The 132,040-nt window shown below is 41.1% G+C and overlaps 6 protein-coding genes and 1 long non-coding RNA gene across 7 annotated transcripts; 3 read left to right on the top strand and 4 right to left on the bottom strand.

Annotated features, from left to right (window-relative positions):
• Positions 1–3,311: 3,311 nt before the first annotated feature.
• Positions 3,312–17,553, bottom strand: LOC143883487 (uncharacterized). Its single transcript, XR_013252397.1, has 4 exons — positions 17,031–17,553; positions 16,853–16,926; positions 4,739–4,827; positions 3,312–4,536 (listed from the first exon to the last, which is right to left on the bottom strand). It is a non-coding gene; the product is annotated as an uncharacterized LOC143883487 (long non-coding RNA).
• A 24,082-nt stretch (positions 17,554–41,635) lies between these two features.
• On the top strand, positions 41,636–48,867 carry LOC143884963 (nitrate regulatory gene2 protein-like). The gene is made up of 4 exons (XM_077388857.1): positions 41,636–42,701; positions 43,019–43,203; positions 45,545–45,768; positions 47,859–48,867. The coding sequence occupies exons 1-4, from the start codon at positions 41,777–41,779 to the stop codon at positions 48,649–48,651; spliced, it is 2,127 nt and encodes a 708-aa protein (XP_077244972.1). The 5' UTR covers positions 41,636–41,776; the 3' UTR covers positions 48,652–48,867.
• Positions 48,868–53,535: 4,668 nt separating this feature from the next.
• On the top strand, positions 53,536–53,928 carry LOC143882838 (oleosin L-like). Its single transcript, XM_077386240.1, has one exon. The coding sequence runs from the start codon at positions 53,536–53,538 to the stop codon at positions 53,926–53,928; it is 393 nt and encodes a 130-aa protein (XP_077242355.1).
• A 2,427-nt stretch (positions 53,929–56,355) lies between these two features.
• Positions 56,356–64,587, top strand: LOC143884962 (ubiquitin carboxyl-terminal hydrolase 3-like). Its single transcript, XM_077388856.1, has 9 exons — positions 56,356–56,510; positions 56,873–57,004; positions 58,710–58,763; positions 59,182–59,287; positions 63,226–63,284; positions 63,381–63,455; positions 63,614–63,671; positions 63,761–63,837; positions 64,246–64,587. Exons 1-9 carry the CDS (start codon positions 56,373–56,375, stop codon positions 64,342–64,344), a joined length of 798 nt encoding a protein of 265 aa, XP_077244971.1. The 5' UTR covers positions 56,356–56,372; the 3' UTR covers positions 64,345–64,587.
• Positions 64,588–64,749: 162 nt separating this feature from the next.
• On the bottom strand, positions 64,750–67,378 carry LOC143884960 (1-aminocyclopropane-1-carboxylate synthase 7-like). Its single transcript, XM_077388855.1, has 4 exons — positions 67,171–67,378; positions 66,701–66,826; positions 66,203–66,363; positions 64,750–66,089 (listed from the first exon to the last, which is right to left on the bottom strand). Exons 1-4 carry the CDS (start codon positions 67,345–67,347, stop codon positions 65,162–65,164), a joined length of 1,392 nt encoding a protein of 463 aa, XP_077244970.1. The 5' UTR covers positions 67,348–67,378; the 3' UTR covers positions 64,750–65,161.
• Positions 67,379–71,285: 3,907 nt separating this feature from the next.
• On the bottom strand, positions 71,286–99,568 carry LOC143884959 (protein VASCULAR ASSOCIATED DEATH 1, chloroplastic-like). Its single transcript, XM_077388854.1, has 18 exons — positions 99,230–99,568; positions 98,955–99,014; positions 94,532–94,582; positions 94,030–94,095; positions 88,243–88,338; positions 87,866–87,967; positions 86,522–86,622; positions 86,257–86,432; positions 85,642–85,682; positions 85,438–85,525; positions 85,243–85,329; positions 85,049–85,103; positions 82,923–82,989; positions 80,581–80,680; positions 74,745–74,806; positions 74,595–74,640; positions 73,789–74,102; positions 71,286–71,748 (listed from the first exon to the last, which is right to left on the bottom strand). Exons 1-18 carry the CDS (start codon positions 99,431–99,433, stop codon positions 71,515–71,517), a joined length of 1,950 nt encoding a protein of 649 aa, XP_077244969.1. The 5' UTR covers positions 99,434–99,568; the 3' UTR covers positions 71,286–71,514.
• A 5,841-nt stretch (positions 99,569–105,409) lies between these two features.
• On the bottom strand, positions 105,410–107,194 carry PEI1 (Zinc finger C-x8-C-x5-C-x3-H type family protein). The gene is made up of 3 exons (XM_077386835.1): positions 107,069–107,194; positions 106,513–106,828; positions 105,410–105,928 (listed from the first exon to the last, which is right to left on the bottom strand). Exons 2-3 carry the CDS (start codon positions 106,802–106,804, stop codon positions 105,510–105,512), a joined length of 711 nt encoding a protein of 236 aa, XP_077242950.1. The 5' UTR covers positions 106,805–106,828; positions 107,069–107,194; the 3' UTR covers positions 105,410–105,509.
• Between the last annotated feature and the right edge of the window lie 24,846 nt (positions 107,195–132,040).

The following is a 132,040-nucleotide window of genomic DNA, read 5'->3' as shown; positions in this document are numbered from 1 at the left end:
AGGCAATAATGGATATTCTGGACATATATACTACTAATCTACTCCATGACTGCCACTGCAACCCTATAGCAGCCCAACCGGAAACCAACTTAAGTCACGGATCAGCAAAATTAGGATACTTTTACTTGATTTTTCACAGGGAAATTGGCTCATTTTAAATCATGAATAGCAAAAACAACCACAAATAGGTAATTATGATCTAATCTACAGAAATCCCAAAAGAAGAAAAGAAGGGGGCGGCCTAGTGCACGAGGCTCCCGCCATTGTGGGGTCTGGGGAGGGCTAGATGTACGCAGCCTTACCCTTGCTTTGCAGAGAGGCTGTTTCCGTGACTCAAACCTGTGACCACCAGGTCACAATGGAGGAACCTTACCGTTGTGCCAAAAGAAGAAGAAGAAGAAGAAGCAATAAGAAAATCAACCAGGAAGAAAACTTACTGCATAACACATCCATTGAAAAGAAAATCTTCCTGCATCAATTGATCATATGTACCTGAGGAAAATGGGCATCACAGAGGGTTAGTATATTTAGTACATGCACAACAGATGAAGAAACTTTACCTAATGAATATGGCACATATTAATGACTAATGGACCCGACTAGATAAGTCCAAGAAGGTAAGTATAACATAAACTCACGAAATGAGTTGAGTATCCAAATTATAGAACCTATATAATTCTGAAACTGATAAAAAAGAAAAGTTTCCGTGTCGGCCAAGATCACTTCTTTCGCTTTGTCTCAACTTTAAGTTGAAACTCATACATGGTTTTTTATTGCTCAATCAAGTGTGTTGTGGATGCTTGTCATGTTAAAAAATAGAGTAATGACATGGAAAAGCACAGACAACTTCTAAGCAAAGAATCCTATAGTTGTCACTTGCCAGAGAAGTAAAAAACTCAGAGAAAAATCATATACTAGATTTATCTTCTCTAATAATTATATCCAGATCTCAGGCAGGCAATTGTATATTTGTTGAAGAGGTAGAAAATTTATTGAGGAAGAGAATAACCAAAAAAACAAATTACTAAGGAGACACCTAAACTCAACTTAACTCAACTAAGCCTTTGTCCCAAACTAGTTGGGGTCGGCTAACGAATCCTTTACAAAATTTTCATGAAGAAGGTGAAAGGATCTACCCGGCTCAAATTGACTAAGTCTAATCCTGACATTAGTTGGGTTCACATGCATGGATCATTTTCTTCCATTCTCTCCTATCCAAGGTCATGTTCTCTGTTATGTTCCTAGCCCTCAAGTCTTTCCTCACTGTTATACCCAAGTTGTTTTCGGTCTGCCCCTACCTCTTTTTACTCCATCAACTTGGCACGAGTCACTTCTTCTCACTGGAGCATCCAAAGGCCTACGTTGGATATGCCCCAACCATCTCAAGCGGTTCTCTCTCATCTTCTCCTCAATTGGTGCCACCCCCACCTTTTTACCGATGTGTTCATTTTTAATTCATTCTAACCTTGTGTGGCCACACATCCATCTAAGCATTCGCATCTTCGCTACACTCATCTTATGCACATGTTGCTTCTTAGTGGCCCAACATTCTGAGCCGTACATCATTGCTGGCCTCACAGCTGTCATAAGGCTCTTAGACCATACTAAGGAGCAGAGATCACCCCACAAGAAGGGCATAATTATGGATTCCACTCTTAGTGAGAGAGATACCATGCGTCATTAGCTGATTTAGGAAAAAAAAAAAATGAAGTCCTTATTGACACATAAATCCCAATTAGCACTGCTAATTCCTACCAGTTCTAGCAGACTGGTATTGATACATAACTCACAATTGTGAAATTAGCGAGCATATTTCTGAACTGCGTCCTTGACTTTATACCTAATGATATTTGGTGGTTTTGGGAAACTAAGAAGCATTCCAGACAATGATGTTAATGCTCAGCATCAATACAGGTAATAGGCATAATCAAGAACAGAAATCAGCTCTTTCTGTAACACCATTTGATGTAGGACCGGGAAGAGAAGTAGAAGAATGGGGAGAAAAAGATAAGACGAATAGAAGAGAGGGGAGAATAGAAGAGAAGAAGAAGAATAGGAGAAGAAGAGAAGAGAAGAAATTAGGGAAGAAGAGAATTAGAGGGGAGAAATATCACTCAATGTTTCTTAATCATCCAAAGTTATGATTCCTAATACAATGAGGCCTATATATAAACAATGGGATGGAAATAAAATTCCATGGAAAATAATTAACTTTCCTAATTCTAAATAACATAGAAAATAAAATCCTAGAAACTAATAACATGGAAATAAAAATACTACAACTAAATAATACGGAAATAAATCATAATATCTGCATCATTCCCCCCTTCTTGAAAAGAACTCGCCCTCGAGTTCTAGTCCACCTGGATCAAATACGTAGACAACCCACGCAAGTAGCATGAGTCGCAATCCTTCGAACTCTGGAATGCTGTACAACGCTCGTTATGACTGTGAAAGTGGCATGGAACACGAATGTAGTGATATAGAAGACATCATCCATGGAGAACCATAAATAAACGAACTTCTCCTGACAAGTAATGCGGCAGGGAATATAGCAACGTACTCCTCCTAGACTAGAGTGATGGCCATTGGTAGCATCAAGCCATGACCAGCCTCAATAAGGTCATCATCTACTAGTCTCAAATCTGGCTCAATGAAATCAGGAACAAAGCCAACTGCGAGAACGAATTGATTTTTCTTTCCATGAAATCAGGCCCCAATAAGTGCCATATTTGCCCATTAGGACTTTTAGGGATTTATTTCTACATTATTTAGTTTTTAGTATTTTTATTTCCATGTTTTAGTTTTAGGGATTTTACTTTCTATGGAATTTTATTTCAATTGCCTTCCATGGAATTTTATTTCAGTTGCCTATAAATAGGCCTTTATTAGGGATTTTTAGCTTTTGGATGATTAATTGAATTGAGAGCTTCCTTCCTCTATTCCTCGTCTCTTCTCCCCTAATTTCTTCTTTTTCTTATCCTATTCTTCTTCTCCTCTTCTTCTATTCTCTTCTTCCCCTACTCTTCTTCTATTCTTCCCTTTCTATTATCTTCTTCTATTCTTCCCCTTCTATTATCTTCTTCTCTTGTTCTCCCCTTTCTTCAATTTCCCTTACTAGTCCTACATCACCATTCTTCAAGGTTTGAAAAGAAACAAGTATTGGCAGTCATGTCTGGTCATTAAGCTCCAGATTTAGTGACTTTAGAGATGAGTTGTGGATCTGAACCATAGGTTCAGTTCCTATACTCCAAAACAGTCATTCTCCAACAAGTAACCACAGTTGATCGACCATGCGCACTAAGAGTTGTTTCAACTCAGGTTTAATCTCTTGACGGCATTCATCAAAACAACATGAAAAAAAAAAACTGAATTTCTTTTTGGGAATCAATCAAACAGTCCAAATTTGACCACTCCAAAGGAATTAAAAGCTTACAAATTTTCACAGTAAACCTTCTGATTTCTATAGCAATATTCAAAATTAGCATTCCAGTTCAATTGAACCATAATGATAACAAGAGCACAAGCCAATTTCTAGAGGTGGAAAGCCTTCTCTCCAGACTTGTATTACTCCACCTAGAATCATATAATTACAGGTTGCTTGTAAAATTCATTCATTTCATGACATTTAACTATGTCCTCATTCATTTCCAACTTTGAAACACAGCTCATTGTGATATAAGGCCTCTCAATTCATCTAATACCTTTAGACTTGCGATCAAGCAACCAGTATTTCTGGCGACAATGGATCATCCTTGGACAAGAAGATTCCAGGACAGATCTCGATATTTTTCAAGTTTCTGAAGTGCTTTTCTCACTAATTCCGCATTGTCAAGAGTCATTAGGTTAGATGATAGAACAAATGTATCACTCGGCAGATTCCTTTCTGCACCTTTAGCTCAGAATGATCACAAATGTATCTGAATTCTCTGTTTTCAATTCAAATTATAAAAATTTGGATTCAACGGAGCAAAGAACTTAAAGTAATTGTCCAAATCTGGAAGAAATATGGAGATTCCTTCCAATTCTGGAGCAAACACATTGATTTACTCATTCCTCAAGATAGCAGATCTATGCTAGTCAATTGGAGTTTGCAGATTGAATTCTCACCAGATTTTCAAAGATGAGTGAAAGTGAAACAGCAAGCAACCAAACTTCTTGCCAGGTTGGATAACTAGAGTGACAATTGTGCAGAAAAAACTCAAGAACGCTCATCAAAAGCAAGTCCAAATGCACGAACAGACATTAAGTCAGCAACAGTGCCATTCCAAGAAGAAAGCTTGAGTAATGAGCAACCATGATTCTTCTTCATTTTTATCTTGTTTCTTTGACAAAATCGATGCATTGAAATGAAAGGATTTTGGCAAGGGGATGCCTTGCCAAAATCGAAGATGAAAGGAATTTCTTTGCAATTCAAGGGAGGAAATGGAGGAGAAGAAATGGAGCTTGATCTCCAAGCTCAAAGGCTCCTCTCTTGAACGCACTCTAGCAAGAGGAAAATCGTCTTTGCAAAATGGGAAAACTCCATCCAAATTACTGAACCACAAAGACATAAATGGACGTCAAAATTGGACAAAATGACTCAGCTACCCTACTCACACAAGTAGACTAGGGGAAAAAGACTACACTAATGGAGCAATGACAGAGATTGATGGGCCAAGGGATGCTCCTGCATAGTGCTAACCATAGAAGCTCAAAGGATGCAAATAAAGTCAGAAATACCAAACAAGTATAATACCTTGTTTGTCTCAGCTAGTGTGAGCACACTAAGTTGCCTTAGCTTGATGATTTGATCAGTTACCAACGGTGGAAGATAGCCAGCATTACCTACAAAGCACAAATGCAACTGTAAATGATTGTTCATATAAGTCTATAAATTACTGAACTAAAAGTTTACCCACTGTAAATGAAATTCAACCTACAAAATAAATTATAGTAGCTATGTTGGATCTCTTGTGAATGCTCATGACAGAAATGCAACTGTAAGAGATCAGAAGTTCCCCATAGCTAAAACAGAAGCATTCCATCAAGGCATCAACTAAGCACACCAGAAGTGAATGAGAAGAACTTATGGTTGCATAACTCCAGTCAATTAACCCACTGAAGACAATAAGATCAATTCTTAATTTAGTGATGTAACAAGGACTAAAGCAGAATGGCTCTCCTCAATCCTTAGGCCCTGTTTGTTTTAGATTGTGACAACCAATTGTGAGCCCCAAACCTATTATTGGCCCCAAAATTTTGTTTAGGCCCTGTTTGTTTGAGTTTATGACAACCGATTGTGAGTGTCAAACCAATTATTGGACTCAAAATTACGTTCAATTTGAGTCCAATAATTGGTCTGGCACTCACAATCGGTTGTCATAATCTTAAATAAACAGGGACTTAATTTTGAATCCAATAATCAGTTTGGGGCTCACAATCAGTTGTCACAATCTTAAACTAACATGGCCTTAAAGAAACAATAATGAGGAGCAAACTTAAGAGCCCAATTGTCAACAACAATGCTACAATGATCTACTGCAGTGCGTTCCTGAAATCAAGATTGGAACAAGCATATAATAATAAAGTACCATTCATTGACGACTCCTGCCAGTTTGCAATTATAAATATCACATGTCAATGCAAGTGCCCACATGTGGTGGAGTAAATAGCTCATTATACATAAATGAAGCATAGCTAAATCAAATTTAGGATGAATGATCTGATGAAGTCAACAGATCCTTATGCATCAGTGGCAAACAGAATTAAGTGGGACATAATTGTAATGATGTCTGGAAATGTAACATATAGTTCTAAACACCGTTTTAACAAGTTCAGGAGTTTAGACCAACTATATCAAAACTGGAAATGGTTAAATTGGTTGACAGTCTCCATGTGTGATGGCCTAAAAACATCATACAAGTAAGAACTGTGGAAGAAGCTGGCCCACAAGGAGCGTGAATTCCAAGTGCAAATAGCATGACCTTGGAAGATTCATACTAAATATGGAACAGATGCAGCGGGGATACGGCATCAATATAGATTTATTCATGTTAAAGTATCGAGCATGATCCGCGTGGATATGGATACATGTAGAAAAATTCCGACGGGCAAAAACGGATCCGATTGCAGGCAAAGTAGTAGAAAGGAACAAACCACATGATGTGTACACCAAGATTTGACGTGGTTCGGCCAAGATGCCTACAGGTGGGAACATGATCTTGCAGTATCAGAAAACAATAAAACAGGATTGCAATGGTTTTATCCCAAAACCCCAAACCGCAACCCTTTCCTTTGTCTTTTTCAACCAAGACCGTACACAAAAATAAAGAGAAAAAAGACTCTCCCTCAATTTCTCACCACGAGAGAAAATTCTCTCCCTCTCTCCACTCACATTCTTCCTCTCAGCGCGAGGGCACGCATATACATATGAGAAAAGAGTTCCTACACCCTAGTGTAGATAACTTATCTACACCCTAGCTTAAAATACAGTGGGGGCCGCATTGTTTGGGTGATCCAAAGCATGCATTTGATGGGCCCTCACATAGATAGGGTGTGCCCAAAAAATCAGCTCCATAGGATCATCTTAACCCTAGGAATATATATATATATATGAGAAAAATCTACACATATGTGTAGGAACCGTTTTCTCTCTCTCTCTCTCTCTCTCTCTCTCTCTCTCTCTATATATATATATATATATATATATATATATATATATATATATTAGGAAAAGGTTTCTGAGCTAGAGCTCAGAAACCCACCGTTTCCATGTTGTTTCAGTCATCCAACCCATTCATTCTATAGGTTATAGTTAGGATTATGGTTATGGTTAGGATTATGGGTTATGGTTAGGGTTATGATTTGTGGAGGTTTAAAATGGATGGCTAGAAATTAGGCTCCTATAGATCGAATGGTTAGGATTATGGTATGGAGATGCTTTGTTAGGAACACCCTATCTATGTGAGATTCTATAGAATGAATGGGATGGATGAGTCAAACAACTATGGGAGATGGTGTATTATGAGCTCTAGCTCAGAAACCTCACTCTCACTCTCTCTCTCTCTCTCTCTCTCTCTCTCTCTCTATATATATATATATATATATATATATATATATATATATATATATATATATATATATATATATATATATATATAGAGAGAGAGAGAGAAGGGTTCCTGTGCTCGAGCGCAGATAGCTTATCTACGCTCGAGTGCAGGAAACATGGGTGAGGCCACATTGTTGGGGTGATCCTAAGCATTCATTTGAAAGGCCCCATCATGGATGGGGTGTGTACCAAAAATCAGCTTCATTGGATCATCATAGGGTGTCCATTTGTGGGGGTGAAAATGGACGAATACTGTTTGTCCACTAATCTGCCCATTTTTTCACCCCACAAATGGACACCCTAAGATAATGGACACCCTAAGATAATCTAATCTAGGGACACCCATCATTTTTTCACCCCACAAATCGACAGATACTATTTGTCCACTAATCTACCCATCAAAAACAAAAATGGACACCCTAAGATAATCTAATGGAGCTGATTTTTGGTGGACACCCTATCCATGAAAGGGCCTTCCAAATGAATGTTTTGGATCCCCCCAACAATGTGGGCCCACCCCTGTTTCTGCACTCGAGCGCAGATAAGCTTATCAGTGCTCGAGCGCAGAAACCCTTTACTCATATATATATATATATATATATATATAGAGAGAGAGAGAGAGAGGAAAAGGATTGTACGCTCGAGCATACCAAGCTTATGGTACGCTCGAGTGCCCCAATCACATGGGTCCCACATTTTTTGTGGTGATCCAAAGCATTCATTTGCAAGAACAAGAGATCCGTTTACGTACCATAAAGGTACTAGGCTAAGGGTGGAATGCTTCTCTAGCACAGAGGCACCAGGTGATGAAATCCCAGTCAACCATGCTAGATAACACTCCGGGTTCCTAAAATAGGACGTGTGTGCATGTGAGATGCAGGGGTTTAGATGAAAGTGATGTAAGTGTGTGCAATAAGTTCACGCAATCTATGATGCCTTCAGGTTTTGTTAGATTAAGTTTGAGTATATGTGATGAGAAAATAAAGCATACAAACTAATCTAACAAGCATAAAAGAGATAGAGTTTTCATGAGCCAGTTAAAATAGATTCAAATGAGTTATCCTTTGGAATTGTAATGAAGTTAGGTGGTCCCCAGCAGAGTCGCCAGACTGTGGTACCCTGATCCCACGAGAGGGGCGTGGGGCGCGAGCCGCCGCGCGCTCTCTCTTGGTCTCTCGTTCCCACGCGATTGGCGTGTGCATTTTATTTGTTGATTTGAATTCGTCTTTCCTGTGAACTTGGGATCACTAAGGCAATCCGAATTCCACACGAAAGAGATTGACAGAGTCGCCACCTAGATGTGGGATCTAGGACCCATAATTAACCAGAAATCTAGACTCGCTACCTGGTTACGAGAATGGAAGGTATGGGGAGTTATCCACCACATGCACCATTCTTGCCCGATAATCGGTCTTCGATTCCAAAAGCTAACTCTTTTAAATTTATTTTAAATGGCTCATTCAACTCTATGTTATTGTGCGAACTAAGTGACATGCATCCTATGATCTAATTTCAATGTGAATCCTAAATGTGTATCTTGATTTCTTAATTTGTCTGGATTCAATCTAGGTGAAAGTTCTCCTAAAATTCTAATTTCATGAAAAATCCTAAGTGATTTGATTAAGCATTTACAAGAAAATTAATATACAAAAACACCACAATTTGTTGTGGTGCCGACTCGCGGGTGGTATGCCATCAGACATCCAAGCTGCCTACGTACCCAAGCCTCACTGGGATCAGAGTCGACGTAGTTCGGTGCACCTAAGCTAAGCTACTTATGCCTAACTCAACTAGGACACCGACTTAGACGGATTTGACTGTTTCAACAGTTTTAAAAGTAGTTATTTAATTCAAGTTGAGGATTTTATTATCTTAGGATTTCATCTAAGATGCTGTATGATTCTTACCTAAATGCAAGTTGTTCCTTAGACTAATGCAGGTTTGCCTACATTCTAGTTTACTAGGCTTGTCTTAAGGAAAGATTGGGTGACTAGTGTAACTAGACCTATGGTACGGTTGCTATTCATAGCAAGCGTCCGTGATGAGGCTGGACTCCTAACTCTAGGACTCCCTAAAACTTAGGACACGACACAACACTAGTGTTCCTAAATTGGGCTCTAATGGTTCTTAGATTGGAAACCATAATCCAATGGTTCCGGAAGACTCGAGACAAATCAATTCAAATTCTTGAAGTTAATTAATTTCAGATTTCATGGATTTTCAATTTATGGACACTTGAGGATTACCAATGGTTCTAGGGTTCACCAATTTCGGCCCAGAATAGCATCCAAGGAAGGGAATCGTGCGTTCTTTCCTTGCGCAATTTAATACTTAGGTTATAACATCTTATTGTCTGGCATATCTCAGGATTTCCGTGGACAGTAACCTCGGAGCCAACAACATGCTATAGCTTAAGTATTCAAATTGTCAAAGATCGGTTGCAATTGGGATACGATTATGGATGCACTGGCCATTTTTCCAGGAAAATCTAAAGATCCTAAAATTTCTGTTTCAATGGATTAAGGAGTGAACATGTGACAAAATTTAAGGTTCTTTGGAAATTTTCACAATGATTTTTAATTAATTTCGAATTTTCAATGGATTTTATCAATTTTAAGCATATGAGTGATTTTACAAGTGAAATTATTGCAAACAAATTCGAAATGAGTTGAAATTTCTACAGCAGCAAGATATGATGAAATGTAGCTTACGGGAAGAGTTTTACAGATTTTTACATTAAGCTCATATTTAATTTCGATTTAACAATTGATTGACCAGATTGCACAAATAACACAGAAACCACTAGAAATATGAATCTAAATTCAATGAAATTTCTACAGTAATAAGATATAAGTAAAAATAACATACTGAGAAATTTTCATGAATTTTGGAAACCATTTACTATCAGTTTCAGATTTTTTAATTTTCAGACCAGATTATGAATTAACCCTACATCCCATATGAAAACAGATCCAAATCACTTGAAACTTTTACAGTAACTAGAAATGTGAGATTGAAGACTACTGTAAAAAATTTAAGAATTTTAGTTGTGATCTGATATCAGTAACAATTCCTTCAAAAGCTGGTAAATTTCAAAGAAAGCATAAAATAATATACCAAACAAATTCTACAAATTCTCAAAATTTCATGGTAGAATGTACTGGTATCATATTAGTTTCCCACGAAATTTCATTAATTTTGGAATTCATTTAGTATATATTTTATTTTCGAAACACTCATGGAGATCATGATTTTGAGCATACATATTTAATTTTCAACTAAATCCAATTAAATACTAAAAATCATGCAAATATACCAAATAATTCTAGAAAAATCTAAAAATTAAGTACCTACCTGTGATCGAAATCCTCGTCGAATCCGAGAGCCGAAAAATTCGAAAATCGCACCGCCGCTTGATCCGCTTCCGCTTTCTTTCTCTTTTTCTTTGTTTTATTTTCTTTTATATTTTTTTTTATATGGAACAAGGGAGAGAGATGGGGAGAAACAAATAAGGAGAGAAAGTAGATAATGATAGTGTGAGAGTGAGAGAGTGAGAGATATTGAGGGAGGGAGATATTGAGGGAGAGAAAGAGAAAACTATCCAAAAACAATGTGTTGTTTTTCTCCTTTTTTCTTCCTCTCATCACCTCTCTTTATATAGTGAAAAACTTAGTGGAGAGGTGGAAATAAACAATGAGAATGGTGGGTGTGGTGGAGAATAATGGAAATAAACAATGAGAATGGTGGGTGTGGTGGAGAATAATGGAATATATAATGGTAATGGTGGGAATTGTGGTGGGGAATAATGGAATATATAATGTGAATGGTGGGTGTGGTGGAGAATAATGGAAATAAACAATGGTAATTGTGGGAATGGTGGTGGGAATAATGGAATATATAATGGTAATGGTGGGAATGGTGGTGGGAATAATGGAATATATAATGGTAATGGTGGGAATGGTGGTGGGGATAATGGAATATATAATGGTAATGGTGGGAATGGTGGTGGGAATAATGGAATATATAATGGTAATGGTGGGAATGGTGGTGGGGATAATGGAATATATAATGGTAATGGTGGGAATGGTGGTGGGGATAATGGAATATATAATGGTAATGGAGATAATGGTGTTATTTTAAAGGGAAAAATGAAGTTAGTGGAAATGGTAGAGAAAGTTAAGTCATGCTAATGGTGAGTCCCACATCAGCGGGTTCCGCACAAGCGGGTCCCACATCAGCGGGTCCCACACAAACGGGTCCCACATCAGCGGGTCCCACACAAACGGGTCCCACACTAGCAGGTCCCACACTAGCAGGTCCCACACAAACGGGTCCCACACCAGCGGGTCCCACATTCTCTTTTGCTCGGATTCTCATGAATAAACCTTCTCAATACTCAACGAAAAAAAATCAGAACATTGCAGGAATGACCAGAAAGATTTGAGAAAGCGTAAGGGACGAACACCGGAATAGAAAACTCTGAAAAATTGACAGCGAAACCCTAATTTCTTTGTTGATCAGAGCGGAGCAAAATGGGGTGTCTACACCCTATCATAGATAGGGTGTGTACCAAAAATCAGCTCCATTGAATCATCCTAACCCCTCCAAAAGTCGAGGGCAAAAATGGGCAGATTTGTGGTCTGTACATTTGCCCTCCACAAATGGATGGGTTAGGATGATCCTATGGAACTGATTTTTGGTACACACCCTATCTATGATAGGGCCTTTCAAATGAATGATTTGGATCATCCTAACAAAGTGGGCCCATATGTGATTGGGCACTCGAGCGTATCATAAGCTTGGTACGCTCGAGCGTACAATCCTTTTCCTCATATATATATATATATATGCTCAACATCAATCCTGGTTACACTAGGTAACTCAAGGAGAAACCCACGTAGAGTGGGAAACAAGATAAAAAAAAACTAACAATACAATACCAATCTTGAAGTATCTTGGCATCTAAGCCTGGGAGATGAATACCTAAAAAGTTAATGTAATTTGTAAAAGACCAGCAATGTGATGTAAAAGGTGTTAGTGAGGGGATCCTTGAGATGGGTTTCATATGCTTCGTGTTGTCATACATGGCCAGTGCGCACTCAATGCTTCATATTTTCAAGGCATGCCCACATAGTGAGGTGTAGAAAACCGAGAAATATCTTCTTAAATAGGATCAGACACGATGTGCAGCACATGTAAAGAAAAGATGCGAGAAACACAATCACAAAAGGCAAGAACACAGGCTTTACGTGGTTCGACAGTATGCCTACGTCCACGAGAGAGAAGTTTCACTATTTCGGTTTAGGGTTACAAAACTCTCCTTCTCGGTGCAAAGAAAACCTTGCAAACAATAACCCTAAAATGTAGCTTATATATCAATGCCAGTTGCATTCAGAGTAGAAAAATCCAAAAGACAAATGTTTTGAGCAGGAGCCAGAGAGCTTCTTGTTAAATGCAAGCAAAGAAAAGGGTTTTACGACAAGAATGATATATTCATCTCCTTTTCTTCCTTGAGACAGGCCCCTTGTTAACCATCCTAAACACCATCATCCCCAACCCAACTATCTTTTACTCTACCAATGCTCTCTTATACCAATGCTGAAAATAAAAGGAAAAAGAAGCATGCTATCTCTTGTAGGAAAAGTATGTAGTATAAAAGTAGGTAACCTGCACCAATATCCCATTGCACACGTATGCTGATTACAACCAGTAAGACGATTACAAGCAAACAATACAAACTTCCAAGATAGTTAAGGTTATCTGATTTATGCATTCCAGATATTTTTCTTCAATTAAGAATGTTAAAGGCCCACTACAAAGTTCCAACAGGGTTTAGTAGTGTTAAACTTCGGAGAACTCCAAGGTACTTGATGAATTAGGCCTCAATCCCACTCGATAAGTTATTATGATTAATTTAACATCAGTTATTACCTCTTTGAAGATGAAATCAAGAAACCTCGATGCTTAATCTACTCCTCGAACAGTTGCAATCGTTCTGAACGCCACGAACCCGCAAGTTGAACCGATTGATTCTTTTCTTTGCACAGTTGATCGTGGATGTAAATAACTCTTATTCACTTGAACAAGGTCTGATCTAATCAGTACCCTTGTTGTAGAGATCAGAGAAATTGATTGGAAGCCTTTCTCTTTGAAACTATGGAGTGAATTTCAACAATTGGAAAAAGATGGAGGGAGAGAGTAGAAAACAAATCTCCAAAAGGGGGAGAAGAGGCTGACGAATTTCCAAGGTCACAAGCATTTGAATTCATTCAGCCCTTTCCCCTTTTTATTTACAAAGAGTTTGGTTTGATAAGTCCTTGTTTCTCTCTCTCTCCCAATTATTATCCAATTGGAAAACCAACTTACAATGAAACTCCTCGAAGCATTGGGACTCTTCCCAAATGTCCAAGGCTGAGTGGGGACCCCTCACTGATTGGGAGATTGTATTTTGAATCATTCTCCGGCCCACTGTGGCCTTATCCAATAAGTGTTCGTGTTTGAAACGAATTGCTCAAGTCTATAAGGTTCATTTAGGCAATTCCTATCTAAAGAGGAGTTTGAGTGCAACTCAAAGTCCTCAAGCTATTGGGAAATGTTTTTCCAGCCCTTCATATGTTATGGGCATGTGGTGGGCGCTACCAACCTTATCCAAAGTGTAGTACTATCCCAATTCCCAATTCCGTTCCAATTCCATAACTTTTGCAAAACCAGTTTGGGAATAACTATCCTCATTTGGATTTCACATTATTATACATATTATTAATCACATTAATAATATATAATAGTGTATAATAAATGAATATTTAATTAATAATTAATTATCCACTTAATTAATTACTAACTCGCATCCAATGGAAGCTATATGGCTCCAATTTCGTTCTCGAAAAATTCTCTTAATGTCTCTTGTTACTTACCTAACAAAGACATGTGTGTGTGCACACATATGAGAAAACGGTTTCTACACACAAGTGTAGATAAGTTATCTACACACTAGCATAAAATACAGTGGAGGCCCACATTGTTTGGGTGATCCAAACCATTCATTTGATTGGCCCTCACATAGATAGGGTGTCCACAAAAAATCAGCTCCACAGGATCATCCTAACCCTTCGAACCATGGAGGCAAAAAATGGACAGATTTGTGAAGGTTTATACACGTCCATTTTACCTCCACAAATCGCAGGGTTGGGATGATCCTATGGAGCTGATTTTTTGTGGACACCCTATCTATGTGAGGGCCAATCAAATGAATGGTTTGGATCACCCAAACAATATGCCCTCCACTGTATTTGAAGCTAGTGTGTAGATAACTTATCTACACTTGTGTGTAGAAACCGTTCTCTCTCTCTCTCTCTCTCTCTCTCTCTCTCTCTCTATATATATATATATATATATATATATATATATATATATATATAATCAATATCCACATTAATCCAATAGATCGTATTCGTCTGCAATTACATAAAATGCAGAACCCTGATCTGTTTGGATGTTACAGGGTCATTCGAGTTATGAGTGGGATCGTCGTAGGGATCCGACGGTCGATCTTGTAGAACACTTTTGCGGATCCCACTGCGATCTGCATCTACACAACATGCGGCTTGTACTCTAATAGCATGCACCCAAAAAATGGATGGGTAAATTACAGGATAGGGGGATCTATATGGGTTTCCCTGAAACAATCTTCTATATGTTTGAAAAGAAAATTCGGAGAGTAAGCCCTAAATTCTCTTTATTTTTATGATTTACATCTTTATTAAAGAAGAAAGAAAACCACAAAATGGGCATGGATCACCCAATAAAGCCAAACAACGTACCCCATCCATAGCTAAGCATATGCCACCTCACTTGCCCGGCACAAATTATGGGTGGGGAACACCTCTAAGCAAGAGATAAATCCTAATTTCTCGTCTTTGAAATAACTTTGGGAACAATGGCTCGACTTACCTATAAGCAAATTCAATGTGATCTCTCTCAAATGGATCCTCATAAAATCTATGTCATCCACACATATATGACACCATGTAAGAAAATATTTGTTGAATTCCATTTTTCGGAGTTTTTCAACTATCTATTGCAAGGAATTCAGTTCTTAAATGTAAATGCTCAATACCCAAGTAGGCTTAAAGATTTGATCATGATCAAGTGCTTTTTGTAGTGTCTCATGCCTTGTGATTGGTGTTTATCCCCACAATCTCTTGAATCTTCTTACATAGAAAGGATTTACTTAGTACTAATATAGTCTAGTCTTTGTTCTTCCTTAGATCCCTTGTTTCACTCTGATAGTGTCATAGATTGGGATAGATGCAGAGGAAATGAATGCATTTCCATCCTATAAGTAAGTGGAATAGATATAAGATAATCAGGATCATGACACATCACTTATTCCACTAGATCTTACGAGGCCGGTTCATGCAAAACATGATTCGGGTCTGATCATAGAAAAGATTCTCCTCAAGCAAACCAACCCTCTGTAGGAGGACTTCTGCGGTGGTTGGAAGAGAGACACATTTGTTTGTGAACTCCAATGTGGCGGATAAAATCATATATTTGCACCCAATCAATAGGTCAAGTCACACACTTCCGTAATCCATCTTCTCTTCAGAGAATCCACTTCAACTATTTGTATTTAATAAAGAATACAATGCACCTGAGTTAGTTGAAGGGAAATATCTAAGTAAAATGTCTTATTCTTTATCAATAATCCATGTTTTTAGAAATGAAATACTATTGTTCCTCCTTGAAATGATATGGGATCGATTAGATAAATCCGAATTTCTGGCTTTTGAAATAACTTTGGGAACAATGGCTCAACTCAGCTACACGCAAATTCAAGGTGATTGTCATGGCGCCAGATCAATTACCAATATCTTTACATGGAAAAGGAAATTATTTTTAACTCGACATGGGAAATTTTCACATGAACCGGGTGAAGAGCATGAAGAGCATTAAATAGGCTTTGATTTAGGAGTGAAAACTCGTGGACACGTAGGAGTTGAAGCCACAAACACATTTGGCAAAGGAGTTAAAGCCTGCATAAATAACCTGCCAGAGCATCATCACTGCTGATAAGTATCGTATGTTCACATCTTATTAGCCTAAAGCATTATTCAATTGAAGAGTTGAAACGTGCAAATGCATTTTATTGAGAAGTAGAACTCGATGAAGATTACATTTATGTTTCTAAGTTACATGGAAGTGCGTACTTTACAAGCGAACAATGCATACAACCACTAAAGGCAGATCTTCAACTATCAATCTGAGTCATTGAACTGAGAAAAATGTAGCAGTAAAGATAGCACACGAACCTTACATTTGTAAGTTACAAAGCCTAGAGCATAAGTGCCTTGAAATGAAGGCATAACTGGACTATAAAAAGAAGAAAGTAAAGAACAGAAGTAATAGAACAAAGGAACTTTAAAGAGAGATATACAAGACATCAGACTTAGAAGCAAATGGGTGAAGAATAAAAAGCATCATATCAATTTGAAGATGATGATAAACACAGAGAAGGTGACAAAGACATAGACATTGAGATAAAGGTCAAGAAGTAAAGGCCCTATGGATGCATAATTGGGAAAAAATATAACAGTCCTAAGTAATTGTACTAGATGGATCAAGCAAATAGAGCCAACAATCACTTAGTTACTCGACAACAAAACTAGATAAATGAAATTGAAACACGGGTGTTGGCTCTTCGGCATAAGTCACGGGTATGCTCCCGGGTGACGAGTGTTCGAATCCCCCCCGACTTACCTGATGCACGTGATGTGTGGCCATTGCGTGCATCCGTAGGGAATAGTCCTACTCCCGAAGGGGGTGGGGACACCCTGCGTCATCAAAAAAAAAAAAAACCTCAGCAAGAAAATATGAAGTTCAGACAAACACATCAAATGAAACCCATGAGAAGATAAAATATGCATATTATTTACACCTGTTTTGAATTTGGACTCAGTCATGAGAGACCGAGTTAGCAGATAATGATCTGGTTGGACTAGGTCAAAGGAGTTATGTGCCAGGTGTCATTTTCCAGAGAAGGGAGTTAGCGACTAACCTAAAGCAATGGAATGTGTGGGAGGAGTGTGAAGTAGGCAGTTGTTAGAAGTCCTCTCCTTGAGTACGTGAGGTAATGGGGAACAGTTACCCAAGAAAAGCTATAACAAGAGATGCATGTCTGTGAAGATTTGAAGAAGAGATCCTAGAACCAAATCAAAACATGTCTTAACATTTATCTTTCATCATTTACTTTTCCACATTGTCATTTACTTTTCTTAGCTGTAGATCACCCGATCAAATTAAAGAGCAGTTGATTCATCTAATCATCTTCCAAGGTGAGCCTTTATCTTTAATTCCTTATCCCTCGTACTGGCATTTTGTTGGGGGTTCCACGCAAAAGCAAAGAGGATGCAGATGGGCTTATCAGGCTTAGGCACCCTCCCCTTAACAGCTAACTTTTAATGGTGAGTTCTACGCAGGTCCAAACACGTTTGTCTGCGTTGTTTTATTAGTTAGTTAATCGGACAGTCTGTTTGTTAGGTACCTTAAAAAAGCCCTATAGCTAAAATAGCTCCAGAGGTGGTGGAACGCGTTAGGCAAGGCGCTTTAAACCTGTTGCATACCAGGTTGGGTCCCACCCAGTCTCATACCCAGGCAGCCCCACTCAAGGCCGTAACACTGTTGATCCGGAGAGTCATCTGCATTTTGCGTGCATCGAAGACACCGATCACTTGCATCATTCGCGCATCGGTGTTCCCCGCGAGCCGCAAGTCATTCACATTCTGAGAGTGTTCGTTCACATTCCGTACGCATTCACAACGCTCACACACCCACAGAGGTGCACTGACCGACCGCGCCTGACGTTTTTGACAGAACACATACACACCACAGATATGTATGCATAAATAAAGGAATTCAACAACGTCCAGGAATTAATTAAAAGCCCAAAAACGATGATAAAAATCAACAGAAACCTCATAGACTCTCATACCCAAAAGGAAAAGCCTATAATAAGAGTAGCAGAAGAAAAACTCATTCCGACCTCAACAACGTTGGGAATGGATAGAATCTCCAATAACGCCAACAGAGACCTCTCTGAGATTCACCGCTCGCATGAAAAAGTACTCTTCGAGAAAAAAAAAATGGAGAAGTAAAATTCAGGAAGAGAAAACTTCCAAACCCATTAACAGTAAAGGGAAGAGGATTCAATTCCTGCGAAGAAATTGATTCGAAGAGAGGGCTTGGGTGATGGGTTTCTACTTTCTAGAGTAGTGTGCCCCAAAAAATCTAGGATGATCCTGATCCTCTGATAGGATGATCCTAACCCTCCGATTTAAAGAGGTTTTCATGATGTTTCGTCCCTCTATAGATCAGAGGATTAGGATCATCCCACGGAAATAAATTTGGGGGCACAACCTATTTAAATTCTGGCCCAATAAATGGATGGTTTGGATCATCCTATGTAAAAGGCCATGCACTACTTTTTGAATAATACTGGATCAAACGCCCACAAACCATATAAAATCTCGGTAAAATGGTTACTACTTAGCCCTAGTGAAGACCCACTTCGTAGGAGTTACTGTTGATTAGTTGAAGAATCCAACGTGAATCCTTAAGCTTGCTGTAGGCCTCCCTCTCTTAGTAGATACGCAATGAGAGATCTTCGTTGAAGACATGTGCCCTTCGGTGTTGATTAGCCACCTCTCGATATTTATTGTTGCTTTAATGATCATCTTTCGCACTTTAGCCAGTTGTGAATATTGTTGACAAAACATCACTGTGATTGGCTAGTAATGGAACACAAATCCAAAACTTGGGTTCGATTCTTACGTGGAACAATTTCATCCAAAACTTGGGTTCGATTCTTACGCGGAACAATTTCAAATGGGAATTTAATCGTAGTTTGATTTATCGAAGAGTTGTAGGAAAACTCGGCTTATCTAAATGCCAAGTCAAATTGAGTCTTGTGATCATCAACTACAACTCAAGGTAGTTCCAAGGCTTCCATTGATAAGCTTGGTTCTCAATTTCTTATGAAGTGTCCTCTAAAATGTTGGGACCTGAGTAGAGCTCACTCATGAAAGCTAGCCATTAAGAAGAGGGTGTCCAAATCCTTATAAGCTCATCCACATGCATTCACTTTTCCGATGTGGGATCTTTGCTTTCACATGGAACCCCCTACACAAAAATGGTTCATAAACTTCACATCACAATCTAACCATGTTTAGTTGCACAAAACAAGGTGAAACCCCGATGATCTTTCACTAATCTGTCCATCGCATGTTTGGTTGCCATTTTGCATTGAAACTTTCTTTTTTCTTATGTGGCTGGCGGAAATGTTCTCTCCTCTAATCTTCTTCCCATCTTTCACAATTTTGGTGGAATTTGGGTAGAAAAAGAGGAGAATTTTTTTTGTCTTCTTCTATTTTCTTTCTTTTTCTCTCTCATTTCTCTCTCTTCTACTCTCTATTTTGATAATGACACCCCTACATCTTCAAGTACTCTTCTCGAGAATTGCCGCGCAACCGAACACTAGTTACCACTCTTCCACTATTCTTCTCCGCATCAACCATGCTTGTCTACTTCCCTTTAGCTTCTTCTTCTACTAATCTCACAGCCACCTCTGAGCAACCAAACAGAGTGAGTGTTGGTCTTCGGTAGTCCAGAAGAGTTTCTTCCTCTTGGAAGAAAAAATGGGCAACGTGTGAAGCAACTTGATTCTTTCAGCACAGTAGAGAGCTTCACCGTATTTGAAAATTATTCTACAACAAAAATGCAATCCATACTTTGTTGCTTTGCGGCAAACCCATCATGAAATCCAGAGTCATGTCCCCCTATGGTGCATATATAGCCTCAGAAAGGAATGTAGAGGGTAGAAACTAAGATCTATGGAGTGGCCCTTGGGGATCTCACAAATTTGGCAATCATTTATGTGTCATCTAAGATCCCCATGCATGTGCATCAATAGTACTTTTCTTCCACAAGTGCCACTGACATGTCAATAGTGTATATCGCTTTCGCTATAGAAATCTCTTAAAACTGACATTGAATACACATGTTAACACTTCTACGCTTTCGTTTAGACTAGCTAGAGTAGGGTTATTCATAATCCAATTTCAATAATTTTGAAACCCTTTTTTTGGTAGGTAAGCTGGGATTTATTTTTATTTTTATTTTTTTGAAATTCACTACCTTTAATAGATTTAAATTAAAATTTTCAACTTGTAAACTCTCTCTTATTTTCACCTATATATCTGTATCATTTTAACATGCAGATTGTGTTTTAAGCACCAGTTTATTTAACCAAGAACAATATTCTAGAATCTTGTCTAGTGAGGAAAGTTGGGGATAATACTTTCCTTGGACTTCTATTTAAATCTACTTGTTTGTGTGATATGTACTCGGAGAAAACTCAATAGCTAATCTTTTTGCTCGTCAATTCAGGATCAAACATCATGAATTCCTCGACGAGTTCATGAACTCAGAGTTGTACTTGTACATGGGTACTGAGTTCATACGCTCAGAGTTGTACATGGGTTGGTCTGACATGAGCCACCCAATTTGATCGACTGATTCTATCTTACATGGGACTTTTCAGTTGGAATCGTCTGAGCACCACTATCCACTGGCTCATGTTAGACGCACCGTTTTGTACAGTCTCTTTCCAATATTCTTACAAGAGAATCAAATCAAAAGGTAGCTAAAGAGCCTTTTTCCCATTTCTTATCTCCTTTGCCAAAACCCAATGTTTTTTCAGAAACTCCAACGCCTCATCTATGCAATCCACGTCCCAATAGTAAGGACCCACGTCCCTAAACACTCCCTAATAGTAAGGACAAGTAAGGACCCCCCACGTCCCTAAACACACACTCTCTCTCTCTCTCTCTCCAAACAAAATTTTTTTGAACCAAGTCACATTTTGCTAACTAGGGTTACAACACCAACGGTTGAAATTCCTACCCTAGTTAGGTTAACCAGCTGTTAGTATTACATATATCTCTGTCTTATTCATAAAATTCTCACATGGTTGTTTTTCCGAAAGGTTTAAAAATTGTAGTGGCAAGCGTCAGTTGTTAGGCATCAGGGTTTCTGGCTAGGTTCCAAAAGCCAGTTAATCTCAATTGCTAGCTGTTTGGCAAAAATGGATGGGACCCACCTTGTTGGTCTTGTGGGGAGGAAATTCATTCCTTTATCACTTTGTTAGGGACCTTTTTGTTAAAGAGTGACGTGAAATTTCCATTAAAGGGGGTCCTAGGACAATGACATTTTTGTAGGAAGACCAAAATACCCTTTAGCACAGTACACAAGAATTAAGAGAAGCTCTCTTTTTCTGTTTTTAGGGCCAGTAGAATAATGGGGTCCTTCTAACCTGTCAAAAATCTTCGTCTACACTCAGAAACCATAACTTTTTTTCGTCTTCTTTCGAGAAAAAGCATAGATTGGTTATTGAGAATTTGGGATCTCGAGTAACATATTCCCCTCCAAAATTATGCAAGATCTCGAGAGGGTATTTTTGTCATTCCACATGGAGCCGGATAATTAGGAGGCGTGGGAAAGAGCCAAAAGACCGGATGGGGCCTATTATAACGTTGACGGGAACGGCAAAATGGGCTTTACCGTTAGACTTTCTGTTTGGTTTGACGCGCACGTGGGAGGTGAGGCCAGATGAATGAAGTAGGAGCCTTTCACCTGCCTTTCGTCTCTGCTTTTACCGAAAGAAAGCAAGTTATACCGCGAGCCAAAGAATATTCGAATTTTCTTATGATATATCCGCCCCTTATTCTACTTGAGACATCCCCCTCTTGCGTAATTTTTTTTTTTTTGGTGCCTCTTTTGTATTTATGACTACTCTTTTACACAAAAGTAGGCTGTCCTAAGTAAAAAGGGGGGATCGAATATATCATTTCCCTTCTTCTGCCTCCTTTTTTCTTAAATATGAACTGTAGCAACTTAGCATCCGTCCCCACTTGAAACTGCAAGACTCCAATTTTTTTACCTTCTGTTTTGTTTTACATAATAAATGTTGGGCAGTGATAAATTAACTCCCAAATATCTTAAATCGACTCCCCATGTGTCTTTCTCCGTAAATGTTTAGTGTCATTTTTTAGCTTTCTTTGTTCACTGGGTGTCGAAGTTACAATATTTTGCATGAGAATTACTACTCTTTTGTAAAATGGTATGGGTTTCCTATATAGAGATAGGGGAATGGTCAAATGAAGGGTGCCGTTGCAAAATCAGCTTATAACAGCAAAGAAACATGTAAAAGTAAAGGAATAATTAATGCATTGTGATCCAGTAGGTGGATCCATTGAGAAGCCCTCACGGTTGAGTTTTGAAAGCGCCATTCAATTTAAAAGAAATCAGCTACCTAATTGAGAGCAGAACCGAGCAAACGATGTATAACCAATCGAGTGTAGGGTCGCTTAGTCCATTTTTACCATGTTAGGAGATAAACTAGCTGGTGTATCTTGGCCTGCTTTAGTGATCTTTGATTTTCTCCAGGCCCTTGGAGGTTTGTTTCTTTGTATTTTACTGACCTTATATTGATGATGCCAAAATCCGGATCTGGCACCCTCCGACGCTCAAGTCAGGTATCGGTATCACAGATATCTAAGCAAGACGAATAGAGATAAACATGCTTATGGGGGGGAAGATGAGTGACCTTTTACTATTGAGCAAGGGGCTGTCTTTTATAGGCTTAGAGTTCTTACACCATGTTTTGGTGTATAAGCCATGTGTCCTTGTGCATGGCAAGTTTTTAGCATGCTTGCCACTTGTCGGTAGTGCTTGCCATGCATTAGCATGTATGCTGTTAGGCCTAAAATCGGTAACAGGTTATGGTAGGACTGGGTGGTCCGGGCTAACGAGCCACGGCTGAATAGCTGGTTGAGTCCTGCGCTGCACAGAGTACAGACAAGAAAGAAAAGGGTCAGAGGACCAACCCGGAGTGATACTCCGGACGGGTGCTTCGACACTCAAGTCAGTATGAGCAGGAGTGTAGAGCAATGTCAGAGCAAAAAGCTTAGAGTTTTGGTTCTCAGATTTTCAGGACCCTCACCTTAGCACAAGTGAAGGCTATTTATAGTGATTCTGAGCCACCTGTCTAGGACAGGTGGTAGTTCTGAGCCAGGTGGTGGCCTCTGTATGGACCAGGTCTCATACCTAAGGAGGGCAGGTGGAGGTCCCTGATTGGTCCAGGTGCCACACCTAGGGGAGACAGGTGTTGGCCTTCCAACGGTCCTTGTGAGGGCCACGTGCCAGCAGCTAATTGGGTGCTGAGTTCGGACCCCTCAGTGCTGAGTCCGGATTGCTGAGTCCGGATTCCCTCAGTGCTGAGTCCAGACCCTATCAGTTGCCCCCTGGTTCTTCAAGCCATGAAAGTGGCTAGAAGAAGCAAAGAGAAGGTAAAGACAGCGTCGGGCCGGCCTTAAGACCTCCAGGCAGCTGAGGCCGGGCTCAGACTCAGCTAGGAGAAATAGTGGCTGGACAGGAGACTCCTGGCGCCCTGGCCTGGCCTTGGCGTTTAGCCTGAAGGAGTACGGCCGGGCAGAAGGCATTCGACTATCCAGCATGGCTGAATTTTTTACCAGGGGCCTGGGCGGCCAGGGGTCCTGGACGTCCTTGGTTCAGGAAGTCATGGGGTCCTGCTCGGCTAAGGCTGTGAACGGCCAGCCGGGCAGGTCTTTGCTGGTGAAACTTTTTGTCGCCTAGCGCTTTTGTCGTCTAGCGAACGCGCCATATCCTGTCCGGACAGCCGGACAGGTCTCTTGTCTTTTGAATTATCCTGTCCGGAAAGCCGGACAGGTCTTTTATCCTCTTGAATCATCCTGTCCGGACAGCCGGACAGGTCTTTGGTCGTCTAGCGCTTTTGTCGCCTAGCGAACGCGCCATATCCTGTCCGGACAGCCGGACAGGTCTTTTGTCGTCTAGCGCTTTTGTCGTCTAGCGAACGCGCCATATCCAGTCCGGACAGCCGGACAGGTCTTTTGTCGTCTAGCGCTTTTGTCGTCTAGCGAACGCGCCATATCCAGTCCGGACAGCCGGACAGGTCTTTTATCTTTTGAATTATCCTGTCCGGACAGCCGGACAGGTCTTTGTCGCCGAGCGCTTTTATCGCCTAGCGAACGCGCCATATCCTGTCCGGACAGCCGGACAGGTCTTTTGTCGTCTAGCGCTTTTGTCGTCTAGCGAACGCGCCATATCCAGTCCGGACAGCCGGACAGGTCTTTTGTCGTCTAGCGCTTTTGTCGTCTAGCGAACGCGCCATATCCAGTCCGGACAGCCGGACAGGTCTTTGTCTTTCGAATGCCCCATATCCTGTCCGGACAGCCGGACAGGTCTTTGTCTTTCGAATGCCCCATATCCTGTCCGGACAGCCGGACAGGTCTTTTGTCTTCTGGCGCTTTGGGACCTGTGCCTTGTATTTAATGCAGGCGGCGCATTTAATGCGAGCGGCGCATTTAATGCGAGCGGCGCATTTAATGCGGAAGGCGACGTGGCGCACTCCGGCTGGCGGAAATGGGCGGGATTTTTCCCGCTCTTCCCAGCTTCTCTATAAATACAGGAGTTTACTCTTCATTTCTTACTTTTCATCTTTTACTCTCCTCCTCTTCTGTTCGGCTGCTCAAGTTTTCTGCCCGCTTCGGATCAGTGAGCCCGGAGGTCCTCGTCCAACACTCCAGTTCGGTAATCTTTTTTAGCTTTTAGCCTTTCTTTTCTTTTTTTCCTTTTTATGTCTAGCACTAGTTCGGAGACGGACTCCAGTTCAAAGGAGTCCGGTTCGACCAGTACCGCATCGGGGTCCGAGGCATCGGAGAGGGCGGTTCCGGCCTCACCTATAGTGGAGGCCGGTGTTGAGGGCGAAGAGCTAGTGATCATAATAGACGAGGAGAGCGGTGAGGAAATGAGTGTGGACTTAGACACAATCCCGGCCTGTGGGGACGGACCGGATCGGGTAGAAACCAGCGACGATGATGAGGACGTCGAAGCGGCAGTCCCTCAATCGTCGCGCATGCCAGTCGAGGTGATAGCGGAGGCACAGATGGAAGCCAACCCGCAGTATAACATCGGGGCCCTATACGAGGTGAACCATCTGTGGCCGAACAGGCTTCAGATCGTCAGGGACAAATACTGTATTCCTAGCCGGTACATTCTGAGGGCGGCTGTCGAAGGGGATCGGGCCAGCAACGATAGCGCAGACCTCTGCGTGTATGAGGAGGCCTTCCGGGCCGGGCTTAGGCTTCCCTTCCACCCCTTCTTTGCGGATGCACTGAATTACTACGGGCTGGCAGTTACACAGGTCGTCCCGAACTCTTGGAGGACACTGATCGGCTTCTTGTACCTTCTTGAAGTCCGGCTCCGTAGGAACCCCACCGTGCCCGTCTTCAGGATGTGTGCGCACCTGAAGAGGCATAAGGACGGCGGCTGGATCTACATTAGCCAGAGGCCTGAAATGAAAATGATCACTGGGATACCTTCTTCCATTCACACATGGAAGAACAGGTTCTTCTATGTAAAGGACACCGCGCCGGGCTCGCAGTGGCCGTTCTCATTACAATGGAGAACGCCAGACGCTCGCCGCCTTAGTAAAAAACCAGCTCTCGAAGACTATGACCATATGACCTTCGCTCTGATCAAAGAAGAGCTCAAGCGAGGTCCAGTTCACTGCTCAGAGTTCGAAGAGGAGGCCGAGCTGGTCGCACTCGGGGTCAGCCGTGCGACGCCGGCACGTACGTAGACACTATAGGATAGCATTTATTTTTCTGAAGTATTTTTCAACTTTCATATTGCTGACTGCGCTCCGTTCTCTTTTGCAGAAATGGTGAAGCAGATGTCCCTTTTGGACAGAATCAAGCAGTCTTCGGGCGCGTCCCCAGCGCAGGAGCAGCCCCAACCAAAGGGCAAGAAGAGGAAGGTGCCGGAGTCGACCCCGCCGATGGTCGCGCTGGCTAAGCCTCTTAAAAGCAGCCGGGCGACGCATAAGCTTGCCCTATCTAGCCGGGCAGACACCACGGGTCAGAGCTCCAAGTCCGGAGCGGCGACGGGGTCAAAGCACGGCGGGGCAGTACTGGGTATGCCGGCTACGGCAACGGTTGGAGGCGACAACGTCTTCCGCCCGAACTGGGCCGTGCAGAAAACGGACACCGGCCTGGGGGATACCCGGGTGGCCGCAGAGTTGATGTACAAGGGTGTCCTCGCCCGCGACCGGCTAGCGGTCGAAAAAGAGGTGCCGGAGACCTGCGAAGCGGCAATCAGCTCCGCCCTCTATCAACTCCAGGTGTACTCAAGGGATATGGCCAAGAAGCGATATCTCTTCTCTGAGACGATCACAAGGATCGAGTCCGAAAAGGCCCAGCTCCAGAAGGAGAACGGCGAGCTCACTGAAGCCGTCCAGATCAAAGAGGCCGAGCTCAACAGCTTACAAGACGAGCTGCAGAGGGTCAAAAACCAGGCCGTGCAGGATCTCCTGAGTGCGGCTGAGAGGGCCGGAAGGAAGGAAAAGGCGGCCGTGGAGGCGGCCGTGAAGGAAACTGAGGAGAGGAAGGAGGCCCAGCACTTCGACTTAGGCCTCCAGGCCTACAGGGCGGGTTTCCTTCTCTGCTCCGAGCAGGTGAAGAGGATTCACCCCGGCATCTCCTTGGACGCGCTAACCGTCCCGTATGCACCTCCAGAGGACGAGGAAGATGAGGAGGAAGACGAACCGGACTCCTCCCGGCCTGTTGAGGTGGATGCGGAGGTGACTGTGGCCGCCGTCTCCTCGGCGGAGGGTGGCGAGCTCGCAGCCCTCACTCCCGAAGGGGTCGTCACCGAGGTGGTGGCCGACGAGGAGGCCTGAGCAGCAGCCTTCTTTCTTTTTTGTTTGCACAGTCGGTAACGCCTATTCTTTGTAAGCCAGCTCGGCGAAGAGAGCAATTTTGTAATGCGAATATGAATACTGAATACAAATACATTTTTTGTTAAACTGTCTGTACAGCATTCTTATTTTTTTGTACGTATTATTTCTGTGCTTCATCGAGAACCGAGCTGGGAATATTTGAAGTTGGTTTCCACTGCGGGCGTCCTGGCTGGAACTGATCTCCGAGCCACTAGGATGTGCCGGAGTGCAACACTGCTGCTCGTCCTAAGTCTGCGAGAACCGAGCTGGAAGCTTGGTACTCAAACACTTAGGAAATATTTGGAGGTGGTTTCCACTGCGGGCGTCCTGGCTGGAACTGATCTCCAAGCCACTAGGATGAGCCGGAGTGCACCACTGCTGCTCGTCCTAAGTCTGCGAGAACCGAGCTGGAAGCTTGGTACTCAAACACTTAGGAAATATTTGGAGGTGGTTTCCACTGCGGGCGTCCTGGCTGGAACTGATCTCCAAGCCACTAGGATGAGCCGGAGTGCACCACTGCTGCTCGTCCTAAGTCTGCGAGAACCGAGCTGGAAGCTTGGTACTCAAACACTTAGGAAATATTTGGAGGTGGTTTCCACTGCGGGCGTCCTGGCTGGAACTGATCTCCAAGCCACTAGGATGAGCCGGAGTGCACCACTGCTGCTCGTCCTAAGTCTGCGAGAACCGAGCTGGAAGCTTGGTACTCAAACACTTAGGAAATATTTGGAGGTGGTTTCCACTGCGGGCGTCCTGGCTGGAACTGATCTCCAAGCCACTAGGATGAGCCGGAGTGCACCACTGCTGCTCGTCCTAAGTCTGCGAGAACCGAGCTGGAAGCTTGGTACTCAAACACTTAGGAAATATTTGGAGGTGGTTTCCACTGCGGGCGTCCTGGCTGGAACTGATCTCCAAGCCACTAGGATGAGCCGGAGTGCACCACTGCTGCTCGTCCTAAGTCTGCGAGAACCGAGCTGGAAGCTTGGTACTCAAACACTTAGGAAATATTTGAAGGTGGTTTCCACTGCGGGCGTCCTGGCTGGAACTGATCTCCAAGCCACTAGGATGAGCCGGAGTGCACCACTGCTGCTCGTCCTAAGTCTGCGAGAACCGAGCTGGAAGCTTGGTACTCAAACACTTAGGAAATATTTGGAGGTGGTTTCCACTGCGGGCGTCCTGGCTGGAACTGATCTCCAAGCCACTAGGATGAGCCGGAGTGCACCACTGCTGCTCGTCCTAAGTCTGCGAGAACCGAGCTGGAAGCTTGGTACTCAAACACTTAGAAAATATTTGGAGGTGGTTTCCACTGCGGGCGTCCTGGCTGGAACTGATCTCCAAGCCACTAGGATGAGCCGGAGTGCACCACTGCTGCTCGTCCTAAGTCTGCGAGAACCGAGCTGGAAGCTTGGTACTCAAACACTTAGGAAATATTTGGAGGTGGTTTCCACTGCGGGCGTCCTGGCTGGAACTGATCTCCAAGCCACTAGGATGAGCCGGAGTGCACCACTGCTGCTCGTCCTAAGTCTGCGAGAACCGAGCTGGAAGCTTGGTACTCAAACACTTAGGAAATATTTGGAGGTGGTTTCCACTGCGGGCGTCCTGGCTGGAACTGATCTCCAAGCCACTAGGATGAGCCGGAGTGCACCACTGCTGCTCGTCCTAAGTCTGCGAGAACCGAGCTGGAAGCTTGGTACTCAAACACTTAGGAAATATTTGGAGGTGGTTTCCACTGCGGGCGTCCTGGCTGGAACTGATCTCCAAGCCACTAGGATGAGCCGGAGTGCACCACTGCTGCTCGTCCTAAGTCTGCGAGAACCGAGCTGGAAGCTTGGTACTCAAACACTTAGGAAATATTTGGAGGTGGTTTCCACTGCGGGCGTCCTGGCTGGAACTGATCTCCAAGCCACTAGGATGAGCCGGAGTGCACCACTGCTGCTCGTCCTAAGTCTGCGAGAACCGAGCTGGAAGCTTGGTACTCAAACACTTAGGAAATATTTGGAGGTGGTTTCCACTGCGGGCGTCCTGGCTGGAACTGATCTCCAAGCCACTAGGATGAGCCGGAGTGCACCACTGCTGCTCGTCCTAAGTCTGCGAGAACCGAGCTGGAAGCTTGGTACTCAAACACTTAGGAAATATTTGGAGGTGGTTTCCACTGCGGGCGTCCTGGCTGGAACTGATCTCCAAGCCACTAGGATGAGCCGGAGTGCACCACTGCTGCTCGTCCTAAGTCTGCGAGAACCGAGCTGGAAGCTTGGTACTCAAACACTTAGGAAATATTTGGAGGTGGTTTCCACTGCGGGCGTCCTGGCTGGAACTGATCTCCAAGCCACTAGGATGAGCCGGAGTGCACCACTGCTGCTCGTCCTAAGTCTGCGAGAACCGAGCTGGAAGCTTGGTACTCAAACACTTAGGAAATATTTGGAGGTGGTTTCCACTGCGGGCGTCCTGGCTGGAACTGATCTCCAAGCCACTAGGATGAGCCGGAGTGCACCACAGCTGCTCGTCCTAAGTCTGCGAGAACCGAGCTGGAAGCTTGGTACTCAAACACTTAGGAAATATTTGGAGGTGGTTTCCACTGCGGGCGTCCTGGCTGGAACTGATCTCCAAGCCACTAGGATGAGCCGGAGTGCACCACTGCTGCTATATACTGATGTCTAAATGAGTTACTCAAAGAGGGACAATTATTTGGGAAACTTATTTTATTCATTCCGGAATTTGGATGATTACAGCAGTTCTTTACAAGCCTATGAAGGCAAACAAAATTACTGATAGTAGATCCGAAGATTTCTAGAATTCCAGGCATGTGGTAGCATCTGTTCGTCGAGGGACTCTAACCGATAGCTTCCTGGGCGGATGACTTCCTTGACGCGGTACGGTCCTTCCCAGGTCGGAGAGAGCTTGCCCGCGCTTCTTGGCTGGGAAACGGAGGCTTTCCTCAGGACTAGGTGGCCAGCGCGGAATTCTCTTGGTCGGATCTTGACGTCATGATATCTGGATACTTTCTGCTTATAAGCCGCCGACCTGATCTGAGATTCCTCACGGACTTCTTCAAGCAAGTCAAGGTTGGCACGGAGTCCGTCCCCGTTGAGCTGCTCACTGAAATGGACGATCCTTGGGGAGGGGACGCCGATGTCAACCGGGATCACTGCTTCTGTTCCGAAGGAGAGATTAAAAGGCGACTCGCCTGTGGCCGTACGCGGAGTAGTCCGATACGCCCAGAGCACATGATACAGTTCGTCTGCCCAACGCCCGGCCTTGCCATCCAGTCTCTTCTTTATCCCCTGCAAGAGGGTCCTGTTCGTCACCTCTGTCTGCCCATTCGTCTGAGGATGTGCCACAGATGTGAATCTTTGCTCTATGTGCAGGTCAGAACAAAACTTTCGGAAGTTCCTCGAGTCGAACTGCTTGCCATTGTCCGTTATGAGGACCCGGGGGATTCCGAACCTGCACACCACTGATTTCCAGAAGAAGTTCTGCACATTCTGCTCTGTGATCTTGGCCAGAGGCTCTGCCTCTACCCACTTGGTGAAATAATCAATAGCGACAACGACGAACTCACGGCCTCCTGAGGCCGGCGGGAAGGGGCCTAGGATATCCATTCCCCATACTGCGAAGGGAAGAGGACTGATGATCGGGGCCATAGGAACGGGTGGCTGGTGGACGGCTGGAGAGAACTTCTGGCACTTCTCACACTTTTTCACAAGGCTCAGCGCGTCCTTCCTCAGCGTAGGCCAGTACAGACCTCTCAGGAGGATTTTGATGGCCAGGGCCTTGCCCCCGAGGTGCTCTCCGCAGATTCCTTCATGGGTTTCCTGCAGGGCTAACAAGGCATCACTGGGGCGAAGACACTTCAGATACGGGAGGGTATACGACCTCTTGTATAGAGTCTCGCCATCCAGTGAAAACCTCGCTGCCCTCTGCATGACCTTACGGGCTTCCTTTCTCTCTCCCGGGAGCTCTCCGCTGCGCAGATACCTGATTATCTCATCCATCCAGCACGGTTCATCGTCAATCTGCATCACCACGACGGACTGGGCGTCGATACTGGACCTCTTCAGGAACTCCATGCGAATTTCCCTGAGGGCGGTGTAACCTGAGGCTGCAAGCTTTGATAGCACATCTGCCTTTACATTCTCTGCTCGGGGGATTCTGACGACCTCAAAGCTCTTGAAATGAACGGCCAGACCGCGAACCCTCCCCAGGTACTTGATCATTCGCTCTTCACGGGCTTCATATACTCCCTGGATCTGACAGACGACCAGCTGTGAATCGCAGTACGCCTTTAGCCTCTGAGCACGGGTCTGCGCAGCAAGATTCATCCCGGCTATGAGCGCTTCATATTCTGCTTCATTGTTGGACGCACGGAAACCAAACCTCAGGGCGTAGTTCAGGACGAAGTCCTCTGGTCCGGTGAGAACTAGTCCTGCACCACACCCTGTCTTGTTCGATGACCCGTCCACATAAACTTCCCAGAGCGGCTCTTCATCAAAAACTGGGTGCGCGATGACGGACTCAGTCCCGGGGGGCAGTGATGCTCTGGAAACGACTCGAGGCTCTGGTACGGCCAGCTCTGCTTCTGGAGATGGAACTGCTACCAGCCCGGGGTCTGGGTCCGGAACTGTGCACTCGGCTATGAAGTCAGCGAGGATCTGAGCTTTGATCGCCGGCCTGGGTAAATATTTGATATCAAACTCACTGAGCTCCACGGCCCACTTGACAAGTCGGCCCGAAGTGTCTGGCCGGTGGAGGATCTGTCTGAGAGGCTGTCCTGTCAAGACCTTGATTGTGTGCTCCTGGAAGTACGGCCTTAGCTTGCGGGCCGCCGTAATGAGGGCGCACACGAGCTTCTCTACTCTCTGATATCTGGTCTCTGCATCATGGAGGACCTTACTAACATAGTAGATCGGCTTTTGCTGATTAGATTCCTCTTTGACCAGTACTGCTGCAACCGCCAAGGGTCCCGCTGAGAGGTACAGAATCAGCTCTTCTCCTGGCTCCGGTGTGGACAACAAGGGAGGGGAGGACAAATATTGCTTCAGCTCCTCGAACGCTGCTTGACATTCCGGAGTCCAGGGCGCGGTTTTTATACCTCTGATCGCATTGAAGAAAGGGAGGCATCTCTCGGCGGATTTTGAGATAAACCGCCCCAGAGCTGCCACCAGCCCGGTCAGCCGCTGTACTTCTCTGATAGTGCTGGGAGGAGTCAGCTCCATTACCGCTTTGATCTTCTCCGGGTTCGCCTCTATTCCTCTCTGGCTTACCATGAAGCCCAGGAACTTGCCCGCTCCGACGCCAAACGTACATTTGGTCGGATTAAGCTTCATGTTGTGTTCCCTCAAGACTTGGAAGGCCTCTTCGAGGTCGGAGACGTGGTTGGAAGCACTTCTGCTCTTCACTAGCATATCATCAACGTAGACCTCCATGTTCCGGCCAATCTGATTTCTGAACAGCTTGTTGACGAGACGCTGGTAAGTGGCTCCCGCATTCTTCAGTCCGAAAGGCATCACCCGATAGCAATACGTCCCCAGGTCGGTAACGAATGATGTCTTCGGGATGTCAGACTCGTACATTCTGATTTGATTGTATCCCGAGAAAGCATCCATGAAACTGAGCAGCTCGTGACCTGCTGTAGCGTCAATGAGCTGGTCTATTTTTGGAAGTGGGTAGCTGTCTTTTGGGCAGGCCTTGTTCAGGTCTGTGAAGTCTATACAGGTCCTCCACTTCCCGTTGGACTTTTTCACCATTACCACATTCGCGAGCCAGTCCGGATACTGGATCTCACGAATGAAATCGGCCTTCAAAAGCCTCTCCACCTCTTCTCTGATGGCTCTCCGTCTCTCCGGTGCAAAGTGTCTACGCTTCTGCTTCACGGGCTTGCAGGTCTGATCGACACCGAGCTCGTGGGTGCTAATCGACGGGTCAATGCCGGGCATGTCTGAAGGAGTCCAGGCAAAGACATCTGCATTGGCCCTGAGGAACTGAGCGAGATCCTGCTGCGCGGCCTCTGGCAGGGCAGAGCCGATCTGGACAACCCTCTGTTCGTCATCGATGTTCAATTGAATAGAGATGAGGTCCTCTGCGGGCTGGTTGACTGTGATCTGCGCTTCGTCTCTCAGATCGTACAGCTCGATTGGAAGAGACTCAGACGCATTCTTCCCTCTCAGTGCTGCCGCATAGCATTGTCTTGATTGGGGCTGATCCCCTCTGACTTCACCTACGCCTCCTGGCGTAATGAACTTCATCTTCTGGTGATAAGCGGAGGGAATCGCTCGGAGGAGGTTCTGGCCAGGGCGTCCTAGAATGGCGTTATAGGCCGACTTGGCCTTAACCACCAGGAAGGTCACCATTGCGAAGGACTGGCAGGGCGGCTCCCCGATCAGAACTGGAAGCTCAATCTGCCCTTCGACCTTGACAACTTCTCCCGAGAATCCGAACAGATCTGAGTTGGCCGGCTTCAGACGGTCAGCTCCGATCATCATCTGTTCGAATGCGTGGTAGTAGAGGATGTCGGCGGAGCTCCCGTTGTCGACCAGGATCTTCTTCATTTCCCAGTTCGCCACTAGCATTGTGACGACCAGGGCATCATCGTGCGGGAGGATCAGACCGTCAAGATCTGCCTCCGAAAAGGATATCTCATTTTCTGGCTCGGCCCTCTTGCTGCAGGCATGGACGGCGTTGACCTGCCGGGCATAGGTTCTGCGGGCCGATGAAGAGGTCCCTCCCGCGGTCGGCCCTCCTGAAATGGTACCAATAACACCATGAGGTTGGAGTTGAGGTTGAGGTACCTGAGGAGGGAGAACGGCCGGGGCTGGAGCCTGGATGCGGTCGCCCAGGGGTTGGGCGTCTCGAGGACTTCTGTCTCTGGGTCTCGGGTTGTCCTGGCGCTCCCTTCTATTGTCGTTATTTTTTAAGTACCTCCCGAGGTACCCTCTGCTTATCAGCTGCTCGATTTCCTCCTTGAGATGAATGCAGGCGTTGGTGTCGTGGCCGTGGCTCTTATGGAACCGGCAATACCTGGACATGTCTTGGGTGCCTGCCTCCGACGTCTGCTTCTTCGGCCACCGGATGAAGTCTTCTTTCCGGATGGCTGCCAAAATTTGAGCCCTAGACGCGGTGAGGGGCGTGTAGCGCTCCCTCGCCGGGGGGCTACTCTCCTTTCGAGGCCGGGGGGAGCTCCTTTCCTTCCTGGACGGACTGCTCTCCTTCCTCTGAGGTCTGTCATCCCTACGCTGCTTGGCGGGGTTCTTCTCCTCTGGTCTTCTCTTGCTGACGGAATCCAGGGCAGCGAGAGTCTCCTCGACGGAGATGTACTCTTCCGCCCCGGTCATCAGATCTGCCAAGGACTGCGGATTTCGCCGGGCGACTGCTCTTCGGAAGTCGGTGGACCGGGCTCCGGCCAGAAGAGCATTCGTTGCCGCGGAGGGATCCAGGTTGGGTACCTGAAGGGCCTCCCTGTTGAACCGGCCAACGAACGCTTTTAAGGCCTCACCGTCTTCCTGCCTCAGGGCCATTAGTGAAGCCGTCGTCTTTCGAGGCCTCCTGCTGCTCATGAAATGCCGGGCCAAGTCGTCCCCGAAGTCGTCGAAATTGTCAACGGACTTGGGCTTGAGCCGTGAGTACCAATCTCTTGCGGCTCCGGTTAATGTGGTGGGGAGTGCCCTGCAAAGGAACCCGTCCGACGCCCCTTGGAGAAGCATCGTGGTCCTGAAGGTCTGCAGATGATCCACGGGGTCGGTGGTCCCATCATACTGCGGGATCTGTGGCATCTTGAAGCCCAAAGGGACTGCCGCAGCGAGTACCCGATCTGTGAAAGGGGGATTGCTACTAAAGATCCTTGAAGCAGGGCGGCCATGATCTCTAGCCAGCTCCTCGATTCTGTTATCGATCTTCTGGATTCTTAGCAACATCGGATCATCCCTCTGTTCGGCCAGGCGGGCAGGTCTGCTTCTTACGGCTGATGGGCTCCTTGCGGATCCGGACTGGCTGAGGGGACTCCTTCGCCGGTGCCGCGATCCCTCTCCGTGCATAGGGTCTCTCTTGCTGCCCCGCTTCTGCACGGAAGGAGATCGTGACCGGCGATGCTGTCGACGAGGCTCAGGACGCACGCTCCTGTCCCGCGAGTGGTGGTTTCTTCGGCTGGAGTGACGAGTTTGGTCGCGGGGTGGAGACGCGCGTTCTCTGCGGGAGCTTTCTCCCCTCTGAACAGGTCGAGAAACCTCGACGGGGTGTTGCTGGAGTGCGGGAGCCGCATTCCTGAACTGCGCAACTACAGCGGTCATTTCCTGAAAAAGGGCCCTCATCTCCCTCGGGGTCGGGGTGGGGTCTGAACGGTCCGAGTGGGGCGAAGTCCGCTCCACGGCCGCCCCGACCTCCACCTGTGAGGCCAGACGCTCACTTCGTCCTTCACGGGGGGCCGTAGCCCGAGAAGTCGGAGGTGCTCGCTTGCCGGTCTGTCCTACCATTTTTATCTGGGTGAGATTTTCGAACAGCTTTTTTGTTGCCGGTCCCACGGATGGCGCCAAATCTGTTAGGCCTAAAATCGGTAACAGGTTATGGTAGGACTGGGTGGTCCGGGCTAACGAGCCACGGCTGAATAGCTGGTTGAGTCCTGCGCTGCACAGAGTACAGACAAGAAAGAAAAGGGTCAGAGGACCAACCCGGAGTGATACTCCGGACGGGTGCTTCGACACTCAAGTCAGTATGAGCAGGAGTGTAGAGCAATGTCAGAGCAAAAAGCTTAGAGTTTTGGTTCTCAGATTTTCAGGACCCTCACCTTAGCACAAGTGAAGGCTATTTATAGTGATTCTGAGCCACCTGTCTAGGACAGGTGGTAGTTCTGAGCCAGGTGGTGGCCTCTGTATGGACCAGGTCTCATACCTAAGGAGGGCAGGTGGAGGTCCCTGATTGGTCCAGGTGCCACACCTAGGGGAGACAGGTGTTGGCCTTCCAACGGTCCTTGTGAGGGCCACGTGCCAGCAGCTAATTGGGTGCTGAGTTCGGACCCCTCAGTGCTGAGTCCGGATTGCTGAGTCCGGATTCCCTCAGTGCTGAGTCCAGACCCTATCATATGCCATGTGTCTAAAGTAACAGGAAAATTTATTTATTTTCCCCCAACACTTGTCTTTATACGCTTCTTGATCATAATTAGATTCCTTTAGTATAAGGGTGACACGTGGCGGGCTCTAACGGTCCTACTGTATTTTCTCCCTATCATATATCTCTCTTGTATTTTTTGCAATCTCGATTTTTTCGGTCATGTGCTGGCCTTTCTAATAAAATCTCACTGCTCAAGAAAAAAAAAAGGGTGGAAAACAGAGCAAGGTATGGGAGGGGGTGGTTTTGCTATTTTAAGAAAAGATAACAAAATGAAACTAAGAAACAAAGGCAAGTAGTTGTGAACGTGTTCAGATCATAGTTAGTAAAAGCCTGTTTTAAATGGCGTTTTTTTTTTTCAAAAAAATAAAAACGAGTTTTATTGGTGTGCCGTTTACAAGTCCGTTTAAAACTTTTACAAATAAAACTCCGTTTTTTTAGGCAAACGTTTTAAACACACCTAAAATGTGTTGTATACGTTTTAAACACGTTTTTTTGGCCAACGTTCCAATTTTACCCTTACCATATTTTGTAATTGACGAAAATCTAAACTCATTTTCTTGTGTTCCAATTTTTTTACTACATTTTTTTGAACCAATACTGAATTAAACTCGATTTTTTGCCGTAATACTGCATTAAACTCGAATTTTTGCCGTCCCCTCTTTTTGCCGAATCACGTTTTGCTAACTATGGTTCATATGTGCTATTGTTGGTTTTTAGATCTCTCTCTCCCTAAAATTGCTGCGTGCTTTTTTTGCTACGTTAGTGTGAAAGGAATTAGTTGTAGAGAAATTTACACAGAGATCGAGAAATTAATATTTAAAAGGTGTTTCGTAGTTATAGAAATTTATATTTATTAGGTATTAAATAACCTTGAGGCCACCCATGTTTTTTCGTTATATATAGTATAGATTTAGCCGACCCCAACTAGTCTAGGACAAAGGCTTAGTTAAGTTGAGTTTAGATAGTATAGATTTAATATCTATATGGAATTTACATTTATATGCTTTTAAGGCCCGGGGGCCACAACATTTTTTGCAGTATACATTGTCTATATTTCATAAGTGTTGCTCTAATTGGGGTGAAAAGAAGATATTCAAATCGACAAACTGACTAAATTCTTACAGCCATTTGTTCCTTTCTCTAACACTAGTAGCATGCCTTCTCTATAGCAACTATTCATTGATGCAAGTATAATAGCTCATTGGATTCTGGAACTTGAGAGGACTGAGACTGCCGTGCGGACAAGATCGAAATAATCATTGCGGACCCATAAACATCTAATAGAGAAAAGTACGGAATGTGGGCCGATGTTTGGTGAAAATACGGATTGCGAGAACCTTTTAAAACAAGAACAAAAAACGGGCTAATTTTCAAAATCGGGTTGGAAAAAGACCCTGATACCCTTCTGACATCAACAGAAACGTCATTCAGCCTCATTTTTCATTACTAGCGTGTTTCACGAGGTTCTTTTGGTTTGTCTGGTATTTGAACCGACATAAGTCACAGAACCTTAGGTTCGTTTCTATCTTAGCCGTCGGAAATACCTAGAGACGGATAGATGCCTAACACGTGTTGAAAAATATTTTGGAATGCTAGCGGCTCTATACATAGTCGGTTTGGGTTGGATTGAAATCTTTCTGTGAACCCAGAGTCCTTGGGTTTCTTTAAATCTTGGTCGTCGCCAATATGAATAGACGGTCGGATCCACGACACGTGGACATCAATATGAAACGGTGACATCTTCTAATAATACCCCTCTCTGTAACCATTATCTCCTTCTCTGTAACCATTATTTCTATCGGCGTACCCATTATTTCCGCCGGTGTACCCATTATTCCTATTCTCCTCTCTGTAACCATTATCTCCATCGGCGTACCCATTATTCCCTTCTCTATTACCATTATTTCCGTCGGTGTACTACTCTTATTCCTCTCTCGTACCCATTATTTCCGCCGGTGTACCCATTATTCCCCTCTCTGTAACCATTATTTCCATCGGTGTACCCATTATTTCCGCCGGCGTACCCATTATTTTTGCCGACGTACCCATTATTGCCCTCTCTGTAACCATTATTTCCATCGGCGTACCCATTATGTCCGCCGACGTACCCATTATTGCCATCTCTGTAACCATTATTTCCATCGGCGTACCCATTATTTCCGCTGGTGTACCCATTATTTCCCTCTTTGTAACCATTATTTCCATCGGCGTACACATTATTTCCGCCATCGTACCCATTATTTCCCTCTCTGTAACCATTATTTCCATCGGTGTACCCATTATTTCTATCTTGGCCATCGGAAATACCTAGAGACAGATGGATGCCTGACAGGTGTTGAAAAGATAAGTGAGAAAAGATAACCTCTACCGTTCTAAGCCAAAAGATAAGTGAGAAAAGATAACGTTAGTGTTCCAAAAAGTATAATAATGTCGGGGTTCCAAAAAGTTTTCCAACACGTGTCAAGATCTATCAATCTCTAGTTATTTCCGACGGCCAAGATAGAAACGAACCCAAGGTTCTCTCGTTTCAAATACACATTTAAATGAACCAAAAGAAGCCTCGTGAATCAGGCCAATTTAAGAGGCAGTAATGAAAAAGGAGGACTATGTCGATGTCAGAAGGGTATCAGGGTCTTTTGACCACCCGATTTTGAAGTTTAGCCCTTTTTTTGTTCTTGTTTTAAAAGGTGCCCGCAATCCGTATTTTCACTAAACATCGGCCCACATTTCGTACTTTTCTCCATCTAATAAGCATGTGGTGTAATTGTGGTTGTTTATCTTGTGGGCCCTCACTGGATTATACAATAATGTCTAGTCGAATTCTGAATGAAATTCACTAGGTGAAGGTCTTCCATTGATGAACTTTTTTTGGCAAAGAATCCTAAAAGAACCTTCTCTTTTCTTTTTTGTGTGTGCGCGTGTCATGAAAACACAAGTATTAGAACAAGAAAGATTATGGAGGAATGATAGAATGAAGGGGCGCCCTTGAAGCAAAAATCAGCTTCAAGGTTGTCCCTATTGGTTTCTTTCAGCAAAGTCAAGGCCATTTCCACTTTTTTTCAGTGCAATCCACTTTTTTTTGTGCCACAATAGATGCACTTTGCTGAAATCAACCAATAGGGGCGCCCTTGAAGCTGGTTTTTGCAAGGGCGACCTTCATATATTCCATCATTCCTCAAGATTTTGATATAGATACATAAAATATGCATCATTTTTTTTGAATTCTAAGCAATAATTAATAATAATGTGCAAATAACATAGCACAAGAGAGACAAAAACAAAAGAGCCAGTGAGAAAACAAAATTATAAGAATTTTTATCATTTTCTAAAACAACGAAAGCAAGGCATATGAATTAGTGATTGATTTGGCATGCTATAAGAACTGGGAGTGAACATTTTCCAAAAAAGAAAAAAAAAAGAAGAGAAAAGAATTGGGAGTGAATTTTACCCTCAATTCCCTCACATTCAAATAAATTGGACTCAAACTCGCAAAAACAAAAGACGAGAGAAATGATATTTCCACCTCCTTTTCCAGCAATTTCATTATTTTCAGGAGAAGGGGCAAATGGGTTGGAAATGTTCCTTCCCAAGAACTCAAGAAGGGAATAAGGAGGAAAACAAGCGTGAGCGGAATCGGTGAGTTTGATGATTTATGAGTTCTTTATCGGTGTACCAACCAGCGACCATCTATTTTTAAGGCACCTTTTTAACAAAGTCATTTATATGTCCACCCCTTATCAGCTGCAAGCTTGTGTAAAATGGGACTAGTCCTCTCTAGAGCGGTAGAGCCCACCAAAAATCAAAGACTCCTTATCACCATAAACTTATATGAGACTGTCATGGAGAGGAAAAAAGTAAAAAAAAGAAAAAAAACTTGCTTAGCCTCTATTGGTAGAAAAACAAAGGAGCTAAAGCAGAAACAAAAAAGCATCCTTTTCTATAAAAATCAAGAGATCAATTTCATATTAGATTCACCTATCTCCTAGTCTTGATCCATTCATATTTAGGTCATGATCTAGTTTAATTCCGACCCTCCATTGGAGTGTCTTATTAGGTCCTATTTACATTGTTTTTAATTCTCAAAAGAGGGCAAGGGCGAGTACAGTGAGCTGACTGGAAGACTTGAGTGAGATGAGTGACAAAAATGTGCATGCCTTATTTTTTACTAAAATACTCCTAAAATAATACTAAAATTTATTCAAAATCGGAGTTAGTTTTGTAAAATAATATAATAACTTCGGATTTAGGACTATCCCATAGGGGTGGACATGGTTCCGGTTTGAACTGAGGAACTGAACCGAACCGGCAGGTTCGGTTCGGTTCGGTTCGGTTCGTTCCAGCTATATATAGTTCGGTTATGGTTCGAAAAATCTAGAACCGGTTGAAATTCGGTTCGGTTCTGGGTTTGGGATCCCGGAACCAAGAACTGAACCGAGAACCGACCCTACTTACGCATTTGATAAAATCACCCCTTCCCCTTTTTATTCACTCCTCTTTAACGTGTTCCTTTGCCTTCAAAATTTTAATTCACCCTCCTTTTACCGATTTGCTGCGACTGTAAGTCGTAAAAAGTTAAAAACCAACAAAAATCACAATTGTAAAATTAAAAAAAAAAAAAAAACCCTAGCTTTCCACTCTCACCGCCTCCTTCTCTCCAACCTCGTAACCTACAACTTGCCTTCATCTTCTCCGATTTTAAGTGAAAAACTAAGTATGCTCTGCTTTTATTCAAGTTCAATGGGTTTAATCTTCTTCAAGTTCTTTTCTAGTTGCATGCCCACATGAGAAATTGAGGGTTTTAAGATTTTCAATATGCATGGCTCTCTCTGAGGGGTTTACATGGTTTTTCAGAGAAGAAAAGGTGAATATGTCATGAGATTTTTGTGTTCTGTGAATTTCTTAGGCTATTTTCTCATTGGGTTTTTTCTTTTATGTTCTTTTCTTGCATTTTTCATCATATGTTGTGCTTTTATTCAAGGTTGGGTAAACCCAGAACTGAACCGATTATATATGGTTCTGGTTCGGTTCGGTTCGGTTCGGTTCCAAACATATATGGTTTGGTTATGGTTCCAATTTTAGGGAACCGATTATATATGATTTGGTTCTGGGTATGCCCCAAAACCGAACCGAACCGAACCATGTCCACCCCTACTATCCCATGAGTATCTGTCTGGATCGAACGAAATTAATTTCATATATTCTATGATAGGGATTCAAAATGTGTCAATGGATACTGGTAAACTTGGTTAGATCCTGTTTTTTTAGTTTTCTACTCTTTTTAAAGTGAAACCAAAAAGGCAAGTCTTTTAGATTTATGGGAATTTATCTGGTCGGTAATATCCAGTGTAAAACCTAAAACCAAAAAAGGGAAGGGATATTTACGCCCCTTTTGATCACCAGGGACACCCAGCGTCAGTGTATCAATGGCAAAAGTGGGGCTAATGTACTGTATCTCAGAAAAATCTAGTAGCTTTGATTGCAAAGTGCACTGGCAAATGGGTGTCCCTGGTTATAAAAGGGGCGTAAATATCATTTCCCGAAAAAAAGCATAACTATTTATAAAGCCTTTTTTGACTGTTGAGTAAAAGCAATATACCGATGGGACAGAGAGAGAAAGAAGCGAAGAGAAACAAGAGTATAAGGTTCTTCTCTGTGTTTAGTGCGCCCCCCTTTCTCACAAAAAACCGGCAACTCTCACCAAAAACCCCGCCACCACAATGGGCTGCGCAACCTCGAAACTCGACAACGAAGACGCCGTCCGCCGCTGCAAAGACCGCCGTAGATTCATGAAACAGGCCGTCTTTTCCCGCCACCATCTCGCCTCCGCCCACTCCGACTACCTCCGGTCACTCCGCCTCACCGGCTCCGCCCTCTCCCACTTCGCCGCCGGCGAACCCCTCTCCGTCTCCGATGAAACCCCCGCCGTCCTCCTCCATAAACCCCACTCTCGTTTTGATAATGCCACACCCTCTCCCCCGGCCCCAACACCACCACCTCCTCCTCCTCCACGTCAGCAACAAACTTTCTCCCGGTCTCCTTCCCCAACTATCGCCAGTTCAAAACTCCCTCATATTCTCTCCGAATCTGATATTCGCACCCCCCTCGAAAAACCTTTCCCAAAATACCCTCATTTTCCGTCTAATTCCACTTACTCCAGCACGCCTTCACAGACTTCATCTGTTTGGAACTGGGAAAATTTTTACCCTCCATCTCCGCCAGGATCGGATTTTTTCCTCCGGCCGAAGGAAAATCAAATCGATGGCGAGGAAACGGAGAGGGAAGAAGTTCATTGTAGCGATTGGGGCGATCACTACAGCAGTAGCTCTTCGGAAACTAAATCGGACGGTGAGGATGATCTCGATTCCAAATCGGAGGCTGCTACAAGATCTAATTTTGGATCGTCAGTTGATCACCACTTGCCGCCGGAGGAGAAATTCCGGCCGATGGAGAAATCGGAGACTGCATCCTCTGCTGCTGGTGAATTTTCCGATCTGAAGATGGTGATCCGGCACCGGAATCTGGCCGAGATCGTGGCCGCGATAGAGGAGTATTTTGTTAAGGCGGCGGTCGCCGGAGAATCTGTTTCCGATCTGCTCGAGACTGGCCGTGCTCAGTTCGATCAGAGTTTCCGGCAATTGAAGAGTAAGAACAGAGAAAAAGACGATTTTTTTTCGGGAACCGATATTGGCACTACCTTGTTTTGATAATTACGCGAATTTAGCTTGTCTTTTCTTTATTAATTGGCTTCTGAGGATATTCAATAACCTTTGATAAAGGTTTAAAGAGTAAAAGACAAAATGAGTTATCGCAATTATCAAAAAATGTTAGTGCCGACATGAGTAGCTTCAGTTTCTCCCCTTTTCCTCTTTGAGATGATGTTTGGACCTTTGGACCCTCTTGTTTTGATAATGGCACACATATTAATTTGTTTTTTTGTGGATTTTGGTTTTGGTTTTTAGAGACTGTGTACCATTCGAGTAGTGTTTTGAGTAATCTTTCTTCGAGTTGGACATCGAAACCGCCTCTAGAGGTTCGATACCGGCTCGACACCGGTTCGTTGCAAGATTCGGGCGGAGGGAAGAGCCACGGTTCGACTTTGGACCGGCTCCTTGCCTGGGAGAAAAAGCTGTACGAAGAAGTAAAGGTATTTTTCCCCCTACGAAACTGATTTTCACACTCCATTCTTTTGATAGATACACTCGTCCTCGACTTTAATTGTCTATTTGTCTATTCTTGCTGTTAATTTTGTGGCAACCGGCAAAATCCCTTGCTTTTTGACGAAATTACTAGCGTAATCCCACAGCAATGTCCTGAAATTACATAAATACCCCTCATTTTGTGGACCCCAAAAAAACCCTACGTACGAGAAGGAGAAACACACAAATAGGGCTGCAACAGGGTCGATTGGGCCGAGTTTTTCAAAACCCTAGCCCAACCTTGGATCCCATTATCTCGGTCTGACCTGAGTCAGGGCCGAAAAACCTCAACCCATTATCCGCCCCACAGGGCTCAACATGGCCTGGTCCGCCCCACCCTGATTGGCCGGGCCGGGCTGGCCTGGCCCTGATTGACCCTAGTGCAAATACCTGTTAAGAGTGCCAAAAATAAAGCAACTACATAATCTATAGAACAAAATGATCAATAAACAGAGAAAGGGAACAAATAAGATAAAATGAATTCAACAACATTACGGCCAGAGACAATTAATAATAATATAAAGAAACATCAATCCAAGATAATAAAAAACTTTAGAAAACATACACAGATGGCTCAATTCTATAATAGAAAAGACCTGAGATATTAACCCTGAACCCGACCATGAGTCAGGGCCTTAAAAAATGAACCCCGACCTGCTCTCAGGGTTGGAGAATCTAGCCCAGACCTTGTTTGGGCTCAGGACGGGTAAGGGCTGACAGGGCCAAACTTGCACCCCTACACACAAATGCCCCAGACTTGGGTGTACTTCTGGTGATGCACCAGGGTGTATTTTTTTGGCACGTTTTCATTAAGGATATTATTATTGGCACTGCCAGGTTATAATAATTGCACAACCTAAGCCTGTCTTTTTATTTTATTTTCTATTTTCTTCTCATAGCTTTTAGGGAACAGTGATAACCTTGAACAGCTGTTTAGACAATAAAAGATGGGACAAGTTAGTGTAAGTATCAAAACATGGTAGTGCCAAACATCTGTACTCTTTATTAAACGACTAAAATAGCCCGGAACTTTCATAGTTTAAAGTTTAAACCCACTAATAAATGAAGACAACCACATCTCACCGTGTTCCGTGGGGGAAGATATTTTCCAACATGTGAGTCGCTTGTGGGTCCTACGTACAACTCACCAGTCATAAATTCTTCGAGAAAATAACCGGCACGTCGAGTAAAACGAGTCAGTAGCATGGAGAACGCAGTTTCTCACCCGATTTCTCTTCGCTATTGTAATTCTCGTTTGAGGAGATTTTGTATTGCTGACACGACCACGAATGCGACGGGACACCTAAAACCAGCTATTCATTTGATGGTGGATTTACTTGTCATACTCGGGCTGGTGTTTCTTCTTATGTACGCAGATAGGACCCACATTTGATACATATGAGAGGGACCCACCTTCTTAACCTACATTTCATAACCATGGGAGTAGACTAACTCATGTTGTACAAATTTGGAGTTCAAGGATTTGTTTGGGAGAAAAATCCAGCTGCATTTTGGATGCAATTTGTGCATTTTCTGTGGGCAATTCAATTGCATTTTGGTTTGCACACCCTGTTTTGATGCAGGGGAAATTTATATTAGAATTTTTTCCATGTAAAATTTGCAATCTAATTGATGAAGGCATGATCCAGACCCTTGAAATGGCATAAATACTTGAATGTGCAATCTAATATTAGCATGATCCAGATCCTTCATCCTAGGGTACCTGACTTATACGTTTGTGACGTGACATGAATATCATTACATTCGGACCGTTCGATCATAGAATTTGAATGTGGGTCTGTTGTGTTAATTTCTTATATGTTCATGTGTGAGCCATTGATTGGACAGTCAGGATCATCCCATAAGTGTAATTTTCTGTTCCTGTAAATCTGTAATCTTCATTATAGGGCTACCTGATGAAGGGTCTGGATCACACTAATGTCATGTGGGTTTGCTTAGATTGCATCCCATGCGCCTCTCACAGCATCACTCCCCTACTTGGAGAATTAACGGTGTAGATCTGTCAATATTCGAGTAGAACTAAAAATTTCCACTCTAATGAATGGATACCTTTTGAGGACCAGTTCCTGTGAAAAGATAAGCTCTATAACGGGTTTTGGGCTTATATGCAGTGACTTTCAGTAATTTGGATTTCATGAACTGGTCATATTTTACTTTTATTCATAAACTCCTGAAATTATTTGAAAGTATGCATGACTATGATTATGATATATTGTTGGTGTGTTTAGGCATATGAATATGATCATAAAATGTTGTTGGCGTGTGTAGGCAAGAGAGGGGGTGAAGATTGAGCATGATAAGAAGCTTTCATCATTACAGAGTCAGGAATACAGGGGACAAGAGGACGCAAAGCTGGACAAGACCAAGGCCTCCATAAAGAGGTTGCAGTCTCTGATCGTGGTAACGTCTCAAGCTGCCTCCACCACCTCCTCGGCTATCAGCAAAATCCGAGACGATGAACTCGCACCCCAACTCGTCGAGCTCTGCCATGGGTAATTCTCTCTCTCTCTCTCATGGATTTTTCTCTCTCATTCTGCATTTCAGAATTCATCATGAAGCACCCAATCCAGGGCCAAATAAGATTAATTTGAGTTAGTCTTACTTGCGAATGAGACTTTAGACTTTAACTAAGATATATATAAAACTATTATAACCATTATTTGCATAAAAGATTATACACAAATAAGATTATATGCATACATGAAAATAGCATGTATCATGTGCGAATATTATTCATGCGAGGGAACAAATTGCTTTTATATAAATAATATACACCTATAAGATATTTAGGGAAATGATATCAACAATGCAACGTTTTAATAGGATGAGCGAAAGCATCTTGTCGTTTAGTATTTAAAGGGCTGTCAGAAGGATACTACAGTTCTCAAAAACCTATTACAAGCCCTTTAAATGCTAAACGACAAGATGCTTTGCCCATCTTATTAAAACCTTGCAGTGCCGATATCATTTCCCGATATTTAATATCTATTGAGAAATTTTCATGTATAAGATATTTAATACTATAAAGAAATTTACATATTTTTTGGTCGGTAGAAATTTACATTTTTAAGGTACTTAGTGGTGAAAAGAAACTTTCCATTTATAAGGTTTTTAATAGCCTCCCATGCTACCCAACTTTCCCCATTATATGTAGTAAAGATAAGGTATTTGATAGCTACAGAGAAATTTACATTTACATTTATTTAGTCTTTAATAGCTAGAAAGAAATTTATATTATGAAGTATTTAATAGCTGAAGGAAAGTTTCCATTTATAAGCTTTTAAATAACTTCAGGGCCACCCAAGTTTTCCCATTATGTATGGTACATATAAGATTATCTACAAATAATTTTTAGGGTTATCCAAAGAATCCCTAGATCATGAAACCCAAGGGTTTTTTTTACGTCCATTTCACGTCGAAAGGAATGTATGTAATCGGGAATGAAAGAATAACAGCCTAAATCAGTAAATCACACCTTAATGGGTGGGGTTTCTTTTGGGAAATAAATAGTGGGTTTGCAGCTGGTGTTTTTGGATGGGTGAGGCATTTGAGGAACACTTGATAGATAGAGTTATGTAAACACAGTGAAGTCTTACGGTCTAAAGGAGCCCATCTCGTGGGGCTCACTTAGGATTTGCCGTATCTCTATTAACTCTAGTTGGAGGATCCTAACCATTCAATTAGTAGTCGCTCAAAAAGCCTCTTTTGTTTAAACCATCCATTTTCAGGTCACTGAGTTTGGATGATTAAGGATGGTTCAATTTGGCCATTTTTTTCACAAGGAGACTAATCCATAGTGGGGTCATACAGAAGGGGATGGTCTTGATCGAAGTTTATATAGAAATACATGTCCTACCGAGACAGAATTTGTAACTTGCTATCCTCTTGCCTAGCAGGCAAAGATTTACCTCCGTGGAAAGACTGATTCATTTACTAATATAATAGAAAAGAACTGTCTTTTCTGTATACTTTCCCCCGTTCCCCATAATTTGGTGCAGTGGATTATTCTTTGAGGGATTGAAATTGATTCCCAATGACACCGGGGGCACTTTGAGAATAGGAGATTTTATATGTTGTGTGGCCGTAAGTAATAGTATTTTTCAAAAAAAAAATACAGTGGCACCCACTTTATAGGATGATCTAAACCGTTTATTTGTTTGGCCACTACATAAATAGGTTTTAAGGTGTAAATCATTTCCATAGGATGATCCTAACCTTCCGATCTATAAAGGTTTCTAAAATGTGCAGTCTTCTATTGGATAGAAATGATTTTTGGGTTACTTACTACCTATTTATTATGATGTGGCCCAAGAAATGAATGGTGTGGATCATCATATGAAGTGGGCCCCACTGTACTTTTTTGAAGGACACTGGACTTTACCGCCATACACCATATAAAATCTCTGAGAATAGATAATATGAAAACTCTGAGCTGCTGTTGGATCATCAAGGGTGGTACCTCTGTCATACTACCTTTACATGTTTATAAGGCCTTTCATCCTATAATTTGTCTATAACTTCTTCGGTGGGATGCAAATTTTGCAATAATGTCACCAGATACTTGACCTTGTATCTCATACAGGCTAATGCAAATGTGGAGATCAATGAACCAGTACCACGAGGTCCAAAACCACATAGTCCAACAAGTTCGCGGCCTCGTGAACCGCTCAACAGAGGGTGAGTCCACCTCCGATCTCCACCGCCAGTCAACTCGCCACCTCGAATCAGCTGTCTCGGCCTGGCACTCCAGCTTCTCCCGCCTCGTCAAATACCAGCGTGAATACGTCCGGTCCCTCCACGGCTGGCTAAAACTCACCCTCATCCACCTTGATAACGACCCGGAAAAACAACACCCCTCCGAAATCTCCTCAGCCCTTTTCTCTTTCTGCGACGAGTGGAACCAGGCCCTCGACCGAGTCCCTGACCCGGTTGCCTCCGAGTCAATTAAAAGCTTTGTCCACGTCGTCCACGTTATAGCTGAGAAACAATCAGAAGAGATCAAGATCAAGAAAAGGATGGAGAGTGCGTCTAGAGAGCTTGAGAAGAAATCTGCGGCGCTTAGAAATATTGAGAAGAAGTTCTACCACTCGTATTCGATGGTTGGGATTGGACCTCCTGATGGTGGGTCCGATAGCGGGCCTGGTTTAGATGCTCGGGATCCGTTGGCGGAGAAGAAGTTGGAGCTGGGGGCGTGTCAGAGGAAAGTAGAGGAGGAGATTTTGAGGCATTCGAAGGCAGTGGAGGTGACACGTGCCATGACGCTGAATAACATTCAGGCAGGTTTGCCCGGGGTTTTTCAGGCGATGACCGGGTTTTCCGGCGTGTTCGTGGAGGCTCTTGAAGGGGTGTGTCGCCGTGCCGGCCATATTAGTTAAATAAGTGGTCTTTTGTGTAATTTTCGTTTGGGACGGATTTTTGCTCTTTTTTTTAATATCTTTTTTCCTCTCATGTGTAGATATGAATTTTGTTTTTCTTTTGTCCCTTTTTAATTCTGATATGGGAGGTCTGTATAGGAAATTGTTGGGATTGTGATTTTTGTACTTGCTAGCCGTTAATCGCATGAATAAATGGCGTTTTAATTGCTTTAATAAGTGAATTAGCTTGTTTTCTACGTGTTTTTTCGGGCTTTTTAATGTGGACATGCCCGTGCAATCGAAACCATTGATCTTGTAGATCATCATGAGGCAGTTTAACGGTCTTGATTTCGTGCCATTGATTGAATACTTAGTAATAATTTGAGATATGGGATTAGTAATAATTTGAGATATGAGATTTTCTGATCTTATCAGAGAGAGTGGATCAACTTAATATCATCTAGCAGGGTTTTGTCCGTCCGTTCGATCAAGGATTTTTTTTAAAAAGGAAGTGATATCCACACTACCATATTTTATATATATATATATAATGGTGCCACTCACTTTCTTTTACACTCTTCTATTAGTTTCTCAGAGGCTATTTCACCTCCCAGCTAAGGGCTCACGATACTCAAGATGCTATCAACATCCGATCAAAGAAATGAAACAAAGAAGTGCCAATAGCAAATTATGGCAGTGTGCATTGTTGGTCAAGGAGCTGAAGCCTAGGATAACCCATGCATATAGAGAGGCCAATCAGGTTGCCGACTTCCTATTAGTGTGAGATGTGCTGTTAGATTTTGGCCCTGTGACGACTGATTGTGAGTGCCAATTGCCAAACCGATTATTGGACTCGAAATGACGTTTAAATTTGAGTCCGACAATCGGTTTACCACTCACAATTGGTTGGTACAATCTTAAACGAACAGGGCCTTAGAAGGTGATGCTATAAGCATTCCAAACATCCATTGCAAGCAAGTTGTGTTTACTTTTGGGCTTTGAGGTAAGGTGGAATGTCCCCTTCTTGTAATTTTTCTTTCTTTCATTAATTTAATCCAAGGTGCCGCCCTTGGGTTCCTAGATAAATTTCGAGGTTAGAATAAACAAATTATGGCAGTGAGGATATGAGTCCCATTTTAAAAAATCCTTCCTCACTTCTAACTTTCTAAGTAGGGACAAAAGGTAGTGATGCATGCATGTACCAGAATGCCATAGCCGGAAGTTTCCTTCTAAAAAAAATCTATTTTGGAAGGGAGCAGCAAATAGAGACAAAACTGGCATCGGATTTTCATAATCAAGCATCCCCCTATTACATACATAAAATAACAAATTTGTTAATTCATCCTCTCATTCTTTATTGATTTTTCACTTTACCCTTTAATTTTGCCTTTTATCTTGGATCTTGTGGCTTTTATTATAAATTACTTTTTGGCTTCATTGATAAAAGGATCAAGGGGCAAATTACAGTACATTGTAGTCATAAATGGAGGATAATTGTTTTGGGGTGTTAGGTAATTTAATTAAGGTAGCTGGTGGCATCATTAATGCCTTCACAAGTGGATAATTAATTTTAATTATGGGTGGCAAGGAAAATTAAGTGGTGTGGGCCCACTCGTGTGATGATAATGTTGCAATGCCTACTTAAGAAATTTCTTTGTAGGTGTGGATGAATACTTCCATTTTTTTAGTTAGTTTTCTCACTGATATAGTAAAGCTAAGCTCCTTTGTATTCTGTGGGGTTGGGTTGGGTTCCACCTACAAAAAGTATAGACTACATATCTTTATTTTGTGGAGTTGGGCCCATGCCCCATGTGTCCACTAAGAAAAGTGTTGGGTGTATTTCTATCGAGATTCTTTCTTTATCTTAGAGGATGTAGACGTGTTTGGCTAAAGGTCACTGAAAAAATGATTTTTAAGGATAACTGTGCATAAGTGCTTTGTAAATTGATATTGAAACATGGCTTATTAATTAATTAATTAATTGCATACTAAGATAGAAAGGTTGAGGTTTCGTACACCCTATTCTTTCTTTTATTTTTAGACCCTGCACGTTTGAGATTATTCCAACCGATTGTGAGTCCAAAACCAATTATTGGACTCAGTTTTGGACTCACAATCGGCGGAAATAATCTTAAACCAACGGGGCCTTAGGGAGTCTCCCTCTCCTTGGCCGGAGAAATGTTATGAGATTGTCAAAATCACGGTGATATTTGTCCCTGAGCATGCATGTGAGTAGTTGGTCATCTTTTTATACTCTCATGTTGCTTGTGGTTGTTAGAATATGTGGGATCCCACGGTTGGATTGGGTTAAGATCTCACCGTTGGATCATCTTGGAGGTAGATTGGGTAAGTTGGCTAAATGAAGCAACTTGATAAATTAACCAAGTGGATTAGAAGAGGCAAGCAAGAAAGATTAGGAAAGTAGATTTGATTAGGTTGGATTAGAATATTCTAGCGTTATCTCTTTCCATAGTTGTCTTGATTTATTTCTATGTTTATCATGTAAGTGCTCTCTTTTTTCTTCTTACCTGCTTCCTTCAACATGTTTGGTTTATATTCATCTGTCTCCTATAGTAGTTGTCCTTGGAATCATCCCATTCCATGAGATAGTCTCTCACTGCATGGCATGGAACAAGTAACGTCCATGATTGAAGGACCCTCAAGCAGGTTGCAAATTCGTGCCCACAATCACCCTGAATTGGAGCTGTTTTGTAAAACCTTCCCCCAAGATTGATATAGAACCCCTTGTTATCCTTATTTTAATTGAATCCTTTTCTTGCAAAATCTTCCATATGTGAAATCCCCAAATTTGATATGTGCACACTCATTTTCTGGACTTTTTCAAAGTTTTGTGTTGTTGTCGTCATTATAGTAATCACTTGTTGTCGCTTCTTCTTTTTTTCTTTTCCATCCATTTTTCTTGTCCTATTTCAGTTGAGGTACCTCTTTGAGGTGCGTGCCTGAAATTGATTTATCTACTCAGTTGAGGGGCCTCGATTATTTGAGGTTCGTGCCTGAGAGTCAAATTCCAAGAGGATCGGTACTTGCTGACCCATTATTTCTTGCCCATCGTGGCCCTTTCTCACCCACGACATTGGTCCACTGTGACCCAATTCTTACCCATTCCAGCATCGGCCCATTGCGACCCATTTCTTGCCAATTTTGGCATTGGTCCATAGTGACCCAATTCTTGCCCATTCCGGCATTTGGTCCATAGTGACCCATATTTACTCACCCATCAAGGCTTGAGTATTATCTAGCCCTATCGAGGCTATGATCTATTAGCTTTTAAGCCCTCTTCGTGACAACAAGTGAAGCGACATCTTCTTCGGCAACCATCGTCTATGATCATTGGCATCAACATCAGTCTTCATCAAAGGATTTCGTCATCGATTTCTGGAAGTGTGCATCAAATCGGTTAATTTTGATTGCATTTGTAATTTGGGGAATTCTATTGTATTGGGAATTTTTTCATTATTTTCAAACGCATATCAATTTTCAATCCATATAGGTTTGAGGGGGCATGTTAGAATATGTGGGATCCCACGGTTGGATTGGGTTAAGATCTCACCGTTGGATCATCTTGGAGGTAGATTGGGTAAGTTGGCTAAATGAAGCAACTTGATAAATTAACCAAGTGGATTAGAAGAGGCAAGCAAGAAAGATTAGGAAAGTAGATTTGATTAGGTTGGATTAGAATATTCTAGTGTTATCTCTTTCCACAGTTGTCTTGATTTATTTCTATGTTTATCATGTAAGTGCTCTTTATAAGCACCATCAATTGTCTTTGTAATTTATCCAAGATATTCAAGAATAATAGAAATTCTCTAAAATTCTTCAGTGGTGACATACAGTTGTAAGAGAGAAGTTTATCTCTGGATGATGACTCGTGGTCGTTAGCTAGCAAGAGTGGTTGTTAAGGGATGACATAGCTGGTTGTCATAGTCCTCGGAGGAATATAAGCCACTTTATATTTAAAAAAAATAGTCTGGTTTCGAGGGCTGCATGGGTATCACTTTTTGGTTGTTTCAATTCACGAAGAGCAAATTATAAATGCAATGGATGTAGCTAGCAATTTGGGAGATCGATCTTGAGGTTTCCACTTTGATGCTCACATCATAGGCTTCACGGCATTTATAATTGTTGGAAAGAATTGGCCATGGCCTACTTGCAAGAAATTTAATGACCTCTTCCTTTGGCGGCCAAGAGGTTGGTGGGTCACCAATGTATTTGGTGGCACAAAAGCCTGGATGGCTTAGGGGTTTAGCTTGGCACGCATTTGGGTGCTACTTATCCCTCGAGACTACGAGTAACGGTGCAACTTGGGTCAGGTTGAATCGAGTTAGGCCAACCCTATCCCAACCCAACATTGCATTCCCTCAACCTGATGGTCAGCCCTAACCTAACTCGCCTCTGAATCTCTCAACCCTAACCCAACCCATCTAACCCAAAATTGAGTCGGGCTGTGTTTGTGTTCATCCTAGGACAAAAAAGAAAAATATAAGAAAAAAACATAACCTAAAGAAAATCTTGATAAAATTAGAGGACCGAGGTTGGGTTCGGGTCGGGTTTGCTACTATCACTAGCCAGCGGAGTGGTTTTTTTTTGTTGCGGTTTCCTCACTAACCACACCTCCAAAAGGTAAAATAACTCAATTACAATCCACCACCCAAACATTACCTCCCTCTCTCGCTATTATCGCCCAATTTTCCTCCCTGTTCTTCAGAACATCCAAAAAACCACGCGTCTCCTCATCAACCCGTTCCTCTCATGCAAATCCCTGCATGATAACGCACACCCCACGTGCCATCCTTCTCCCACCTCCTTCCCTACGTGTCAACACTCCCCCACTATATAAACCCCTCCAAACCCACCTTCCCTAAACATCATCATCAGATAAAGAAAATGGCGGAACAGCATCCTGACCGTTCATACAAGGTAGTGAAAGCAGCAACGGCTGTTACTCTCGGAGGCTCTCTCCTAGTTCTCTCCGGCCTCACTCTCACCGGAACCGTCATCGCCCTCACAATCGCCACCCCTGTGCTAGTCATCTTCAGCCCCGTTCTCGTTCCGGCCACCATCACCATCTTCCTCATCATCGCCGGACTTTTATCCTCCGGCGGGTTCGGCATTGCCGGAATGTCCGTAATGTCGTGGATTTACAAGTACTTGACCGGAAAACGCCCGCCGGGATCGGAGCAATTGGAGCAAGCTCGGATGAGGCTTGCTAGCAAGGCGAGAGATATGAAGGATAGGGCGGAACAGTATGGAAGGGGTGAGGGTGCGCAGACTTCTTAAACTGCACCCCACGGTGCATGATAGAGAGATGGATGTGGTGATCGACGGCTCTTATATAAACTGCATCTGAGTGGTTGTTTTATTTTTATTTTTATTTTCCTTTTCTTTTTCTCTGTTGTGGGTTTTATTTTCTCTGTTTGTTTTTCTTCTCTTGTTTGTTTTAGTATTTTCCTTTGGTATTGGGTGAAGATGGTGTGACCTTGTTACCATGCATGTGTTTGTATGTCTCATGACATGAACTCTTTTGACTGTGTTGATTCGGGAACTACGTTGAAGAAAGGAAGTAAAAGGAAAATTGAAACAAATAACGTATAATTTAAAGAATAAGTTGAAAGTATTTAACAACATCTCTGTAGCGATCGAAAAAAGAATAAAAAAGGGTTTTTAATTACTCTCTCTGGGTGTGTCACTGTTTCTGATTCGGTATACGAGGTCTAATCCATGTGGAGGTGCGTAATGCTGATTTCGATGTCCTTTCACTTTCTCGGTTATTTGGCCTATCTGCCTAAATGGGTTCCTGTAGATCAGTTTTAAGTTTATACACGACAAATCAGATAATCCTATGGTTATGCCCACATTGTACTTCGATGCTGATTGGAAGTTGAGACTGGTGGACAGGAGACGAGAATCAAACACATAAACTGAGTTTGATCATGAAACACGGTTGGTAATGACAATACGGAGTAGCTGGAATTGCGATGAACGAGTAGGGGTTGATCAGTGTAGACACCCAATCTGATAAAACTTGGAATCTACCAAGTGATATTTTACGAATGCGTGAAGAACAAAGTAAAACCAACAAGAATTGTCTGTTTCCTTTGATTTTCAGAAAAAAAAAAGAGGGTTAAAATCGTCCCAAAAACCTTTGTACCTACATTTTTAGCTTTATAATACACTACAATAAAACAGGGTTTTTTTACCTAAAAAAAAGAAAGAAAACCGGTTTTACCAGTGGACATCTGCGGATTCAGGTTTTACTTGTAGACATTTGTGGTCCATAAAATCCAATGCGAGTAGGATTGCTTAGCCACACTTCATAATTGGAAAAACGGACGCCATAGGAGTACATACCACTCAGCCAAAGAAGACGATGGAGAGTTGACTGCAGTATATGCGCCTTTTTACCGGCGGTCCTTAAAATTTGAATATACTGCCAGGCTAAAAAAAAAGTAGGTGTGTATATACCGCCGGCAAAAAAATAAAAGGTTTGTATGGGCGGACCTTTACTGGCTGCCGAAAAAACTTGCACCAAATACCGGCATGAAAGAATGGTAGATGGCATCACAGGGGAGAGGTTTGTGAGTGGTTATATAGGATTATTGAGAGGTGAATGAAAAAACAGATTCATCAAAGACAACGAGGATACGTCAAACTGGCCCATAAAAATGCAGCATTTGGAATGGATGTCCAATTTATAGAAATTATAGGGTTGCAAGTATGACCCACATATACATCCAAAATCTTTAAGAAAACAGTAACCGAGTTTGGTATTAAAAAGTCATTTGATGTGGTACTAACACATTAGGGCTCTACGAATAGAGATAGGGAAATGATTTCAGCGCTCAAGTGTTTTGATAAACATGCATAGAGATAGGGAAATGATTTCGTGTTTTGATAAACATGCATAGAGATAGGGAAATGATTTCTGTGCTCAAGTGTTTTGATAAACATGCGCTCCAATTGTTTGTCGTGTAGTATTTAAAGGGATGTTAGAGAATATTATGTTTCTCAAAAAGCTCTTAAAACCCTTTAAATACCACACGACAAACAAGTGGAGTGCATTTTTATCAAAACAAATGTTGAAATCATTTCCCCTAAAAAAATGTCAAAAAAAAATAAAAATTTTTGTCATCCAACAAAACCACGCGGTCAGCACGTATATCAATCCCATGCAATTTTTTAATCCGAAAAAAAAAGTCGGGTCATGTTTTCCTAACCCGGCTTGAGTTCGGGTTGAAGGTTTGGGCAACTAGACCCGATATTTTATTATTATTAGATTTTAGTAAGCTTAAAAACTCGGATTGGGGTTGGAAAAAAGAGTTCCTCAGGTTGGATTAGGTTGAACCTCAACGGGTTGGAACTCAGGTCAGGGTCAGGTTGAGTAAATGGCTCCTCCGGTTGGGTTCAGGTTGACCCGGGTTGCACCCCGGGTCGACTGGATTAGTAAAAGAAAAATGAAATTCAAAATAGACGTCATTGGCACACAGATGAAATTCTAAAGTCGGTTACGTTTGCGTGGCAATTGAACTAGCTTAACCCATAATCTGCCGAGAATCAGATTCCAGGTGTTCCATGTACATCTAGGGATTTACTAGCGTCCATCGTAGAAGGCATTTCGCGGATGGTCTGCCGTCATATGCAACGGACCATCCACGAAATGCCTTCTACGATGGACACTAGCAAATCCCGTAAATCTATCCCACGGCCCTCTTACTTAGATATGTATGACAAACTTGGAATGCCATTTTTCACATAACCCACCCTCTTTCCCGCTCTTACACGCTCTCATGGAGACCCCAGAAGAAAGCCCTCGTGCTAAGAGATGGCTTCCTCTCGAAGCAAATCCAGATATCATGAATCAGGTTGGTTCTCTTTCTATTTCCCCGCTCTTTATTAAACTTTTGTCCTCGTTTTTTCTTGTCTTTGATCGAGATTGCCACATAGAGATTTTGAATAATTCTTTATGTTGTCAGTTTTGATTTTTGTTCTCTTCGTAGTAGCCATCAGATTCTGATCGTTGCCGTGTTATTGCGTTGAGGAATTTTCAAATTAGGGTTTGAAATTGTTTAATTTTTTTTTTAAAGGAGTGTGATGCTGTTGTTCAATAATTCTTAACAATGATGTTGCTTCGATTATTTTTTTTTCACTTGTTTGTTCTCTCATTGAAATTCCTTTCATTTGACGAGAAGATTGTTACCTGTTGATCGATTTATTTATGGTGCAGTTTCTTTGGGGAATTGGTCTCCCAGAGAATGAGGCCGAGTTTTATGATGTTTACGGTTTGGATGATGAGCTCTTGGAAATGGTTCCTAAGCCTGTTCTTGCAGTAATTTTTCTTTTCCCAATCACTGCCATGGTAAGTGTTGTTGAGATTCTTTAGATTGTTTCCTACCCTAGTCATGTAAATGTAGCTATTTTATTTTGTCCGATTTTCATGTGTAGCGGCCAAAACCCACCAGAACCCATTGCCAAACTACCACCGATGAATGCATGTAAAGTTCAGGATCTTGCACTAACAAGATGGAGAAAATATATGCAAGCAAACCACAACCACAACAAGCTACCCCACGGACAAGGCAACACTAAATCCACTATTCAGAATCAAAATAGGACAATGTTACCTCCACCGTTAAAATCCACCGATAAAACCCTTCTCTCCAACCTTCTATGCAATTGCGAAGAAACCCTCAAATTTCTACACCAAGTATGAGGAAAATCCCTTTGGAAAACCCTCCAATACAATCCTTCTCTTGCAAAGAAGAAAACTTTATGAGAAGAAGAACAATGAATACACTTTGATAAACAATACGTGGAGGAAAAACCCTTTTTGCTTCATTACAAAAAACCTTAGAAGAGCCCAAGAGAAAACCCCACTTTTTGCCCTAAACCTTTTCTTCAACCTTGAACCTTGCTTTTGCTTTACCACAAGAGCCCTCCTAGAGCCCCCAAGAGAAAACCCCTCTTGTCTTGCCCTAGCTTTCTCCTCAAGAAGAAGAATCTTGCTTTTGGTTCACCACAAAAGCCCTCCTAGGGCTCCCAAGAGAAAACCCTCTTGTCTTGCCCTCGTGATTCTCCTCTCCTCTCTACATTTTTCCTTTTTCTTCAAAACCCTATCTTTCACACACACACACACACACACACACACACACACACACACACATATATATATACTCCTCTCTACATTTTTCCTTTTTCTTCAAAACCCTGTCTTTCACACACACACACACACACACACACACACACATATATATATATATATATATATATATATATAGAGAGAGAGAGAGAGAGAGAGAGAGGGAGAGAGAGAGGAGACACATCTTACCTAAAAAGGGCCAAGTGAGACCCACTCCAAGAATGAAATAGAACCGGAGATTTTGTATCACCAACTCAACATCATGATTTAGGTTTCAATATCTATCTTCTGTTTTGCATAATAACATGGTCTTTTAATGGAATTTCATTTAGTAGAATTATCTTGCTTGTTGAAGTTTAAATTATTAAATATCACCAACTCTAACAGCTTAAGCTTTTGGAGTAATTGGTTGTTTCAAATGGTATTAGCGCTCTTGTCTCACGGCAGGTCCTGAGTTCAAAACTTAACAACTCCTTGACATTAAAATTCCACGTGTACGGCCTACCCAAAAGAGGGGCCACGTGAGGAGGGGGGGAGGGGGGAGGGGGTGTGTTGAAGTATAAATGATTAAATAACACCAACTCTGACAGCTTAAGCTTTTAGGAAAATTGGTTTTTTCACATTGCTATGTTCAAGTGACCATTATGTGATATAATGTTAATAACTAAAGAAGATCGTGAGTGGGTAACCATTCAAAAAAGAAGAAGATTGTGAGTGGGTAAAAGGAATTTGTAAAGTGTATGCAATTTTAGACATGCACTTCTCATCAGTGTGAATCCATTCATGTTGCTGTTAGCCATGAATTGAGACTATTGCAGTGTACAAAACCATCTTTTTATTTCGTTTAGTATGTCAATTTTTCAAATTCTTTTTTTCTCTCCAACTACTGCTGTTGGAATATTGTTTTATATGACAATTGTTGCAGACTGAAGCTGAAAGAATGTCGGAGAAAGAGCAGGCTCTGGAGAGTGCAAAGAAGGTCAGTAGGATGGTAGTTTATTTATCTACTTGCATTGGAATTTCTTATAGTTATCTTTTGATGCCTATAATCTATACTAATACTACGCACATGCCATCCTCTGCCAACACCATCCACTAATGTATATGGAGAAAACACCGTAGGATAACCTTTAAATGTGAATTACAAACAAGATAATCTTAGCATGAACCTGAGACACTTGTACCTGTGTATAACAGAACTAGGTAACTCAATCGTGTACTTGTTTCTACGACAATCTACCAGTTGGAGGTGTTGATAAGCTTTTATAATGTTCTTCACTGCACTTTCCATCTTGAATTCCCTTTGTTTAGTCAACTATCTTGTGGAGCTAACATTTTTCATGCTTGCTTCTAGCATTTGCATAAAGAACTCAATGTTCTGATTCCTTTGCTTGTAGGAACCAAGCAAGAAAGTGTATTTCTTGAAACAAACTGTTGGAAATGCCTGTGGAACAATTGGCCTTCTTCATGCTATGGGAAATGTATCCTCCGAGATCAAACTTCGTAAGTCTCTTTGAATTTACTTTCCATGCATAGTTAGTGGCATAATTATAATTACGCGCGCGCGCGTTTGTGTCTGTCACTTCGAGATTCTCCCTTCCATAGATCCATCTAGCGTCACTAACTTTGGGATTAATTTATCATAGAAAAAGCATGCATTGGATTTATTTGTGGAGGCAAGATTATTGGTCTCAAAATCAGTTGGCACTTTGATGAATCCAAATACTAAGCTTACTATTGATCAAGGAGAGTAATGGATGATCCATGTAGATATTGTCGTCTTGTTAGGAAGCTGAATTACTTGACCATCACCAAACCTGTGGACACCAGCTTCCGTGGGGGCATAGATCTCCATCCGGGCGATGCTCTAAATCATAAATTATCTGTGTAACGTGGGGAGATTGAGTCTTGGCGAGCCTTGGCGCAACGGTTAGGTTGCTCCATTGTGACCTGGTGGTCATGGGTTCGAGTCACAGAAACAGCCTCTATGCAAAGTAGGGGTAAGGCTGCGTACATCTAGCCCTCACCAGACCCCGCAATGACGGGAGCCTCGTGCACTGGGCTGCCTTCTGGGAATTGAGTCTCTCTTAACTTGATGAGTTTTCTTTAGAATAGAGTCGGAGCCGAATTCTTTGAAAAAAAGATAAGAGTCACCGCCTTATTATTTGGTGTTGTTCTTCTGGCTTTTAGCAGTCTTGTGTTTGCTCATCCCATAGGCTGCACGGGGTTCAACCATAGACGGGATCCCCTTGATTCCTAGAGGCTTTAAAGGCTAAAAATAAAAATAGAAGGGAAGAGGGAGTGAAAATGAGGGTGTGAAGGAGTGTAATATCTAAATGAGAAAAGAAAAGGAAATTACAACCACATGTGGGCTAGGGAGCCCGGAGATTAGGCCATGGGACATCCTAATTCCGGGACCTTAATGCTCCAATGCAAACTAAATCAGCATTCCTCAAGTATGAATCTTAATCTAATCTTTCATGCATAAGTCTTAAACTACCATGGGCTACTAGCATGAAATTATTACTACCAAGAATCAGCATAGAATTAACTAATACTAAACTAGCTTGGATTTGAATGTCTAATGGACAGGATTGACTATCTTGGAGTAGTATGAACTCATATTGAATGATATAGAAAGTACCCTGATGGAGTGTGTGGAGTGGTGCGGTGGTGTTCCCTCAGTTACCCTGAGCTTCATGATGGTTTTCCCTTCTTAGTTTTTGACCCAAAAACACCTAAGCTATCCTAGCGCAAGACGTTAAAAGAAAATTGGCTTATTTTGCCAAAATCTCTTGACTTGAAAGGGATTGCACTAAGTGCTTGGCTCAAGGAGAGCATTTATTGTATTTTCAATGAGATTAAAGGCTTTTATAGGCCCTTTGCACAGGGAAGAAGTGAGTTTTTGTCAATGTGGGATTAATGTTGCTAGTAGTGATGATGGAGGGAAGTAATCTGATTGGCTAATGAGAGAAAAAAGTCAATTCTCTGCGTACGTGGACGCGTACGTGTGTAGGCAGAGGTGGCTTTGGCTAGTGAGGTACCCTGGTATTTTCTAAGATTTTGGGCAGGGCCAAGTCATGCGTTGCAAAGATGCTTTGGCTGGGCATGGGGCTTAGTTCCATCATTGACCAGGTTCAGGTTCTGATATTTGGGTTTAAAGTTCAAACAGGGTCACTGTGCTGAGGGCCTATAAAGGGCATTAATCCCATTGAAAATACATCATCATCATCATCGGGATTGCCACCTTAGGCTCTCATCAGCTGGGTGAGGCATAATGGGGGTGTCTAGAAAACCAGATATCTTGTCCCTAGTGAGCACTATGAGTCAGTTTATGGATTCACTTAGGCTCTGTTTGGTTAGATGAGATTTTAGTGGAAGTAGTAGTCAACAAGGAGGTGACAAGGGTGGGATATGTGTAGACTTGTCTGAGAAGATTAGAGGGAATTTTGGAGAATTTTGGTAGTGTGTTTGGTTAGATGTCAAAGCATGTGGGAGAATGGAGGGGTGTCATTAACAAAATAAATAGTAGAAGAGAGAGAAAGAGGAGAGAGAAAGAGAGAAAAAAGTAATGATTACACATGGCATTTCATATTCTACTCTTCTCCCCTCTAAATTTTACCAAAAACAAGGTTTGGCATTGGAAAAGTAGGGGAGGGGACAATCCCGCCACATAGGCGCCACCTAAGCCAAAAGCTAATAATTATGGCTCTTCCATGTCTAGAAGTCCAATGTGATTTGAGCTAAAAAATGACAACCAAACAACATTTGGTATTTCATATTCCTAGAAATGCTCAGCCGTCTTCCCTACTTTTTGCAACCAAACAGAGCCTTAGAGCTCCTCATTAGGAAAGTTCTAGTACATGTCATGAGATATCTCAAGGGAGCTCCTGGATGTGTTTTGTTTTATTAGGCTAATGGGCATTTACAAGTCAATGGGTATACAAATGTTGATTGGCAGGCTTACTTTCTGACCGAAGGTCCACTACTGGCATTGTGCCTTCTTGGTGTCAACCTGATGACATGGGAGAGCATGGGGGATGTTGAAGAGTGTGTAAGGGTAGTTTAGTCATTAATTGTATTGTGAGGGGTATTGTAGTCTTTGTATACATGCTGCCCTATCTGGGCTTATATATACAACATATTACATGGGAGCTCCTTAGTGGAGTCTCACCATCTTCTCCATTCCTCTTCTTCCTCTCTCCAACCCTATCCATATTTCTAACAGGGGAGTAAACAAAGTGTGGTGGCTCCTTCAAGTGCAGAAGCAGAGTATCAAGCTATATCTCATACTACATTTGAGTTGACTTGGTTAAAGAATTCTTTATGAGTTGGGATTTCAAGTGAAGTTACCTATGCCGTTATTTTGTGACAATCAAGCTGTTGTGTATATAGCATCCACTCCATTATTTCTTGAACTTACTAAACATATTGAAGAGGGCTGTCATGTCGTACGAGAAAATTTTATGAGTGGAGATATATCTCTGTTCCATTTGTGAAGTCAGAGCATTAGTTAGCTGTCTTGTTTACTAATCATTGAATCAGGTGAGTGTGGACTGCACAGATACTATTTATACCACTCTGGGATTATATGATATATGTTCATCCACTTCAGGGAGGTTGGGGGGGATATGTTTAAAATGTACTAGGCATTGTTAGGTTTTAAAAAAAGTGATCCTCCACAGTTTGTAACCCGCAGCCAATCAGTGTTTTTGAGTTATCTCTTTGTTGCTTTATAAAACCACTCCAAATCCATGGGTTGCTTGTCCTCCAAGAAATGATCCCTCACCATATGATAGCCCATGTTTCTTTTATGTATTCTTATTTCTTAGACGACAGTTTGATTATTTGCCATTGTTCATGAGTCGTGCTTGTTATTTGTGTTGTGTTTTGTGAATTATGAGAGTGAGTTTGTGGAATTTAAAGTAAAAACTTGACTACTCAATTGGCCTGTATGTGTACCAAACTGAGTTTAGAGGTTAATTGGCTTCAGGCCCTCGTAAAGTTCGAGTTAATTTCGAGTTTTTAATCCCTGACATGTGCTGTGCTTGTGTGACACTACACGAAGTGGTCACTGTGGGACGCAATGGGAAGCCTATATGATTTCAGCATGATATGGAACATTATTTCACGGACTGTGTGGAGATACCATGGCCTGAAAATACTCTGTTTAGAGTTTAGAGTATCTTAACCATTTGATTTGCGGCTTGCAAAATGGATGGTTGGGAAAAATCAGTAATGGTCCACATTCAAGACCCCTACTCGAGTGGTTAGGATTCTTACATCAGAGTGATTTTTAGGCTGTTGTATCTGCATGATGGGGTTCCTGATGGAAGGTCCGGATAATCAAACTTTATGAGTTATACTTAAATAACTAAAGCTTCTAGTGTATTGCTTCCGAAAATGACAGTTCCGAATTTTTTGGGTTTTCCTTTTTTCAGTTGAGGGCTCATTCTTGGATAGGTTCTTTAAATCAACGGCTAACATGGATCCACTGGAGGTTCTGTTTCCGCTCTAGTTTTTTCAAACTTTTTTATCAAAAAAATTTTCTTTATTTCTTTACTTATATAAATCTCTCCTATCATGTGCTCTGTAGCGTGCGGCCTTTCTCGAAAGAGACAGAGAATTGGAGGTTGCACATTCTGTAGCTGCAACTGCTGGCGACACTGAGGCAAGTACTATCCAAACATTCGTTTTAATTCGGGTCTCTGAAAAGAACCCTTCAGAATTTTTTTTCTTGTTGGTTTTTAGAACACTATTTCTTTGCATTTTATGCCCTCACATTCTACCATGGTATGGTGTTCTTGAACATTTATCCTTTGTTGACAGGCTCCAAATATCAACACGAAAGTGGACACACATTTTATTTGCTTCGTGTGTGTGGATGGTATGGATGTTAGATAAGTGATATCATTGTTGAACTAGGAATCTTTAAATAGTCTAACCTCCTGATAAATGTTACATATGTTCTGGTAGGGGAACTCTACGAGCTTGATGGTAGAAAGTCTCAACCAATATCACATTGTCCCTCTTCGCTCAACTGCTTATTGAAGGTAATCAGATTTGAACTTTTTTCATAGAAGCGACATTTTGTTTTTTGTTCTCATTTTAGGCCATGTCTGGCAGCCACGAAAGTTTTTTCCATGGATTATTGGTTTATCAAGTGATGGGAGAGGGGAAAGAAGGGTGGGAATGGTAGCGAATTGAGAAGAGTGACGAGAGCGTGCGGAGTGGCTGAAAATAGGGAAAAGAAAAACCCTTTGTTTTTCTTATTTTTTCTGCTACTTCTCATCATCTCCTTAGTCATGCCCTCCCAATTCTCCTCCTCTACCACTCTCCCTGCCCCTCTCTCAACACCTGGGGAGCTAATATTCAATGAAAAAAAAATTCATGGTTTCCAAACATGGCCTAAATTTCAGACGTTTCACTAGTTTATGCTTGTATGACTTGTGTCGTCACAGGATGCTGCCAAAGTTATACAAACCATGATCCAGAAAAATCCGGATTCACTGAACTTCAATGTCATTGCACTTTCCAAGAAAGAAAATGGAGCTCCTTAAAATCGCTGGTATTCTTTTCTTCCTATTTACTGCTGTGAGAAGCCTTGTGTAGCCAAATTTTGACCGAACCGATGATTTTTTTATTTTGTTTTTAATCTGGAATCATCAGGCTACGGCTTCTTATTTGTAAATTGGATTATCTGAAGTAAATTTTATGTGCGTTGGGACATTAATAGTAGGGCCTCTTTGGAAGTTATCAGTCATGTCATTAATAAAACCGTTATAATCATCGTTTGCAAATACTTTTTATTTAACTTCAAAACCATTTGCATATGAGATTTTATGCAAATCAATTTTAGAGTTGCCCGAAGGGGCCCTGGGATTACATTTTATATTTTGAACAAGCAATTTTGCGGAAAGCCATTTATTCCCTTGGTTCCCTTTTCTTTTTCTTTTTTTATAAAATAATAAAATACATCCTCTCTACCACCCGCACACAAAAAATTACATTTCTGCTTTCAAACTATAACAAAATTTTATTCACAAAAGCAAAGAGATAAAAGGAACGGGACGAGATGCCCTTACAATCCAATAAAAAAACTAGGGAAAAACAGTAAAACACCCTACTAAACTAAATAAAGTGCATGAGTACCTCGACAATAACCAGATTTGACCTCTCTGCTTGTCTTGCCAAATGAGATCTCGGTCTATACTGAAATGCAGGGGATATCCTGATACATCCATACAAAATTTCCATAGTGATAGCCCTGAACACACCAAATTTGATTAATGTCTACTTAAACAGAATCTTCCCTACTGAATAGAAATAAATCACACAATTAAGGGCATGCGCACACGTGAAACCAAGCAAGTAGGATCAAGTCAGGCGAGCCACTTCTGGTTGCTTTGCTTCTAGCACACGTGCTAGGCATGATCTCCCAAGAGAAGCCTCACTAAGGTCACCACTACACATAAAAACTCTAATCCTCCCTAGTGCAACATCCATGTCCTCCTCACTCATATTCCCAAAACAAACCCTAAACCAACCAAGCTCCTCACAATGAAACGAACACCCTGGGCTAACATTCAACCCAATCTCTTCCAGAATTACCCTCCACAAATCCATCTCCCCTTCCCAACTATCACTCCTAAGTAACTTCCTCAGATTAACCCAACAAAAAAGTCCTGAATTCCCTTCCAAGCAATCAATTCCAATAGCCCTCAACCCCTTAACAAACTCCCCATGCCTTTTCTTCAATCTCTCCCTAAGTTTCAGTAGGTACTCTCTAGTGAATCTGCAGTCAGAAAGAAGACACGTCAAGAAAAACTGGGTCTGTGAAGAAACGAGAGTGAAGCTAGACATTCTTCTTGAGGCCTTGATTATTCCACTGTTTGATGAGTAGATGGCTCCAACGCGAAATCCAGGGAGACCCAGATCCTTAGAAAGGCTGTAGACAACATGTATAGTCTGTGGGTTGTAATTCTTTGCACTTTGCATAATTTCTAATATGCTTGTGAAGGGTGGAGAGGAGAAAACTGTGCCTGCATAAACCTCATCTGAAATTACATGGATGGATTTTTCGTTGGCAAAATCTAGGATCTCATGGAGGGTCTCAGGGGAAATTGTCAAGCCTAAAGGATTAGATGGGTTTGTTATGAGAAGGGCTTTTATAGTCTTTTTGTTCTTCAAGGCTCCTTGGTAGGCTTTTCTTAAGGCTGGAACTGTTATTTGGAAGTTATTATTGCTGTGGCACTCAACTGGGATTATTTCAACTCCAGTTCTCCACCTTAAATCCCTGTCAAACCTGCAAAAGAGAGGGAGAAAGAGAGAAATTAAGACATGGAATTAATGTATACTTCTCATGAAAACTAAACCAATACAATAGAAATGAAAATCAAGAAAATTGATTCAATTTACCCTGGATAATAAGGTGTTGGAACAAGCAAGGCCTCTCCAGGGTTGACAATGCAAAATGTGAGAATCTCATTGGCTGCAGTGGCACCAGCAGTCAAAACAATCCCATCTGGATCGATTTCCACTCTCCCTCCCCTTACTTCCACCATGAAGCTAGCTAGTGCCTGTATGCGAAGTTAAAAAAAAATAGCCCAGTTAAAAATACAGAAATAGACAAGAACTCGTGCGGCCATGGTACGAAAGAGTTGATTAGATGGGTCAATGATTGACTCGGCTAATTTTGCATTAACTCAGGTGAGTCAAAAGAGATCCTGATGACATGGTAGGGCAAAACTAGGACAGATGAGAACTTGATTAAGGTAAAATTGAGTTGACTCGGGAGAGTTGATGATTGACTCGGGAGTTTTTAAATAGGAAGATCATGATAAAGAAAAGGTAAACACAACAACATAGAGACCTCAGTGATTGGTCTACGATATGCAAAATAACAAACAGTTATACCTTTCTGAAATCAGCCAAGCCATGATAATCTTGATGTAATGCTATATACTTGAAGCTTGTGGGTGCATCCTTCCATGAAAGTTCTGGATGTTTCTCCAGCCACTCTTCTAATAAATCAGTACCCACCTGCAGGAGTATATAGATGGAATCCAAATATTTAGGAATAAATGAAATTTATATGGTAAAATATTTGGAAATATCCACTCAATTTTGCTTGTCTTTTCCTAAAAATGACAGCATCTCCAACCACTTCTGTTTCTCTTTTTTCAGCATTTTCAATAAAAGACAAACAAAAGGGTTGATAGGTGGGAAAGAGGAGGAAATATTATTTCCCTATTAATTTTACTATGATGATATCCAGAAAAAAAGAAGACAGAACAATATCATTGATTATGATATATGAAAAGATTCCAAGTAGAAGCAATATTTAATTAGATAATAGGTTTCCTCTATGCTGGCTACACATTTACCTGATTCTCTGCCAATCCCATCTGAATAATTCCAGATGGATTTTGAAGTGGGTCATATGGGTTGAGGTCATATGCTTTCCAACCATCAAAATAAGGAGAATCCTCCCCATGTCCATCAGCCATGGCCAAGGTAGACAACCTACACAAACCCCTACTATTAGTCATTTCTTTCACCATCACTTGGTATGTTTTTTTTTTTCCTTCTTACAATCTCCTCTCTACCTTTACTTGATGATTTTTTTCCTTTTTCCTTTTGACAGTCTCTTCTCTATCTTCACCTCTATTTAAAGCTCTCAATCCACATGGGGTGGTTTGAGTTACCCACAGGGATTTACTGCCTGTTCAGTCTAATGCAGAGAGCAGGGCCTTGGATAAAAATCTCTGCAAGGAGTTGAATTACTTCTGCTGACATTCAACTCAATTATTTTACCTAACACATGGTTAGTTTCTTTTGTTCCTTTTGGAAGTTAGTATTTACAACCCCCTTGGTTTGATAGATTTAGACATACCCTTTCCTTTTTTAGTTCTTTCGAACTTCTTTCACTAGGCTATTTCATTCCCTACTTGGTTTTTTCTATGCACCCTTTTTCACTTGGCTGTTTTCTTTTTCCACTTGTAATCTCTTCACTGTAGGGCGTTGAATTACTTGGTCTCTGAAAGTCGTGTCAACGCCCAAAATACCATGCAATGCCCTCACACATAGTTTTATCGTTTTCTTGTTACGTCAAAACCCCTTCTTGGGACATTGAGTCCAGGCTAGAAATAAATGTAGCCACTAACTAAGATAAATATGGAACTATTATAACCATTATTTTCAAGGGATTTGCTACCGTCCATCGCGATGAAGGCATTTCATGGGCCATCTGTTGCATGAGAGAGCAGCCACATAGGCTCACTTTTCAACAGATTTTGTCTTATTCATGATGTGGCTGCTGTCTCATGCATTAGACGGCCCTCGAAATGCCTTGTGCGATGGACGCTAACAAATCCCTATTTTCAGACGTGTAGCCTGAAAATATGGAACTGTTTTCCTATAACCATGGTCCATTATGAGGCCAGGATAGAAATAGATGTAGCCACTAAATAAGAAATATATGGAACTATTATAACCATTTGTAACAAATAATAAGAGTATATGAGGATAACATTACTTGTTGATAATTTTCAGACATGTCAGAACTCAAAAGTAGGGGTAGACATGGTTCCGGTTCGAACCGAGGAACCGAACCGAACCGGCACATATGGTTCGGTTCGGTTCCATATCTATATGGTTCGGTCCCGGTTCAGAAATCCGAGAACCGGTGCAAATTCGGTTCGGTTCTGGGTTTCGGATTCCGGAACCGAACCGAGAACCGACCCTCACCTTAAGTGCCACTCTCTCTCTCATTAGGTATTAATAATGAGAGGATATCTTTCACCATGTAGGATTTCGGTGATAAATGAGTCGCTCCCCAGCTAATGAGAGAATCCGAAACGGAAACTTTTTTCCAGTAGTAGACGAAAAGACCACCCTCTCTTTCTAGTCAAGAGACTCAAGACTCAAAAGGAGGGCAAATGATATGTTTATTCGCCCCTTTTCTTCCCTCGGACACCCAGCCCCTTGTATGTAAAAGAATGGTCACAAATACAGTAGAGGGGGCTGATCCGGGTAAGAAAAGGGGGCGAATATATCACTTCCCGATTTACACTCCAAAATTTAATATGTGGGACCATGTACGACGTGGACCTGCTGGGCCACCTGTGATAGCCCATTAGATCGATAATCCCAATCACCAAACACATGCCAAGTGTACACTGGATCGTGGTCAGTTTTGTTCATCAAGATGAGATCTTCTCACATGGTCTATTTCCATGTATGTCAAATAAGAACTACCGGAAAGTCTGGATTGTTTATAACAATCAATTTTCCAGTCCCACATATAATGTATGTGTAATCCAGACCGTTGATCTAGTAGAGTATCATAGGTCGGTCCTGCGCCGTTGATGGGAAATTTTTTGTAGGTTTCAAAATCAAGATGTCTTTTCAATTTTCAAAATCTAGTAGAGTATCAATGGGCCATTGGTGACGGTTGGGTAAACCCAGAACCGAACCGAACCGAACCGATTATATATGGTTCGGTTCTGGTTCCAATTTCAGGGAACCGATTATATATGGTTCGGTTCTGGGTTTAGCCCAAAACCGAACCGAACCGAACCATGTCCACCCCTACTCAAAAGAGGGTCCAAGTTAGGTGGATTGTGCCACATTCCGAGCTCAACTATCTGGTGGTGCTATTTTCACATCATGTCCGATCACTGGTAGGGTCCACCAAGCATATGATTTAATCAAGCACAAGCCATGCGTTGGTCCCATCATAAATTAAGCAGTCGCAAGCGTCCAAAAGAGTAATTTTTATCTATATTATCTCAAATCTCTTCTTCTAGGAGGAAGTTGAATCCTCACCGGAAGAAAACCAGACAAGAATCCTTCGAAAATGAGATGGGAAAATATGGCACAAGCCTAGGCGAGTTGAAAATGATCCACCCATGGTGATATTGGCACGTTTCGATCAACATATCATTTAGCTGTCAAGGGTTATTATTACAACAGCCTAAAAAAAGGAAGTAAAAAGATTATGTTTCGATAATTGCAGTGACCCATCTTTGTCTTTTGTTATTTAGAGAGCTGTCAAGGGTTATTACAGTTCCCCAACACCTCTTATTAAAAAGGAAAAGACAAGGTTGCTTAAGAATCCGTCCGTTGAATCTCTCCTATTGTTTCCTTCACGATAAGCATGCGTGTTAACTTACAATGCTATTTAGTAACTGATAGTGAAGCAACCTTCAAGATCCATCTTTTTGGGTTCACAAATTGGCTTACAAGTACAGGATGTTATAAAATGTTTTTTTAGGCCATGTTCGGCAACCATTGAAATACTAGTTTATTAAGTGGTGAGAGAGGATGGGTGACCTCCTGGGAAGTCCTTGTGTTGCACTCCTGTCACTTTTTACCATTCAAAAAAAATAAAAATAAATTTAAGTGGTGAGAGAAGGCTGGGGACGGTGGAAGATGAAGAGACATAGAGATCACGACTCAAGAGAGGGTCAGAAGTGACTAAAAAGCAGGGAGATTTGGAAATGATATTTTCCGCCCTCTGACAATATCGTTAAGTTTTAAAGGCAAATAAAAATGTTAAAGGGGGTATTTTATCCTCAAGAGGTGACCCATTCTCACAGAACCCAAAATATATTGTATTTTGATTAGAGATTTTCATTTCCTTGGCCCTCTCTTACCACTCGATAAACTAAAATTCCAAGAACAAATTTTTCATGGCAGCCAAACATGGATATTGGCTGCTCAGTTCATTTAACAATTCAGGGTTTTTTTTTTTTTTTTTTTTCGAAAATTCATTTAACAATTCAGGTTAGTATGAATAAAATTCTCGATGTTCTTCAAAATTACGAAAAATCTGTTCTGTCAAAAAAATTTACTCGCGATAACAAACACATTTTTCTCTTATTAAAGATCAATCTCCCGGGAAGGTTCTTCCTCAAGGATGACTTCCACCTGATTTCTATATGGGATTTGTTAGCGACCATCGCAGAAGGCATTTCGCGGACTGACTGTTGCATGAGAGAGCAGCCACCTCATGAATAAAGACAAAATCTCTTGAAAAGGGATCATGCAACAGACCATCCGCGAAATGCATTCTGCGATGGTCCCTAGCAAATCCCTTTCTATATCCTGGAGTCTTCACATTCTATTAATTTTCCCCTCTTCACTCCCATAACCCCAAGGGCTAACTATGTACAACGTTAGTAGAACCCAGGACACCCTGATGGACAGTCCAATTCGAAATGGGTTGTGAGTTGAGACCCAAACTCAAAAAAAGAAGATCAGACTGATAAGGTATTCCGAGGGATCGTGAAAAGGACAAAGGTTGATCCATTGACACCCCTAACTTTTTTCAGTCTTAAGAGTGAAAAGCATTTGGGAATGGCATAAAATGGGCTACAACTGCTAAAATTACTATGCAGATCAATCCTAACAATCAACCTTTGGTCGACATCCGATCACCACTCAAAGCACTATCTGGAAAAATCACAAAAACACCCACTTCAATCAGAAAAAACGCTCTCAAAATCCTTACTTTTTATTTATTTGATAGAATGCTTTCCCGAGCAGTTAGGCTGGATTTTAGAGAGAAGATCCAGAAAGTGCGCACAGATGGTATATGCGAAACTTTTTATTCCTTTCCCTTTCAACAATTTAAGTTGATAAGAAATATAAACTAGAATTGGCCTCGTTTTCGTAATTTACCTGAGATTATACAACGCGTATTATGAACAGTTTGATTCTTGTCACTATTTCAGGTCGATCTGCTCGAGCCCCTGTAGATGCGCCTTTAACAATCGATATTCATGGTGCATTTTCTCGAGCCGAGCTTCAACCATGAGCATATCATCCTTTAAATGGAAAACACGTCTCTCCAACCAAGCGATAGCTTCAGATCGATCACTACCAAGACCAGTCATGAAGTTCTCTTGAGAAATTATATGGACTTTTGGGGCTCTATTTAATAGAACAATGACGCTCATCTGCAAACAATGAAGATGAGTTTCATTTGTAAAAGACCTCAGAAACATAAATAAGTGCAATTACGCTGCCAGATCAGATTGTCGGCTATTTAAAAAATTCGCAGCAACTCTAATAAGGTGATGATGGTAGTGCACACACAGTAAATGAGTGAGAATGATACAAATAATGAAAAATTGGAACATATTTCAGGAATATATGAAAATATAAAGCATTTCAGTAAATGATTTGATCATTAAAAAAAAAAAAACTAAGGTGCCCAAATCGTAAACCAACAGTACTGCACATTTCACCGGATTAAGCCTTGTGAAATACGGTTTATCTTATTATCAAGTGCTCCCTAAAGTGTTTTGAAATGCATTTCTTTCAGGTCAACATCTGATATTCTCATCTCAAGTTCCTTGGCTGTATTTCCTGTTCAGATATTAATTGATGTTGATACTCAAATTCCAATTTGAAGCAGCTTCATCTATCAAAGTTGAGAAATATAACCTACGTCACTACATCTGTGAACTGATGATAAAGAACAATGTTTATAAATATCTATCTTGCAGCTAGTCAATCTTTGTTGGTCTTTGGAAAATTAGACCTGTCAGGGTTGGATTTGAGATGAGAATGTGATGGTAGACAAGCTCTTTAGTGAAGGTGAATGGCCGCAAAAAATGATGAAAACATTGAAGATGGTTTCTCTTTAATTGATTTTTGAGTTAAGTGAAAAAAATAAAAATAGAAATCATAACTTCAAATAATGTGTGATAAAGAGAAGGTAATAAGTTTGCAGGGAGGATGCAACAAAGATTCAGGGGCTGAGACGACCTACATAGATAGAACATGGGGAAACCGTCACAATTTAGAGTGCAAGGAGCACAATCCAGTTCGACGATTTTTTGTTTTCGGAAAGTTACTACAAGAGCTCATGAAGATCGCTGGTGCTCTTTATACAAGGGTTGATTGCAATGAAAACCGGAATACTTAAATTAGGAGAAAACCTGAAATCCGTTTTGATAAGCAAAATATATAAAGGATAAGACTACCCCTAAATAATACACAGAACACAAGAAGGGATAACAGCCTATGATACTCAAATATGGATACGGACTCCAAATTTTCCAAAATCCAAAACAGGGTAAGGTTTTGGGTGTATTGTACCATGAGATGAGATATAGAAAGTAAAAGCATTACAGAACTTACTAGGTTTAAGTAAGAGAAGACCTTGATAGTATATTGACTATAGAATCTACAAGACAGAGACATAAATTGGAATCTACAAGACAGAGACTTAAATTGCATATAAGCACATTAAAAAACAAAAAGCATAATTTATCACATTGTGTCAGACATGATACGTTGGGCCTTTTCAGTTTATATGGGTATCATAGATGGGAGCACCCAACACCCTTTAGGCCACTGAATACAAGTCATATATTAGTGAAGGCAGGCTATAGCACAGGCTATAGGTTCTGGTGAGATAAGTCTATGAATATGATTATATCTTGGTGAAATAAATATGAATATGATAAAACAGGTCTATGAATATGATAGATAAAATTTATGTTCCAAGTGTAAATAGCACCAAGTAAATAGGTGAATTGCAATATAAAAAAACAAGCTTTTAAGAGTCCAGAAATTTTGTTAAGTTTTTTCATGATCCTTTGATAAACTGACAAAAGAAAAAAAAAGAGATGTTGCAGCTCAAAAAGATAGGCATTCAACTGAAAAAACAGATGAAATGAAGTACAGAAAATATGACTTCAATTTAATGAAACAAGAGGAATACTAAACTCACAGGAGCCCTTCCAAAAAAATGGTACAAGGGCTCTCCCATAGGTCGAATTTCATTTATGACAGTTATGATTGTAATTTTCTGTGCCATCATAAATAGAAATCGACCAATGGGAGAGCCCTTGTACTTCTTTTTTGCAAGGGCTCCTGTGAGTCTAGCATTCCTCATGAAACAATTATACAAATAACATGATACATCTGGATACACTAAGACATCATATTCAAGGACCACTTTAGAACCTCATAAGGAAGTTGCGTACCTGCATTAGGATAAGGATAATAACAAATGTGATGACCAACATCATCAAAAAAACCTGACTTCGGCTTTTTAGGTACGAAGAAAATGTAGCCCACGACTCCCTATGTAGAGATGCCACGGAGGTCGCATCACTCAAGTCTCCTTTCATAGGATTGTCATTATGTGGAATAACATCCTTAGAATCAGACGCCCTCTGTGTGATCCTTGTAAGAGCTCTTGTATCATGTACCCTTTCTGATGACCCCTCAAGATTTGTAGCACATTTCAAGCCAACATCATTATTTTGCAATGCATTAGTTGCATTACTTGTAATCCCTGCATTTATTACCATAAAGGTGCATGAATCAAGAGAAGATCCAGGAAATTATTTTGATTTAGAAAATAGCAATTCAACGCAATCGGCGTAGTCAAAACTGTCACAGGCATGATTTTAAATTTCGGCCGAAATACCGAAATTTCAGATTTCAGTTGGGACCGAAACCGAAATCCCCTGAACCCGAAATTTCAGATATTTAAAATTTTGGCTAAAATTTTGAGAAATCGGTTTTTTTTTCTTTTCAAAAATATAATATTTTTCCGAAATTTTGAAATAATATATTGTGGAGATCGAGGAGAGTGGGGTCTCAACCCCGTGTCCTCAAGGTGACAGCGGGATGAGACCCCGCTACCTCGATCTCCACATATATTAATTATTATTTTTACGGATTTCGGCCGAAATTGGCCAAAACCGAAATTTAAATCCATGCTTTCAGGTATTACCATAATGATTATCATATACAATGCACTTCTAAGTTATAACAGTCAAACCTTCTACTTTTGTAACATTCTGCTTCTGCCTCAACAATTCACGGGCCTGGAACAAAGTTAAATACTCCATATGAGCTTTAATAAAATTCACATTTGGCATAGGAGAGAAGTTGAAGAAAGTCTTAGATCACTTAGAGCGGGAAAAGTTACATTGTTTGTCCAAATTGCATAAGCTTCCCGACACTCGTCTAATGTTGACTGCTCTATTTTCCCTGCAATGCTTGCCCACTCGGCAATAAATATCAAATTTATGTCTCGAGTGTAATGCATATAGTAAATTATTTTCACGAAAAGGGCTAGAATTTAAAAGCAGAGCTCAACCCCTAATTCTGAAAGCTGCATGCATTAGCATATAGAAGTTTCATCGACATCCAATAAATAGGAAACATAAAAGGAGAAAGCATCATGTCAGAAAAGACAACGAAAACTCTCCTCAAACTTACTACTAGAAGAAATGTCACATCCCTAAAGACATCGAAAAATGTGATGGCGCGCGCGCACAGAGAGAGAGAGAGAGAGAGAGAGAGAGAGAGAGAGAGAGAGAGATAAACTGAAAGGCACCCTTGCAAAATGCCAGTTATAAGGGCGCCCCCATTGGTCCTTTTCAACCAAGTGCATTTAATAGGGCACAGACAAACATGAAAATGGTGTTAACAAATATAGAATTAAAGGAACATTAATGCACTTGGTTGAAAAGGACCAATGGGTGCACCCTTGTAACTGCTTTTCACAAAGGCGCAAATAAGCTTATCGAGCTCAAAAACTCATGTGTGCGCACATTTTTGGGGTGATCCAAAGCATCCATTTGAAAGGCCCTTACATGGATAGGGTGCCTACAAAAAATCAGGTCCATAGGATCATCCTAACCCATCCTAACCCATCCAAAAGTGGAGGGGAAAATTGGGCAGATATGTGGCCTTCATCAACTACACCTTTCGGCCTGATCTTAGGCCCTGACTCACCCTCCGTGGACGAACATTGCGGAGGAACCTAACTTCCATCTAAGCAGAACACTCCCCTACCGATGCATTTTTACATCCCACAGCTTCGGCAGATCGATTAGCCCCATTCATCAGATCTGCCTATTTTTCCCTCCACTTTTGGATGGGTTAAAAATGTGGGCCCACATGAGTTTTTGATGCTCGAGCTCAGAAACACTTTACTCTCTCTCTCTCTCTCTCTCTCTCTCTCTCTCTCTCTATATATATATATATATATATATATATATATATATATATATATATATATATATATATATATATATATATGAGGAAAGTGTTGGTGAGCTTAAGCTCACCAAACTTATGGTGAGCTTAAGCGCCCCAATCACATGGGTCCCACATTTTCTGTGGTGATCCAAACCATTCATTTGCAAGGCCCTATCATAGATAGGGTGTGTACCAAAAATCAGCTCCATAGGATCATCCTAACCCCTCCATTTGTGGAGGACAAAAATGGGCAGATTTGTGGATAAATAATGTCTGTCTACTTTGACCTCCACAAATGGATGGGTTAGGATGATCCTATGGAGCTGATTTTTGGTACACACCCCATCTATGTAAGGGCCTTTCAAATGAATGCTTTGGATCATCCTAACAAAGTAGGCCCCAATGTGATTGGGCGCTTAAGCTCACCATAAGTTTGGTGAGCTTAAGCTCACCAACACTTTCCTCATATATATATATATATAAAGAGAGAGAGAGAGAGAGAGAGAGAGAGAGAGGAAACTGTTGGGCTCACCAAACTTATGGTGAGCTAGCTTGCCCAATCACATGGGTCCCACATTTTGGGGAGTGATCCAAACCATTCATTTGCAAGGCCTTATCATAGATAGGGGGTGTACCAAAAATCAGCTCCATAGGATCATCCTAACCCCTCCATTTGTGGAGGACAAAAATGGGGTAGATTTGTGTCTGTCCAATTTTGTCCTCCACAAATGGAGGGGTTAGGATGATCCTATGGAGCTGATTTTTGGTACACCCCACATCTATGTAAGAGACTTTCAAATGAATGGTTTGGATCATCCTAACAAAGTGGGCCCCCATGTGATTGGGCAAGCTAGCTCACCATAAGTTTGGTGAGCTTAAGCTCACCAACAGTTTCCTCATATATATATATATATATATATATATATATATATATATATATATATATATATATATATTGAAAGGCGACATAAATTCATTAATAATAAAAGGGGGCATTCGGGACCAGTAGTCCTAGCCTGTTGGCACAACATAATATAATACCGGGCTCAGACATACCCATGACCCAACCACACCTCATCCGGGTACAAAATATTAAAAACCAACACCAACCCTGATCCGTTCTCCTAATTGGAAGAAATCAACGAAATAATCTACGAAACGTATCCCTATTGACAAGATCCACATCCCAATCTTCTGAACTTACTAGATCCCCTACCTCTTGTCAGAACTGACCTCAATTGTAAACCCAAGATCAAAAAACCCCTATACAGCAAACCAAAGCATAATGTAACCCCAAAATAAAACGAACAATACCTCCAAACTTTGCTATCAAACCAAAAGCCCCAAAGAAGAGGACCGACCATCATCCATAATCCATTCAAAACCAATCCTAAAAAAAGTACATAAGAAAACCCCAAATCAATCGGCTTAAGGATCAGACTCGACCGATCCCTGCCAATGGACAACAAATCAAAATAAGGTCAACTTTCCAGCGAACTCTAGGAATAGCTTGGAAATTTGAAATCAGGCGGGGTGGGGGTGTCAGGAAGGCAAACTAGCCCGAACTCGGCTAGTTTATATATATATATATATATATATATATATATATATATATATATATATATATAGAGAGAGAGAGAGAGAGAGAGAGAAATGTATCTACTCGATCGAGTAGATAACTTATCTACTCCGTCGGCTTAAAATACAGTGGGGGCCCACATTATTTGGGTGTTGCAAACCATATACTCATCCATTTTTTACCTCCACAGTTTGAAGGGTTCAGATAATCCTATGGAGCTGATTTTTTGGGCACACCCTATCTATGTGAAGGTCTATCAAATGAATGCTTTGGATCATCCAAACAATGTGGGCCCACTGTGTTTCCATCCGATGGAGTAGATAAGTTGTCTACTCGATAGAGTAGATACATTAATCCCATACACACACATGTGCGTGCTTGCGTGTGTGTGTGGTAAGTGATATATTCACCCCCTTCTTTTCCCTGGGCCACCCCCTTGCAGTTTAAAAATAGTGTTCATAAATACACTAGAGGGGATGACCCACGGAAGAAAAGGAGGCGAACAGATCATTTCCCTAGTCAACTCCTTTTTACATTGAGGAGGAAGTGACAACAGTAGTAGCTCTTGGCCTACTATGGATTCCGAAAAGATATTTAAAAACCTGATGGTTACTTTTATCCACAGTTTCAAAACTCCCCTGTGTCATCATGCCCCGAGTCGACTCCTTTTTACCACGTTCTTGTCTAAGTCCGTGTTATGTATGCCCTACAAAGTCAATCAAAACTCCTTTGACACTCCTAAAGTTATGGCCGCATCGATTGAGTACTCGCCGCGTCAACCCCTCCTAGAGCTTGTTTTCAAAAGTTTAGTTATACTATGAAGTATGAACCAAGTGGCTATGTTCAAAGTCATTTTGATCACACATTACATGTAAAAAATTGCTAAAGATAGCACCACTATCCTCATTGTGTACGTTGATGATATAGTCATCACAAGGAGTAACTCTTGAGATAAGCGTGTTGAAAGATTATCTCAGTAAAGCATTTGAAATTAAGGACTTGGGTCATTGAAATATTTGCTGTGAATTGAAATGGAGAGATAAAAAATGAATTTTCATTTCACAGAGGAAATACATTTTGGATCTTAAGCTGAAAAGTTGGGTTGTAAACCAGCTAAGACACCTATTGAACACCTCATTGATGTGAAAAGATATCAGACTGGTTGGTAATTTGATATATTTATCCCTTAGATGAACTGATATAGTGTATGCAATAAGTGTTGTGAGCTAGTTTTAGCATGCTCCAAGGACAATTCTAATTCATTTGGAGGCCACGCTCAAAATACTCAAATATCTCAAGGGGTGTCCAAGAAGAGGCTTATTGTGTAAAGCCAATGGTCACATGAGAATGAAAGCCTAGACTGATGCAGATTGGGAACTATTCGTATTTGATAGACAGTCTACTTCATGCTATTGTACTTTAGTGGGAGGAACTTTGGTAACTTTCCGAAGAAACAATCCATTGTGGCCATATCTAGGGCAAAAGTAGAGTTACGATCTCTGTCGCATGGTGTAAGTTTGGTTCAGAATATTGTTACAGGAGTTGGGGTGTTAAGTTCATATGCCCATGAGCTTGTATTGTGAAAACAAAACGGCTATTAGCATTGCACATTACCCAGTTCAACATGATAGGACGAAACATATTGAAATGGATTGACACTCCGTATATTACTAACAGGGTATGGGTGATATCTATTGTCCAACTTGAGGGGGAGTGTTGAGATATAACATTGTAATATGCTGAGAAATTATAAGGGCATAGTTTTATTTTTTTCCTTTTCATTATTAATGAGACATTAGGGACCGTGGGAGAGCATACTCACGAATTCCTTCCCCCCCAAATTTCTTCTCTTCGTCTCTTTTCCCTTCTTCCCTTCCCTTTATCCCTGATCTCCTCTCATTTCCCTCATTTTCAATTATATTATCATAGAAATGACAGCATTTAATGTTTTCCAGATTCTCCAATAGATAAACAAGAATGCTAGTGAAATTTTCAGAACTCCAACTGAGCACCACGCAATATATCTATCAGATTGTCATACAAAGAGTTTGGTTATCTTATTAGCAACCCAAATAATACAAGTATACGAATGAAGTGGACAATGTCACTCACACGGAAAAATCAAAACATGATTGTCATACAAAGAGTTTGGTTATCTTGTGAGAAAAGGCGACTTGAAAATATAACAAGAGATGTGAAGAATAATTTCCAATAATTTTTCAGGTAGGGACACCTATGGTTATATTGACTGTAATCTTTGAAGAAGGGAGAAGAGAATGTGAGAAAAGAAGGGAAGAGAGGTGTGAAGATTGGGAGACAGCATGGGGTCTATTCCCATCGTGGGATTTCCTCTCTTTTATTGCGACTCAAATCATTATAGGGAAATTACAATAGTGACCTTAATTAGGGGAAACAGAGAAAAAAGTGATAAATAGCTACAGTAAATATGTTACACAGTGATATCTCGAACATTAACAACAAGCATAAAAGCAGTTTAGGGAAAGCTGACGCTTCAGTAGCAAAGGCAGTAAAAAAGTGATAAACAGCTACAGTAAATATGTTACACAGTGATATCTCGAACATTAACAACAAGCATAAAAGCAGTTAAGCGAAAGCTGACGCTTCAGTAGCAAAGGCAGTATTGTTGGCTGCTTTAACATATGCTCTTCATACATATGCCAACTCGGATGCCACTCTTTGAAGGGGTGGAGGGAGTTTGATTCATTAGTTGGGAAGTTTCCTCATTGTAAAAAATACTTTGATGAAATACTCATTTCCTATTTGTTGAAGTATAAAAGATAAATAATGCCTTTCTCCAACAGCTTAAACTTTTGGAGAAGTTGGTAAGTTAACATAGTATCAGAGCCAAAGGTCTCGAGTTCAAACCTCCCGGATAGCAAAAATCCACATGCGGTGGTTGGCCCAAAGTGGGACCACATGTGCCACTTGTCTGCCAAGTGGGCCACACGTGCAGGGGAGTGTTAAAGTATAAAAGACAAATAATGCCTTTCTCCAACAGCTTAAGCTTTTGGAGAAGTTGGTAAGTTAACACTATTAAACATTAACAAAAATGTGTCTCCACTTACAATGAGATCTTTCATCTTTCATTGCTATATCAGTGTATTTCTCACCATGATTAATAAACCTTATGATGTGAACTAAATATGATTCATAAACCTCATGATGTGCAGAGATATACCTTTCCACATGGTTTTCCTTGAAAATGCCACATTTACATACACCCGCACAACGCAACAACTATTTTCTTCATTATCATCTTGCTCCACGTCCCAAATTCCCTACGACAAAGATGCCAAGAACCATAAATGCAGCAGTAAATAATGATATCTTGTCTAAGGGAGCAAAATCTTCTGTTGGAGAAAAGTGCTTTTGCTTATATGGTGGAAAAACAAGACAAACTTTTAGAAGAAATATTTTATATTCGGCACTAGATAAAATCATTTACTGAGTGCACATGGTAAAACTAGGTACTATGCTAAGAGAATGGACGGGAAAAATGCTTGAGCTTGAAGAAATCATTCGGCCAACATGAATAGATTTCAATAACATTTCGGTCATGTTGGTCAAAGTGCTACCACTTTAGTGTAAAAATTACCGAACTTCGGTCGACATGTCAAAATTTTAACCCAAGTGCATAGAGAAGCATGGTTTTTCACAATTTTGCTTAGTTAGTGCTTATTGTTTTTTGCTTGTTTCTTCAATTATGATGAAAATAAATCAAGTACTTGCAGAGTTGATGCATTTGCACATGGATTAGTGCATGAATTTTTATTTTTCATTGATTTATTGTTTTAAAAATTAGAACAAAGAAATATTTTTGAATAAAAAATAATCATATATGCATGTTACTATGTTAGCTTTTAGTTTTATTTTATGTGAGTTCTTCCCCCAATAGCCATCTATTGATTGATGAAGTCAAATTTTTTTGTCAAATTTTTTTTTAATTTGAAAATTTATTATTTTATTTATTTTTGTTAGAAGTTCCTTTTAAAAAAAGGAAATCATATTTCTAAGAAGATCTATCATATATGCACGCTCGATTCTATTTTTTTATAAGTGAGTTATTCTTGCCTGATCTACTAATTAGCGCAGTTAAAAAAAATTATTCTGAAAATAAATTATTTTATTTTTATTTTAAGAAAATCCTTTAAATTTACCATCATTATATGTACTCTCCATTATATTATACTTTCTTTATGAAATTAATGGAGTGGCTTTTTTCCTACATTTTCTGTTTATTTAAACTTTAAAGCATATATAGTTGTAGTTGTATACATTTTCAGTTTAGAATGAGCCCTACTGTTCCACACATTCGTGACAACACACATCATTAGGTGTTTGATCCTGTTTAATCATTATAAGTGGTTGTCTTGCATATCTGATGGTTTCTAAGTTTGCATTTGTTCTTATCCTAGCATTTTATGAAGTTTCGTCTAAAATTTTCATCCTTTGCATGAATTTTCATTAACTTGTGTGATTTTACAAGATATTCACCGAAGGCTATGACCAAAACCGACATGTTTCCATTTCCATGGCAACCAACATGATTACTGAAACCTACATTTAAAACCTTGTTCGAAATGTGTGCATGCATATGTATAAGAATTGAAGAGAGAGAGAAAGAGAGTACATGACAGAGAATGAAGCTTGTAGAGAAAATAGATACCAACTTATTCAGCATGACTCTTCTAGAGTGTCACTACAAGATGCCACGAGCACCAACTTAAAAGGGACTGAAACAAATTCATTTCAAATGACAACTCAAACCAAAGGACACAGGCAAATGTCTAAATAGATGTGTCGGATGATCCCATCAGCAGCCATTAGAATCACCTTGCTTCAAAAGAGATACTTACGGTCTTTATCCAGCCTTTACAATAATGTGGAGTTTTTATAATTCATGCAACAAAAAACAGCTAATGCAGCTTTAGACATTCTGACGCTGCTCATTTTGGGCTAGCGCATGACACCAAATAGAGAACCTTCCCTTTTGATTTCCTTAAAGTCAAAAGACACATAAAAGATTGAAACTCAAATACTCTTTGGATCTGTAAAGTGTAGTGAATGGAGACTAAAGAAGTAACCCTTATCTCTCAACAAACAACTTGAGTCAAGTTTCTACCATAGTTTATGGTTTATGAACCAAAAAGATTTGCACGAATGTGGTATACCCATGGTTTATATGTCTCCATAATACTTTTTGCAATATTCTAGACAGACACAAAAAACAAAGGAAGACACTTGTTTTACCATAGACAGTAAAAAACCATTTCATCGGGCAGCAAAAGCAAGCAACTCGATGACATCAGCATATTGGTAAGGCGGCAATACCAGAAGGATGTGTTAACATTGATGGTAACACAAGTGTGTCATTGTATTGTTCTTTTTATTTTCAATCATTGTATTGTTCTTCAATAATTGAATATTTCAAATTGCTATGGCAATAAATGATTTGATAGCATTTAGATTTTTCATAGATGTCAAACAACTATACTAGTGTTTGGGCTTTAAAGAGGATACCTCAACACGAAAGTAATCCCCATAAGGCACGTCATTAATTTGTTGGGACGTCTCAATAACCAAATGGCTGGTAGACAATGAATGATTCAGAATGTCAATGGACTAATCATCACATGCCAGGTAATTTCACAGGAAACTTTAATAAAAAAAAAAAAAAAAACTCATGGAATAAAAAAGGAAATTGGACACTATGAGCAAGTAAGTTCACATATTTATTAAACCAATATGCAATTAAATGCATTCCACAAAAGTCAAGATAATCAAGAAAGATAGCATTGGAGGCATCAATGACAAAATTTGGTGCACAAACCACCATGTAAAACTTATAAATGGTTCTATGTTCAAAAAAAAAAAAATGAAAAGGAAAAGATATTTCAATTTCAATTCTATCTGACAAACAAAATTTATGAAAAGAACAAAAAGAAATTATCAAAAGTTGTTTACAATAACAAGAAGCCGGAAAGTTCTGCTCTGTGGATGGTTCTTAATTGTTAATTGTATACCAATCTATGCACGTCGGTGATAATTGTGCACTTCAGCACTAACCAATGGCCATTATATCACTATCTGCGCATCATCCACTAAGATGGGACCCTTAAAGACACCTTCTATAGCTAAATTTGCATTTCTCCATTTATGATGCACCCCTACGGGTGTTTTACTAGGGGTGCAACTCGGTTCGGGTTGAGATCGGGTCGGGTAAGAATTGAAGGTTTGGGCAACCTGACCAGAGTGAAACCCAACATTTTTTATCAAGTTTTATTTTTGTAAGCTTAAAACTCAAGTTGGGTCTGGTTGAACTCGGGTCGGGTTCGGGTTGGAAAAAAGGGTTCCTCAGGTCGGGTCGGGTTGAACCTCGTCGGGTAGGAAAAAAGGATCCCTCGGGTCGGGTCGGGTTTGGCCTCAACCCCCGACCCAACCCGACCCGAGTTGCACCCCTATGTTTTACATATGACTGCTACTTCTGTCTACTGTCAATTGCTACTCTAATTTCTGGCTGCTGGCAGCATCAGACTACCCGTGCAAACCCACTAAGTCCCAACATATAGAAATCAATCAAGAATAGAGACAAATGGGCTCCAAAATCTCCCACGAAAGTTCTAGTTGTAAATGTTACATTTTATATTTTGAAAATTTTTGGAACCATTTATGTTCATTACTACTAATAGATAAGTACATCAAATATACAGAATATCGCCATTTCTCAAATTTCAGTATGCATCAAGTGAGATCCTTATACCTGAGAAGAGCAGGTGTTTGGTGTTCTAACAAGAAGCATTCCCCTCTGTTAAAATACTCTTTCCAGAAATGTTTAAAAAGAATTTCCACAACTATTTGGCTTTAAATTACCCATTAGAGAGAAAGGGAGAGAAAGAGTGATGCTAAGTAACCAATACTTATGAACTGGTTTAGAATTGAAATTTATATTCCTTGCCCGTTCGGATATTTAACAAATTGAACTGACCTTTTTGTTAGCAAAAGCATATCCCCTTACAATGTCATGTTCGTGAGTATGGAAACGTCAATTAGATATATTTATGACATTTACCCACCTTTTTGTTACAAAAGCATATCCCCTTATAATGTCACGTCCGATGAGTATGGAAACGTCCCTGATGTCAAAAAAAATCCACATGCAATGGTCGGCTCAAGGTGGGACCACATGTGCCACGTGTTTGCCAAGTGGGCCACACATGAGGGGGAGTGTTAAAGTATAAAAGATTAAATACTTCCCTTCTCCAACAGCTTAAGCTTTTGGAGAAGTCGGTAAGTTTCTAACAAGATATATTTATGACCTTTACCCACTCAACAACACTTGGTAACTTATAGAGCAATATACTATCTCCTTAAATCCCATCTCCAGTGAGATCATAAACTGTGGAAATTGCATTCTGACAAGGGCATTCCAAATTTTGTCAATCATTAAGCTAATGACCAATTAGTTTAACTTTGCATGCCCAGTGACATCTAAGTTAGAAAGCAGCATTTAAAGCGTTGAGTGTAACATCATATACAAGGTGACTGGCAATATATTCCTCGGCAACACAAGGCAAAATAACTTATTTTTTGAATGCTTTAAGTTATTTAGTCATCATTGGGATAAAAAGAAGAAGAACTATGGTTACCTGTTTCTGTAGACACGAAATTTCTGGACCTCCTGACAATGTCCAAATTTGGCACCTTAAATACAACTCAGAGTAATCAAAATTGAGATCTAGTGAAAATTGCAACATGGTAAATAATACAGGAGAAAATAAAGCCAATCTCAGTAATTATTATTGACAGAGAAATCACAAAGGTACACCGTACACTATCATACCAAAATATATTTTGATTGGATGCAGAAATGACACATCACGGGCATGTCCGAATTTCTCATCTGTGTACCATTGACTGCACTGAAAATCTGAAAGATATAGCAATACATTATAAAGCTAAAACAAATGTTTGAATGTGATATATAATAAACGCATTGCAATATGTGTCAGTTTAGTCATTAAGGTAAAAAATTTACCTTTGTCTCCACACCTTGTATGAAATGCTTGAGCAAAGTCAATGGCACCATCCGAGAAAAAGAGACTGAAGAGCTTCTCTACCCGAATCTTTCATTGAAATTTTGGATCAAAGCATCAGTAAACAAAATGTGACCTAGGGTACCATTGACAGAAATTAAGTACAGATAAGAAAATATACTTAATATCGAACACTGTCACTTTACCGGAAACTTCGACTCAGCAACCATTGTAAAGCATTCGGGTACTGCCCAGCAAAGACGTTACAAAATTGTTAAATTGAGGAAATGCAATGACGCTGATAGATGGAAAATATAAAGAAAAAATACAGTCAATACTAGAAAGACTGCCATTGATAATTTTTCAATGATACAGTCGATACCAAAAAGACTTCCACTGATAATCTTTCAATGAAGTGCAAGAAATGAATGTCATCATGTAATTGAACTATATGGAGCTCAAATGGCAGCATTCATGTCCAAGAATAAGGTCAGGAGCTATGTCACAAATGCTGTTCTCAGGAATTTCTCAGCAAGGGAAAATCTCTGGATATATTAAATTTTTTATTTCTTTGGGTTTTTATAGGGTAAAAAACGGTAAAAATAAAATTATTTAAAAATATATAAAAATATTAAATTTAAGAAAAATATAAAATAAAAAAATCGTGAAAATATAGGGATAATATCACAATATTAGCAGGATATTTTATGATAAAAAATAAAATATCGATATATTTTTAAATTCTCAGGATCAATTAGGGATTTTGTCATTTTATTAAAAATTCCTGATAAAAACACGACATAGGTCAGGAGTCAACTAACTCTGTGGGGCAGAAACATCCTCCATCTTCCAAGTGAAAGACTCCCTATGAGATGAGCACTCAGCAGTATCTTCTTCTCCATTCTCTCGTACTTCTGAAAGCTTAGCTAAAGTGTCAATGTCATTTTCACCATTGGATAAAGGCTTGCATTCTTCTGAAAGATAAACATCCTTATTCCTGATTCAAGGACATCTAAATCAATTCCCATGGTAAAGGCATAAAGCACATTACAAGAAATAGAAAATGAAAATAGAATTGATTTATACCTGTCCAGATTATACAAATCATTATCTGGTTGTTTGAAGCTCTTTAGTCTTTCGGATGAATCAAATAAGTTATCTTGGGTTCTGGTTTCAGACTTTGAATCCTAAAGGAGAAAAAGCGTATTAAAAGCAGATAATGGCATTTAAGAACTGAACTCTAAAACCTGCACATAATACAGGTTATTGCAAATGATAAACAAAACAGGGAAAGGAAATGTTTTCCACAAGACCTTTGGACCAAGTAGAAATCACAATATTTAATAATGAAGTTGTCAGCATTCAAAAAAGAAAGTATAGCCTAATAATGATCTTCTCTAGAAAAGTAATGGTTATTGTAAATTGAGATGAAATACGAGTCAATACAATTCATCTAAAAGAAGAATTCTCAAAAGATCTAAAAAGAATGTATAACATAATAAGAAAAGTACGTTTTAAAAAATAAGATAAGGCAAGGAGAAGAGACGACTAGAGGCAAGGGATGATTACGAAAAATAACAGAAACATTGGGAAAGCCGATGATTTTATGGATTTGGATAGCGTGCGACATTTCTCTCTATTTTTTGAAAAGAGGGCGGTATAGTTATCAAATATGACAGGGAGTATTTAGCAAAAGACGAAGACAGTAAGTGTTTGTAAGAAAATGAGGGGATTCTAAGGGCACGTTTGGCTACCATGAATTTTTTTGTCATGATAAACTAGTGTCTCTAAGTGGTGATAGAGGGGTAGGGCAGGTGAAGTGGCTAAAAATCAGGAAACAAAAGAAACTACTGTCTCAAGTGATGATTTTTGGTTCCTAATTTTTCCCACTTCTCACTCTCATCTCAATCGTGCCCTCTCGAATCTCTCTCCTTCTCCCGCCTGCCCTACCCCTCTCTCACCACTTGGTGGCACTAATTTATCATGAAAAAAAAAAAATCATCGCTTCCAGACATGGCCTAAATGTAATGGGAAAAGAGAAGTTGGAATGGAGGGTGCCGCTATCAATTTGGGTGTGTACCTTGTGTAAGAGGAAGGAAGCGGGTGAGTAGTAAACTGGGGGTGATGAGCAGTTTCTTTCACAATCCGACAAATACTCAAACCATGATTTTATAAGAAATTCCAAATGCCCACAAAGCATTTGAAACACACGTGTAAATACTGGATAGACAAGGAGGAGCTTTAATCGTCATCATTCTTTATATGCATAAGCAAGAAAATCTGTAGATACCCAACTAAATTTAGAAGAACCATAAAAATCAAGTTTAAATAAACTTTTGCTTCATATGCCTTATTTCAATTTAAAAGGCAAGAAACCGTATCTCAATAGATGCTTGTCCATATGTAATATCTATAAGAGAATGACCAAACCTGACAATCTGGGAGGGCTTTATCACTACTACTATGTAGTGACCATCCATCTACAATGAGCCGGTAAGCTTCATCACGGGACAAAAATGATCCAAAGAAGAGCTGCCAGATCAAGAAATAGAACAAAATATAGCAAACGATCTCGTTAAGTCTAAATTAGAGCATAAGATAACCGATAAAATTGACAAATGATCACTCAGTTTAACGGAAACCCCCGATAAGTTACAGAGAAAAAGGTTTTATCCAGGTAAGATGGGATATAAACTGTGCAACCTCAGGAAACAAAACTATTAAGGTAAAAGTTGAACATGGCTTGAAGAACTCAAATAACATTTCGCACATGTATGAATATGGATAAGGCTGGAGCCTAAACTTACCTTTTTTCCCTCAGCCACAATTTCTATGGCATTAGGGAAGATTGCTGCTGTCTTTGCTTTCCGTACACATGTTACTTCAAGAAGAGGGATTGTTTTCTGCAGTACAAACTAATGTTAAAGCACAGACTTATGTAAGATTAATATTAGCATCTCCAAGTGCAACTAAGTTTTCTCTTCTCAAGTAGATTGGGTACTACAGAAAGAAAATGATCCTTGTATAGAAATATAGAAATAGGGGAAATTTGCAACCATATTTTACACCTTTTTTGGATTCCATGCAGAAATGCAGGAGATTTTTTATGTTGTGGTTTCGTGGGTGGCAGACTACTAATGAAAGCCCCGTTAGGGTTAGGCATCAATGGGAAGAGGTTTGTTGAGCATAAGTTAGGTTTATAGATTTATGAAAATGTTCTCTTTCAACAAAAAAAAAAAAAAAATTGCATTCATATTGCCCATGCATTAACATATATTTGTACACCCAAGAAAAGATGTGGCATGCTGACCACATTATTATTTACTCAGCATGTTCTGCACATTATGGAACATTATAAACTGTAAAAGAGAGAACCATAAATAGTTATAAATTTTCAGTTGGGTCTTTTAGCTTGAATTCCCATGAATTGTGATCCTTAAGAAGAAAATTATCATTCACGATGATTTCTTGTCGGATTACAAAAGAAGCACTAAATCATCACCAGTCAACATTGCAGCATTTTTATCAGGAGAGCTCTGATCAATCTGACACTATAACACAGCTCAACTACATAACTAAATTTAAGTAATCTTTGGAGAAATTGATACCTATCCAAAGTGGTCAATGACTTCTACTGGTTACCAGAGTGCAAAATGTAAAATAATCTACCGAGTATCAGTGGTCGGATGCAAACTAAGAACTTTGGAAGTTGAAAATGTGTGGCCCCCAAGGAAGCAGGATTCTTCCGTGGGAGCCTTCGATTCCCGCTTCGATTCCCGTTACGATTCCTGCTTTCGATTCCCACTCTGGCAACCTTGAGTAAGATTCTTCCCTGGGAGCCTTCGATTCCGGCTTTCGATTCCCGCTCTGGCAACTGGCCCCTATCTTATATTGGTGTATAATTGGAAGTTATGAAGTCAACTCCATTTGCAAGGATATGGTAAAGATACTCAACAGTATTTAAATGAAGTTAATAAACAAGTGATCCAGGTAGAATCAATTTAAAAAAAAAAAAAGTGATCCAGGTAGAATCAGCACTAGTGAGGACAACTTTGTGCGACATGAAGGACTAGAGTTTGAAATATTTTTCATGTGCCATAGGATGGCCATGCAAATAATTAACTGATTGGATCACAAAACGAATGTCTTTCTAAAATGAATATAAATGATGTGACCAATTTCCTGAAAATCTTATGGTTCCAGAAAAAGAATCACTTTATTTGGCAATTAAAGGATGTATTACAGGAAGCGTGGGCCGTGGACTATGATTAAGGGATGATGAGGTGGCACATTGTTAGACTTGTGTTCAGTCATTTTATGCAAGCACATGCATTATTTATTAAGATTCAGATTCTTTTATGAGTTAGGTTTGATTTATCATGATTGCACATATTAATTTCTCAATCAAATAAATTCACTTTGTCCGTGATTAGACAATTATTGTAAATGCCTCATATTCATGTAGAACGAATGCATAAAGACCTAGGATAGTTAAAATAAATACCTTCACGGCCTGCGTATGAGTTATTTTACATCAGCAGGTTAGGCCCACTTCTCACACAGCATTGACCGCACTGTATATTTGTGATAAAATAAATATAAATTTTAGACTACTCTCATACAATTTCACCAAGATGAACTGTAATTGGTGTTCAACTGAAACCTGTCAATGAAGACCTGGATCAACACCACCTGCCGAGTTAAACTGACCAACTCGGACCTGGCTGGGAAGTTTATCCAAACGGGAGATGATTTATTTAACGACAATCCCCCCCCCCAAAACACACACACCCCTACACAACTTGATTTGACATAAAAAAAGCTTAAAGTCTGCCACAATTCACTTTAAAAGGGGGGCGCATAATCCTACCAGGGGGGGGGGGGGGGGGTGAAAAAAACATACAAATAGGGCAGCCCAGTGCATGAGGCTCCCACCATTGCAAGGTGCCTTACCGCTGCTTTGCAAAGAGGCTGTTGTTTCTGTGACTCGAACCCATGACCACCAGGTCACAACGGATCAACCTTACCGTTGCGCCGAGGCTTGCGGGGGTGAAAAAATCATCTCCCAAAAAATTTACTGAAACTCAGCCATATGTTTGGAAAGTAGAGGCCAACAAATATTGGGCTACTGATCTAGATCTAGATTTATGCTACTTCAACCTAAAAATCACAAAATCAGATCAGAAGTTATAGATACATCTTATCTTTTAGAATTGAGCACAACAGATTAATCATTCCAAAATGTAAGAAACTGAGCAAATGCTGCCCATACTTTTGGAAATATATATAGAGATCCCATTACCCCAAAACCATGCAGTTTTTCAGCTTGAAATGTGATTATTATTTGGGATTGCAAGAACTGTGGCTATCTCATCAAATGTTTCAAATTAAAGGCAGAAGATTGATCCATCTGATTCAGATTAGAAAGGAGAGAAGCCTACATTTGTCCCAACTTGCTAGTGAATGCACAATTAAATGAGTTATGCAGGCTGTTTCTTTATTCATCTATACATCGCTCTTGAGTTTTGAGCAATTACTTGAAACTTCAGCTTTAATTTCGTAATTGACTCTTACTTCAGTTTGGGACTTTGGTCTCTGTTAGTTGCATCCTACCTCTGTGATTTCTGTTGACAGACACTTCCTATTTCAAAAAGTTCCTTTATTTATATTTCTCATGTTGCATCTAAGTACCAAAGCTATCAACAGATCTCATATCATAGATTTGGGGGAAAAAAACTTATATATATTAATATTCATTCCTTTAGTTACCATTCATTAGAATCTTATGATTGTTGCACTGATTGAAAAAAGAGAAAAATAAAATGTTGGGTTTAGTTAGAATCTTTATAAAGGCAGACGACAATGAGATGGTTGGTTTAGTTAGATTCCTTACAAAAGTCGATCAACCATTGCATCAGTTACAACCTGTTGGGACAGCTCCTCCTCAAACGTATCTAGTTTAAGTCATCAGGACTTCATAAATCAGCACCTTGACCTTGGTTAAATGAAGGGGACCTGCCAAACGCATCTAGTTTTAGTCATCAGGACTTCATAAATCAGCACCTCGACCTTGGTTAAATGCAGGGGGCCTGCCAGCTAAAATTACTATTACTTTTCGATTCAGTGTTTATCCTCCGTGGCGTAGCCGGAAGCGCAAAGAACGAGTCGGGGTTGACAAACGTCGACACCAATCAGAATAACATTCGAATCCACAAAAGGATTGTTCTACAAATCCACGAAGAACAAATTAAAACCAAGAAGAAAATTCTCCTTTTCTTTAATTTCAACAAAAAAAAGTATCAACTGTGCAAACATCCCTTGCACATGAGTTTTATAGAACCACTAACTCTCTTCTTTAACTTTGACTCAATCTTAACCATTGATTTGATCTAACAGCTATTACTAATTCCTAACCCACAACAACTATGTCTAGTATAAAGAAAATAAGCAACGTGAACTCAACTTTCAAAATAGAAACCTATTATAACTTGGACTCCTGGAGTTTCTTTTTTTCAAATCCCTATCTTCAGCAACAAGGAGACGTGGGAGATGTGGCTACGTCAATCCCCTCACTTGAAGAGAACTCAACCTCGAGTTCATTGGTAACGTCGCCATAGCACCTCCAACTTCAAAGACCTTGACATGTCAAAGCTTGGACGTTTCAACATTGTACTTAGCTTTAGCCTCATTAGGCTAATTTTACTTCTTTTTTACGCCTTTGTGTATCTGCTTCCTTTTTGGATTTGGCAAGTGATTCCTTTATCGTCAAACATGATTGCCCCTCCACTTTAGAATCCATAGGGTCCTCATTTGTAAAAGGTTGAAGGGCATAGTTCTTATTGTTCTGGTGAACAACAAAGACACTATCACTTCCCCTATGAGTTGAATCCTTGTCAAATTTCCAAGGCCTTCCCAACAAAAGATGGCAAGTGTCCATATTTATAACATCACACAAAACTTCATCCTTATACGAGAGAGTTGGAGTTGCTCTCACCATGCCGAAGCTCCTGCTTTAAGCTTGATAGCCATGGGTTTTGCCTTCTTCTGCTCGGGCACTTCCATGTAGTCGATAAATCTTTCGACCACCGCAAGCCAATCAAGAAAATCTTCAATGTGAAGTTGGCTGTTAAACTCGAGCAAATCCACCTTAATATGATAATCGTGATTGTGGGCCTAATATGATAATAGAGATCATGAGCAGCAACTTGTGGAATGCAACCACGGGCATACCTCGAATGATGATGTCTTCGAATTCATCCTCGCTAGAGCAATCAACATTGAAAAAATACGTAACTCTGGGGCCGGGCATGAAACTCGACATAAAGCTTGAGCGTGCCATCGCCGATGACCGTCGTCGACATGGGGTTGCTTGCGCTCTATAGGATGCAGCCGTGCCGATTGCTCTCCTAGCCTGTAGAGCATTGAACATCTTTACCGTCACTATCGATTGATTTTCTCGTTCTCTGTGGGAAGCCATAGAGGGTAGCAGGGCTCTGATACTACCTGGCGTAGCTAGAAGCAAGAAGAACAAGTCGGGGTTGACGAACGTCGACACTGATCAGAATAACCTTCAAATCCACGAAGGATTGTTCTACGGATCCACAAAGAACAAAGAAGAAAATTCTCCTTAATTTCAACAAAAAAAAATAATCGTGCAAACAACCCTAGCACATGGGTTTTATAGAACCACTAACTCTCTTCTTCTTTAACTATGCCTCAATCTTAACTATTGATTTGATCTAACAGCTATTACTAATTCCTAACCCACAACAACTATGCCCAGTATAAATCAAATAAGCAACCTATGTGAACTCAACTTTCAAAATAGAAACCTACTGTAACTTGGACTCTTGGAGTTTCTTTTTTTCAAGTCCCTATCTTCAGCAACAAGGAAACATGGGAGATGTGACTATGTCACTCCGTAAAAACAAGCACCTCTCCTTTTGAAGTTCTCCTAGATCTCTAAACCCAATACATTCACTAGATTCTGGTGCTCTACAAACACGGACGAACCCACCATTGCATCAGTTACAACCTTTTGGGACAGCTCCTCTACAAACACCTCTGGTTTTAGACATCAACATTCGACCTCGGTTGTAGGGGACATGCCATCTAAAATTACTAATATTTTTCAATTCAGTGCTTATCCTCTGTAAATTAAAAAGCCTTTTGCACTTTTCTCATTTAAATCTATTGCCCCTTAATCTTCAGTGCATTCACTAGATTCTAGTGCTATAAGTATAGATGTCATGTGGTCGATAAATTGATATTAGTTCATGATAAAAAATCTCAGATGTCAACTAGTCATCCCCATTCCGTCAAGAAAAAATACAACTAAATAATAATTACAAATTGATGGTAATAGAATCATTTACAGGAGAGGTCACAAAAATCATTAACGTGTCCAGGCAAAACCAGCTCAAACAAGAAACAAAAAGTTCTAAATCTGAAACAATTGAGAGAGAAAAACTCATAAAAAGTAGTTACTTCAAAAAAAAACTTATAACATGTAGTAAACAAATCCAATAGGTATAAATTAGTATTTACCAAGATCTAGTTAAGGATTTAGCAAAAAAAAAAATATTTCCGCATACCTTAGTCTCAAATCCAAATATGTTAGAATAGAAGCAGATATGATGAACAAATAAGTACATATGACCCTGTAAACAACAAGTCAAATTAGAAAAGAGAAATCCAACCTTAACTTCTAACAATACACCACTGATTAACCTAAAGGTAAAAAAATCAGTGTCTCTTTGGATACCTCTAAAAATTATTTGAATATAATATTAGATGCAAATGTTTTTGAAATTAAATATCATTATTTGCAAATAATGAGTTCTAGCATGATAAAGTTAATGGCTTCCAAAGAGGCATTAATGTCTAATTAGCAAACAAGATTAAATTGAAATAATAGTATTTGCAAATAAGGACCCATTATGGTGACAAAAAAAAGTCTTTCATTCTTTGAGTTTTAGAAAAAAAATCACCCATGAAATCCTTGCTAAGGTGAATCGCCATATCCCAAGGTGCAGCGTTATCAGAACTTCAAAATTCAAACAGATCACTCAGACAGCTAAGCAGAACACGATTTACCTGAAGAAGGATATTCTCTTGGAAGGCACAATTGAAATCTCGAACAAGGACCTGTTTTATGAGGATAATGACGGACCATTTATTATTAAGATTTGGCATGAAAATAGCAAATAGCATCACTTGGGCTCAATCTTGCAAAAGTTAGACTAACTAACTAGGAAAAAGTCCCATCTTGAGGAAATCATTTAACTACAGATAATAGCTTAAACTTAAGCTTCAATAAATATCATAGCAGGAAATTGACAATAAAGAATGAGAAGCCAAATGTACAAGGACAGACAGACGACATATGTTTCAATGTTAGTTGCGAATAAAAATCACATCTCAACCTCGCGCATCCAAAAATAGCTAGGACAAATAAACCTAAACCACTTTATCTTTATGTGTATTTAGGGAGGATTAGCATAGTGGTACTATTATGGAAGACATTTTCACAACTCCTCAAGCTCCGAAGACATGAACTAGCCCGCAGTGCTTAACTGATAGCAGAGGCCAAACCTCACCAACTTTTGGCTACAGTAGGGGCATTGATTAGGCCTCTATAGTCTGCAGATAGTAGAATTTCACATGCAATCCAGCAATGTGAAAATCATACACTTTTTATAACATATATGTGCATTGAATTAAAGGTTGCAAAACCTACATACAATTCATAACCCGGAGCCAACAGATGTATAAGAATCTTGAGAATCAAGAATGTGATTTCTCATTAACCCAAATTGCAAAGTTATGTACTTAAAATCCATATCCGACTGTTACATAAGTTCCATGAGAAAATAAACATAAGAACCATGCTGACTAAGAACCACCTGATTACTGTTTTTATGGTAAAACAGTCGGCGCACCATACATGTGGCACATCATGGTGATCCACACCATTGATCTAGTGGACCACTACTAATTCATTTCATTCCCTATGGTCTGATTATGCTCAGATAATCCTAAAGGCCTTCATTGTTTTCTTGATAAGAAAGGCATCAAAAAGTATAGTTTTAAAACTCCTCCGCGTCATCGTGGGCTCCCCAGAGTCGAAGCCTTTTTACGTTGGACACATTCCGCATTTTGCCGCCGCATTCTGCATTTTGCCCTACAGAGTCAATAAAAACTCCTTTGACTCTCCCGAATTATGACTAGGGTTGTGCATTATTCGGTTAAAACCGAAATAACCGACCGAATCAAATTCGGTCGGTTATTTTGGTTCGGTTCTGGGTTTTTTCAGTTTGGTTTCAGTTACATATTTCAACATATATTGGTTTTCGGTTCGGTTTGTACCCAAAAAAAATCGGTTTAACCGAATAAGCAACATAATTAAAACTTTTAAATTGTTTTAAAGGGAAATGATAGATTCATTCACGCCCTTTATTTACTTGGGACAACCCACACTAGAGTAAATGACTAAATGACTAGGAGAAGGGGGCTGTCCCGAGTTAAAAAAAGGGTGAGTATTATCGTGAATTTTTTTACGTGAAATATTAGCGTACCAAGTGTTCAATTGTTCATTATTTGGTTATAACCGAACTAACTAAACAACCAAAATCATTTTTCGGTTTCGGTTCAGTTTGGTTATCATATAATTCGGTTCGGTTTCAGTTGTTTTATTTAGGTAACCGAAATTTTTCGGTTCGGTTAGTTTAGGTTAATTCGGTTCGGTTTTAACCGAATGAACAACCCTAATTATGACTAAGTCAACCGAGTACTCAACCATGTACTCAGCCACATCGGCCGTGGTTCGCGGCGCATCCGTGTTTTTAAACACTGCAAAAAAGAAGCCTCAAAGATTGTAAGAGAATGTCGCTTGATCAAGATTTTGTTCAATCACTGACGATGAAAGGAAATGAGTTGTACGAGTGGTGGTCCACTAGATCAACAGAACACATAATCATGATTCATGAAGTGTCGTGTGGGCCAGATCAGTTTACCAAGAAAAACAGGTGGTTCTTCGTATTGTTATTCTAACACAAAGATTATGTAAACTTCCATTGCCCCAAAAGCTTCTTTAGTAGAGCGGTCATACAAATGTCAGACATCTTAGATTTGAAATTAATAAAGGACTCCCAAATAGTGCAATTTGGTGAAAACTCAAATCTGCCCCCCACGGCCAAGGTACAAACTTCGTTTGTATGTAGTTGTGAATTTTTGTAGTAAAAGTTTAAGTTTTATGTTCTTACATTTTTGCTAAACTAAGAGGATCCATGAAAAAAATTGTTAAACTACCAACTTCTCCAAAACCTTAAGTTGTTGGAGAAAGGCGTTATTTATCTTTTATACTTTAACACTCCCCCGCACGTGTGGCCCGCTTGGTAAACACGTGGCACATGTGGTCCCACTTTGGGCCGACCATCGCATGTGGATTTTTGCTATCCAAGAGGTTTGAACTCGAGACCTTTGGCTCTGATACCATGTTAAAGTGTTAAACTACCAACTTCTCCAAAAGCTTAAGCTGTTGGAGAAAGGCGTTATTTATCTTTTATACTTTAACAAAAATCAAGACCACAAATGTCACTTAAGAAACTCTAGAACAATAAATTTTTTTGTGAAATAGCACACTGCCCACTATATTTGAGCAAAGGTCACTAGTTCTGTGTTTAAATAGTTGCAAAAGGAAATGATTATCAAACTGTTAAAGGTATGTCATGAAGATAACTGTCCAAAAGGATTCAGTTATGTGGGGTTCCCCTTTCTATCCAACAATTATAACTATTTGTTCGATAAATAATTTTTCTTTTTCTCCTTCCAACCCTCTAATGACGTTGAGAGAGTCACCCTCCACTATAAGGCCGATCTCCCCACCCGTGGAGATTTCTAGAGCCCATTGACGAGATTATGGACCAAGTAGAGGGCCATGTGATTCGATTTAATCACTTTAGGGGGTCCACAAATGGAGAGGCGGATCGCCTTGCGCGTGAAGGAGTGTATAGAGGATCACTAGAAATATTTGATTTTTCCCCCTTAAATAGCCTTGCATTTGTCTCTGTCTTTTTTTGTTCTTTCTTGTTGCCTTGACCGCCTTGGTCGTGGCAAAGGAAGCGAGATTCTTCCCTGGGAGTGGAGAACCTTGATTCCCCAGGTCGCTAATCCGAAATGGGGAATCCCGGTTCGGATTCGCCGGAAACCCGATTCCCACTTCTGCGGTTCATGACAAGGAAGCAGGATTCGTTCTCATAGGTGGGCAATCGCAATTCCCCGATTCGCGAATCGGATTCAGTTCGATTCCCCAAAATAGGGGAATCCTGAATCCTTTTCATCAGAAACGTGAATCCCTATTTGGGAATCGCGATTTCTTTTCCACCGGAATCGCGATTCTTCATTTAAGGATTCGCGTTTCATTGATAATAAATTTTGCGGATTCACATTACCCAAAACCGCGAATCCCATTCCGTGAAATCCTTTTCCCCGGTGATTCCCCGGATATAACCCCCCCCCCCCGCCTCTTGAATGGTTTCTATGTGAATGGTTAACTGCTTGAGAGATTTCCGGGCTTGAGAATGGTTTAGGGGAGTGATATTTACGCCCATTTTGATCACTCCACACCCATCGTCAGTGGCAATGGGTGAGAAAAATTCAGTGGCTTTGATTGTAAAGGGGGCTAATGTACACGATGTGAGAAAAATCCAGTGGCTTTGATTGCAAAGTACACTGGCAATGGGTGTCCCCGGCGAATCTCCGGCAACTCCCCGACGAAATTTCGAATCTCACTCCCAACCATCCCCGGAGCCTTCGAATCCCGCTTTCGAATCCCGTTTTCGATTCTCGCCCTGGCAACCTTGGTTTATGATTCCCCGGAAACGCGAGTCCCACCTTTTGGGAACCGCAGTTTAATGTTATGTGAAACACGAATTTCCGGCGATTCCCCGGAGATTCCTTGGCGATTCCTAACTCCCCAACGATTCCCCGGCGAATCTCTAGTGACTCTCTGGCGACTTCACGATTCCCGCTTCGGGCCATTCCGGGAGCTTTTGATTCCCACTCTGGGTCGTGGCTGCTTTATTAATGAAATTTCACCATTTCAAAAAAAAAAAAAAAACTAAATTTTTTCATAACAAGTATTTTCCTTCTTTTTCTGCTACGAGTTTATTGTTGACTAGGCTTCATGGAGAGACAAAAACAAATAAAGGTTCCACACGGTTGGTCTGGACAAAAGGAAGAAAAGGACGTTGCATTAACCCAGGAGAGATCATAAAGTGCCGACATCAAGCAAAGAATTTGAGATGCAACATAGGCCCATAAGAAAGTTGCATAACGAACCAACACCAAATTTCAATTAAATCGAGTTTATTTTCATAATGGAATTCCAATTCAATCACCTAAAGAACTCACATCTCAACTTTTAGGACAATAACTTGAAAATAATTTACTCCAAATAGTAAAAGATGATTGGAAAAGCAAAAAAAATCCTTAGATCAAAAAATTGAGTGTGGCTTACTTCCTCTGGTGGAAGATGAAACAGCAGCCTGTACTCTTCACTTCTCGAATCCACTATAGGCTGCAACATGAGACATTAAACAGCAACAAAACCTAATCAATATCAATATTTCACAAAGAAACCAAAATTAAAAACGAAATCCACAGTAAGAACTCAAATCAACTAATGAATTCAATAAATCGAGAATCAGCCTTTATTTTCAATGCAATCTCCAGAAAATTCAAAACAAAACATAACGAATTCATAGTGAACTTAGAAAAGAGAAAAGATCATACCTGGATCTCGTCATCCTTGCGAGATGATTCAGACTGATCAATTCTGTCGGAGGGATCGCCGGTTAGGGGAATTCCGGTGACGGAAACGTTGGAAGAGGTCTCGGGAGGGGCGTCAGGGGGAGATTTGGAGGGGGAAAGAGAAGGAGATTGTTCCATAGACAGTGAGAGTTCACTCTTCTCCTTGCTTGAAGCAGAGACGGCCATGGAAGAATTCTAGGGTTTGAATCGGAGAGAGAGAGAGAGAATGCGTTGGGGGTTTTTGGTTGTTGGACTTGGGAGGACCAAAAGGTAGACATTTAAACGGCGTGGTGTTGAGTAGTGGGAAAGGTTGGCTTTTTGGTTTTACTTGCCAACTGAAACGGAAATGGGACAGGCAATGATATACTAACCCCTTTTCTTCCTCAGGGCACCCATTGTAGCATTAAAATAAGAGACTTGCTAGGGACAAGCACAGAAGGTATTTTGCGGCTGGGCTGTTGCATGTGAGAGCAGCCACACATGCTCAGATTTTGTCTTATTCGTCTAATTCACCTGAGGTGGCTGCTCTCACATGCAAACAGCCAAGCCGTGAAATGCTTATGTTATGGTCCCAACAAATCCCTAAAAATAATCATAAACATAGTTAGCAAAACGTGGTGAAAAAACACAAGACGGAATAAATTCAAGTTTAATACGGTATTGGTTAAAAAAACACAGTAAAAAAGCAGAATCACAAAAAAATGAGTTCAAAATTTTGTCATTTACAAAATATAGTTTAAAACATGGGATTTGCTAGGGAACATCTCATAAGGCATTTCGCGGAATGTTTGTTGCATGAGGTAGCAGCCACATATGCTCACTTTTCAACAGATTTTGTCATCATTCATGAGGTGGCTGCTCTTTCATGCAACAGGGTTCCACAAAATGCCTTCACCCTACAAATCCCTTCAAACATTTTCATAATAAAAGGAGGGAGATGATTTTTTTTTCACCCCCTTACGATTATGCGCCTCCTTTTGACATGATTTGACATTTAAAAAAAAAAAAAAAAACGTTAAAGTCTGTCCTCGGTTCACGTTACGAGTGGGGCGAATAATCCTATTGGGGGTGAAAAAATTATCTCCCTAAAAAGGATTGTAAATTTGAACATAGTATTAAATGGGAGACTAATAATGCGTTTTTTTTTTTTTCTTCTTCTAAACGCCGTTTTAAACGGGGCTTTGCCAAGAATAAGGTAAAATCGCATTTTAAAAGGCGTTTCGCTAACTACGGTCAGAAATACACTAGAGGGAGTGGAACGGGGAAGAATAGGGACGAATACATCACTTCCGTTTGAAAATTGCGAAAAGAAAGAAACAAGAAAGAGGTCGGTTTGGACTCTTGAGACGGGGACCCTTTCAGCTTCCACTTCACCAGTCACCGACGTAAAAACCGGCGTTCGATATTGGGAAATGCTAACGTAAACTTGGCGTTGCAACTTGCATTTATTTTTCCGTACGGAGGTAGGTCCACCTGTTTGACTATTGCCGTTTAGGATTTTATTTTCTGGGCCCACTATGCGTCGGCCATGCCCAAACATATGATTCTAACCTTTCAATGGGAACTGATACATTCGCCACCTTTTTCTTTGCTGGGGCCCTTGTATCTACGATTTTTTTTTTAAGGAATAACTACTAGAAACCCCCCTGGATAAAAACGAATCTACAAAAATCCTCCAAAATTTTCTTAATTATTATTACTACGTTATTGTGCTTAAAAAAGCTTTTAATCTTTTATTTTACCCATTTTACCCTTGTTTACATTAGAAATCCTCGGATCCTTAAAATCTCTGCTACATTAAATCGTTTAAATCTCTCTCTCTACCTCTATCTATCTCTCTCTCTCTCTCTCTCAAATATAGTCCATTTTTTTCAAATAGTACTGTATGTGCCACACTGTATAATGATCCTATCCATCCACATGATGGGACACAACTTAAATAGGTTATGGCCTCTAAATTATTTCCATAGGATAATCCTACCCAAAAGTACCATCCAGGCCACACCATAGAATGATCCAAACCATCCATTTGGTAGGCCACAAGGTAAACAGGTTGTGGGCTCAAAACCTTTCCATAGAATAATCCTACCCCTCTTATCTATAGAGGGACGGCATATTATGGAAACCTCTGTTGACCGACTATCGGAGGGAAGGCCATCCTATGCAAATGATTTTGGGGCCACAACCTATTTTTGTTGTGGCCCATCAAATGGATGGTTTTGGATCATTCTAGGGTGTGACTTGGAGCGTACTTTTTGAAAATTAATGGACTAAATGGGATTGTACCGTATAAAATCTCATTTAAGAGAGAGAAATCTTGCCTTTAATTAAGGGAGAGAGAGAATTTCAAACGATTTAATCTTGCTTATTCGTTGAAAGGAGAGATATTAGGGATTTCTACATTGTCTATAGCTAAAGTTAATGTAACGAAGCGTAAAATTGGGAAAATAAAAGATTAAAAGCTATTTAAGGCACAGGAACATAGTGTTGGTAATTAAGAAAATTTTGGGGGGAATCTTGTGAATACATTTTGATCCAGGGGGTTTTTAGTAGTTTTCCCTTGTTTTTACTCAGCAAGGGAGTCCGCTTTCAATACGTAAGATCTTTCCCAGAATGTAAACTATTGGGAAAATGACTAAAAAAAGGGCTTTTACTGACTATGACATGGCAGGGGGTGTTTTCTAAATTACCAATCAATAGTGCATATGACGAAAATGCCCTTGAATATCTCTCTCTCTCTCTCTCTCTCTCTCTCCCCTATCAAATCACATTTATTGCAATCATTACCTTTACACTACATATCCCAAAATCTACCTTTTTTCCTCTTCTTCCTCCCACTTATGTTTCAAAAATCCTAAAACCTCCATTGTTGAAATCGAAATCCACCATTTTTAGATGCCAAAAGCTTAATTCCATTGCACAAAACCTCCTTTTTAGATGCTAAAGCCTTCCTTGCACTGCACAACACCTCCATTTACAACAACCATTGCATAAAAACGTTATTGGAATCCGAAATCACAAAAAGAGGAAGATTATACCACCATTCCATTGCACAAAGCCTCCATTCCATGGAAATGTGTGTATTTCTCGCCCTCTCCCTTCTCTTTCCATTATAAGGCATGTTTACAAACTTGCTTTATACACTTTCTAATCATTGTTATTTTACTGTAAACCACTATTTCACTACAATAAACCACTATTGAACGCCACTAAATGAGTGTTTATAAGTGGTTTATATAGCTTTTGTGGTTTACGCAACCTAAACAACTACTGACGATTATAAACCACTAAATGAGTAGTGATTTATAGTCCTGAGTAGTGGTTTATAATCGTCAGTAGTGGTTTATAATCGCCAGTAGTGGTTTATTTAGGCTTAGCAGTGGTTTAGAGTGTTTATAAATAGTTTATATAAGCTTAACAGTAGTTTAGAGTGTTTATAAGTGGTTTATACAGACTAATCAGCGGTTTATAGTGTTTATAAGTGGTTTATATAGGGTAAGCAGTGGTTTAGAGTATTTACAAGTAGTTTATATAGGGCAAACAATGGTTTAGAGTATTTATAAGTGGTTTATATAGGGTAAACAATGGTTTAGAGTGTTTATAAGTGGTTTCTATAAGCCTAGCAGTGGTTTAGAGTGTTTATAAGTGGTTTATATAGGGTAAGCAGTGGTTTAGAGTATTTATAAGTGTTTAAGATAAGGTAAGCAGTGTTTATAAGTGGTTTATTTAGGCTTAACAGTGGTTTATAGTGTTTATAAGTGGTTTATATTGGCTTAACAGTGGTTTAGAGTGTTTATAAGTGGTTTATATAGGGTAAGCAGTGGTTTATAGTGTTTATAAGTGATTTATAATTCTCAATAGTGGTTCATATTGCCTTGAGAAGACTTAATAGTGGTTTATATTGTTTAATCGAGACTTAGTATTGGTTGAAGTTGTGCATAATTCTAAAATGGCTGCGTTACTTGTTAATTCTAATGGTTTTTTTTCAATGGGTTAGTCTACACAAAACGGTAGAACGAAGGGCTTCTTTTATCTTACACGTCGACGGCTTTCTAAAGGATGCGGTATTATTTGAATACGTCGTCACCTATAGACCACTAACATGTCCATTTAATTTCTTACAAGCCTATTAGGGGTTGAGCAAATCACTAAGGAGAATAAACACCTAATTGTCCAATTAAACCACTATTAACATGGACAATTAGGGGTCTAAACCACTGATTTCTCACAAATTCATCACCTATAGACCATTGACATGTCCATTATATTTCTTACAAGCCTATTAGGGTGTTGAGTAAATCTCTAAGGAGAATTAACCACCTAATTTATCTATTAAATCACTGTTAACATAAAAAATTAGGAGTTTAAACCCCTGATTGCTCGCAAACTCAACCCCAATATACTAGTGAAATGTCAATTCTATTTCTTAAAAGCCTATTAGGGTGCTGAGCAAATCACTAGGAAGAATAAACCACTAATTTATCAATTAAACCACTGTTAAGATGGAAAACTAGGATTTAAACCACTGATTTTTCACAAATTCAGCCACTATAGAGCAATGACATGTCCATTCATTTTATTACAAGCCTATTAGGGTGTTGAGCAAATCACTATGGAGAATAAACCCATAATTTATCAATTAAACCACTGATTTCTTACAAATTAAGGGTTTAAACCACTGATTTCTCACAAATTAGAGGTTTCAACTATCAATAGTTAGTTAAAATCCCTCATTTATCAATTAAACAACTGATTTTTGACAAATTAGTTTCTTAAACCACTGAGATTAGTTTAAACCACTGAGATTGCTTAAACCCTAACTAAGAAAACGACATAGAGAGTGAGAGGAAGAGAGTGACAGTGAGAGAGATAGGTTACCAACATGTGAGAGGAGGGCCGGTGAGAATCGCGCCGGTCAGTGAGAGGAACGCGGAGGAGAAATGCAGCCGGTGGGAGGAGGGTTCGAAGCGAGAGAGAGAGAGAGAGAGAGAGAGAGAGAGAGAGAGAGAGAGAGAGAGAGAGTTGCCGGAAATTTCCGGTCGGTGAGATTTGCCGGAAATTTTCCACCGGTGAGGCTTATTTGCAGAGAGAGAGAGAGAGAGAGAGAGAGAGAGAGAGAGAGAGAGAGAGATTGTTAAAAAAAAAAAGTAAAAACGTTTGTTTTCAAAATGAGGGCTTTTTTGTCCGAAACCCACCCAAACCTGTCAACATCACTTTTGATTGGTAATTTAAAAAACTCCACCCCAGTCACTTCATAGTCAGTACAAAGCCCTTATTTTAGTTTAATGGATATCAGAATGCATTCCTTTTTCGTAACATTACTTATTGGGAAATGATGAAATTAATACCGAGTGTTTAGGATCAGGGTGGGCCCAAGTCTTTCAATATTTCCTCTTGCCCTCATTATGACTCCTTATAAGGTCAATGGAGGTGCATCTAAGTGTAGCTAAAAAAACCATAAGACCCGTATTCTTGGGTGATCTGAACCATTCATTTGTTGGGCCCACATAGGTAGTTTACACCGAATTTCCATGTATGCTCTATACACATCATCATGACATTTGTGTGCAGCAACAACATGGTCTAGACTGTCTTGTAATTTTAGAGGAAAAGATAAATAAGGTCTTACAATAGGACCCACCACCAGATGACGTCATCCTCCTAAAAAACTTAAACAATTACAAACCATCTTATAGCGTGATGATATTTTCACTCCCCCTGCATTACGCCCACGCTCCCCTTATAGCGTGATTTGACGTGAAAAGTGGGCAACTTTACGTCAAATCACTTTTATAAGGGGAGCATGCACCTCCGTGCATGCACATGGAGCCCAAAGAGACAGTGGAGCCCACATTATTTAGGTGATCCAAACCATTTATTTGTCAGGCCCTCACGTAGCTAGATAGTGTTCCCGGACAATCTTCTCTGGATGATCCTAACCCTCCAATTTGTGAAGGTTTAAAATAGACGTCACACTTAGAAACCACCAAGGATGGGAGGGCCAACAAATGAATGGTTGGGATTGCCCAAACAATGTGGCTATTTTTGGGCTGCAAGTGCACGCTCGGCCATCTACCATATAAAAGCTCCTCTAGATCTTTCATTTTCAGTTTTTTATTTTATTTTTTCTTCATTTGGTTCTATAATTGAAAAATTGAAAAATTGAAGAAAATTTTGGCATTTTCACATGCCTTTGCTTATTTACTATTGAAATAAAACTCGACATAATATAATCCATACATGAAGGAACGTATATATTTTTCTAATCCTCCACCAACTCCCATATCCAATGGATATCAGGTGAATCCGAAATATCGCCACCGAATTCATCCCCATCATCAATCTTCATCCCCCTCATACCATCCAAAATATCCCAATCCCCGGCCGAGGAAAACTCATTTCCTGGTGATAGCTGGGGAGACACCGATCCGATTCCATCTCCTCCATCCGACCCGTCGAGTTGAGTCCGATCTACAAACTCACATGCGCATTTGTCACCGGCACGGAGCTGCTCCGACGTATGTGCGAAGAAACACACCTTCCGTTGGCAATACTTCCCCGATTTACAAGCTCGAGTTCGGTACCTTGCCGGGTGGAGCCAGAACTCAAATACGCCATGAGCGAACTCGCATGACTCGCCCTTGTGGCAGGTCCCGCGTCGGAACTCGGCGCATGCAATACCTGTTGAAGTATAAATGATTGAAGAACACCAACTCTATGGGCTTATATAAGCATTTGGAGTAATTGGTTGTTTCACATGGTATGGTATCAGAGCAGTGGCAAGTACTGAGTTCAAAACCCAACAACTCCTTGATATTAAAAATTCACGTGTATGACAAACTCAAAAGGGGGGTCACATGTACTATGGCCAACCCAAAAAAAGTGGGCCCACACATGAGGGGGATATTGTTGAAGTATAAATGATTAAAGAACACAAACTCTAACAGCTTAAGGTTTAGGAGTAATCATAGTTTTAAATTTCGGCCTAAATATTTCGGTTTCAACCAAGGCCGGACCAAATTAGACCATAAATCGGATTTGTACATGTTTTCTCCAAAATTTCGTTTTTCACCCTTTTACAAAATTTCCACGGAAATGTAAAGATTTCCACCAAAAAATAAAAATACCGAAAATTTTAACCTAATTTTACTTGAATTCAGCTGAAATTTTCACAAAAACTGAAATATTTCAATTTTGACGGTGGCCGAAGCAGACACCAAAACTAAAATTTAAAACCTTGGGAGTAATTGGCTGTTTCACAATACCATTGTAGTTGAATTTGCGTGGATCACGGCGACGTGCTTTCTCGCCACGGTGTGCGTAGGGGCACTCCATCCAATCGTGGCTCCGAGTTTTGGAGCACCGTTTTATCTTGAACGCGTACATTCTAAACTCGTCCGATTCCAGCATTACCGAGCTGCGGCCCTCGGATAAATCGTTCGGTCTTACGTCTGAAAATCGTGGCTTTGAGATCTCTAACAAGCTCTGGTTGACTTGCTTCAACATCTCTAACAAAGCTTGCAATGTGGAACTTTTTTTTGTGATGGAAAATTGCATGTAGAGGGTTCTTAACTTCTTGTTCTAAGTCAAAGAAAATAAGGAAAAATGAAAATCCGAGAAAAAGTAATTACTTCAGTAACTACTGATATTGAAATTCTTATAGAAGAAATTAACTGTAAGAAATATACGAAAATTCAGAGAAATGAATAAAGAAAGAATGTACACTCTAAAAAACGCAGAAAACCCAAGCAACCCTTAATTAGTGAAAAATAAAATCACCATAAAACTACTATAAAAATCATGGAAATTAACCCAATCAACCTTCTCATGAAAAACCCAACTACATGCAGAGAAATCTAATTACAATGCAAAAGAGGGAGAAAAGAAAAAGAAAAGAACAGAAAGGAAAACTCATTTCCCTTTATCCCAACAAATATAAAAAAGAGAAGGTGGTGAGAGACGTTATTTATAGAGTAGTTCTCTCTTTTAACCCTACTCACCAACATTAACTAGGTAGGTTAATTTTTAACCAGACATGGACTACCCTGGTTACAGAACGGACGTCTTTGAGGTCTTAGGCGGTAGATCTAACGGCCATTAGAGAGAGAGAGAGAGAGAGAGAGAGAGAGAGAGAGAGAGAGGACGGTGTCGGGCTTCCACGGAGAAGGTGAAAGGGACGAGTTTTTGTTAGAAATAGGAAACGGTGGGTTTAGATGGAGACAAAAGAGAGTAGCGATTCTTTTGTATGCTTGTTAAAACTTAAAACCGCTATATATATAGAGGCAGCTTCTAAATCGTTTTTTTCTGAGCAAATTTGCAGGGGCCTTCTGCAAAATGGCAACAGGTTTGGTGAAGTGTGAAGTATGCAACGCAAACGTGTCAATTGTAGTATCAGAACACTAGAGTTTATGTGAAAGATGATCACGTATGTAGCGCATACACGGAGATTTCGGTGTATTATCACGAGCATGCATCGATATCTTTTGGTCTCCAACTGGGATGATATTTGGAATGATTTACGTTTGTTTTTTGGATTTTGAGAACCAATTGCAGAGTCGAAACCGACTCTGCAATTGGCTCTCAAAATCCAAAAAACAAACAAGGCCTTGGTAGTGTGCCGCCTCACAATGGCATAGGCCCTATTGAATCTAGGAATGCTTCAGTAGGGTGTGACCTCTTGTAAGACAATGAGATACACCCCAGGGGTGGAGACAGGAATTTGTGTGTGTGTGTGTGGGGGGGGGGGGGGGGGGAGGGTGGAGTTGTGTTCTAATTTGCACTTTGCCTAGATTGGTCATTGGATGTAGGGGTGCAACGCGGGTCGCAATTTCCAACCCGACCCAGCCTGAGGAACCCTTTTTTCCAACCCGAGGTTTTAAGCTTACAAAAAAAAAAATCATAAAAAATGTTGGGTTTTATTTTGGTCGGGTTGCCAAAAACACTCAACTAAACCCGGGTAGGGAAAACTCAACCTGACCCGACCCGACTTTTTTTTCAGTTTGAAACCTGACCCAAGTTGCACCCCTATTGTGTTTGTGTGTGTGTGTGTGTGTGTGTGGTGGGGGGGGGGGGGGGGGGGGGGGGGGGGCTTACTAACTTTCTGTCCCTCCATCCGTGGTAGACCCACTAGTGATATCAAAAAACGCAATCATGCCGATGTTGAGAGTTTGCAGACTCTCCATGACGTAGGAGGGGCCAGACATGGACCAGCATCCAATGTGGCACGGGTCCACACACAGATCTTTCCTACTTTAAATTAGGACCTTGATTTGGAAGTTTCTAATTTTGTTTAGGAGGAGTTATTTTAGTTAGTTTCTTAATTGATGTTTGTTTTAGGTTTTAGTAAGTGGTATAGTTAGAGACGCTTTCTTTTTGGGTTTGTTTATAAGAGGAATGCTAGACTCACAGGAGCCCTTGCAAAAAAATCAGAGAAAGGGCGCCCCTCATTGGTCAAAACTGCTTTATGGCAGTTATCACCATGATTTTCTGCGCATCTTAAATTGGTATTGACCAATGAGGTCGCCCTTTCCCTGATTTTTTGCAAGGCCTCCTGTGAGTCTAGCATTCCTCTGTTTATAAATAGGAAAGATGGCAAGTGTCTGTTAACTAGGAGTCTTGTTTTATTAGTAGGTGGGGGAGAGGTTTTGGTATTTGAGTAGTATTAGGTTTCTTCCGCTTTTATAAAGAACCGAGCCATTCAAGACAATATCCTCCTGGCTCAGGACCTGGTTCACAATTTTCATCTAAAATAAAAAAAACCCGGTCATGTGCCTTAAAATGGATATCAAAAAAGCTTTTGATAATGTCAATCACCAAACTCTTATCCAGTTCATGAGAAAGATAGGTTTCAATCAAACGTGGTGCCAGTGGATCGAGCAATGCATTGAAACTGATTCTTTTTCAGTTCTTCTAAATGGATCTCCTTGTGGGTATTTTAATTCTACAAACGGCATCAGGCAAGGGGACCCCTTGTCTCCTCTTTTATTTTGTGTTTGTATGGAAATGCTATCAGTCATTATTGATGAAGCTGCCTCCTTGAATCAGATTATCACTCCCTTCTCTAAAGGAAGTTTATCCATCACCCATCTGCTTTTTGCAGATGATGTCCTTTTATTTGCTGAAGCTTCTGTTGTCTCAGCAAAGGGTATCAAAGATTGTTTCAACCGGTTCATGCAGTGCTCGGGTCTAGAAGTAAATTTAAACAAGAGTGAGGTTTTCTTCTCTGAATGTGAGGGGGGCGCTTACTAACTTTCTGTCCCTCCATCCGTGGTAGACCCACTAGTGATATCAAAAAACGCAATCATGCCGATGTTGAGAGTTTGCAGACTCTCCATGACGTAGGAGGGGCCAGACATGGACCAACATCCGATGTGGCACGGGTCCACACACAGATCTTTCCTACTTTAAATTAGGACCTTGATTTGGAAGTTTCTAATTTTGTTTAGGAGGAGTTATTTTAGTTAGTTTCTTAATTGCTGTTTGTTTTAGGTTTTAGAAAGTGGTAGAGTTAGAGACGCTTTCTTTTTGGGTTTGTTTATAAGAGGAATGCTAGACTCACAGGAGCCCTTGCAAAAAAATCAGAGAAAGGGCGCCCCTCATTGGTCAAAACTGCTTTATGGCAGTTATCACCATGATTTTCTGCGCATCCTAAATTGGTATTGACCACTGAGGTCGCCCTTTCCCTGATTTTTTGCAAGGCCTCCTGTGAGTCTATGTAGACACCCCATTTTGACAGGGCCCTAAACCCGCTTATTCGAATGGAATTAATCCGAGCAAAAGAGAATGTGGGGCCCGCTTGTGTGGGACCCGTTTGTGTGGGGCCCGCTAATGTGGGATCCGCTTGTATTCAAATAGAGAATAAGGACATCATCATTTTCTTTTGATTTTTAAAACGGGCGTAATGATTATGTTTTTTGTTTTCTTTTGGTATCCTATGCATGTAATGATTTTTTATTTTATTTTTTTTTTAAAAATTAAGAAAATGGGGGGGACATGAGGGGGACAACCACTCTCATTTTTCTCTCCCCCTCATGATGACTCATGATGGTTTTCTTCTCTCTCGCGAAGAAAAACCGGAGAAAAAAAGAAAAAGAGGAGGAACCAGGGAGAAAAAAAAAAGAAAGGAAAAACCAGAGGGGAGAGGGAGAGAGAGGGAGATCTGCAGAGGGGAGAGAGAGAGAGAGGAGAGATCTGTAGAGAGAGAGAGGGAGAGAGAGAGAGAGAGAGAGTCTTCTCCTCCGGCAATCCAGCCGGAATCCGGCGAGGCCAAACCCATCTCCGACCGGCCATCCACCGATCACCACCACCTTCTCCGGCATCCTCCCAACCAACCACTGGAGCTCCACCGGCATCCACATCTCCTCCACCCCACAACAGCGGGTCCCAGCGGGTCCCACATCAGCGAGTCCCACAGCGGGTCCCACATCCACGGGTCCCACAGCGGGTCCCACAGCGGGTCCCACATCAGTAGGTCCCACAGCGGGTCCCACATCAGCGGGTCCCACAGCGGGTCCCACATCAGTGGGTCCCATAACGGGTCTCACAGCGGGTCCCACAACAGCGGGTCCCAGCGGGTCCCACAACGGGTCCCACAGTGGGTCCCACAACAGCGGGTCCCAGTGGGTCCCACAGCGGGTCCCACATCAGTAGGTCCCATAGCGGGTCCCACATCAGTGGGTCCCACATCAGTAGATCCCAGTGGGTCCCACAGCGGGTCCCACATCAGTGGGTCCCACATCAGCGGGTCCCACAGCGGCGGGTCTCAGCGGGTCCCACAGCGGGTCCCACATCCGCGGGTCCCAAAGCGGGTCCCACATCAGCGGGTCCCACATCAGCGGGTCCCACAGCGGGTCCCACAACGGGTCCCGCAGCGGGTCCCACAACAGCGGGTCCCACAACAGCGGGTCCCACATCAACGAGTCCTACTATGAATAGTAGTTTTGAATAGTACTTATAAATAGTAATTATGAATAGTAGTTTTGAATAGTACTTATAAATAGTAATTATGAATAGTAGTTTTGAATAGTACCTGTAAATAGTAATTATGAATAGTATTTTTGAATAGTAATCTTGTATAGTAATTATAAATAGTAATTATAACAGTCTTCAGCACAGGAGTCAGTCCTTCAGTCAGTCCAGGAGTTTTTCCTATCATCATAGGGGTTAGGATTCTGTCCATCCTCTCATCAAGTCGTGATCTTTACCCGCTCCTGCAAGGTATAGGATGCTGTCCAACCCTTGCCGAGTTATTTTCCTGTTCGTTCCCCCGCAAAGCATAGGATGCTATCCAACCTTTGCGGGATTCCAGAAGTCTCCCTACCCGTATGATGATAGGATTTTATTCTCTGGTGTCAAAAAACAATAAAAACATTTCAAAAATACTTGAAAACAACAAAAACATTCCAAAAAACACTTGAAAATTCAAAAACATCTCAAAAACAATTCAAAATCCAAAAACATTTTAAAAATCAAAATTTCAAAAAAAATCTTGAGTCATGTGCAGAGTAGTTAGGAATTCTGGTCCGAACTACGGATGGCTTGATCCCTAGCTGAGGGGTACGTAGGCAGCTCAGGCGTGCTGCTGGCACCCTGAGTTCAGTCACCATTTTTAGACACCATTTTTACACCCTTTCACCATTTTCAGTCACCATTTTTTGTAAATATTTCTCACAACTTTCACCATTTTTCATAACTTCAAAACCTCCAAAAAATACAAAAAACTTCAAAACCTTTTCAAAAAGATCTTCCCCTAGATTTAGGAGTCTGTCCTAGATATTTAGGGTGTTTTAGAGTTAGGAGTCGGTCTTGATTTGTATTGATGTGGTGTGTCCTGTCGTGTGAGTGTCCCTAGAGTTAGGAGGCCTCGAGTCGATCGGTCAGACACTTAGTCGAACCGATGGCTAGACTAGGAAGCATATAGTCAGCCCATGGTTTTCTTTATGTTGCACAGCCTAGATACACATAGGATGTAGGGCCCACCTGCATTAGCTTAAGGCTAAACAACCTGCATTAGTTAGGACATATAGAGAGTCCTAAAAATCACAATCCACTTGAATTTAAGCAATCGCACAAAAAGCTTTAAAAACTAGTCGAGTCTAGTTGATCGAGTCTAGGATAGCGGTCCTAGAGGTTTAGGCATTGTAGTTTAGCATAGGACACCGAACTACGTTGGCTCTGATTCTTCCCGAGGCCGGGATACGTAGTGCAGCTAGGATGGATGGCCATCCTGGTCCGAGTCAAGTCCTACATTAGAATTTTAGGATTTGTCTTGTTGAGTCGTGTGTTGCGTATTTTGCTGTGTTTTCTTATTTTCATGTACAGATCCTATACCTTTAGCTGTAGCATGCATGTGCTTGTCCACCAGAACTTAGACACCAATTAGGCATGTCACATATAATCTAACTATTCTTAGGCGACATATCTTTCATTTCTTTTGTGTGTGCTTCTTATTCATCTCCGAGACATGCATGATTAGCTAGACGTTATCTCGGAGATATTCGTTCCCATTTCACATGATTTTCTCCCAAAACTCTTCAAAATTAATAATAAATGGCATAAGAGACCAGGTGCTAGCACTTGGGCGAATTGGGGGCGCCTAATCCCTTCCCCATTCGTCATCAGGCACGAACCCTTTGTATCTCTGGTTATCTGTTGCGACAGAGCACAACATGGGATCCAGGGCCCACTTCCTTGGATGGCGACTCTTTCTTTGCTTAAGGTGCGTCTCGAATCCGGGCTAGTCCCCGAATCGAGAGGTATCTCACTTTACATCGCCGCTCATGCTGTGAGGGGCACTCTTTCGAGGGTTCCTTGGTGGGGCTCTCCTTCACGTGGATGATCTAGAGAGACTCGTGCGGGGGCCCGTCCCCTCACGCCCATCCCGGATCTGGTTCCACAGGCTGGCGACTCTGCTGGGGAGTTTTTGAAACATTGCCTAACTCCGTAAAAATGCCATTTTAATTAATTTTGAAGAAATTTGGGTCAAAATCAAGCTAAATGGGAACTTTATCGTTAGAAATCCAGGGGCACCAAGTAGGTGCGTAATTAAAACAAGGGATTCACACACTGCACAGTAGGCATTGTCATATTTTTTATTTCTTGATTTTCATTGTTTTTTTATTGGCTCCACGGGATAGATTCAATGCGTGCCCGACTGGGATGTTATTACACCCTGATGGTGCTGTTGAATCTATTTCCAAGCTATGCGCCAGCGCTGCAGCCGTAAACACTCGGTGCACTTGTGTTTACAGCAGCCGATGAGCAATGAAGCATACTATGTATAACACTCGGTGCACTTGAGTTATACATATTAAGTATGTTTCATACGCATAGTACCCGATAGATTGAGTTCGGAGCCCTACTTTGTTTTATATATTATGTATATACTTACTGACCTAGTGAAACCCAACTAGGAAGTACCCGTGTTTATATAAGTATATTGCATTCATATAAGGACGAACATGTGTGGCTTACACATGTTGGAGCCTAGGTTTAGGAGCCATGTCCTATCTATAGATTATTGTAGCCCACCTTATGTGGCTACAGACGCAGTCCTAGTACACTCACTTGTCTGTCATGAGTCGAGACTCTCTCGACTCCGCTAGATTAGACTAGGGTTGGTGCCCCTGGTTAGGATGTATATATATGTATATATTTATTATTAGATTAGGGCTTGCTTCTTAGTTAGGTTTCCTTCTAATCTAATCAATTTTTCCCCATCTATCCATTCTGTGGATTATCATAAGATTCTTGGCTCTTTTAGTCATGATCTGTTTTCCGTGAGCCTGATCATTTGATCGATCCTGATCAGATCACTCCGCATGTCGATTATGAGTCTATCTTGCCATCATCATTACCGGAGTGTGTGTTCTTGCTGAGAGCCCTGCTTTATCTTGACCATGACGGCATACTCTTCATGTTTAGTTGCTGAGTCTCTCCTACTACAGCCGTCATGCTGCCGGATTTTTCCTAAATACCTTGAGTGTGGTCACTATCTTTTTAGGCTTGTTGACAAACCATGTGCTTACCGTACCATATCTCCTAGTATAGCCGTCATGCTGCCGATTTTTTTTTAGAAACCTTGAGCGTAATCATTATCTTTTCTGGTTCGTTGACAAACCATGTGCTTATCTTACCACATTTCTTGCATAGATGTTATGCTGCCGGATTTTATCCATGGGAGGATATACTCGTATCATCTTTTGTCTCAGCTTGTGTATGGGATTTTCATTTGATTACCCTATATTGAGCTATAGTGTTTGTCCATTCCATGGCGGGAATCTGACCTTATTGACCTCACTCATTTGCAGTACCTATTTCTATTCAACCCACACCAGAACCTATGGCTGAATCTGGAAATACTCTGGCCGAGATGAATGAGTTGATGAAGTCTATGCTCCAACAGATGAATAATATGAGTGAGGAGATAGTCCGTCTGAAAAGTGATAGAGGTTCTACTTCTGAAGAACCTGTACCCCGGCAAATTCCACTTATACCTCCCCCACATCCTGCAATGGCCAGGCTTGCTGTTTTGAATGTCGAAGACGATGTCGAGGATGAGCAGTATGCAGAAGATAATTGTTTCCCTCATCTGGAGAGAGCCAATGAGGGCAGAGCGATAACAAATAGATTGGATAAGCTAACCCGAGAAATGGAAAGCATGAAGTTCCAAGGCCCTAAGAAGTTGAACATGTCCGACTTCATGACAGTCCCGGGAGTTGTTCTTCCTCCTAAGTTCACAGTACCTGATCTTGACAAGTATGATGGGACGGGATGCCCCACCAGTCATCTGAAATCTGTCATTCCTCTTCTACAGCAACATGGACTCTCTCCAGAGCAGATTGCTTTCCTATTCCCCAGGTCTCTAGTCGGAACTGCAAAGAAATGGTTTTTGAGTCTGAAGTCTGAAGAGATCCGAACCTTAGAAGACATTGCTAACAAGTTTGTGGAACAATTTTCCATGGAGGAAGGGATAGAGGTAACCAAAAGGGATCTGAAAATGTTGAAACAGGGGCATAATGAAACTTTCACTTCCTTCATCCGAAGATGGAGGAGAAAAGCTGCTCAGATGACCCACAGATTGTCCGATGAAGATCAGATCAAGATTGTAGTTAAGAACCTGTCTCCACAGTATTATCATCATATGGCTATCCAATACTTTCTCGATTTCAATCACCTCATCAAGACGGGAACCCAAGTAGAGGATGCACTGGCTAAAGGCCTAAAGACAAGGACCTCAACTGATGTTAGAGACGGAAAGAGGACTATGGTAGCAGCTGAAGAAGTCAGTAATGTGGAGACCTCTCGTCAACCTTTCAAGAAGGTGGTTCAGAAAGGAAACAAGCCTATTCAGAGGTTACAAGAAGAGATTCCTCCATTGCCGAAGAATCTTGAAAAAGCTTTGAGAGAATTGGTCGAAGTGGGTAAACTTGAACTTCCTGAACCTTCTTCTCCTCCAAATCCTCTTCCTAGCAAATTTTATGAACAAGATTTCTGTGAATATCATCGAGTTCATGGACATTCATCCAACAGTTGCCAAGCCCTGAAACATAAGATCCTAAAACTTATCAAGGGTGGTAAGGTAGTTGTTGGAGAACCCGGGGCTACCAAAAAACCAGTGCAAAGATCAGTTGGCCCTTTACCGATGGTAGGAGCTATCTCTACGGATGAACCATTATTGGATCCTGCATCCCTTATTCGTCCTATCTCAGAAATGCCACCTGTTCCATCAAGCCTTCGACCAATGGAGGAATCTTTTGAAAGGTCGGCCCTCATCCGAATGGAAAACTGGATGGTTAAACTCTTTGGTCAGATGGCCATGTTAACTGAAGAAGTGAGGGAGATGAAAACTCAGATACGATATCTGTCTACCGGATATGATTCAGCTCCTAAGCAGTTTGCCGATATGGGTACTATGACAGAAGAAACATCAGTTCAGAGTTTAATTCTTGACAGATACGTTGATTTGCATAGTGGGACGAAGCCTGTATTTGTTCCCAGTGAAGTTCAGAATGTTGAACCTTATCGTCAACCTTTTAAGAAGCCAATCATAGAAGTGGAAGAGAGGATGGGTCAGAGACTGAGGAGAGAATGCGCTCAGCTACCATGTTCTCAGGAAGTTATCATGAAGAAATGGGTCAGCGAAGGTCGTTTGACACTTTTAGATCCGAAGCTTATTCCTAACCCACTCCCCAAGCACTGGAGAAGAGATCAGTATTGCGAGTACCATAGAGGTATTGGTCATACAACAGAAAAGTGCCTGGCATTGAAACACAAAATTCAGGACGAGATAGATGGAGACTCTTCCCTTCTTCCTGAACTCTGTGCTTTCATGAATTATGCACCGGTTAGACCTATTCAACCCTTCAAAGGTTCCACCACCTCTGTTTATGCTGCATCAAAGCAGAGGGATGAACCGAAAGGGAAAGAAAAAATGTCAGAATGTGAGCCTCCGAAGAATGTCAGGGCAGAGAGCATGATGCCACCAGCAGGTTTTCAAGGGCAGTTTGGGCCAGGTCGACAAAACTGCATGGGACCGCCTCTTCCGAGATTCCTATACCAGGACCGAAACCACTAGCCGACAACATCATGGAGGAAGACGTGTACTTCTGAACTTCAGTGCCTAGTCCTTGTCCGCGTCCAAGTGTCGTGTTTCAAGTGAGGTGTTCCAAATGTCATGTTTCAAGATTTAACTTCTATCGAGTGTATACCAACTCTTGTGTTGAAGGTTGGTGAGTCATAGTGTCAATGTCAAAAAAAAAGAAAAAAAAAAGAAGAAGGGGGTGTCCTGTTTGTCAGTCTTTTTCATTTAGAGTCGGTGTTTTATTTTCTGTCAAGTCTGATGAAGAGCCCACTGAGGCGTGTTGAGAACTATTGATGTACTTGAAAGTTTTCAATTCAATAAAGTTTGATTTCAATATCTTCAATGTAAAGTTTGATTTCAATATCTTCAATGTTTTATGATTCACTCTTGGATCTAATGTTTAAAATAACTAAAGACACCCTCCTCGGACGAGGATGCCGATGAAATTCTCTTCGTGATTTGAAAGATAATCAAACGAGAGGAAGAGCGTCGAGCAAAGCCACTTGCAGATGAAATCGATACCGTGGATAGTGGTATCGAAATCCGAAACTCGAGAAGTAAGGATTGGAAAAATCTCCCGAAGAGCGCAAAGAATCGATAAACCTATTTAGAGGGTTCAAAGAAGTGTTGCTTGGTCCTATGAGGATAAACCAGAAGCGTGCCTTGGCATCGTTCAATGTGAGTCACCCTCGGCTTCAGACAGGTCAAAAAAGCAAAAAAAATTCAAATGAAGAATACCAAACATCAAATGCAGTGAATGAAAAATTGAGAGAAGACTTTCGGACAACAAAGTCATGAGCATAGAGCATGAACCCCAAAAAGAATACTTGGGCTATACATTGCGATGGAATTTCAAGTTAAAGCATTCCAGGCGTAGGGGCATTCCCCACATCCAAGCAAAAAAATAAAAATCAGAATGAACAAAGAAAAATAAGATAGAATCCAGAGAAGAAAGGAGAAGGGAGCATGCCCCGCGTCAACTCCTCAAGAGCATCAGAATCGCAGGAAGCGGAGTCGATAAGTAGATTGAAAATTTCAAAATCTTCAGCATTCAGAGAAGACCCAGAGTCGTAGAATCCCAAATATCAGTGCAAGATCTCAAAGACAAAGTGGGAATTCAATCAGTCTAGCTTGCACAGTGCAGATGAAGTCTTGCCAGGAAATGCCGCCAGACTCCTAAAAAAAAAAAAAAAAAGTTCAAAGCCATTGAACCTTAGCCATTCAAGAAGCTTGTATGCCAAAACATCAGAAGGTCATCCTTGGACGCCAGAGCCTTAAACGCCACAAATCCCAAGTTTAAAAAAATCCTTTTGCGAACACCTTCGAGCCTCAACAAAATCAAACATTCTTTTCAAACACCCGCAAACCAGGGGCATTTCGACCCGAACTACGTCTGACCTGATCCCCAACTCTTCGGGGGTACGTAGGCAACCTGATCAATTCAGGTTCGGTCAACCTTTGGGATAAAAATCAAATTATTCCCTTTCAACCTTTGGGATAAAAGTCAAATTATTCCCTTTCAACCTTTGGGATAAAAGTCAAATTATTCCCTTTCAACCTTTGGGATAAAAGTCAAATTATTCCCTTTCAACCTTTGAGCTTAAAAGCCAAATCATTATGTTCCAAACCTCAGCGAACCACTCGAACCTGATCCTCCATTGTTGGGGTACTTAGGCAACCTGGCCAATCCAAGTCTAGTCGAAACTTTGAAATCCAAAAGAAATATCCAACCGTTTTGAACCCCAGCCCACTTAGAAAGTCCTTCTGGTGAACAAGCAGAGGTTCAAAGTAAAAAAAAAACAAAAAACGATGGAGTCTGAAGACCCGCTAGGCTGAAAACCCGAGAGGGCGGTCTAGGCAAAATTTAGGGTCATTCACCCGCTAAGTTGACAACTGAAAAGTCGGCTTAGGCAAAAGTTAGGGTAGCAGGCCCGCTGGATTGAAAACCCGAAAGGGCGATCCAGGCAAAAGTTAGGGCAAGCGGTCCGCCAGATTGAAAACCTGACAAGGCAATCTGGTCAATGGCAATGACTTCCTACAAAAAAAACGAATCATTGAGATGGAGAAATAGTCTTCAACCAAGGTAAAACCTCGGAGTCCAAGTAGTGCCAGCAAGCTTACTTTAACATTCCTCTAAACTGGGGGCATTGAAACCGAGCAATCCGAAAGAGATAATGACCAGGACATAAACACCGAAAGAGGAGAATTGTGCCTCTTGACACGGTCTTCGAAATACTCTAAGAGTGGCTAAGCCATACCCTTGAAAAATAACACATCAGATCCAAGAGTGAGTCGAAAGCGAGTCGAGTTCTCCGAACAACAAGAATCTTCTTTGACCGAGTCCTTGGAAATCTATTCCTCCTTCATATTTGTGTTCCCTTTCCTTGCAAAGTCAAAACTGTCGGATGCTGGAAGAATGGGAGCGTGTCCTCCAAAATGTGAAGAAAATTCAGAGTAAATCCTGGTTTAGGTATCAGAAGGGGCAGGAGACATCTTGTTCAAACCTACCCGAGACCTTAAGCCTCCAAAAGTGAGCCATGCGAAAGAAGAGATTTTTAGACTCAGCCATCATGGTTATTGTCCTATTCTCTCCATACAAAAAAAAAAACTCTCTGCATCCTCAAGCCTTCATGAAACGATGCATCTTTCTTCAACCATCATTGTCATAGAATCACAACACACTAGGGGCATCTTTTATGACTTGCGTCATAAAAGATATCAAGCACAAAAGGCAATCAGTGCCAATGTCTTCAGTAAGTTGAGATAAGAGATGTACGAGTATATCTCGAGCCAAACTTCAAACTTCTCAGACGAGTGCACTCTCTGAAAGGTCAACTTCCCCAGAAAATCAGTTTCCCAAGCAGAGTCTAGAATTTGCTCGCGCAGCCTTCAATCCCCGGCAAAATCAGAAAAATGGTCAATACTCAAAACCTCAGCAAGTTACCTGTGTCTGGTTCTCAGCAGAGATCACACACTCCTAACGTTCTCGGCAAGAGACAATCAATCATGTAATGGAATCGATCGAAATCTCGATTTCTTGAATCAAAATTGTTCCTCCTTGAGTTTCGTGTTCTTGATTCTTAGAGTGGTTTGATCATGATAGCTGTCTAATCATTCCGCCATGTTGATCTGTCAAGATGCTATCTTCCCAGATCCCAATTTAGGTTTGATCATGATAGCTGTCTAATCATTCCGCCATGTTGATCTGTCAAGATGCTATCTTCCCAGATCCCAATTTAGGTTTGATCATGATAGCTGTCTAATCATTCCGCCATGTTGATCTGTCAAGATGCTATCTTCCCAGATCTCAATTTAGGCTTGATCATGATAGTTGTCTAATCATTCCGCCATGTTGATCTGTCAAGATGCTATCTTCCCAGATCCCAATTTAGGTTTGATCATGATAGCTGTCTAATCATTCCGCCATGTTGATCTGTCAAGATGCTATCTTCCCAGATCTCAATTTAGGCTTGATCATGATAGTTGTCTAATCATTCCGCCATGTTGATCTGTCAAGATGCTATCTTCCCAGATCTCAATTTAGGCTTGATCATGATAGTTGTCTAATCATTCCGCCATGTTGATCTGTCAAGATGCTATCTTCCCAGATCTCAATTTAGGCTTGATCATGATAGCTGTCTAATCATTCCACCATGTTGATCTGTCAAGATGCTATCTTCCCAGATCCCAATTTAGGTTTGATCATGATAACTGTCCAATCATTCCACCATGTTGATCTGTCAAGATGCTATCTTCCCAGATCCCAATTTAGGTTTGATCATGATAGCTGTCTAATCATTCCGCCGTGTTGATCTGTCAAGATGCTATCTTCCCAGATCCCAATTTAGGTTTGATCATGATAGCTGTCTAATCATTCCGCCATGGTGATCTGTCAAGATGCTATCTTCCCAGATCCCAATTTAGGTTTGATCATGATAGCTGTCTAATCATTCCACCATGTTGATCTGTCAAGATGCTATCTTCCCAGATCCCAATTTAGGTTTGATCATGATAGCTGTCTAATCATTCCGCCCTGATCATCTGCCAAGATGCTATCTTCTCAGATCCAAATTCAGGTTTGCATATCTTCGACCTTTCGGTTCATTCGCAACCAGGTCAATCCTTGAGTTTTGACTCATTCGCAGTCTCGCTCATATCCTCGACCTTTCGGTTCATTCGCAACCAGGTCATAGGTTTGATCATGACAACTGTCTAATCATTCCGCCCTGATCATCTGCCAAGATGCTATCTTCTCAGATCCAAATTCAGGTTTGCATATCTTCGACCTTTCGGTTCATTCGCAACCAGGTCAATCCTTGAGTTTTGACTCATTCGCAGTCTCGCTCATATCCTCGGCCTTTCGGTTCATTCGCAACCAGGTCATAGGTTTGATCATGATAACTGTCTAATCATTCCGCCCTGATCATCTGCCAAGATGCTATCTTCTCAGATCCAAATTCAGGTTTGCATATCTTCGACCTTTCGGTTCATTCGCAACCAGGTCAATCCTTGAGTTCTGACTCATTCGCAGTCTCGCTCATATCCTCGACCTTTCGGTTCATTCGCAACCAGGTCATAGGTTTGATCATGATAACTGTCTAATCATTCCGCCCTGATCATCTGCCAAGATGCTATCTTCTCAGATCCAAATTCAGGTTTGCATATCTTCGACCTTTCGGTTCATTCGCAACCAGGTCAATCCTTTGAGTTTTGACTCATTCGCAGTCTCGCTCATATCCTCGACCTTTTGGTTCATTCGCAACCGGGTCAAAATCTTAGGTTTCCGACTCATTCGCAGTCAGGCCTGTTTTCTAATTTCTTGACTCATTCGCAGTCAAGTTAATCTCTTTGACTTCGGTTCGTTCGCAGCCAAGTCATAATTCTGGCCTTTTGGTTCATTCGCAACCGGGTCAAAATCTCGGACTCTTCGGCACATTCGCTGCCAAGTTCTCGCTGATTTCTTGATTCATTCGCAATCAAGATAATCTCCCTGACTTCGACTCCTTCGCAGTCGAGTCAATCTTCCAATTCTTAACTCATTCGCAGCTCAAATCAAATTCCAGTCTTTTGGTTCATTCGCAACCAAGCTAAAATCTTAGACTCTTCGGCTCATTCGCTGCCAAGTTTCTTGCTGATTTCTTGATTCATTCGCAATCAAGCTAATCTCCCTAACTCTGACTCATTCGCAGTCGAGTCAATCCCTGACTTTCTGGTTCATTCGCAACCAAGTCAATTATTCGGTCTCATAGTTCATTCGCAACTCGGCCAGTATCCCTGACTTTGGCTTTTTCGCAGTCAAGTCAAACCCTTCGCTTTTCGGTTCGCTCGCAACCAAGCAAATTTTGACCTTCCGACTCATTCGCAGTCAAGTCAATTCTCGGCTTCTGGTTCAATCGCTACCAAACCAATATCTTTCCCGGCTCTCTCGCAGCCAAATCAATCCTTTAAAGTTTTGCAAGAGAGGCTATCTCATCCATATATCCATTATTGAGTTACAAGTTCAAGAGAGGCTATCTCACCAGCGTTTGTGGAGTCAGAGTCCGGTGAAAGGCTATTTCACCATGTTATCTTTGTGAGTATCATTTTCAAAAATCCAAAAAAAAAAAAAAAAAAAAACAAAAATCCAAAATTTTTTTTTTTGGGCCAGTCAAAATGTGTTGTCTGTTCAGCTTTGGCTTTCGTGCGACAAGCACACTCTGCCAAAGAGGGGCATCTGTAGACACCCCATTTTGACAGAGCCCTAAACCCGCTTATTCGAATGGAATTAATCCGAGCAAAAGAGAATGTGGGGCCCGCTTGTGTGGGACCCGTTTGTGTGGGGCCCGCTAATGTGGGATCCGCTTGTATTCAAATAGAGAATAAGGACATCATCATTTTCTTTTGATTTTTAAAACGGGCGTAATGATTATGTTTTTTGTTTTCTTTTGGTATCCTATGCATGTAATGATTTTTTATTTTATTTTTTTTTTAAAAATTAAGAAAATGGGGGGGACATGAGGGGGACAACCACTCTCATTTTTCTCTCCCCCTCATGATGACTCATGATGGTTTTCTTCTCTCTCGCGAAGAAAAACCGGAGAAAAAAAGAAAAAGAGGAGGAACCAGGGAGAAAAAAAAAAGAAAGGAAAAACCAGAGGGGAGAGGGAGAGAGAGGGAGATCTGCAGAGGGGAGAGAGAGAGAGAGGAGAGATCTGTAGAGAGAGAGAGGGAGAGAGAGAGAGAGAGAGAGTCTTCTCCTCCGGCAATCCAGCCGGAATCCGGCGAGGCCAAACCCATCTCCGACCGGCCATCCACCGATCACCACCACCTTCTCCGGCATCCTCCCAACCAACCACTGGAGCTCCACCGGCATCCACATCTCCTCCACCCCACAACAGCGGGTCCCAGCGGGTCCCACATCAGCGAGTCCCACAGCGGGTCCCACATCCACGGGTCCCACAGCGGGTCCCACAGCGGGTCCCACATCAGTAGGTCCCACAGCGGGTCCCACATCAGCGGGTCCCACAGCGGGTCCCACATCAGTGGGTCCCATAACGGGTCTCACAGCGGGTCCCACAACAGCGGGTCCCAGCGGGTCCCACAACGGGTCCCACAGTGGGTCCCACAACAGCGGGTCCCAGTGGGTCCCACAGCGGGTCCCACATCAGTAGGTCCCATAGCGGGTCCCACATCAGTGGGTCCCACATCAGTAGATCCCAGTGGGTCCCACAGCGGGTCCCACATCAGTGGGTCCCACATCAGCGGGTCCCACAGCGGCGGGTCTCAGCGGGTCCCACATCCGCGGGTCCCAAAGCGGGTCCCACATCCGCGGGTCCCACAGCGGGTCCCACAACGGGTCCCACAACGGGTCCCGCAGCGGGTCCCACAACAGCGGGTCCCACAACAGCGGGTCCCACATCAACGAGTCCTACTATGAATAGTAGTTTTGAATAGTACTTATAAATAGTAATTATGAATAGTAGTTTTGAATAGTACTTATAAATAGTAATTATGAATAGTAGTTTTGAATAGTACCTGTAAATAGTAATTATGAATAGTATTTTTGAATAGTAATCTTGTATAGTAATTATAAATAGTAATTATAACAGTCTTCAGCACATGAGTCAGTCCTTCAGTCAGTCCAGGAGTTTTTCCTATCATCATAGGGGTTAGGATTCTGTCCATCCTCTCATCAAGTCGTGATCTTTACCCGCTCCTGCAAGGTATAGGATGCTGTCCAACCCTTGCCGAGTTATTTTCCTGTTCGTTCCCCCGCAAAGCATAGGATGCTATCCAACCTTTGCGGGATTCCAGAAGTCTCCCTACTCGTATGATGATAGGATTTTATTCTCTGGTGTCAAAAAACAATAAAAACATTTCAAAAATACTTGAAAACAACAAAAACATTCCAAAAAACACTTGAAAATTCAAAAACATCTCAAAAACAATTCAAAATCCAAAAACATTTTAAAAATCAAAATTTCAAAAAAAATCTTGAGTCATGTGCAGAGTAGTTAGGAATTCTGGTCCGAACTACGGATGGCTTGATCCCTAGCTGAGGGGTACGTAGGCAGCTCAGGCGTGCTGCTGGCACCCTGAGTTCAGTCACCATTTTTAGACACCATTTTTACACCCTTTCACCATTTTCAGTCACCATTTTTTGTAAATATTTCTCACAACTTTCACCATTTTTCATAACTTCAAAACCTCCAAAAAATACAAAAAACTTCAAAACCTTTTCAAAAAGATCTTCCCCTAGATTTAGGAGTCTGTCCTAGATATTTAGGGTGTTTTAGAGTTAGGAGTCGGTCTTGATTTGTATTGATGTGGTGTGTCCTGTCGTGTGAGTGTCCCTAGAGTTAGGAGGCCTCGAGTCGATCGGTCAGACACTTAGTCGAACCGATGGCTAGACTAGGAAGCATATAGTCAGCCCATGGTTTTCTTTATGTTGCACAGCCTAGATACACATAGGATGTAGGGCCCACCTGCATTAGCTTAAGGCTAAACAACCTGCATTAGTTAGGACATATAGAGAGTCCTAAAAATCACAATCCACTTGAATTTAAGCAATCGCACAAAAAGCTTTAAAAACTAGTCGAGTCTAGTTGATCGAGTCTAGGATAGCGGTCCTAGAGGTTTAGGCATTGTAGTTTAGCATAGGACACCGAACTACGTTGGCTCTGATTCTTCCCGAGGCCGGGATACGTAGTGCAGCTAGGATGGATGGCCATCCTGGTCCGAGTCAAGTCCTACATTAGAATTTTAGGATTTGTCTTGTTGAGTCGTGTGTTGCGTATTTTGCTGTGTTTTCTTATTTTCATGTACAGATCCTATACCTTTAGCTGTAGCATGCATGTGCTTGTCCACCAGAACTTAGACACCAATTAGGCATGTCACATATAATCTAACTATTCTTAGGCGACATATCTTTCATTTCTTTTGTGTGTGCTTCTTATTCATCTCCGAGACATGCATGATTAGCTAGACGTTATCTCGGAGATATTCGTTCCCATTTCACATGATTTTCTCCCAAAACTCTTCAAAATTAATAATAAATGGCATAAGAGACCAGGTGCTAGCACTTGGGCGAATTGGGGGCGCCTAATCCCTTCCCCATTCGTCATCAGGCACGAACCCTTTGTATCTCTGGTTATCTGTTGCGACAGAGCACAACATGGGATCCAGGGCCCACTTCCTTGGATGGCGACTCTTTCTTTGCTTAAGGTGCGTCTCGAATCCGGGCTAGTCCCCGAATCGAGAGGTATCTCACTTTACATCGCCGCTCATGCTGTGAGGGGCACTCTTTCGAGGGTTCCTTGGTGGGGCTCTCCTTCACGTGGATGATCTAGAGAGACTCGTGCGGGGGCCCGTCCCCTCACGCCCGTCCCGGATCTGGTTCCACAGTCTAGCATTCCTCTGTTTATAAATAGGAAAGATGGCAAGTGTCTGTTAACTAGGAGTCTTGTTTTATTAGTAAGTGGGGGAGAGGTTTTGGTATTTGAGTAGTATTAGGTTTCTTCCGCTTTTATAAAGAACCGAGCCATTCAAGACAATATCCTCCTGGCTCAGGACCTGGTTCACAATTTTCATCTAAAATAAAAAAAACCCGGTCATGTGCCTTAAAATGGATATCAAAAAAGCTTTTGATAATGTCAATCACCAAACTCTTATCCAGTTCATGAGAAAGATAGGTTTCAATCAAACGTGGTGCCAGTGGATCGAGCAATGCATTGAAACTGATTCTTTTTCAGTTCTTCTAAATGGATCTCCTTGTGGGTATTTTAATTTTACAAACGGCATCAGGCAAGGGGACCCCTTGTCTCCTCTTTTATTTTGTGTTTGTATGGAAATGCTATCAGTCATTATTGATGAAGCTGCCTCCTTGAATCAGATTATCACTCCCTTCTCTAAAGGAAGTTTATCCATCACCCATCTGCTTTTTGCAGATGATGTCCTTTTATTTGCTGAAGCTTCTGTTGTCTCAGCAAAGGGTATCAAAGATTGTTTCAACCGGTTCATGCAGTGCTCGGGTCTAGAAGTAAATTTAAACAAGAGTGAGGTTTTCTTCTCTGAAGGTGATTCCAGATGTAAGGGGGCCATCAAAGACACTCTTAGCATTCCTCAAGGAAGCCTTCCCATAAAATATTTAGGCCTCCCTCTCATAACATCAAGGCTCTCAACAGCAGATTGTGCTCCACTCATAAGCAAGATCCACAAGAGAATTGCATCTTGGTCCAACAGGCTACTGTCTAGGGCTGGAAGGGTGGAACTCACCAAGTCCATTCTAAATTCTTTTCATCCTTACTAAGCGGTTTCTTTTCACCTTCCAGCTGGCATTTTGGACAAAATAGAAAAAATATTCAGGGATTTCATTTGGGCAGGCCCCTCTCTTCAGAAATCCTATCACCCTATTGCTTGGGATACAATTTGCACCCCAAAGGCCGAAGGAGGTCTAGGTTTATGAAAGCTAAAGAACCTGAACAGGGCAGCTGACATGAAACATATTTGGAGCATAATCAAGAAGAAGAACTCCCTCTAGGTCTCGTGGTTTCATCACAAATATGTAAGGACGAGGAACTTCTGGATCATACAAAAGCCTAGCAAACTGTCGTGGGGAGCAAGAACAGTTTTTAATTGTCGAGAAGAAGCTAAGAAATCCATATGCTATATCATTGGAGAAGGAAAAGGTATTGATTTCTGGACTCAGCCTTGGCACCCGAATGGGCCTATTGTAGAACAGTATCCTCCTGATGGAGAATATCTAAATGCAATTCGTCCTCAAACTGCTGTCCATCAAGTCCTCCGGGAAGGAATATGGGACCCGATCATGCTACAAAGGCTTTGTTCCCTCCATCAACCTGATACTTGAGAAGGCTTTGGTTATCTCAAGTGCTGAAGATGAAGCAATATGGAAAGATACTATTGATGGGTCTTTTTCACTGAAAAGCGCTTGGAATGGCATCAGAGAGCATCACTCAAAAATAGCTTGGGCTTTCTTTGTATGGTTCAAAGGTCACATACCCAAACTGAGCTTTACGGCTTGGTTGGCCCTTCACAAAAAATTCAGCATTAAGGACAGGTTGATTTTTCTGGGCCAAAATAGGGAGATCAGATGTCCATTGTGCTCAGCTGCATCTGAAAGTATTGATCATTTATTCTTTTAATGTTCGTATTCGGCCTGGATCTGTGCTATGGCGATTCAATATTTGAAGGAAACCAAAAAGAAAGCTTATGGAGGAAGAAGAATGGATGAGAACCACTTTTCCTGGTTCAAATCAACTGCCTACCGCTATCCGTATAGCATTTACTTCCTCAATTTATCTCATATAGCAGGGAAGAAATAATAGGTTACACGGAGCAAACAATTCTCACAAGAAAGTGATCCTGAGTAATATCCTCCACACTATCAGAAGCAGGTGTATATTTCTTAGATTAGATAGCCAAACCAGTAGCAGAGATCTGGCTTTTTCGAAGGCCTTCGATTTACCCCTATTCAGGTCCCAGAAACCCACCAAAAGCTGTAAATGGGTCCATCCAGAACCTGGATGTGTCAAGCTAAAATGTGATGCGTCTTTGGCAAGCTCATCAGCCTCCATTGGGGGTCTTTTGCGTACCAATGATAGTTCAGTTCTAGCCATGTATTCCCAGGACAAGATTCAAATGACCATCCAGGAATTTGAGCTTGAAGCGATTTGTCATGGAGCCTCCCTGGCCTCCGCCCTTAATATTGATCGCCTTTGGATTGAGTCGGACTCTCTATTGGTAGTGAATGTAATCGAAGGTTCTGTCCCATGCCCGTGGAAGAAAAGACCACATCTGGAGGGAAGCAAATCGACCCGCTGATTTTCTTTCAAAAGCTGATTGCCCTTTAAAAGGTTCTTGTATTCAAGGGGTATCCCTCCCTCATGCTCTTTATGACTATGTCAAAGAGGATGATGAAGGAACCCTCTATTATAGATTGTAATATCTTTTTTTTTTCTTCTTTTTCTCTGTTCTCTAGTCTTGGGGTCTGCCTAACCCCGATTACTAATCAAAAAAAAAAAGAAGGTACAAGTGCTATAACGTTACAGAGAAGGAGAAAAATGTTAATAATGTTTTGAGAGTGCTATAAGTGCAGAGTTGAGGTGGGTTTCTGTAGATGATGGTAAGGAGGTGAGAGTTTCTACCGGTGGAGAGGATGAGTTGACATCCATCTTTAACATCTTTAACACTGGCCAATTGAGACTTGAGACAAACTACATACGTGCATTGATCGTGTTAACCGATAATGTGGAGTCATGACTAGAGTGATTCGATGATGTGTGTCCAATTGCGATTCGTAGAAGACCAATATATGTTTACATCGATGATAAACAAGTGTAAATTAAAAAATCTCGAAGGTGATAACATGATAAACAAGTGTGTATCAAAAACTCTCGAAGGTGATAACAAGCCAAGGTAGACATTACTAAGACTAGTAAAAGTGCACGTGCGTTTGCACGTGTGACTAAAATATTTAGTAGCACAATTTAGTATTCATCATTCAATTAATAAAATTGTCATTCAAATACTAAGCATCCCAAAAGAAATTGAGTGGAGAATATCTAATTCTGACCATTAAGTTAGAGAAATCTCTTTCTCATAAGCTTGGGTAACTGCAATTTATCATTTTCATGGAAACATGCCAAATTTTTTTTTAAAAAAAAAAACCTAGAAAAGATGAATGAAAAGTCATGCTGCCATTATAGCATCATCCAAATTCCAACCAACCAAGCTAGACGAAATAAAGCTATGTTGAATAACAAAACAAAACACCATCTTAATTAATTTCTTTCTGTCTTGCGTGAAAAAAATCTTAAACTGACTTCGATCTACCTGGAATCCAATGCTCATTGTGGCCTTTCTTTCTCAACCATATAATACTTGAGTATCATAGTAGTTGAGAGAAGTCAATACAACAACAGTGGAGCCCACAATTTTAACCACTAAGATCTTGCTGATATCATGTGATTAACCCAAACATTTGATGCCTTACAAGGCTCTTAGAAAAGTCTCATTTCATTAACCAAAAAAAAAAAAAAAAAGATTCCGGATAGCCCTTTATTTGCACAACATCTCTCTTCCCCCCTGCAACAAAATTCCTATGCTGAAGCTTGACAATCAATAAAAGCTAGTTTCTAAATACTAATCATTGCACCGATATAAATAATGACAAATCTGTATCCCAAAGCCATGTAGCAGCGCCAGCCCCACAGGAATGTATGCATTGCTCATGTAATATTCGTCATAAACACAATAACCAGCCCATAAACCAGTGGCAACACAGAAAAACAGCTCCCTAACAAATCCAACTCATAGAGTAGATGTAACAATAGACATCAATGCCCCCACATTTGCAAAAATAGAATTAAAATACCAGTTCTTCACATCCTCCTATACTCGAAAATTGAAGATTTTGGAGGCCGATGGGAGGCCAATCCAACTAACAACTGCAATCCCAAGAGTCATCAGAACAGTGGAGATGACAAGCTAATTCTTCAATACTAGTTTCGACCGTTGCAAAAAAGTGTGGTGATCATACAAACAATGATACCCATGGAGATATTGAGCAGGAGATAACACATTGTACTATTGTAGTACAAAAAATGATGAAACAAAAAATGCATATTTTTAGAAAGTCGGCACGTTGAAGGCACATAAACACAATTTCATAAAATAGACACGTAGAAGAGATACAAAAGGTATTTGCAAGGGGTATAGCCTAGGGGTGCAACTCGGGTCGGGTTGGGTCGGGTTGATGCCAACCCGAACCCAACCCGGATCATCAACTGCCCAACCCTAACCCGACCCAACCCGACTCCCAACCCGAGAAGGGTCAACCCGACCCAACCCGATTTTGACATTGCCCAACCCTAACCCAACCCAATTTCAGAAATCGGGTCGGGTTGGGTTGGGTCGGGTCGGGTTATTCAAGGTAGAATGGCAAAAATTCAATCTGTAGAATGGCAAAATACTGTAGAAAATATAAATGCACCAACCTGTTTTGAACATGTATAACAAATATAAATGTTTCATTGGAAAGAGGAAGTTTAATAACAAAAGTTCACAAATCTAGTCTTTAAAATTAAGCTCATTTGTTCCCTAGCCACCCCTCTCTTTTGTAAAAAAAATTAAAAGAAGGCTGGTTTTTGTAACTTTTGTTTGTAAGTTTTTTTTAGAAAAAAAATGTTATATGAAAATTCGGGTTCTCTTTCGGGTTCGGGTTGCCCGACACCTCAACCCTAACCCAACCCGAGAACTGCTCGGGTTGATAAATTCCAACCCGAACCCGAACCCGACCCGAGTGGACCCCAACCCAACCCGGCATTTTTCTCGGGTTGAACCCGACGGGTTCGGGTTGGGCCCGCCCGAGTTGCACCCCTAGTATAGCCACAGTTTTCGTTTACGGGAGACAGGTGGCGAGATTTTTTGACAGATACCGAGTGAAGAAGCAGGTGGAGGAAATGACGAGCAAAGAAATTGTCAAGTGAGCATTAGACATATGGTGCAAAATGAAAAACTGAAAGACCAAAAAAAGAAAAAGAAAACGAAGACCACGAAAACCAATATCGAAGAGGAAATGTAAATGTTATCGAAAAACAACAATCATACAACCCATCATGATTTATGATAATATCAGTCTAAATTAATCATATCCATACCATTCCCATCAAAAATATTTTTTCTTGCAATCGAAACAATCCCTCGTAATCCCTTGATAAGTACATTTTTCTCTAAGGTGAAGATCAGACGATAACCGTGTGATGAAATTAAAAAGAAGAGAACTTATTGAACTTCAGGGTATCAATGAACTCACAAATCGAATCAGTCCTTGTATAATGCTGCAACTCACTGGATTTAGGTACCATGACTGTATAACAAAAACTCACGGTCAGTGGAAAATACAAAATTGGAGGCATCACTTATAAACAATTCATCAAATACCCAAACTACAAAAAAATCCCACCAATCCCTCCATAGTCCCAACAGTCCCTACTATCCATCCAAACAATCTACTAAATCAATTCTCAAACCATTAAGACACATGTTCCTTATTCCTTTGAACCATTACTTGTCAATAATTAAACTTCAAACCATTTCCTTTTATCCTTGAACCCTGCTGATGTGATTAAGATCAACAATCCTAAGTCAATTTTCCTAACCAATCCAACATCAAAAAGTTTTTGTTAGCAGACAAAAGAGTAAAAGTAGTAAAAGTGCACGTGCGTTTGCACGTGTGACAAAGGTATTTTACAACATACAACTGGATGGAAAAGGCATGTAAACATTAAACAAATATTAGATGGCCAGTTGCCTCATTGTGAAGATTCAGAACATGGCTACAATCATAAGATGTGGCCACAACTATCCCAAAAAACTCTACATTGGGCAAGAAAACCTTGTCAAAGTACAATGCACTCTTGTTCTCAGTTCCAATGGTCTACGATTGCTTCTTCTGCTTTCCATTCAGTAAGTCTGCTCAAACGTCATGAACTTGACTTTTAGATAGCTGGAAATGTTTTCACATCTTCAATAGTGACTTTTACTCAGTGTGTCTGTCCAACAATCTTGGTCACCTGGAAAGGCCATAATCCATATTAGATAACACTAATAAACATAGCACTGACACCAAAAACTAATTAATCAACTAAATAATTATTAATTCATATATGTGATTCAAAGAGAAACTAATATGCATCAATAGTATTTGTCTT

This window comes from Tasmannia lanceolata, unplaced genomic scaffold, assembly GCF_043159265.1.
Source record: "Tasmannia lanceolata isolate RefF3 unplaced genomic scaffold, GAP_Taslan_0.1 ptg000008l, whole genome shotgun sequence".
Taxonomy (NCBI): domain Eukaryota; kingdom Viridiplantae; phylum Streptophyta; class Magnoliopsida; order Canellales; family Winteraceae; genus Tasmannia; species Tasmannia lanceolata.
Note: the sequence above shows the minus strand (reverse complement) of the source record. Positions and strands in the feature narration are given on the sequence as shown.

Coding starts and splice junctions, on each gene's coding strand:
- LOC143884963 (XM_077388857.1), top strand. CDS start 41,777: ATGGGCTGCGCAACCTCGAAACTCGACAACGAAGACGCCGTCCGCCGC. Junction 43,204..45,544: donor AGCTGTACGAAGAAGTAAAG/GTATTTTTCCCC, acceptor TGGCGTGTGTAG/GCAAGAGAGGGGGTGAAGAT. Junction 45,769..47,858: donor CTCGTCGAGCTCTGCCATGG/GTAATTCTCTCT, acceptor TATCTCATACAG/GCTAATGCAAATGTGGAGAT.
- LOC143882838 (XM_077386240.1), top strand. CDS start 53,536: ATGGCGGAACAGCATCCTGACCGTTCATACAAGGTAGTGAAAGCAGCA.
- LOC143884962 (XM_077388856.1), top strand. CDS start 56,373: ATGACAAACTTGGAATGCCATTTTTCACATAACCCACCCTCTTTCCCG. Junction 57,005..58,709: donor TTTTCCCAATCACTGCCATG/GTAAGTGTTGTT, acceptor CAATTGTTGCAG/ACTGAAGCTGAAAGAATGTC. Junction 63,838..64,245: donor CGCTCAACTGCTTATTGAAG/GTAATCAGATTT, acceptor GTGTCGTCACAG/GATGCTGCCAAAGTTATACA.
- LOC143884960 (XM_077388855.1), bottom strand. CDS start 67,347: ATGGTGAAAGAAATGACTAATAGTAGGGGTTTGTGTAGGTTGTCTACC. Junction 66,364..66,700: donor GCTTGGCTGATTTCAGAAAG/GTATAACTGTTT, acceptor CTTCGCATACAG/GCACTAGCTAGCTTCATGGT. Junction 66,090..66,202: donor CCAACACCTTATTATCCAGG/GTAAATTGAATC, acceptor TCTCTTTTGCAG/GTTTGACAGGGATTTAAGGT.
- LOC143884959 (XM_077388854.1), bottom strand. CDS start 99,433: ATGGCCGTCTCTGCTTCAAGCAAGGAGAAGAGTGAACTCTCACTGTCT. Junction 85,526..85,641: donor TTGCTGAGTCGAAGTTTCCG/GTAAAGTGACAG, acceptor TTTCAATGAAAG/ATTCGGGTAGAGAAGCTCTT. Junction 74,807..80,580: donor AAGGAAAACCATGTGGAAAG/GTATATCTCTGC, acceptor CAAGCATTGCAG/GGAAAATAGAGCAGTCAACA.
- PEI1 (XM_077386835.1), bottom strand. CDS start 106,804: ATGCAATTTTCCATCACAAAAAAAAGTTCCACATTGCAAGCTTTGTTA. Junction 105,929..106,512: donor ACGCAAATTCAACTACAATG/GTATTGTGAAAC, acceptor ATACTTCAACAG/GTATTGCATGCGCCGAGTTC.